At 40.3% G+C, this 121,896-nt stretch overlaps 1 protein-coding gene across 1 annotated transcript; it reads left to right on the top strand.

The window, feature by feature from the left end:
- The first annotated feature begins 250 nt into the window (after positions 1–250).
- Larp1b (La ribonucleoprotein 1B) lies at positions 251–95,043 on the top strand. Its single transcript, XM_051185684.1, is given in 20 exon segments — positions 251–890; positions 10,328–10,386; positions 10,905–10,964; positions 12,666–12,840; positions 15,211–15,351; positions 17,402–17,545; positions 17,994–18,159; positions 21,924–22,068; positions 26,049–26,223; positions 33,212–33,384; positions 38,438–38,638; positions 38,641–38,815; positions 78,197–78,247; positions 78,250–78,364; positions 78,798–78,902; positions 89,549–89,709; positions 90,071–90,215; positions 91,375–91,484; positions 92,364–92,491; positions 94,745–95,043. Coding segments are annotated over 20 exon segments (3,081 nt in total). The 5' UTR covers positions 251–388; the 3' UTR covers positions 94,895–95,043.
- The last annotated feature ends 26,853 nt before the right edge of the window (positions 95,044–121,896 follow it).

The following is a 121,896-nucleotide window of genomic DNA, read 5'->3' as shown; positions in this document are numbered from 1 at the left end:
CCCGGCAGCCTCGCCCTCTGCACGCCCCGCCCCCTGGGGCAGTTACCGGCTCAGGCCGCGCGCGCCTCCGCGGCTCCCCTAAAGATCCTTCAGCCTGGCTGGAGCCCCGAGTTGTCGCCCGCGCCCCCTGAGGGCTCGCGGCTCGGGCGCGCCCGGCGCGTGTGGCGAGCTCCGGCCGTGCGCTGCGACGAGGCCGGGCGGCGGGCGGTTAGCGCTCCGCTCGGCGGGCGGGGAGGAGCGGCACGCCGAGCGCTGCACGCCTCGGCGGGCGGGTTCCGCGTCCCAGGACCGAAGCGGGTCTGTGCCCCCGTGTGGAGAGAGGGGCGGCCGGGCTCCCTGGACCCGGACGGCCCCGGGCTGGGCAGGAGGCTGGGGCCAGGGGCCGGCCATGTCCGCTCGCGCCCCGGTGCCCGCCGCTGCCCCCCGGGAGGACCCGCCCGCCGTGGCCGGCGACCGGGACGCGCTGTTGGCAGCGGCGAGCCGGCGGGCGGAGCAGCCGGCGCCGGGCGAGCGGGAGGGCAAGGAGGCGAGGGAGGAGCGGGCCGCGGCCGCCACCAGCGCGGGGGCGCGGGGAGAGCCGTCGCCGGCGCTCGTGCTGGGACACAGCGTGCCGCAAGCGGCCGTGCCCGTGAGGCCGCTGGCGCTGCACCTGGCACACAAGGCGCGCGCGCCCGGGGGTCCCTTCGGCGGGGAGGCCCCACCGCCACCGCCGCCGCCGCCAGCACCGCGGGACCCTTCAGAGGACGCCCGAGAGGACTCTGCGGCAGGCGGCCCCGAGGACAAGCCGCCGCCGCCGCCAAAGGGGAACCCGTGGACCAAGAAGCTGCCGCAGCACCTGTCCCCCGTGGGCACCGGCGCGCCGCCGCCCGCTCAGGACGCCCCAGAGGCCGGTAAGTGCAGTCCGCGGGAGGTGTTGGGTTCCTAGGTGTCATTCAACGTGCCGATTTACATAAATGGACATCTGGGAGAGGGAGCGACAGGAAGAGGTGGGACCTCAGGTTCTCCTTGACGGCTAGGGGCACGGACGGCGTGGGTGACTGGGCACCCCGGCCGGGCTCGACTTGTGCCTTCACGTGTCGGCGACCCGGACGCAGTGAAGACTGTGGGAAAGTTTCCGTGAACTTGCCTGAGTGTAAGCGAGTCAGAAAAAGCGGATTTGTGTGCTAGTGCGAGCGCGATTGGGCTCGCTTGGGAAGTTAACTGGTGAAATGCGAAGTGTCAGAAGACTGCTAGGTGGTTGTGGCTCTGAATGTAGCTGGCATTGAGGTGATTTTCGGTCGTGTTTCAGAATGCCTGACATAGGACAGTTGATTGAGAGTCTGGATCGCACGGCTTGTCCCATGGTAGCCTGCGCGTTAGAGATTGGGTTGTGCCATTGCGTTCGAATGCTGACCAATGCAATATGGCCCTTGGAGCTTTATTTGGGTTGCAGCAACTGCAGTTTAGAAAATACTGGCCTGTACTTTGTGGCTCACGCCTGTAACCCCATCGATGTGGAAGATTAGGCGTTCGAAGCCAGACTGAACAATTTAGTATTTCAAAACGCAAAAAAAAAAAAAAAAAAAAAAAAAGAGAGAGAGAGAGAGAATGGAAATGCTGAGTGAAAATAAACTGTACTAAAAATAACTGGGTTTTCTATGGAAATTGAGATTGTTTTGTTGGCACTGTTTCGCTGTTCTGAGGAGAGTCCAAGTTTGAGCATGTTTTCGGGGTTGTGGGGGTCAAACGCGGTGAAGGGATCCTGTACAAATGTGATAGTTGTATTTCTCCTGTAGGGGGAGATAAATGTTGACTAACTTAGTTTCTTAGCTTTTGCAAGGAAATCCTCATTAATTTTTTGTTAGTTATTTGTTGGGTTTTGAAACCCAAACTGAGTGGCCCAGGCTGGTCTGTAACTCTTGACCCTCTTGCCACTGCCTCCTTCAAGGCACTGGGATTATAGGCATTAGTCTCTTCTCATCAATTCTTACTAAATTTTGGCACTTTAAGGGAGAGAAAAAAAAACCACTGAATTTTGCTCTCCGTTAGTATTGGCGTAATTCTGGCTTAGTTGAAAAGAGCTATTTAGTACCATTGCTAAGTGAATTAAACATGCTGTGCCAAGTTTCTCTAAAATCTAGTAAGAAAGCCCTTGATGATTGTTTTATTGACAGTTACCTCTCCACGTCTAGATTTGTATTTATTGAACTACCAAATAAAATATGAAGCCATTTTTTATAAACCCAGTTTTTTAGACTTTAAAACTTTTCAAGAGACTCTCTGAGAGTCTTTTTTTTTTTTTTTTTTTTTTTCCTATGTTGGGATAAGGCCCAGGGCTTTATCATCAAGTTGTAAATGTAGATTTCCTACACTCCCTCAGGAATTTTATTTGCAAATTACTTGGAAAAATATTTGACAGTTTAACCTATGTGTGCCTTGGATCTTCAGTTTTTCTTAGCTTAAGAATACAGTAACACTTAATTGGGAATATGACCCATACCTGTAATTCCAGCAGGAGAATTTTAGGTCAGCCTGGATTACACTCAAGACCAGGATCTCAAAATCAAAAGGAGTCTGGCCTGGTGACTCATTCTTTAATCCCAGCACTCTTGAGCGAGTGACAAGCACATATCTGAGTTCAAGGCCAGCCTTATCTACCCAGTGACCTAGGACAGCCAGCGATATGTAGGGAGACCCTGCCTCTAAACTAAAGAAAAAAATCAAAAGGTGTTAACAGGTAACCTAAATAAGAGGTTGTGGTATAGGAATGAATGCACTGCTGAAAGAAGTGGATGATAGTTTAGTTGTTGCTAACTAGCTAGTAGACTTTTGGTCTTATAAGATTATCGGCCTTATAAATTAATGATATGGATTGGTTGTGTCTGTTTGTTTTTTTTTGTTTTGAGATGGCGTTTTCTGAATTATCAAGGCTAGCAACAAGCTCATACCTCCCCTCAAACCTGCCCCTGGGAGGATGGACATGGAAGAGCCAATTTGTTTGTTTGTTTGATTGTTTTTCAAGACAGGGTTTCTTTGTAACAGCCCTGGATGTCCTAGAACTTGATTTGTAGATCAGGCTGGACTCAAACTCAAAGATCTGCCTGTCTCTCTGCCACCCAAGTGCTAGAATTAAAGGCTTACACCACCACATACAGTAGAGCCAGTTCTTGACACTAGAGTGCTTTCTACATGAAAGCTAGGTATTGTGGTCTCCTGTTTCCCTAAGAAAAGTCAATAGGATGGTATAGTGCTTGGGCAGATGGTTCAGTGGTTAAGAGTACTTACTGGAAGAAAAAAAAAAAGAGTACTTAACACTCTTTCAGAGGACTCTTTTCATTTCTAGCACCCACATCAAGAGGCTCACCCAGTTCCAGAGTATCTATTGCCCTCTGGTCCCTGAGGGTGTTTGCACTTGGGTGGAGACACACAAAAATAAAAGTAAGGCATTTTCTAAAATACAAAATAAAAAAAAAAGGAGATATGTAATGGTACATACTTATATATAGCCCCAGCCACTCAGAGACTGAGGCTGCAGAATCAAGTACACCTAGGAGTTTGAGACCAATATAGTGAGGCAAGGCAGGAGACAGAGGTGGCTCAGAGGTTAAGAGTATATAATGCTTTTTCAGAGGATCTGAGTTCAGTTCCCAGAACCCACATTGCGTAGTGAATAGCTGTCTGTAGCTCCAAATCCAGAGAGTCCCAATACCTTCTTTTTCCCTCCTTGGGCACCTGTACTCATATGCACATACACAATACACACAGATAAACACATAATTAAAGTGAAATAAAGTAAGGCCCTGTGTCAAAAAGAGAATGATAATGATGATAAGTAATCAAATATGTCCAGAGACCATTTAGGACTCAAAAGCTGCAGGTTGTTATATTAAGTTAGTAATTTATTGAGAGGATTCTCTTAGGATTTATATTATAAAATAGGATACTCTTTTTTTGGTGTTTTGAGAGAGTTTCTCTGTGTTCTGGAACTCACTCTGTAGACCAGTCTGGCCTCAAAGGCCTCAAATTCACAAAAATTCACCTGCCTCTGCCTCCTGAGCACTGGGATTTCAGGTGTGTGCCACTAACACCGGGCAAAATAGGATACTGTTGGAAGAGAAAGAAAAGGATATTAATCAAAGCCAAACTGATAATCTTATGAGTGAGGTAAAGGAATGACATCCACAAATTTTTGTCATAAATTCTATTTTCAGAGATACATTACAATAAGCATATGGAGTCTTTAGGATATGGTCATAAACTTCATTACATTTATTTATTGTGTGTACACACAAACACACATGCCACAGTGGGGTTTTGTTGTTTTTTGAAATAGGGTTTCTCTTTAGCTTTGGAACCTGTCCTAAGACTCTTTCTGTAAACCAGGCTGGCCTGGAACTCACAGAGATCCATCTACCCCTGCCCAGCAGTGTCACAGTGGTTAATGTGAAGATCAGAGAACAGCTTTGGGGGAGTCGTTTCTCTTAGATTATGTGTGCTCTGGGGATCAAGCTCAAGTTAGACTTGGCAGCAAGCTCCTTTACCTACTTAGCCAGCATATCAGCAGCCTAACCTTTTCTAGACAAAAGTGAGGCAGCATCTTTTGTGGTGTTTTTGAGACATGGCTTCTCTGTATTGCCTGTCCTGGAACTTGCCCTGTAGACCAGGCTGGCTCCCATGTTTTGAGACATGCCTCCACTTTTAGGATGGCTTTGGTGGTTTATTCTGTTTCTGAGAAACCAGATAAAACACTTGAGCCAAAGCCAGGGCCACCTAGGAATGTCTTGGCTTTAGTATTGGGACTTCTGATCTAAGATCTTTTCAAACTATCTTAAACTTGTGTTAAATAGTTATAATTTAATGACCTCTTCATTAAGTAAGTGACTTGTTAATTGCTTGCTTGTAGCTGTAGTTGTATAGTAAAAATAAGTCTTTTAGTGTAATTTCACAAAACCTCAGAATATAAAAATACTGATGTTTTGACCATTTTTTCATATTTATTCTTTGACTGTGTTGTTTTGAGAAAGGATTTCACTATATAGCCTTGGCTGACCTGGAATTCACTATGTAGACTAGGTTGCCCTCAGATCCACCTGCCTTTGCCTCTCTAGTGCTGGGATTAAAGGCATTTGCTGTTGTGCCTGGCTTTATGTGACTATTTATCAACTCACTCCCCCAAACCCTTTTTTAAAAACCACAAGTTTGCTGTTCATATCTTCATGAAATACATCATAAGCAAAGTGTGTGTGTGTGTGTGTGTGTGTGTGTGTGTGTGTGTGTATGTATGTCCTAAAAATAAAACTATTGGGGCTCAGTTGGTAGAGTGCTTGCCTCACATAGCTGTGCCTTTGCATTTCATGTCAACATACACCACAGAGAAGACCCATAACTCTTGATCTTTTGATTTTTCCTTTAAAAAGAGTTAAAAAAAAAAAGTCATGTTATTGGTTAATCAGTTTCTGATTATTATTATTTTTTTAGATCTTTCTAGCTATTATTTTCAAAAAGTATATTCTATAGATGTGCTTGGAGTAGGAAATTTCATCCACCTTTTTTTTTTTTTTTAGTACTGACTAATTTTTAAGTTTAATCTAAAATTTAAGATTGGGTTTTGTGTACCTCAGGCTGGCCAGAAACTAAGTAGCTGAAGCAGTCCTTGAATTTCTGATCCTCCTGCCTCCACTTACTAAATATTGTGATTCAAGGCTTGTGACATTTCATCACCATAGTGATATCCAGCTGTCTGGCTAATCCTTTATAATCTATATTCATTTTAAAATTGTGGAGTAATCCATAGATATAGCTCATATAGCTAATTTAGGGCTGACCTATTGAGCCTTGCTTGTTCCCTTCCCCTATCTTGACAAAACAACTTTTTTGTTTTTGTTTTTTTGGACAGGGTTTCTCTGTGAAACACTCCTGTCTGTCGTGGAACTCACTTTGTGCACCAAGTTGGCCTTGAACTCTGCTTCTGCCTCTGGAATGCTGCAGGGATTAAAGACATGTGCCTCCATTTATATGTATCTTTTTGTATTTGTTTACATCTTTCTCTAGGATAAATGTAGAAATGAAGTGCTATATTGCAGAGTATTACTGTTGGACACATTGCTTTCCAGTGACTATAAATTGATATTTTCTTTGTTAGCAAAGGAGAGAATTAAGACTTTCTGTCCTTTTGAGTTTCAGGAATTTTCTCCTTTTTTAGATGAGAGGCTTGCTATGTAGGTCAGCTTGGCCTTACAGGTTTTTTGTTTTTGTTTTTATTTCCTTTTTTTTTTTTTTTTTTTTTTTTTTTTGAGTTCCTTACCTCAGCCTTCCCAGTGCTAGAATTATAGGCTTGCACCGTCAACCTGATTTTTTTTTTTTTTTTTTTTTTTTTTGCCTGAGTGTATGTCTTGTACCACCTGTGTGCATAGTGTCTTCAGAGGCCAGGAGATGATGGCATTGGATCCCCTGGAGTTGGAGTTCTAGACAGTTGTGAGCCACCATGTGGGTGCTGGGACCTGGGTCTTCTGCAAGAGTAACCAGTGCGCTTGATCACTAAGCCAACTCTCCAGGCCCAAAATAGTTATACTGGTTTCTTTCCCCATGGTTACTCCACCCCCCCTTTTTTGTTCTATACTCCTGTATTTTTTTTTTTTTTTTGACATGGAGTGGTCTTTTAAAACTTATTTATTTTTTGAGATTATAATATTAATAGCATCATTTCCTTTTTACCTTTCATCCCTCCAAACCCTCCTATATACCTCTCCTTGCTTTTTTTTTTCAAAATTATGCCCTCTTTTTCATTGTTATTCCTATGTATAAACATAAAACAACCTTCTCTGTTTGTTTAATGTTACTTTATGTTTTCAGGGCTGCCCATTTGGTATTGGATAACCAATTGTTTTCTTCCTGGGAAAGACTATTTCTCTTTGAGCATTTCTTTGTGGCTTGTAGCTCTTTGTGTAGGACTAAGGCTTTATGGTCATTCCCCTGTCTACTTTAGCATGTATATTATAGGTGTTGTCCTTGTTCAGCTAATGTTTAGGTAGTCATTTTAGGAAGACTTTATGGGTTTAGTTAGCTTCTGGCATTCCTATGAGACCCAGCCTCACAGCATATTACCTGATTCTCCTCTGGTTCTGTCTTCCACCCCCTCTTCTGCAAAGTTCCCTGAACTATAGGTGAGTGAGCTGTACTGTAGTTATATTCAATGGGACTGGGTTCTACAACTCTGCATTTTGATTGATTGCCATGTTCCTTGACATGTTTTATCCCTATGCACTTGTACATATATGTATGTGCCTATACATGCTATTTCATTTACTTGTAGAGTATTACAGGCACATTCTACCATGCTGTGTTACCTTCTTTCTTTCTTTGATAAGCATTCTTTTAAAAAGTATACACATAGTTATTTATTTAATTTATTTGGGTCTTTATATAGCACTGGGTATCCTGAAACTCTAGATGTAGACCAGGCTGGCCTCTTCAAATCTGCCTGCCTATCTGCCTCCTAAATGCTGGGATTAAAGTCCTGTGATACCATACTTGACTGCTATTTTATTTTTAATTAAGTCTATGTGCATTGGAAGGGTGTGCACTTGCCTATAGAGGCCAAAAGATATTATTGAACCTCCAGTAGATGCATTCACAAGCAGTTATGACCTGTGTGACCAAACTCAGGTCCTCTGGAAAGAGTAGCAAAAGCTCTTAACCAGAAACCATATCTTGACCTCCCCTTCCCACTTCAAAGAGAATTTAAGATTACAGCCAGCCTGGTTTTGAACTTTGGTAGTTCCTTTGCCTCAGCCTCCCTATTGCCTTGTTGATAAGTGTTCTAGATCCTATTTAAATCTATTTCTAGCTTTATGAGGCTCTCTCTCTCTCTCTCTCTCTCTCTCTCTCTCTCTCTCTCTCTGTGTGTGTGTGTGTGTGTGTGTGTGTGTGTGTGTGTGTGTGTGTGTGTGTCACAGAGACAGACTGAGAGGGAGAGAAAGTCTTATTGTAGCTCATGCTGATGGTAGACTTCCAGTCCCAGGCTGGTATGATTAACTGGTGGCTTGCACCTGTAGTCCCAATACTAGGGAAGAAAGCAGAGACAGGATCGATTCAAGTTTGAGGCCAGCTTGTCTGCATAACCAGTTCTATGTTAGCCAGGGCTACAGATCCAGACCCTGGCTCAAACAAATAAATCCAAATACATACATGCATGCATACATACACACATGAGTGGGTGAGTAAATATAAAAAAAAAAAAAAAAAAAAAAAAACCACAAACTGCAGCTTTAAAAGCCTTAATTTAACGACGGTTTTTATGATCAGCCATTGTGCTGTCTTTCAAGATAAGGACAGGTGATGCAATGGTTGTCTGTTTTGCATGTTTGGGGCACTGACCTCATGCATATTGTGTAAGCTCTCTACCAGCCACTGAACTGCAGCCCCAGCCAACAAATTTCTACAGAGAACTGTTACTTTCGTTTTTTTGTGTCTGAATTCTGAGTGTCCTGGTTGCTTGGTTGTTATTTTATTTATTTATTTTTTGTTTTGTCAACACTAACTAGCATTATCTGAGAAGGGGGAACTAAATTTAGAAAATTCCTCCAAGCCTGGCCATAGTAGCCCTTGCCTTTAATCCCAGCAATTGGAAGGCAGAGGCAGGCAGATCTCTGAGTTCTTGGCCAACCTGGTTTATAAGCACTAGTTCCAGGACAGCTAGGGCTGTTACACAGGGAAACCCTATCTGTGTGGGGTGGGTGTGGGAGGAGAAAATTTCTCCATAAAATTGGCCTGTGAACAATTTTAATGAATGATTGTTGTTGGAGGACCTAATACATTGGGGTGCCACCCCTGAGCTGGTAGTGCTGGGTGTTATAAGAAAGTTGGCTGAGCAAGCCAGTAAGGAGCACTCCTCCATGTCCTTTGTATCATCTTCTGCCTCTGTTTTCCTGGCTCTGGCTTCCCTCTCTGATGTGTAAGAAACAAATGCTTTTACCTCCCAAGTTGCTTTCCATGATTTGTTTGTTATTAAAAAATTTAGTTTCTGTGTATGAGTATTTTTGTCTGCATGTGTGTATACCATGTGTGTGCCTAGTGTTCACTGAGGTCAGAGGAGGGTTTTGGATTCCCTGAAACTGTACTTATGGATGGTTGTGAGCTGCCATGTGTATGCTGGGAACTGAACCCTGGGAGCTGAACCAGGGTCTTCTTTAAAAGCAGCAAGTGCTCTTAACCACTGAGTCATCTTTCTTGCCTCCGGTAATGGTGTTCTACATGGACAGAATCCCTAGTAGAGAGAGATACTCAGTATAATCTATTACAGGTTATCAAACCTGTTTGTTTCCTAGAAGTAGTTTGAAGTCTTAACCCATTTTCTAGATGTTTCTTGGTGAATGTATTATATAGAGTACTTTATCCTATTATAAAATGAGTTGAGGGCTGAGGCTGTAACTTGATAGAACACTTACCTTCCCATTCATGACATGCCAAAAAACAAAATTATAAGAGAGAAGAAAATTCATAGAATAGAATTTTACTTAGAAGCTACAGTTTTAGTTTTATGATGTATTTTCTTTTCTTTTTTGTTTTGTTATTTTTGTTTGCTTTTAAGACAGGATTTCTCAGGCTGGAGAGATGGCTCAGTGGTTAACAGCACTGGTTGTTCTTCCAGAGCTCCTGAGTTCAATTTCCAGCAAGCACATGGTGGCTCACAACCATCTATGATAAGGTCTGATGCCGTCTTCTGGCACGCAGGCATACATGTAGGCAGAACACTGTAGACATAATAAAATAAATCTTAAAAAAAAAAAAAAAAAGACAAGAGTTTCTCTATGTAGCCCTAGGGTCTCTCTTTGTAACAGTCCTGGCTGTCCTGGAACTCTTTTTGAAGACCAGGCTGGCCTCAAACTCAGAGATCTGCCTACCTCTGCCTCTGCCTTCCAAGTGCTGAGATCAAAGGTGTTTGCCAACACCGCCATGCTTGTATTTTCTTAATAAAAGGATCAGTCTGCCAGCTTAGTCGGAATTAGTATTTTCCATATTTTTTTTGTGTGTGTGTGTTTTCAAAACAGGTTTTTTTTTTTTTTGGTTTGGTTTGGTTTGGTTTTGCTTTTGTGTGTGTAGCCCTGGGTGTCAGATCTGTTTGCCTTTGCGTCCCAAATGCTAGTATTTTAAGGCTTGAGTCCCTACTGCCCTGCTAGTATTTTCTACGTTTTAAATGTGAAATAACATTGAATTTGCATATTACAGTTGATGTCCTAGAAGGATTTTGTTGTAATGACTGTGCTAACTTGTCAAAATTGAATAATACTTATTTTGCTAAACGTATTAAATAAAAGGTTGTAAAAACAATTTTATATATTTTCTTTAGAGCTCAGCTCCCCAAAAATTATAAAAGCGGGAAAACTCAAGACAAAGAAATCCAACAAGGTATGCTTTTATAGGATGTATTTTTTAAATGTATTGATTTTGAAAATCATTTTGAAGCAATTCTGCTTTGAAGTCTGATTGTAAGGCATTGAATTTTGACTTCAAAATGTTGGAGAAATATTTGAATTAACTTGACAAGTCTACGTATAAGTAAATAGAGGTGATTTTTCAAAATAACTATTACTTTGATTTTGCTGTTACTTCTCCCCCCCCCTTTTGGTTGAGACAGGGTTTCACTGTGTAGACCAGGCTGGCCTGGAACTCACAGAGATCCTCTTGCTTCTGCCTCCAGGTTGCTGGGATCAAAACATGTTGCTACATGAGCCCCAGAGGTATCATTGTAGCCCCGATTACCCTTTTGTGCCCATGCTTGATCTTGAGTTTCTGTTTCTCCTACTTCTAAGAGCTAAAGATTGTTGGCATGTGCCACCATGCCTGGCAACAAAAATGACATTTAGAAATATTTTTTCTGTCTAAAAATTCTTTTCAGGTATAACAATTATTTTATTACATTTTAGGCTAGTGACTTCAGTGATATGGCAAACTGGCCAACACCAGGTGAACTAGTGAACACAGGGGTAAGTATGTATTTAAGTCTATTTTAAAAAGAAAATTATTAATTGCTGTATTGTGTATATTTAAAGATATATCTCATCAGTAGGATTATTTTTACTTGAAATATTCTTTGCTCCATAGTATTAGTAATGAATTTAGTGCCTTAACATTTACCTAGAGTACATTTTCCCTTTGATTTTGTAATAATGATCACATATGTTATAATAAATCAGTTACATTTTGTATGAGTATATGCCTTGATGAGATGATTAAAACTTGACAGCCTTTTTAGTGTTTTGCTCAATTATAATGTACTACTTTCATTTACATTTCCCTACTTGGCTATATCCCCAGGAGTTGGGGTAAGGTATTTGCATCTCTGTGTAACTTTTTTTTTTTTTTTTTTAACAAAAAGGATTAAATTTTATTTTTGACTTAAAAAATTAGATTTATTTATTTAATGTATATGAGTTTTTTTGTGTGTGTGTATGGGACCCATATGCTTACTTGATGCCTGCAGAGGTCAGGACTTCCTGGAGCCATAATTAAAAGGTGGTCGTGAGAAACTGAGTTTTGGCAATTGACTCAGGTCCTTTGAAAGAGCAACATGTGTTCTTAACTACTGAGCCATCTCTCTAGCACTTAATTATTATTAGATGAAGGGGTTGGGTTTTTTTCTTTTTTCTTTTTCTTTTTTTATTTTGAGACAGGGTTTCTCTGTAGCTTTGGAGCCTGTCCTGCACGCACTCCATCTGTAGACCAGGCTCCCTCAGACTCACAGAGCTCTGCCTGTCTCTGGGATTAAAGGTGTGAGCCACCACAATCCAGTGCAAGTAAACTCATTACATCAACACAAACAGAAAAAAAGGGGGGTTGGCTTCTGCCTGCAAATGTTGCAGTCATCCCCACTATCCAGCAACTATTTGTATTTTCTGTGTGTGTGGAATAGTGTAGGAGGCACTGTGTTTTCTGTCTTACTCAGTACTGCTATCTTGTGATTTTTTTCATGTTTTGTGTGTCTGTAATACATTTTGTTTTTATGGTTGTAATGTAATGGTGGGCATTACATTAGCTATTGCAAATGAAACTATATAAAAATTGGCATGGATATTTCCTCCCTCCGTCCATGTAGTAAATAACTAGGAGAAGAGTGGCAAGATCATATAGTAGTTATTATTTACTTACTTATAAGAAACTGCCACAGTCTGGGTAGTGGTAGCCTATGTCTTTAATCCCAGCACTAAGGCAGAAACACAAAGATCTCTAATTATGAGGCCAGCCTGGTGTACAGAGTGACTTACAGGACAGCAAGGGCTACACAAAGAAACTCTGTCTCAAAAAACAAACAACAACAAAAAATAAAAAAAGAATAAAAGAAAAGAAATTGCCAAGTTTTCACTCACAATGGTGGTGTCTAAGAATTCCCATTATTTTACAACCTAAGTAACTCTTAATTTGGTCAGTTTTTAAAACTTGTAGACATTGTAGTAAATATATGGTTTGCATTTCTTAGACTAATGGTGACAGCATAGTATTAATATGTGTTGGTGAAATTGGGATTTAACCCAGTACCTCATACATACTAGACAAATGCCCCTCCCTTCCAGGTTTTTATTTTTGGTTATTTACTTTCTAATTCATTTAACAATACTTATAATAGATGCTGATTTTTTAAAATTGAAATGTTAATGGAAATTATTCTATTCAGAACACTTTTTTTTCAGTCTCAGAGTGTTAGCAGCCAAGGAAATAAGAAGCCACAATTTAGAAAAGAAAAAGAAGAGAAGATTGAAAAAAGAAGCAACAATGAGAGCAAAGAGAACCGGGAAGCAAAACTAGATGGTCCTGTTGAGAATGTCAGCGAGGATGAGGCCCAGTCAAGCAACCAGCGGAAGAGAGGTCAGCTGACCCATATCTTCATTTTAACTTGAAGTTTTTGAAGACTGAATGGTGATGAATTGTATTAGTTAGTTAACTGCTATCTTTGTTATCACATGTGGATGCTATGTGAACCACTTGGAGCAGTAACTGACATATACACACACACATATATATATTTGTTGAGACAGGGTTTCTTTGTAGCAGCCCTGCTTAATAAAACTATATTCTGTAGAAAAAAAAAAAGAATAAAATTCCTTATAGGTATTCTTGTAGGCTTTCTTAGAAAGTTATGTAATGCCGTTATTTTAAATTTACGCTGAAGTTGCTTTCTGCTACTTAGAATTCTGAGTAATTGAAAATCTGTTTTTTTAATTTAAAAACATTTTTATTTTATGAGGCTAGGTGTTGGTGGAGCGTGCCTTTAATCCCAGCACTTGGGGAGCCAGAGGCAGGCGGATCTCCGAGTTCAAGGCCAGCCTGGGCAGAGTGAGTTCCAGGACAGGCTCCAAAGCAATACAGAGAAACCTTGTCTTCAAAAACAAACAAACAAAAATTTATTTTATGCGCATTAGTGTTTTTTCTGCATGTATGTCTGTGAGGGAGTTGAGTTCCTGGGAACTGGAGTTACAGACAGTTGTCAGCTGCCATGTGGTTGAAGCAGGTTCTCTGGAAGAGCAGTCAGTACTCTTAACTATTGAGCCATCTCTCTTTAGCTCCTAGTTTTCTTTTTCTTTTCCTTTTTCCATTTTGTTTTTTCAAGGCAGGGCTTCTCTCTTAATCAGTCCTAGCTGTCCTGGAACTCACTCTGTAGACAAGGCTGGCTTCAAACTCACAGAGATCCACCTGCCTCTGACTCAAGTGTGGATTAAAGGTATGTGCCACCACTACTGGCCAGCCCCTGGTTTTCTAAGAGAAATGATAACAATTGTAGTCAGTATTTTAAGGATGTTTGTTTGAGATAAGGTCTCAATATGTGTACTACTGGGTAGCCTGGAACTCACTTGTTTTTGTCTCCATAGTTCACACCTGACAATTTCTTAAAGATTTTTATTATGTGCAAGTGGGGGGGGGCACGCACATGTGTGTTGGTGTATGGGTGTGTGTATGTAGGCACAGATCAGAAGAGGGTGTTTTGGTCCCTGAAGTTGTAGGCAGTTCTGAATCCCCCAACATGGGTGCTAGGACTTGAATTAGGTCCTCCAGCGGGGCAGGTCACAATCTTAACCTCTGACTGGTCATCCTTCCAGCCTAAATCTTAGTCAATGTTTTCCCTGAAAAATTAAGTTATAGAGGAAAAACTTACTGCCCTGAAGTATTATTATTATTATTATTCCTCCTCCTCTTCTTCCTCCTCCTCTTCCTCTTCCTCCCATGGTGATTCCAAATCCCTTCAAGTTGACAGTTGAAATTAACATCAAGGGGCAATGGTGGCACACACCTTCTGATCTCAGGACTTGGGAGTCAGAGGCAGGTGGATCTCTGTGAGTTCAAGGCCAGCTTGGTCTACAGAGCAAGGTCCAGGACAGCCAGAGCTACATAATGAAACCCAGTCTTGGAGAAAAGAAATTAACATCACAACCACTTTCTTTTCTTTAGACTTTTGGTGTGTATCTCAGGATAGTCTGCAACTTGAAATCCTACTGCCTCAGCCTTTCAGATGCTAAAAATATAAGCATCATGGGCCACTTTGCCCAGGTTCTCTCATCTTCTTTGTATCTGTAACAGCTATAATATAATGACTGTAAAGAAAATTGTGTCAGAGAGGAAGCACCTATGCTTATTCCTCGAATGCTTTGAGAAACCACTTAGTAGTAATACTGGACAAATAATTAATACTTCAGACAGTGTTCAAAAACTGAAGTCCCTGGTTTTGTGTTTGTGTGTGTGTGTGTGTGTGTGTGTGTGTGTGTGTGTGTGTGGTATGTGGATGCAGATGCATATGTATATCTCTCTGTCTTATTTGAGATGGGTTATCTTACTGAACCTGAAACTTGCTGACTAGCAAGCCTGGGGAGCCTCCTGTCTCAACCTCCTCAATCTTGAGTGTTAGCATCATAGGCCTTGCTCTGATGTGGGTGCTGGTGGTGAAGCTCAAGTCCTGGTACTTGGCCAGCTAGTGGATTCATCTCCCCAGCTTTTGGGGTATTTGTTTGTTTGATTGATTTGTTTATTTATTACTGGCTCTTTACTTGCTAATATTTCTCTTGAAATATTTCCACAAACTTATCAAGGATCAGTCAATAAATTTGGGAAAGGGTTATTTTTGTAATCTGCAGATAATCCATTTAAAGGCAGCTGAATCTTTAAAATTCAGAGTGTTTTCAGAATTGTAGAGCTGTAATAAAAATTGTACACTGTCATGAAATTATCTTGTTTTGTTTCTTCAAGCTAACAAGCACAAATGGGTACCACTCCACTTAGATGATGTGAGACCAGACAGCCAGGAAAGACCTGGGTCCCGGAACAGCTCTAGATGTCAACCTGAAGCAAACAAACCAGCTCACAGTAATAGGAAAAGTGATACACGAAGTAAGTGTCATTTCAAGAGTGCCATGAAATTGGAACAAACATAGGTTTAGTGCTTATCTGGAGCTGTAAGAGTAAACTGCAGATGCATTTCTAACCCTACATACCTTCAGAAGATTCTGAAGGATAGTGTCATTATGGCATTTAGCAACAAAGCTGAATGTTAGCAGTGAAACTCTTAACCTTATGTCCAATTTTGGTTTAATTTTACTTTATATTTTGAGATAAGAAAGATCTCACTACTTAGCTGGGTTTAGCCAGGCACTTATTATGTGCCTTACCTCAGACTTGTGATCTTCCTGCCTCAGCCTCTCACATGCTAAGATTACAGGAAGGTGCCATCACTCTGGGCGTCTGGTCTTTCTTACAGCCACCTGTCTCCCCATTACACATTGCTTTAGTTATCTTTCTCTTTAATCTCCATCATTGTCTTAATAGTTCTTTTGCTTTGTCTTCCTGACATTGTTATTTTAGAACTTTCTATGTATACCAGGCTGACCTTGAACTCACAGCACACTCATATTTCACCCTCTTCTCACCAGCATCAAAAGGATTAGGTTGAAAAACCTTGTCTCTATAATTTGTTTCATAATTATTGGATTATTCCAATTTAAAGTTGATGTTTTGCTCTCACTAATTATACACAATGTCTTAGCTCTTCTGTTGTGTTCAGCATTTTAGGCCTCATAGTATATCAGTTGTGGAATGCTAAACTGGCACTTGTAATGCTCTATATTACCAAACAAACAAACAAAAAATCAGTTGATATCACAGGACTTTCTTTTAAGATTTATTTATTATGTACACAGTGTTCTGACTGCATGTCAGAAGAGGACACCATCAGATCTCATTATTAGATGGTTGTGATCCACCATGTAGTTGCTGGGAATTGAACTCAGGACCTCTGGAAGAGTAGTTAGTGCTCTTAACCTCAGAGCCATCTCTCCAGCCCTCACAGGACTTTCAAATGCCTATAAGACTGGATAGGTAGCTCATTCTTATCATTTTTTTATGTTAATTGGCTATTTGTATATCCTTGTTTTGCCTGTTATTTTCTTGTTCATGGTACCTATGTCGTATTTGCATACGGGAGACAGTGTGTTGGGCAGTGATGGCTCACACTTTTAATCCCAGCACTTGAGAGGCAGAGGCAGGTAGATCTCTAAGTTTGAGGCTAGCCCGGTCTACAGAGCAAGTTCTGGGACAGCTAGGACTACACAGAGAAACCCTATCTTGAAAAACCCAAAAGTAGAGGGGGTGTGGATAGAGTATGTATTATATATCAATTCTTCTTGTTCTTCATGTGTTTTATCAGTGTTTGCGTGTGTGTCTACTTTCAGTTTCTCCTTTCTTTAAAACAAATGCCTTTCACTTGAATGGTAATATTTCTTCCTTACATGTTTTATGGAAAGTGTATTTTTAGAAGACATGCAAATTCAATAACCTTAGAGCACTGTGATTATGTATTATGCACATTCTTTGTAGAGAACCTCTTTGTCTTTCTAATGTATCATTTACTTTTTATATGCCCAGTACACTTCTTATCCCCACCTATTTATTAACAGTCCCCTTGGACTTCTTACTATGTTTAAAGATAACATGACTATTATCAAGCATTATAAAAGTGGGAGAGAATGTGGTAGCTTCTGCCTCATGATCTCTGTATCATGGAAGTCTTAGGCAGGAAGATCTTGGAGTTCAGGCCAGCCTGGACTGAATATTCAACACTATCTCAAAACCCACAAAGGGGAGCCAGGCCCCTGGTGGTTAATGCTTTAATCCCATCACTTGGGAGACAAATCTCTGAATTCAATGCCAGCCTCAGATACATAGTGAGACCTTGTTTGAAAAACAAAAAAATCCAAAAGAGGTTGATAAGGGATGACTATAATCAAAATACATTGTAAACATATGTGAAACTATCAAAGAATAAATAAAAGATTTAAAAAATCCAAAGGAAAAAAATGGGGGAAGGTAATTATTATCTTTCCATAGAGGTGATCCTATAATTTTATTTATTGCTAATTTGAATGTATAAAATTTTTATTTTAAGGTTGGAGACGGGATAGAGAAAAGAGAGATGATCAAGATGAAGTATCCAGTGTGAGAAGTGAGGGTGGTACCATCCGAGGTTCTGCAAGAGGCCGGGGAAGAGGCCGGGGCCGGGGAAGAGGCCGAGGTCGAGGAAACACTAGATGTATGATGAGATTTTTTTTCCCTTTGTTGGATGAGCTTTGCAAAAAGTTAGCAAATATTCTCATTTTTCCTATTACCCTCTATTTTGTTAATTTTTTATAGTTTTATTTGTGTGTGTGTGTGTGTGTGTGTGTGTGTGTGTGTGTGTGTGTGTGTGTTTAGGTGAGTATGCCATGGAGTGCACGTGGATATTAGAGAACAAATTGCAGAATTGGTGTTCTCTACCATGTGTGACCCAGGGATTGTATTCAGGGTATTAGGCTTGGTGGCCTGGACTTTTACCTGCCAAGCCATCTTTCTGGCCCTTTTACACAATGTTTCTGTTAATTATTTTGGTTTAACAGTAAATTTGGTTTTCTGTTTGAAGTTCTTCATTTTGGATTTCTCTTTGCAGTTATGGCTTACTTATTTTTTAACTTGTGATCACCTTTCTTTTACTTTATGTCCAGTGAACTTTGATTATTCATATGGTTATCGAGAGCCAGGGGAAAGAACTGATCAACCATTTCCCACAGAGCTAAACACCAGCATGATGTATTACTATGATGATGGCACAGGTGTACAGGTATATCCTGTGGAAGAAACATTGCTTAAAGAGTACATTAAGCGACAAATGTAAGTTGATGTAGACAAACATGGCAGTAATGTCTGTTTCTATAGCAAACTTATATCTTTGACTTTTTGTTTGTTTTTTTGCTTTTCAAGACAGGCCTTCTTTGCTTTGTTGCTTTGGAGCCTGTCCTGGAACTAGCTCTTGTAGATCAGGCTAGTCTTGAACTCACAGAGATCCACCTGCCTCTGCCTCCTGTGTGCTGGGATCAAAGGTGTGCACCACCACCACCCGGCATCTTTGACTATTTTATCCTATTTATAAAACTACAATAAGAAAAATTAGAGAATGAGAATATTATTTTGATTTTTTTTTTTTCCTAGGAGACAGTGGCAAAACAAGGATCCACAAACTTTTCTCCATGTTCTTGTTATTTTCCTAAGACGAGTTAAAATATCATTGCATAGGCCAGGCCTTGGTGACACATGCCTTTACTCCTACCATTCGGGAGGCAGAAGCAGGTAGATCTCTTTGAGTTCAAGGCCAGCCTGGTCTACAAAGCTATACAGAGAAACTCTGTCTGGACAAACAAAATACACACACACACACACACGTGTATATTGCATAATGAGTAAATATCAAGCAAGACTATAAAACTTCTATATATTAAGTAAAATGTGCCTCATTTGCAAATAGATGTTTATATTAAATTTGTAAATGAGCTCGGAGGTACATGCCTATAATTCCAGTACTGGTTAGCTGAAGCAGAGCAGCTGTAAGTTCAAAGCTAGTTTGAGACACAGAACAAAACCCTGTCTCATAAAAAAAAACAAAACAAAAAAAAAAACAATAATACAAGCACTTTCAATGATAAAAAATGGTGCTCAATGTCTTTTAATTTTTCACAGCAACTGATTTCTTCATTGTCTGTTTTTTAAAGTCTTTTAAGCTCTTTAACTTATGTTCTTATTTCTCTGTGACATCTATTAAATGGATGTTTTAGTTCAGACCTTAGTTCTCCATAATAGTTGTTTTCTAGCCCTCTTCTTGTTTTACATATGCATTTTGAGTATGTGGATGGTATGTTTATAATGATGAGAAAAGAAAAACTTTCCAAGTAATTTGTGTAACAAACTGAATAAAATCTTAATTATTTTTCTATCTTGCATGCTAAAGGAAAATGAACTATTTTTGAGAGGGCATAAGCATTAAAAAAAAAAAAGTCATTTTTATAAAAAAGAAACTGGATGTCCTGTGTGACCAGAAGTTTCTTCATTGGCAGCAGCCAGGAACCTTTGGTAGCCTTGGTAGATGTGATGGCCTCTAACTCCGTGCAGAGCAACTTGCTTATTTTGTTCTTGCTTCCTTTGTTAAGGTTGACAGAAAACGGAGAAGGGTCTTTTTATGGCCAGAAAGTGCCTGTCAACTTCATACGATTATTCCTGTCATTTGGTAACTCTTACTGCTAGGTCCCTTCTGAGACCTGACAGTGAACAAACATGCAACTCCATGTCAGGATATTCGGACTCTACTGTGCTCATGCGAGTGAGGGAGGAGCAGAGCTACTTCCTTGTTGACAGTTTCTGGTCATGCAGTGTAGAATGCAGAGCTGCTAAGGTAGGACACGGAGCAAAATGTCAGACATTAGTCATGACTCTTTTTTGTTGTTTCAGGGATTTCAGGCAGGGATTTTGGCAAACATCAGTGGAGGATCACTTAGGGAAGCTGGTTCGCACTCTGCTCAGTGGAGCTGTGGCTTTGAGGAGCTGTTCTTTAGACTTTGTGTTTCTAGTACTTAGAGAAGTGATCTATTTGGGTTTGGATTTTTTTTTTAAGTTTTCATTATACTTTGGGGCTAAATATGTTTTTAACCAGTACCACACTCTAACCAACTAAGAAAACTAGGTAGTTGATATAAACTTTAGAGTAATATGCCTCACTATTCCTAGTGAGTAGTCTCAATCACTTTAAATGAAAATTTTTATATCAATAATACATTTTAAGTTTTTATTTTATTTTTCCTTTTGTAAGTGGTACTCATGGAGCCCAGGCTTGCTTCAAACTCCTGGTCCTTCCTACCTCAACTTCCCAAGTGCTACCTAGTCACTACACTGGGTTAAATTTTAACACTGATTATTATTTGGAGCAGACAGTCTCTTGTCATTCAGATCTACAGACTTGTATATTTGTAACCCAGCATAGACTATAGCTAATAGTGATTTGTTGATTTATTTACATAGTTTGGTCTTCACAGTGGATTATATTTAAAGGGAAGCTTATTACTTACTGATTTAAGGAATTTGTGTGGAAGTACAATTTAACTTGTGACTGCGTCAGTGTCTACTGTACTGTCCCAGGTTTCATAATCTCACACATTTCAAGATTCTGAGGCATTGTGGTTAGGCATTTGAGATGAAAAAAAAAAAAACAAAAAAAACAAAAAAACAAAAAAAATCAGAATATGCAACTTTGATTTTTTTCATTAAGAGTAAATGACTTATTAGTGATGCTGAGCTGCCAGTAAAATAGCCTCTATGAGAACTTTTCACTATGACTTAATATCACACAAGACAACTTTAGATGTCCTATGTTTAAAAAGTAGGATAATTACCCCCCCCAACACTCAAGTGAAATGTTACCCCTACCAGTTATTATTTTATAATATTTATTTCTTCCAGGTTAGAATTTGTCCTAAGGACCTCAAGGTTACTTAGTAATGGAGTTTTACACTAAAATATGTGAAGTTGTGTGTGTTCTCCTATCTTGCTGCCTATTGAATTTCCTCTAGAATTGAGAAGCTGTAGAATTGGCAGCTATTCTATGTCACCATGGGTTTCTCTTTATCCTATCTGGGATTCTGGTCTTTGTCTTTTGAATCCTACTTTCATTTTATTATATGGATTCTATACTTTATTAAATGTATGATTTCCAAATTCTTTTATTAAATATTTTTTTCTTCTGGGTCTCTTTTATGACTTACCTTGAAGTTTATAGTCTTTGGTCATAATGACAGTGTCTGTTTACATTTTGTCTGGGGAAACATTACATAGTTAACCCTGAGTTATCTAAGCATTATCTGCATTTTTTTACTTCATGGAATCATTGATATTTCTTTCTTAGCTACATTATATTCATTATTCCCTTTGCTTTTGAAGTACTGAAGATCAAATTCTGGGCTTCTAGGAGCTATGCATGATTGTGGGTATATAAATGTAACTGTGTTGTTGTGTTCTTAGCTGTGTGCTGGTTGCTAAGGGTCCAAATAATGTCATCTTGTTGTCAGTATAGATTAAAAAAACCAAAAAGGAAGTTCCTTATGTTTGAGTATGAACCAACTAAAGATATTCTCAAGTGCAGTTTTTCCCAGTGATTAGGAATAATTTGGGAGGCAGTGAAACTGATGTTTAGCTTTGTTATTTAGTATTTAAATGAAGCGGGTAGTGGTGGTTTTGTAATGAAATCTCTCAGTGAATGAACGACTCATTGAAAAATCCAGGGCTGTAGATTTTCCACTTACCCGGTGTCTGGATTCCGAACAACAACATAAACAAATGGATTTTAAAATTAGACTTAAGTGAAGTTAATCTAGATAGTGTTTGCTTTTAATTAGTATTCTGTTTCTGCTTATGTGTAAGAAATTGTCAATTGAACAAGATTTTGCTTGGTCTCATATTTGACCTGTGCTATGTTATACTATGTATATTTTGCCTAACCTGTAAGGTAGTATTATTAACCGGAGGAGAATATTTTGGTAGCAGTTGTTGTAAGCAATGCATATATCTCTATGTTGCTGAATGGGTGGATGAACTCATGTCCTCTCCTTTCTTAGTGAGTATTACTTCAGCACAGAGAACTTGGAGCGGGATTTCTTTCTTCGCAGAAAGATGGATGAGCAGGGATTCCTGCCCATTTCCCTGATTGCTGGTTTTCACCGTGTACAAGCGCTCACCACAAACCTTAATCTCATCTTAGAGGTAAATATTCATTTAAAGAAGAATCTGAGTTATAGTTATATTCCATTTTCCTAGGAACCTAAAACTGCCCTGAAAAATAGTGTTAAAAAAGAAAAGTGGACTGTTCAGGGGTAGAACATTTGACCAATGTATGTGAGGTCATGGGTTCATCCCCAGAAGTAGCCCCCGCCCCCCCAAAAAAAGAAGAAGAAAAAGAAAAGTGGGCTGCTAAGATGGCTCCATGAGTAGAAGTGTTTGCTGCTAACCCCAAAGACCTGTGTCCTATCTCTGGAACCCACGTGGTGGAGGGAGAAAAAAACAACTCCTGTAAGATGGCCTCTGACTCGACACATGCAACATGACATATGCAAAGCCACACTGTACACAGTGTGTGAATACACACACACACACACACACACACACACACACACACACACACACACACACTGGGTGTTTTCCAAAGTATGCTGCTTATGGTATTTGCTAAGACTCACTTTTAGAAAGTTCAAGCATAAGCTACAAAACAAGACCTTATCTCAGAATTATCCAACTTCTCCACCCCATCCCCTAAAGAGGTGTGCTAGGCATGGAGGTGCAGAACTACTTAGAACTGGGGTAGTGGAATTCCTCGAGTCTGTAAGTTCTAGGTCAGCTGTCATCTCAATAAAAGGAATAACAAGCTATCAATCTAATTTCCTAAATTTCAGAGAATATCTCAACTTTTTTCTATTTTATAAAACTTAAGTATCTATCTTTGAAAACTTCAACCTTCTTTAGTATTCTTTAATCTTTCAGACTGCTTTAAACTAACATTTGCTCCTACTTACTAAATTTTGAATTTGTATATGCTTTGGGAAACTTCCCCCCTTCACATGCATTCACATGCATACATGCTCATTCATAGAAGCAGGGCAGGGTCTCACTTATCTCAGACTTGGTTCAAACCTGCTGTCGCTGTGGATCTGAGGCTGGCCATGGATTCCTGATTCTCCTGCCTCTACCACCAAAGGACTGGGATACAAGTGTGGGCTGCCATGCTAGTCAGGAAGGGTTAACTGGACAAAGCCTTTCTAGTTGTGATAGTACTGCCTTTATTAAGTCTATTTTTGTCATGTTTCTACTGGAAAGTCAACATTTTTATTTTTTTTTTCTATATGTATGACAATCCCTGTGTAGTCAATCTCTTTTCTACATAGCCCCTGGAAAGACTGATCTTTGGTCTTTGCAGTTTTGTTTTTATAGCCCCTGAAAAGGCTGGTATTCTGTTTTTGTAGTTTTGGTTTGTCTAGATACCATATAAATTAGTAAATCTTAGAGTTTTGTAGCCTTTTTTAATCCTTTATTATTATTTTTTTCTTCATTGAATAGCCAAGGCTGGCCTCAGGCAGATCCGCCTGCCTCTGCCTCCCTAGTGCTAGTATTACAAGTGTGAGACAACACATATAGCTGTTCCTGATCTTGAAGACTTCTCACAGTTCTTTTGAGATTTCTGCCTTGTTGTATGTTTTGGTATTTTCTTCTTGTTGCTGACTACTCTTGTGTTCCTTGGTGTATCCATGTACCGATGTGTGCTCCACGCTTGGAGATTGTGAATAAAGACTGAGGTCTTCATGTTAACATGTTTTAGTTTATGATGGGTAAATTTCTAGGACTGTGGTTGCTAGGATGTGTAATAACTTGCTCTGATTTAGTATTGTCTACATAGCTAAATTCCATGAATCAGGCTGGCCTTAAACTCACAGAAATCCTGCCTTAAGCCTCCTGAGTATTGGGATTACACTTGAGACTTTACACTCAACTTTCATTTTGATTCTTATCTTTTTTTTGCTATTGATGTCTGCATTAGATCCAGTGGGTTCTGGTTCTGTAGTTTACCAGCTGGTTAACTGTAGGTTACTTAATCTCTTCTTTATTTTTCCTCCCAAGGCAGGGCTTCTCTGTAGATTTGAAGCCTATCCTGGAACTAACTCTGTAGACCAGGCTGACCTTGAACTCACAGAGATCCACCTGCCTGGCTTAATCTCATTTTAAACCTGTGTTCTGCATCTACTGAATTTGTGGCTGTTCATTCCTTTCTTCTGAGGTTCTCACAGATACATATCTTTCAGCACTAAGGGATGGATCTGTGTAACATGTCATCAGTAGTTATTATTTATTTTAAAAGATTTGTTTGTTTTACTTTATGTTTGAGTACTTTACCTTCATGTACACCTTTATTCCAGAAGAGGGTATCAGAATGAACTATAGATGGTTGTAAGCTACCATGTGCTTGCTGGGAATTGAACTCAGGAGCTCTGGAAGAACAACCAGTGCTGTTAACTGCTGAACCATATCTCCAGCCCCAGTAGTTACTATTTTAAAAAGCACAGACATTTATTTGCATGTAGATGAATAGACATGGTTAGCCATGGTGTGTGTGTGTGTGTGTGTGTGTGTGTGTGTGTGTGTGTGTATGTGTGTGTGTGTGTGTGTGTGTGTAAGTAGGTCAGAGGACAACTTGTAGGAATTGGTGCTCTCCTACCATTTGGGCCCCAGGAACTGAATTTAGGTCATCCGTCTTTGTGGCAGGTGTCTGTACCAGCTAAAATAGCTAATTAGCTCAGTTATTTCTTCTCTTCCTCACTTATTACTCCTTCCTGCTCCTTATTCTCCTCCTCCTCCTTTCTTCTTCTGAGACAAGGGACAACTGGCCTTGAACTCACAGAGATCTGCCTGTCCTGCCTCCTTGAGTGCTTAGATTAAAGGTGTGTACCACTATCGTTTTCTCTTAATAACTGTATCATGAAAAATACCCAGTTGATCAGCTAGTCAGAGAGAACTTTGGTTGCCCCAAAATATCATTATACACAGGATCTTTTTTAGGTTAAGATCATCAAGCTTTGGAATTTATAAAAGTAGCAGGCTTAAAAAAAGATCAGGCTTTTTTTTTAGATCTTTACTTGAACTTTTTACCTATAGTTGTTCTTTTTAGAATTGTGTTTGTTTCTTTAACACAAGATCATAATTCTCCTACCTCAGCTTCCTTAGTGCTGAGATTATGGGCATGTACCATCATGCCTGGCCCTTGGAGTAGATGTATTTTTAAAATAATTTTTAGAAGGAATAGTGAATAGTTAATTTCATTTCAGTTTGATTTCCTGTTAATTTGCTAATGATAGAATGTAAAGCCTTGTGGTACCACAGGTTGTTTTCTACATAGGGAATAAATTTCACAGAATCTGTAACAAACAGATTTTGTTTCATCTTTAGCCAGTCAGTTGTTTTCTGTTGACAATCAGTGGGGTTTTTGTTTGTTTGTATGTTCTTCTTGAGGTAGGGTCTTGTATAGCCCAGGCTTGACTTGAACTCATATCAAACTATGTAACTTTGGATAATCTTCATCTCTTCATTCGTTATCTCCTGAGTGCTGGGATTACAGGCATCACTATACCTGGTTTTTCCCGGGTACTTAAGCTCAAACCCAGGATATGTGTCATGCTAGGGAAGTACTATAGCAAGCAAGCTACATCTTCTGCCTCCAGTATTCACTTAGTTGTTTTTGACACTTGGAATTAGGAAGTGCAGGGTTTCATATGGCCCAGCCCAGCCTTAAGCCCACTATATAGCTTAGAATGACTTTGTGAACTTCATCTATCTCCATTTACCGCCTACCTCCACTGCCTGAGTGGTTTTTTTTTTTTTTTTTTTCCTGTTTTTGAGACTTGATCTTAATATATATTATTAGCTATGGCCAGCCCAGAGCTTACTATGTGGACCAAGCTGTCCTCAAACTTGGCACAATCCTCTTGCTTCTGCCACCTGATCACTGGGATTATAGACATGGGCCAATGTGCCCGACAAACTTGCTTCATTCGTAACACTAATTCATGGTTATTTTTAGACACATTAACTGTATTTACAGTCTACTAACTTGAAGCTTTGTAATTGTCAGATTAGAAATATAAGGCATACAACTAAGACCTTTTGAATGTCACTTTAATAGCTTAATTGTCTGTTGTCAGGCACTGAAGGATAGTACAGAAGTAGAAATTGTGGATGAGAAAATGAGGAAAAGGATAGAACCAGAAAAATGGCCAATCCCAGGCCCTCCTCCACGAAATGTGCCACAAACAGACTTCTCTCAGTTGATTGATTGTCCGGAGTTCATACCAGGCCAGGCCTTTGGCTCCCATACAGGTAACTGCTTTTCTTCTAGTGCAAACAGTCTAACAGTGGGCTGCTTGATGAGTTTGCCTATCTGTTTATAGTTTATTGAACTTTCATGGGAAAACTAAAGCTAATTAAATGACTGCTGGTCCTCCAATATTGCTTATGTTATCTCCCAGCTAGACTATAATTACGCAGAATTGTAGGTAAAGCTCTATTACTGTTTCTTGATCTTAGATTTCGTGTGTGTTGTCTTTTGTGGGCTTTCTTCCTATGTTTTAATTCTACTAAATGACTATATGTAGTGCCACTTTTCTCCATGTAAAACAAAAAGAGCCAAAATTTGTGCTCGAGAGTGGGCTAGCCTTCTTTTACTTTTGTTAGTAATGTACTTTAATCTTGTTTGAAAATGTAAAATAACCCATATTCTAAAATAGAATTGGGATTTTTCTTTAACCTGGTTCTTTTGAGTTTCCAAAAACTACATTAGTGTTAAGAATTTTTTTTTTGCCTGGTTCATTTTAAAGATAATTGCTCTTGGGAAAAATATGTGTGCTTAACCTTTTTTCAGTCAGGGTGATGATCTACTGATGCTCTTGGATGTCATATGATCGGAATGTACAGTGGAGTAGGTGACTCCCTGAAATACCATGTAAATATGAGAGCAAATCGTGCTGCAGAAGTGAGAATGACCATACTGTCTTCTGTGCAAGAATGTCTACGCCCACCCCCTTGTGGAGAAGGTTGGGCCAGCCTGCAGTGGAGATAACCACCTTTACGATAATGATGTGAGACAGACCAGAGGACTGCTGTTGTTACTGTAGGAGCTTCTCCTTTCTATGTCATTAGCTTAGGCTGCACGGGCTACTTCATTCGTGGTGGGAAAGTTAATTGTTATCATTGGGGAAATACTGCAAATTCTATCTTTTGTTTCCAGGCATTTATACTTTGCCCAGATCAATAAAGCAGAAAAAGAGAGGATTGAGTAGCATTTCCAAAATTGTTAGGTCCTTTGCTATTTGACTTGCTCTTTAATATAGTATACTTTGCATAACTCACATGTTGTCATATTTCACATGTACTATAAGATGTATTAATGTGAATACTTAAGGGGTAAGAAATTTAAGTTAAATAAATAAGGGCATTTTTCCTTTATGCTTCAAAATTATTATTTAAGGGTTTTCTTTTTATTGTTTTATTTATTATTATTGTATGTATATGATATGTGTGTTTGAGTGTGGGCACATGTGTGCCATGGTATGTATGTATGGAAGTAAGAGGACAACTTTTGAGAGTTGGTACTTTATTTCCCACTGTGGGATTCAGGTATTAATCTCAGGTGGTCAGATTTGCATAGCAAGTGCCCTTACCTTTGGAGCTAGGTGGCTGACTTGAAAATTGTATTTTTTATGTTGGCATGAAAGCACTGCCCGCCTATGCCCTTCATCATGAACCAGAATAAATCTTGTCAGAAATTCGGTCACAACAATGAGAAAAGTAGCTAATAAAGAAGGTTGGTACCAAGAAGTAGAGATGTTACCATGATATTCCTGACCATGTTGTTTGTAGACATTTGAAACTGGTTTTTAGAAGGAATGTGAAAGACTTCTAAGCTGTAGGCTAGAGAAATCTTAGGATGCTGTAAGTAGAGCTCAGTGGGCCATTCTGATTGGTTTATATAGAAGACCAGTATGTCAGTGAAAAGGTAGGAAGTGACCATTGTGCTAAGAGGTTTTCAGAGAGGGGCAAGGAGTTTGGGGGTGGGTGCTGAGCTAAAGACAATTTGTGTTTTCTTCTGATAAAGAATATCAGAGTATTCTGCTCATTCGTGGAAATGTAAGTCATAGAGTGATTTGCAGTTTGTTTGGCAGAAGCAATTTTAAGACAACATTACATCTAGGCTGAGAAGTAGGCCATCTGAAGTTGCCAGCAAGCAGGGTACACACAAAGTTTTTGTAATTGTTAGTGCCAAAAAAGAGCTATCTTACAATCTTCACTAAGACAGGACCTGTGCCCTAAGGGAAAACCTGTGGAAGTCTCTAACTTGTGAAAATGGAAATTGATTTGAAAAGAGACTAAACAGAGACTGTGGCTGATGGAGTGCCCTGTTGTGGAAACAGACTCCTAGGAGAAATGTTTCCCAGGTTTGGTAGCCAAATTGTACAAAGGCCACTCACAACAGTTTAGAAGGGGTACAGACAACACCTCAGTCTGACAGTAGAACTTGAATGCTTCATTCACTTCATGCTAGTTTAGTAGGCAAGTAAAATTCAAGTTACAGACTCATGGAGGTTTACACCAGAAGCTGCTATGTGGCAAAGGAGATTCAGTGAGGGTCAAGTTACAAAGTAGACTTCCAGGCTGTTGGAAACAACATAATTGTGGGACATCTGCCAAGGAGTAATAGAGACATCCTATGAGAGAGGCTGTATATTGCTACAAGTGACAAAATTGGAGGAGTGGAGCTGCTCATGGTCATTGGAGCCCAGATAATAGTACTACAAGCCCCAGATGCTGAACATTGAGCTTCAAGGTTTAGTTTACCTGCCAGATTAAGTTGACCCAGTCTTCCCTTGCTGTACCACATTCCTCTCTGTTGGAATGGAGGTGTTTACTCTGTGCCATTGTACATTGAAAGTATGTAACTTGTTTTCTGAAATTATGGAGACTCACAATTAAGAGTTTACCTTGCATCTCAGAAGAGACTTTGGACACTTGAACACTGTTGGGACAGTTAAAAGACTATGGGACTTTTGAAGTCAGACTGAATTTATTTTGCTTTATGAGTTTATGGGGATCAGAGATGATATGTGTTGGTTTAAAAGTGATTTGTTTGAGATTCAAGGTGACAAGAAGTGTACTTGTGGTGATAAACCTTCATTGACAGCTTGACTGGATGTGTCTGTGAGGGCATTTCCAGAGAGGGTTAACTGAAGAGGGAAGACCTATCCTAAACATGAGCTAGGTGCTTAGCCTGAGCACCAGTGTTCATCTCTCTGTGCTTCCTGACTGCAGATGCAGTGTGACCAGCCACCTCATGTTCCCATCACCATGACTTCCCTGTCATCATGGACTCTACCCCTCAAACTGTGAGCCAAAATAAATCCTTCTTCCATTAAGTTGCTTCTTGTCAGATGTTTTGTTGCAGTGACAAGAAAGGTAGCTAATATACTGCCTATCAGTGAACAGTTATGGGTCAGATACTTCTCTTTGAAACCAAAATACTTCTTTTGTTCCTTTTAAACACCATATAGCCTAATTAATTCTGTTATGAAGATATTTTAATTATAATTGCAAACAATGCATAGAATTTGTTACTTGTTTTTACACAGAACTAGTTTCTGTGCAATCTAAAAGTTGAGATGTTTTGTACCCTCAAGGCTTTACATCTCAGATCTTTTATAACCATAATTTTTAAAGAGAAGTGAAATTTAGGTTTCTATTCTTAAAGATTTAACAGATAACTGAAAGATTTGTTGTGTAAACTTGGAATGCTTTTAAGTAGCTTATGAACAATTAGTTTGGAAGTTGGGAAATATAGAAAATATTTTTTACACATGATAGCTGTAACCTTGGGGTTTAAGATGATATTTTTAACCAGCTTATGAAAAATTAATTGGGATGTTGGGCAATATACAAAATATTTTTTCTACAAGATAGCTAAGATAAGGTCAGTCAAGTTGGAAATACCTTACCACTAAGCATTTATGCATTATTAATAAAATTGCAAGAATAAAATTAGTTTTGTACTTTTTCCCTTTTGATGTATTTTCATATTCACACAAATTAGTCAATATAGATATCACATTAATATCAGATTCTTTAGATTGTACAAAGAGCAAATAGATGGCAATTAAAGTAATGGTTATATGGGATGTTGATAGAATCATGCAGACTCATATGAGCTCATAGTAGTAATTCTGCCCACCACCATTTCCTCTGTATCTTCACATTCTGACCTTGCCAATCTATTTGTAGACTGCTTGGAGAAGTATACAATGGAGAAGGAATAAGGTAGGAAGTATAGACTGCTACATAGTACAGATAGTTACATAGCATATACTTCTTATGTAACTAAAGTAAAGGAGTGAAGATTTTATCTAACACTCTTTTAATCACAAATTATAGCATCTTAATAACTTTTGATTATATTTTCTATGCCATTTGTATGGTAAAATATTTTAACATAATTGATCCTTTTCATCACAGAAATATAAATATCTACTTATTCCTCTTTGGAGGTTGAATTGTGTAACATGGGTTGGCATTGCCACTGAGCAGAAGATCTTAATCACCACAAAAGGTTGATTATGAGACTGGTAAGATGACTTCTGGAATGCAGGGTTTGCTGTGGGTGTGGTGTACTGTCAGCTCCTGAGTTGTGGAAGGGTCTAATGGCTACTGAATAGGCTGTAGGACTTCTTTATGCTGAGGTTTTTAAATCCTCGAACTGCAATCACTCCATAGTGAGGGAAAAAGCCATACTAGATCAAAGCATGCATTTGTCTTTGGAGAGCGAGGCTAACATTTTTCATTTAATACAAAAATCAGCAAAGGTAATGTCTAGAGTCTCACAATTTTAATCAATATATTATGTCTGAATAATTTTATATATGTAAAATAATGTCCGAAACTCCAAATCTTACTTGAACTTTTGATTTTAGCTTTTTAAAAATAAGTACTTCAGCCATATGGTGCTGGCACAAGCCTTTAATCCCAGCCCTAGAGATACAGAGGCAGGCGGATCTCTGTGAGTTCAAGGCTATCCTGGTCTACAAAGCTACACAGAAAAACCCTGTCTCAAAAAAGAAAAAAAAAAAAGTACTTTAAAATATTTTTATTGTAAAAGAAACTAGGGTTCAAAAAGAACTATATGTAAATTTAAGCATAAAGTGAACACCTTCAAAGTTTCATTCTAATGGTGCTAGTTTTTTTTTCTTTGCCAAATATTTTACTATCATTCCATTTCTAAGCACATAAATGTTTAGTATAATAGAACACTTCATGGTACACCCATAATTCAAGCTTAGAATACATGAGGAGGTGATTGTATAATAAACTGTGAGGTGGGTATAAGAAGACTAACCTTGTGTATTAAAACAGTAATTACTGGGACTGGAAAAGGTGGCCAGAAGACTCAAGTAGGGTAGCTCACAGCAACTCCAGCTCCAGGGGACCCAGAAGACTCTTCTGGCCTCCTTAGGCCACATAAGTGGCACACCCCAATATAAGTAAATCTAATAACTACAGTTTTGATTTTCCTACTATGGCTCCACTTGCTGTTCTGACATAGATCTTAAATACATGTAGTTCAGTTAAATTTAATGATAGTTGGATAAGGAATTAAGTCATCCCCATAGTTAACATGATAGTGGCTCTTTGTATAAATATTTCAGAGTATTAGAAAAACAGTTCTCTGGAGTTAATGTTTTTTTCTATACTTGTCTATCAGTGTGAACGAGTATAATCTCTTTGTTTCATTTTTACTGGCTTTATGAGTAAATTGGTGATAAATGTGCTGTTTATGGAGAATGTTGGTCTTGTGGTTCTGGGTATCAAATCCAAAGGTCTCCCATTACCCGAATGCTTGCATGCCCATACCTGCTGTATTGGTTGGGATATTCTTGAAGATTTTCTATTCTCAATCAAATTGCTTCTTTAAAAATAACAGTGATCTGATATTTGCATCTTTGTGTCAAAGGGGAAGATACTAAATCTACCTCTAGCATGTTTATGGAAATAAATCGTGCAACCTCATCACACATACTCCTGCTTTGTGCCTTTAGTTTAGTAAGCAAAAGACTCACTGGTCATCTGTTTCAGCTTTCATATAACATTCACCCTTGAGGAGTTTTTAATGAATTAATTTAGAAAGTAATGATGTTTATAGTTTTAAAGTATATACTTGTAAAAATAAATTTTGTGTATAGTCAAGGTTTAAAACAGGTTATCTTCTGACCTGGGGATGACATTGTAACTTAAAACACTTAAATAGAGCCAGCAGTGTTGGTGCATACCTTTAATACTAGCACTTAGGAGGCAGATGCAAGCTGATCCTTGAGTTGGAGGCCAGCCTGGTCTACAGAGTGAGCCCCAGGACAGCCAGGATGATACAGAGAAACCCTGTATCTACAAACAAAAACAAAACAAACAAAAAAACCCCAAGAACAACAAAAAAACAAACAAACATTTTTTTTAAACTTCTGAAAAAACTATTTAGGTCGTATATTTATTTTGTTTAAAAATATCTGGCAAGGTAAGATAAAGAAAGAGTTTAACTTTTAAAAAAGCTTTATAATTTTTATTTTTGTATGTATTAGCTTGCATATATGCATGTATACAATGTGTGTACCTGATGCCTGTGGAGGTCAGAAGGAGTCAGATACCCTAAAATTGGAGTTACAGATTGTTGTGAGCTGCCATGTAGATGTCAAGACCCGAATAGAACAGCAAGTGCTCTTGCCCATTAAGCCATTTCTCCATCCCCAAGAAAGGCCCTTTAAATTCTGAAGGTTTTAAATGTTGTTGCTAGATCTCTGTGCTTTACAGGGATGACAGTGTTTTGCAGTGTTCAGCATGAGGTATGAAGTAAGTGTGCACACTGTCTTTCATGTAGGAAATGTGGGCATAGGAGTAATGGCTACTGTAGTTTGGAACCTTGTCAATCTATCAAAATAATTTTGCCTTGAATGTCATGTGTGTTTAGATTACCTGTGGCTTAATAGCAGTTAACATTCTATAGTTCAATGTGCAAGCTTTTGATTGGTGACTGATAGTTTTGAAGCAGTAATGAATGTGATAATCTTTATAAGTGCTGTGACATTCCTTCATTCAGTGGTTTTCCTTTTGAATATTTGGAGTAAGTCTTGCAAGCCCTTTATATTTGAAAATCATGGAAAGGTTTTGAAATTGATTGCTGTGTTTTTGTGCAGGAAAATCCATATTAAGGCAAAAAGAAATGCAGTTTCTAGGTAAGAAGAACCAGTATTTTAATTGCAGAACTGATTTAAAATTTTAGAGTCTGCTCTAAACTCTCCAAGAATTGGAAGTCCACTGAGCCCAAAGAAACATACAGAAACAAGTATTATCTGAGTGATGTCTAGAGGTTTGTCTACCAGCTTACCTGATGTGGACTCAGAACCATGGATAGATGTGAAAGAGATGCATCGTCCATCTCTGATGACATTAAAGGTAAGTTTACAAACCCAATGAAATGTGTCCCTTGAGCATAATAGTTTTCTGTTTGTCATACATAGATTTTTTTTCAAGGTTTTATAAAAGTTGGAATTGTGGCCATCAAGAGAAACTTAGGTTACTTTTGTGAAAAGTAAATTATGTTTTCTCTTTTTAAAGATTATCTTTCATTTTTTAACATAATTTGAGAATGTTTTGACTTGGTCTTTTTATTTATGACTATTTTTTATGTGACTATTTTAAATTTAAACAATACTTCAATTTTTGTAAAATTGAAAAATGTCCAGATTTTGAAGTTATATCATTATTTGTATGGCTATTAAAGCACTTTGCAGGCTTCAGCATGTTAGGGGGTCAATCAATGTAAAAAGAAGCAGAAAGCAAGTAGATTTCTTGGTGCATGAGAAAGTATCAGATGGTTGTAAAAGCACCAGAGGAAGGGCTGGAGAGATGGCTCAGTGATTAAAAGTACTGGCTGCTCTTTAAGAGGTCCCGAGTTCAATTCCCAGCAACTACATGGTGGCTCAAAACCATTTATAATGAGATCTGGTGCCCTCTTATGGCCTGTAGGCAAACACAGAGACAGAACAGAGTATATGTAATAATACATCTTATAAAACAGAGCTTTGCTCTGGTTTAAAAAAAAAAAAAAAAAAAAAAGGCTTCCAGAGGAAACTGTCTTGCATCGTTGACTCGTGACTGATGTATAGCTTACTGTGAAATGTTGTTATTTTAACCAAATAACTAATTAATACAAGTAAAAGTTGAAAACCCTAAGTAAAATTGTTGGTTTATGGAGGTGTCAGTAATTTGTCTTGTGATAGTTGCAGTGTTTTTAAGGACTAGTGGGGTATGGATGGGTGAGGTCTACTATTTTTTTATAACTATGAATCTACAGTTACTGCAAAATAAAAAGCTTGTCAATGTTTAGAATAAGTGCTGCTTAGATGCTCAAATGATGAAGGTAAGCTCTATAAGGAAATGTAACCAAAACTACAGGGCTGAGTTGTGGAAGAAGAGAATGTTGGGATATCAAAGGCTTGTAAACAAGGATCTTTCTCCTAGAAACCAGAGATACAGAAAGGAAGCTGGGATTTCAAAGACTCTTCATTGTACATCTGTCTGCCGGTTTCAGCAAACACCTTTTTGTTATAACTGGGAGGGTGATGCTGTGTCTATTGGAAGCCAGGAGTAGTGCTGCTGACCCACAGTGCCTTGAGGGCCCTACATATTCTAAAGTATCACCAAGTCCAATGTCAAAAGTGTTGAGTTTAAGAAACCTTAATAAAAGGTAACTTTTTTTTCATTTTCTTCTTCTTCTTCTTCTTCTTCTTCTTTTTTTTTTTTTCTAATACTAACAGGACAATTCAGAGCCTCAAGTATGTTGGACAGGTGCTCTGCCTCTGAGCTACATCCCAGCCCACTAAAACAATTAGACACAGTGTATTTAAATATTAGAAAATCGCCATGCTCTAAATCTTGTACTCCAAATTGCTAAATCACCTTTGGGAAAAGTCAAGTCATTTCTATGGTCTCACAACCTTCTTGGGTACTTGTGGGGTATGGTATTCCTACACTAAAGCATAAAGATGGAACTATATTTTACTCAATTTAATATCCCCGTTTATGTCTAAAATGTCTATATTTCAACATCTACTTTTCCTGTATTATATGAACGTATAGTTAATCTTAAAATTGATAATCATGAAAAACATAAAAATCCATTTTTAGTTGTATGTCTGTACATGTAAAGTATCAGTAGTCAGTACTCCCCCCTGACTGGTGATACTGAACAGTACTAGTAAATTGTAGACATTTTCTTTTGGCTGTTAGTACAGCCTGTTCACCCTTGAACACTTTTGTTGAATGTCAGGTACAACCCCCACTCTTGATTAAATGAAACGTTTCCACAGGTTTGGACTTCTGTCCTACACCTTGGCAGAGGGCAGATAGGCTGACTTTGGATCTTAGCCATTACAAAAATAAGGAGTATTTTTCTCAGAGAGGTACAATTAGTTTCTCTCATTTGCGGCTGAGATTATATTTTGTCCTTCTGCCCCTGCTTTGACTAGTTGAGAGCAGACATTATAAAAACTTCACATTCTCAAATAAAGGGCAGGACTGGCTGCTTTGTAGTTGGTTTTCCAAATGCTTGCTTTGATTGTTGCCCACTGTTTATCCCTGCTCTTTGTGCTTTCTTTTTGAAAGCTTTTCTAGGACCCTGGTGAGAGCAGTGCCTTCTGTGTTGTTTGCTATATACCGGCTGGTTCTGGGTGGACAGTACTTGTGTCTGTCTCATTAGTGTAATCACATGGACTTTATGCTTTCTAGAAATTCATAGTTTCTGACCTGATAATGCTTCATTATGTATGAATTAGCATAAGCATATGTAGTCAGGTCATCTTCAACCCCAAATATCTCTTTAAATATGTTATTTAAATTTATTTATTTAGTTAGCTTTCCTTAATGGGGGGAGGGCATGGGTATGGAGGTCAGAAGACAATTTGAGAAAAGAAGTCAGTTCTCAACTGTATGGCTTGTGGGGACAGAACTCAAATCATCAGACTTGGAGACAAGTGTCTTTTCCTTCTGAACCTTCTTTTTTAGCCTCAATCCAAAACCCTTTAATTGCTCCTTTCAATAAAAAAAAATGCATTTGAATATAAAGTTAAAAAGTGAAAGGTTTTGCCAAGTGCTGGTGGTACACACATTTAATCCCAGCACTTGGGAGGCACAGGCAGGTGGATCTGTGATTTCAATAACAACCAGGACTGTTACTCAGAGAAACCCTATGTGCTGTGGAAGGGGAGAGGTTTTATCCAGAGTTTATCATTATTAGTAGTGTGGTGTTTGATCACTTAGTCTCCCCCCACACACCATATTGCCTACATATACTCTTTATGTTCAGTATTTTCTCCTTCCTTCCTATTATTTTTGAGACAGTTTCTTTGTGTAGCCCTGGCTGTCCTGAAACTTACTCTGTGAACCAGGCTGACCTCAAACTCAGAGATCAGCCTTCCTCTACCTCCTGAGTGTTGGAATTAATGGTGTGTGCCACCACTACCACCACCTGCTGTTTATTTATGTTTTTAGGTGTATGGGTGCATAGCCTGACTTTATGCACCACATGTATTCAGTGCCTGCCAAGGCTAGAAAAGGGCATAATATCCTCTGTAACTGGAGTTACAAATGGTTCTGAGTCACTAACTGGGAGTTGAACTCAGATATTCTTGAAGAGGACTAAGGCTAGGCTAAAGAGATGGCTCCATTGATAAAGTACTTCTTGCTTCATGAGAACCAAGATTTGAATCTCCAGCACCATGTAAAAAGTTAGGCATGATCTCGCTGGACCCCAGTCTTGTTTTCTCATTGCTGAATATCTAACCAACAATGAACTCTACCCCCAGACTATTTATTTGAGACAGGATCTCATGTAGCCCATTTTTGCCCCAAACTAACTATGTAGACAAGTGAAAATGGAGAGATGGTTCAATGGTTAAGATCACTTGCTCTTCCAGGGGAACACAGGTTCGATTCCCAGCACTCACATGGCAACTCACAATTATCCTCAACTCCAGTTCCAGGGGATCTAATGCCCTCTTCTGGCTTCCGTGGATACTGCAGGCAAAACATACATATTAAATAAACAAAGATATATAAATAAACAACAAGTTAGGCATGGTGTTGTATAACAATAACCGTAGTTCTGGGGAGATGGAAACAGGAGGATCATTCTACCCAGAACCTCAACTTCTAGGTTAAATGAGAGACTCTGTCTCAAAAAAATGAAGTGGAGGGTCTGGAGCCAAGGCTTAACAGTTAAAACACTGACTCTCTTCCAGAGGACCTGAGTTTGACTTCTAGCACCCACACAGTGGCTCATAATCATCTGTATCTACAGTCCAAGGGGATATGATAACCTTTTCTGGCCTCTACAGGCTCTGCACACATGTAGTGTACACATATATAAAGGCAGGAAAAGCACTCATCCACATAAAAATAAAGGAATGACCCTGAGTTAGGAAGAATCTGTGTGAATTCAGGAAGTAGTAATAACTAAAACAAAAATAAGAGAACCACTGGTGATTAAAACATGTATGTGTACAGTGTACACAAATATGCACATACATATATCAGACATATGTATATGTATATGACACACATTCTGCATTTTATAAAGTATATTCACAAGCAGACATCTTGCCTAGAATAGTGTGTGGCTCACATTGTCAACTTACTGACTATAGATCTCCATGACATGACTAAGAAGTCTGAAAGAAAGGGATTGCTTTATTTTAGACATACGGAATTAACATGAGCTGGCAGATGGACTAGATTAGAGTGGCGTGTGGCAGCAAGGCAGAAGTGTCAGTGTGCTGAGTTTTAGGCTAGGCTAGATGTTAGACACTGCCATCAGGGTGTCTAGAGCCAAAGCTGGTGTATGATGTCAACCATAGCTACTTCATTTGAACACAAGGGACAGAGTGTACATTTTAGCATTAAAGCAGATATAATATGGAAACAGCTGCATAGGAGATAGGGACAGCAGAAAAATTGACTTGTGAGTGCCAGGCACACACATTGTACGCATACATACATACATACATGCATTGTCAGATACAAGGGCTCAGACACAGAAAGCTAATTAACTCAAAACCTAAAAGACTGATTCCTTGTCTTTCTAAATGCAGAGGAAGTAATTCCAATATCTAGGCCTTGCTTCCTCTTGTCTTAGAGAGTCAATGCCATGCTGTAGATGATGTAGGGTCACCCCAAATCTAGGGAGTCTGGATCAATCCTTTCACTCTACTTTGTTGTTTTCCTCTAATTGAGCCAGAACAATACTGCCTAGCTTTCTATTAGAATTTGCCTACTCTTATACAACATTTGTTCTAAAAGAAAATAATTAGAAAGTTTTTATGTAGGAAAAAAGTTTTTAAAAAGTACATACATACATATGTACATATGTATTGTTTATACATGTAAACACACATGTATGTATGTATGTATGTATGTATAATGTGTGTTTAAAACTACTTTGTTTCTTTAGAAATCAATATCTGTATCTGAAGAGACATCAAACCAACTAGCCTTTCCAGAAGAACCAGAACAAGAACGGGAGTTTTTGTTTGATGAAGAGATGGAACAGACAGACAGAAAGACAAAGACATGGTTTGATTGATCTGATAATGATTCAGATTATGAAATTGATGACCAAGATTTAAACAAGATTTTAATCGTAACTCAGACACCACCCCACCTTATATGAGAAAGCACCCTAGAGGAGATCGAACAGGCACCCATTCATCACGAGTAAGCATTCCATCAGAACTTGCTGAAGTGATCAATGATGGCCTATATTACTATGAACAGGACCTGTGGACAGAAGGTGAAAATACACGCACAGCCATAAAGGTAACAATTTCTGGTGAGCATCTTTCTGCTGATAGTTTGCTTTGATTGCAAAGTATTGCTTGTTTTGTTAAACTTGAGAGTTTATTTCATAGAGTTCATAGATTTTGTGAAATAAACTCTCAAGTATAAATAAATTATACCCAATTTGAAAATTTTTGGAAATATATTTGATAGTCACAACCTGAGGAGTAATTTTAAGTGATGGTATAAGAATACTGTCAGCATCAAAAAATAGTATTTACTAACTAAAACTTGTGGGAAAATGTAATTTATAATGAAGGAATAAAAAAGTTGCTATGGACAGGCCTGCTTGATATGCTTCTTCCATTCTCTTGCCTTTTACAACAGATTCTGGCCTTTACCTGAGTGTTAAGGTAGAAGAAAGAACCACAATGGCTATCTGGCCTCCAAATCTCTTTAAATTGTAGGCCTGTAACAGGGTCTTTTTCTGCTATTAAATTTTTCAGAGAGGCTTCAAAAGTTAAATGTGTGATGAGTGATGGAACAATGAGGGGAAGTTACTTCAGCTAGGAGAGTGATCTTAGAAATCAAACAGCTGTGGAAAGAAAAGCTGCCAGCTAATGTTTGAATAGAGGGGCTGCCTATCATGGGCTTGTGAACAAGAGACATGGCCTCCTTGGAGTTTCTATTACTGCTTTAGTCACTGCCTTTTTAGAGAAACTGGACAGTTTTTTGTTTTTTGTTTTGTTTTGTTTTTGTTTTTTGTTTTTTTGTTTGGTTTGGCTTATTTATTTATTTATTTGTTTGTTTGTTTATTTATTTTGCCTGTCGTGCTACTGTGGGAAAGGAAGGATGTTGATTTTCTCCTTCCATGTAGGTCCTGGGGATAGAACTCAGGTCCTCAGGCCTGAGTTGCTGAGCCATCTTACCCACCCTGTTAATTTTATTTCTAATACTTTCTTCTAGAGGTGATGTCTATCTGAAATCATTTTTGTATCAGAAGTATAAATATATTCTACTACTTACTGGGCCTGGGGCACAGGCCTATATAATCCCCCATTCCTTGGGAGAAGCCAGTAGAAATAAAACAAATTCAAGGTAACCTGACTTTAATAGTTAACATGATCCGGTCAATTTCACAGGTGCCTACTATAAGCAGATTTAGATCAGTTTGAATCACCTTTATTCCTGGAACACAAGGTATTTACTCAAAATTATAAGGAAAGAATAGCACAAAGTTAATAAAAAAAATGAATTGCTACACATGAGAATGAATAAAAGTATGACACAGGAAGATCATATCTTAAAGTAATTGGTGTAGATTACCTATGTTTATTAAGAAAATAAAAACTTGCTCAAGGACAGAGTGTGATTGCACACAATCCTAGCACTTGGGAAGCAGAGTCAGGCAGAACTCTTTGAGATTTCAAAATAAATAAATAAATAAGAAAGGAAGGAAGGAAAAAAGAAGGAGAGAAAGAAAGAAAGAAAAGAAATTCAAAGAATAAGCATAGATGTCGATTGATGGTATTAGCAGCAAATTAGATGCAGTAGAAAGCATGAAGACTGCACATTGGAGATGGAGAATTAGAAGCAACATTAAAGCAGATTGCAAAGATGCAAAAGTGGGGTTTTTGGGGTAGTATATACCATTTGTCCTTGTTTCAAAATTACTTCTGTAATCTAATATTAAGTAGATTTTACTCTAAAGCTATTTACTTAAAACACACACACACACACACACACACACACACACACACACACACACACTAGCGAACTACAAACTTGAAATACAGGGTTACAGAGAGCAGAGAAAGGACATGGGCCTCTGGAGTGGTTTGTTTAACACAAATATTGAAGTAGCTGAAGTAAGCAAGCTATCAGAGTTTACATTAAGTACAACCACTTATTTACATCTAAATCATTGAAGAGACAAAAGCAGAGTTGGACAGGAAAAAAATGTACACCATCAGATTAGCAAAATCTCCATCAGCATCCAGATGGCTTTTCTGTTGTTTTGTGTTGTGTGAATGTATGTGCATACGGCAATTAACAAGATGATCAGAAATTCATATAAAAATTTAAATCAGAATAGTCAAAACAGTCTTTACAAAGAACAAATTTAGGCTGTGGATGCATCTCACTGGGAGACAGTTTACCTTGAATTCTAGGGACTCTGTATTGTATTCTAACACAGCCAAAGAATAAAAGAAAGTAAGTTGAAGCTTTCAGCTTATTTATTGTAAAGCGTACTAAAAAGCTACAGTTACCAGGACAGTAGTACTTACATAAGGATAGACATATGGGTGATTGGACTATAATTGAGTTCAAATAAACTAAGCATATGTGTGAGAAATTCTCAGATGTTTATCAATCAAGTGCATTTAATGGGAGAATATTTGTAGTGGTGGTTTGTCTGGATATTTACATGCAAAATAATGTAGTTGGTTAGGCCCTTCCCTATATCAGATATAAAAAAGAAAACAAAACAAAACTAATTCAGGCTAGGCCTTGTGGTGGAAGCTAGAGAATCAGGTGTTCTAGGTGAACCTCAGCTACACAGCAAGTTTGAGGCCAGTTTAATCAAATAGACTCTAATTTCAAGAAAATAAGCAAACAAAAAACAAAGCAAATTAACAAAGTCAGAAATGAAAAGGGGGACATAACAGACATTGAAGAAATCCAGAGAATTATCAGGTCATACTTTAAAAACCTGTACTCCACAAAATTGAAAAACTTAAAAGAAATTGACAATTTTTTAGATAAGTACCATATACCAAAATGAAATCAAGAATCAATAAACAACTTCAATACATCTATAACTCCCAAGGAAATAGAAACAGTTATCAATAGTCTCCCAACCAAAAAAAGCTCAGGGCCTAATGGTTTCAGCACAGAATTCTGCGAGATGTTCAAAGAAGTACTAGTACTCCTCAAAGTATTCCACACAATAGAAACAGAAGAAACATTACCAAACTCTTTTTATTATGAGGTTACAGTTGCCCTGATACCCAAACCACACAAAGACACAACTAAGAACGAGAATTAAGACCAATTTCCCTCATTAACATGGATACAAAAACACTAAAAAATAAGTAAATAAATAAAATTACTGGCAAACTGAATCCAAGAACATATGAGAAAAATCATCCTCCATGACCAAGTAGGATTGATCCCAGGGATACAAAGATGGCTCAATATATAAAAATCTGTCAATGTAATCTACCATGTAAACAAACTAAAATAATAAACCACATTATCATCTCATTAGATGCTGAAGAAGCCTTCAACAAAATTCAACATCCCTTCATGATAAAGGTCTTGGAGAGAATAGGGATACAAGGAACATACCTACACATAATAAAGGCAATATACAGAACCCAACAGCCAACATAAAACTAAATGGAGAGAATCTCAAAGCAATCCCACTGAAATCAGGAACAAGACAAAGCTGTTCACTATCTCCATATCTATCAATATAATATTCAAATTTCTAGCTAGAGCAGTAAGACAACAAAAGGAGATCAAAGGGATGCAAATTGGAAAGGAAGTAGCCAAACTCTATATGCTGATGATTTAATAGTTTACATAACTGACCCTGAAAATTCTACTAGGGAACTCCTACAACTGGTAAATACCTTCAGTAATGTAGCAGAATAAAATATTAACTCAAAAAAAGTCAGTAGCCCACCTATATACAGATGATAAAGAAATTAAAGAAACATTACTCTTTATAATAGCCACAAGTAACATAAAATATGTTGGGGTAACTCGTAACTCTAACCAAACAAGTGAAAGACCTATATGACAAGAACTTTAAGTCTCTAAAGAAAGAAATTAAAGATATTAGAAAATGGAAGATCTCTCATGCTCTTGGATAGGTAGGATCAATATAGTAAAAATGGCAATACTACAAAAAGTAGTCTACAGATTAAATGCAATCCCCATCAATCCCAGAAAAATTCTTCACAGGCTTTGAAAGAACAGTACTCAAACTTCATATGGAAAAACAAAACTCAGGACAGCAAGAACAATCCTGTACAATAAGGAAACTTATGGGAGGCATCTCCACCCCAATTTCAAGCTCTACTATAGAGCTATAGTAATAAAAACAGCTTGGTATTGGCATAAATACCAAGAGGTGGACCAATGGGATAGAATCAAAGATCCTGATATCAACCCACTCATCTATGAACACCTGATTTTTGACAAGCTAAAAATATAAAGTGGTAAAAAGAAAGCATATTCAACAAATGATGCTGGTGTAACTGGCTGTCAACATGTAGAAGCATCCAAATAGATCCATATCTATCACCATGCTCAAAACTCAAGTTGAAATGGATCAAAGACCTCAATGTTAATCCATCCACATTGAACCTCACAAAAGAGAAAATGGGGAAATACCCTTGAGTGCATAGGTACAAGAGACCACTTTCTAAATAGAACAGCAGTAGCACAGACATGAGAGCAACAATAAGTGGGACCTCCTGAAACTGAGAAGCTTCTGTAAAGCAAAGAACATGGTCAACAAGACAAAATAGCTCCCTATAGAATGGGAAAGATCTTCACCAGCACCACATCTGACAGAGGGCTGATCTCCAAAATATATAAAGAACTCAAGAAACCAGTCATCAAACTACCAAATAATCCAATTTAAAAATGGGGTACATATCTAAATAGTTCTTCAAAGAACAGTCTTAAATGGCAGAAAAACACTTAAAGAAGTGTTCAACATCCTTATTCATCGGGTAAATGTAAATCAAAACAACTCTCAGATTCCATCTACGATCAAAAACACTGATGACAACATGTTGAAGAAGATGTGGATAAAGGGGCACACTTCTCCACTGCTGGTGGGACTGCAAATTTGTACAGCCAATGTGGAAATCAGTGTGGCAATTTCTCAAAGTTAGGAATCATCCTACCTCAAGACCCTGCAATACCACTTTTGAACATATATCCGAAGGAGAGGCACCCTCACACCACAAGGACATTTGCTCAACTATGTTCATAGCAACATTCGTAATAGCCAGAACTTGGAAATAACCTAGATGCCCCTCAGCCAAAGAATGGATGAAGAAAATGTGGTATATTTATACAATTTACTCAATAGTAAGAAAGGATGACATCCTAAAATTTGCAGGCAAATGGACAGAACTAAAACCATTCTGAGTGAGGTAACCTAGACCCATAAAGACAAATACAGTATGTACTCATTCATAAGTGGATACAAGACATAAAGCAAAAGATACCCAGCCTATAATCCACAATCCCAGAGAATCTAGAACTCTCTTCCAGAATCAGATGGAAGCAGGTGCAGAAATCCACAACTATCCACTGGGCCAAACTACTGAAGGAGCAATAGTATGAACAAAGGAGTCAAGAGCATGTTGGGGAAACCAATGGAATTAGCTGACCTGAGCTAATGAGAGATCACTGACTCCGGTCTGATAAATAGCAAACCTGTATAAGACTGAACTAGACTTCTTTAATATAGGTGACAATGGTGTGGCTGGGGCAATATATGTGGTCACTGGCAGTGAGTCCAAGATCTAATACTAATACACATTCTATATGGAGAGAGAGAGACCTTGCTCAGCCTAAACACAGGTGTGGGGGTTGGGGAGGTGCCTTGGTCCTGCCTCGAATTGATGACAAGACAAACTTAGTAGACTTCCTAGAGGAGGCCGTATCCTCTCTGAGGAACAGATGGGGAGGTGCAGTGATGGGGAGAGTAGGGGGGGGGGGAGCTGGGATTGAAATGTATGTAAAAAATAAATTAATAAAAAAACGTTAAAGAACAAAAACAATAAAACCAAAGCAAAACAAAAAGATTACTAGGATTAAATGTATAAATGTAAATTTAAAAGGCATGAAAAAATTTTTGGCATTGTTTTCTTGTGCTGAGAATGAACACTAGCACTCTTACCTCTAGTCTTTCCCAAAGCAGAGAATGAAATACAGTAAAGAGAATTGTTGGAACAACTGGAGATTTGAATACAGAATAATCTGCATGCAAACTCGCATCCTTGTTGGAAATTAACTGAGTTGGAAATATCACATTAAAAGAGAAAAATCTGAGTAACCTTGGGATTGGCATGATTTTATATGACACCCAATGTTTTATCTATGGGAATAATTTGTGAGCTCTGGACTTCATTAAACTTAAAAACGTCTGTTCTGTGAAAGCCATTGCCAGGAGATAGGAAAAACAAGAAGACTAGGAGGAAATATTTGTTTAAAAAAAAAAAAGGCTAACAAAGCAGTCTAATAAAAAAAAAATGTGCAAAGGTAGCACACGCCTTTAATCCCATCACTTCTGGAGGCGGAGGCAGGCAGATCTCTGAGTTTGAGGCCAGTCTGGTCTAGAGTGAGTTCCAGGACAGTCAAGGCTACACAGAGAAACCCTGCCTCAATAAACCAAAACACACACACTCAGAGTCATTTAAAATAGGAAATCAAACTGGTTAAAGGGTGGTCAAAAATGCTGAGCACAGTTGCATACTCCTGAAATCCCAGCACTTGGAAGAAAAGGTAAGAGGACCAAGAGCTTAAGGCCAGTCTCTACTAAATAACAGTTCTGACACTAGCCTGGGAGTATATGAAACTCTGTCTGAAAAGACAAGACAAAAGAAAAACTCCCCAAGAGCCAAACTGATTTCACCAAAGAAAAAGGTAGCAAGGGAGACTGGAAAGGATGCTTATATGTAGTTTTGTTGGGAAGTTATAGTCAGAACACAAGGTGCTGTAACACCCCATTAAGATGACCAAGTACCAATCTAGTGAGCATAACAAATGCAAAGACTGGAAGAGGGGCAACTTGTTGTAGGGGACATAAAATAGCAAGCACACTCATCTTGAAAAGCTATTTCAACAATTTCTTACAAATTGTAATTTTTATTTTTTATTGATTTTATTCACATATTATGTATACAGTGTTCTGTCCACATGTATCCCTGCAAGCCAGTAGAGGTGCTAGATCTCATTTCAGATAGTTGTGAGCCATTATTTGGTTGCTGGGAATTGACCTTAGGACCTCTGGAAGACCAGCTAGTGTTCTTAACCTCTGAGCTATCTCTCCAACCAAATTGTAATAAATGTTTCAAAAATAAACTAAGTAAACTTACCACATAAGTTAGAATTTATAACCATACAGTAATCTGTATATGAATGTTATCTGCTGTGGCCATAATTGCCTAAACTTGGATGTAACCAAGATAACTCTCAGGAGGTTAGTAAATAAACCATGGTGTATCCAGACAGGGAACTCTTGTTTATTACTATATGTAATTGAACAATCAAGTTGGGAAAATACAAAAGTAAGGCTTAAGTTCATGTTTCTGAGGAAAGCCAATTTGAAAAGGCTTTACAATGCATGTGACTCCAGTTGTGGCATTCTGGAATATCAACTGGAAACAGTAAAATGAACTGGTTACCAGCCACGTGGGAAGGGATGAGAAGGCTGAAATGATTTTTAAGGCAGTGTAGCTAATAGGATAAGTGATGGTGCCATGGTGAATACTTAATCATTAGTTTGTCAAAACATGTAGAGTATGCTCCATTTTGACTATGACCCTTCAGTCTGTTGATGTCAGTTCATCAGTTTTAGGCACTGTGTCATTTCGGTCCTGCTCATTGATAGTGAAGAGGATGTGCTTGCACAGAGGCAGGAGTGTGTGGAAGTAACTCTACTGCTCAGTTGTGTTCTGTTCCTAAAACTACTCTAAATATAAAGACCTAATAGAACATAAATGAGGATAAAGTACTTAGAAAAAGATAATCTGGTAAAGGATTTGTGTTTAGAGTATATAAAGACAAGTCAGTCTAGCAATCCACTTCAAAAACTGAGGCAGAACTTAAACAAATGTTTTTTTCCAGCATATTACCCAGCAGCAGAGTGAAACGCTAAATAAAAAAGCCATAGCATGGCCATTGCTATTTATAGAAGGCAGATATTGGAAGTGCCATTGAAGATAGGGGGGAATTGAAGCCCCTCCCACTGCCCCTGATATATAAAATAGATCACCTGGTTTGGAAGATAGTTTGGTTATCACACGACCCAGCAATTCCATTCTTTCATGTGTGAACCAGTACAAATAAAAACTTGCCCAAGCTAGGTGGTGGTGGTGTAAACCTTTAATCCTAGCACTTGGGAGGCAGAGGCAGCTGGGTCTCTAAGTTCAAGGCCAGCCTGGTCTACAGAGCTAGTTCCAGGATACCATGTATATTGGGACTTGGAGTCTCATACAAGGAAAAAGTTTTCTTAAGTAGAGATCAAAAGCACAATGGATAAAAATCGGTACAAATGATTTGTGAGCCTTAATGAGAAATTATCTGGCCAAGTTGGCCCATGGAGGTTTGTCTTAATTGATAATTGATATAAAAAAGACTCAAACTGTCGGTGACAGCATTGCTTAGGCATGTGGGCCCTGGTTCAGTGAAAGTGAAAAAAGCTGCTGAAGTTTCTCTTGGCCATGGATGTGATGTGGCAAGCGTATAAGCCCCTGCCTTTGTGACTTCCTTACAGTGATGGACTATAGCATGGAACTATAAGCCAAATAAATCCCTAAAGGTTTTTTTTTTGTTTTGTTTTGTTTTTATTTAATTTATTATTTTACATGTCGATCCCAGTTCCCTCTCCCTCCATCCCTCCCTCACTTTTATCCTCTGTGTAGACCCTAAGGTTTTGATCAGTATAGTTTATCACAGCAATGCTGGTACTAGATTTGGAAATCTAGTTGAGTTAATAATATCTTGACATTTATCCATACCAAGTGGCTTTTATCCCAAAGTTCTAGAAATGATAAGATTGTCAAGATATATACTTTGGAATATAATCAATAGAGAGAGAGAAAGCTGGAAAATGGTTGGACTTTTTGATGTATTGAAGAACAGAAGTCAGCTGACACTATGGGCCATCATTTTGAGAGCAAATAGCTGTGATTATATAGTTTCACTGAAGAAGCCAAGGGGAATGTTTTCTGAGATCATGACCTATGTAGGGGCCTCACTTGTAGCTTTATGGCTTTACTCTTTCTTTGTGTTGGCTTCTCCTAAGGGCATGCTAGGCCTTTCTAGTGACCTCTGTATGCCTCCCACCAGACTCTAGCTCACATTGCAAAGTAGAGAAAGTTGAAGCACAGAAAGTTTTTGTAAAGAGAGTCATGACTTCTTCAGTTTGTCTCCTGTTCGTGGCACCATGAAATTCAGAATAAGGGATTCCATTGATGTTACACTCTCTTCCACACTGACGATACACGTTGTTTTATGCTTTCCAAAAAATTTGTAGTAATATAGCAAATTACCTTTACAGCTCACTGAGCTTAAACAGTTATTAATATCTTATAACATGCATTTTGTCCTCATAGTATAATACATATATCATATATGTACTTTTTCCCAGAATGTTTTGAGAATTAGTGATAAGACATTGTCACTTAGTCCATATCTTCTCCTCAAAGGAAGTAGTTTTCCTACATAATGTTGATTATCAAGTAGGAAATTTGACATTGATGGACTGTTATTGAGTATGTAGTCTCATATTTTCAAAATTTATCTTAGAATTTAAAAAATGGTTGCAATCAGGAATCTTACATTTCAGAATTTCTGAGCTAAATAATTATAGTGTTTTCCATTTAGAAATTGTGCAGCCTTTTTTTTTTTTTTTTTTTTTTTTTTTTTTTTGTCTTTTATGACAAAGACAATACAGTTATTTTAAATTCCCAATGTCTTTTTTCACATAAGTAGCTTTGGGTTAAACATTTTGGGATAGCTCCCCAAACGACATAGCTGCAGGGTAGCCCCTCAGGAGATTAGTGGTGATAGTAATGCATGACAACTGATGGTGTGGGTTCTGTCTACAGACTGCCTGTTGTGAAGGTATCTTCTCATCTTGTAACTAATGCAAGAGTGATGCTTTGAAATTCTGCTAAAGTTTTACCTTCTGTTGATTTTTGCTTGAATTATCTTACACTTATTTTATTTTTATTTTTTTAATTTTATATAATATTTTTATTTAAATTAAAAACAAGCTTGTTTTACATGTTAATCCCAGTTCCCACACTCTCCCATCCTCCCCTGCTCTCCCCACCAACCCCCATCCCATCCCCTTTCTGCTCCCCAGGGAGGGTGAGGCCTTCCATGGGGAGTCTTTCAAGTCTGTCATATCATTTGGAGAAGGGCCCAGGCCCTCCCCCCATGTGTCTAGTCTGAGAAAGTATCCCTTTATGTGGGATGGGCTACCAGAGGCCCTATAGACTGCCCAGTCCTCCCAACCAACACCACATTCAGGGAGTCTGGGTTGGTCCTATGCTGGTTTCCCAGGTCAGCAGTTTCTGTGGGTTTCTCCAGCCTGGTCTTGACCCCTTTGCTCATCACTCCTCCCTGTCTACAACTGGATTTCAAGAGTTTGTCTCAATGTTTAGCTGGGGATATCTACTTCTGCTTCCACCAGCCTACAGTCTACACTGCCAGAAAAGCTAGGAAACAAGGAGGACCCTCAGAGAGACATACATGGTCTCCTGGAGAAGGGAAAAGGGACAAGATCTTCCAAGCATATTGGGAGCATGGTGTGGGGTGGGGGTTAGGGAGGAGGGCAGAGGTGGGCGTGATGGAGCAGAAAGATTGAATCAGGGAAAAAATAGAGGAGAACAAGAAAGGAGATGTCATAATAGAGGGGGCCATTATAGATTTAAGAAGAAATCTGGCACTAGGGAAATATCCAGAGATCTATAAGGATGACCTCAACTAACAATCCGAGCAATAGTGGAGAGGCTACCTTAAATGCCCTTCCCTGATAATAAGATTGATGACTACTATATGCCATCCTAGAGCCGTCATCCAATAGCTGATGCAAGCAGAAGCAGACACTTACAATTATTTTACATAGCCACTTTAGTTGTTTCTTCAAATTAACTATCCACTTTAAAATATTTAAAATATCTCCCACTCTTTTCATGGACTCTGGAATGAATTCTCTCACCCATTCTCTGCATTCTGATATTCTAAATGTCTCAATTCTTGTCTAGATGGAGCTCTTTTAAGATGGCTTCTGTATACAACTGGCACACTCTTAATCTGTTTAGTACCTTTATACTTACCGGTATAACAAGGGGATGTACCTGCCTTTTTCTTGGCTCTGTTTGTGTGCTCTTCAATTCTTTGCTTGACATAAAGCTTACTTAATTTAAAATGTTAACATTTCAATCATTCTAATGTAATGTATCTTTATGTGTGTGCATGCATACACATGCAGTCACTATACACACTTGTGGGTGTCTGCTCTTTCCTTGCACCATGTGATCTTGGGGGATATAGAACTCGGGGCGTCAGACCTGGTTCCGGGCACCTACACCCCTTGCACCATCTCACCAGCCTTCAGACATTTTCAAAGAAATAATTTCTGGGGTGTGTGTGTGTGTTACTACATGTATGACCATCAGAGGACTGCTTTCAGAGTCTTCCTCACCTGCTGTATTGTGGGATAATAGGAACTGAACTTAGGTTGTCAGGCCTGTACCCAGGTGTCTCTTCCCAATGAACCATCTTGCCAACCACTTCTTGCTTTTAAATGTGTCCCTCCTGTGAACTCCCCAGTGTTCTCTACAAGTATATAACCAGTAACCTGTTAAGTACTCAAGTATGTGCCTTGTGTTTTGTAAGCATCTTACTTAAGTTGTGTTTACTATGAATGAAAAGGGAAACCTACCCTGGTCCTGTTTCCTGTGTTTTTCATTTTGTTTGGGAGCCTTAGGAAACCCCATTAGCAGCTGGCCTGCAGCTTTAGATGCTGTTCCTTCCTGTCCATTCCCCTTCCATGCATCTTCTCATAGCCTTTCCTCCATAGGTTCTTTATACTTGTTCATTCTATTGTTCTCTTGTATTCTGGTTCCCTTAAGCATAGAAAATAAGGAAATTTACTGCTAAGTCCCTGCATAGTGCTTGTTTTCAGACAAGGATTTGTATAAGATCCAAAAACATGATTTTGTTGTTGTTGTTGTTGTTTTCACTCTGTCTTTGATCTGCTTTCACTCTTCTCAGTCTTGCTTTCTTCACATGGCAGCAATAAAGGCCATAGGCAGGGTCTGTGGCTTTGAAGCTTCTCAGTCTCGTATGCTGTTTCCCTGTAGTGTCTTTGTAGTTGCTTGCCTGTCAAGCTCTGCTTCATCTTTTAGCTAGCAAACCCAGGTCACATAATAGTCTAGGAAAAATGCTTTTACTGTAGCTTCTTCCTCTTTCTTTTTTTAGTGGGAGGGGGAACTGGGCATCAACTTGGTGCTCTCTACTACTGAGCTAAACCCCGGGTTATCGCCTCTTTCCTCCCCTTTGTCCCTCTTTTCACTTCCCTCCATTTTTCTCCCACTCTTCTTTCATTCTTCTTTTGGCAGTCTCATTGTGTAGTCCAGGCTAGCCTTGAAATCCTGGTATTTGAATTTGCTACTACTGTGCACAGTGTGCACTACTGTGTTTGGCTTCTCTGGTTCCCTTTTTGATAGACCACAGTATAAACGTACAAATACAAAAAAGGGCTCTGGTTGTGCATCCCATGTGTGGACATCCACCCTCTCTTGCTGAGCCAAGTTAGAACAGCTCCCAGGATTGTAAGAAATTGATTGGAAGAAACCCTGCAGGCTTTGGGGACCATCAGGAGCTGTTTCCTACAAACCAGAATGAGGAAAAGACTGCTCCTGGGATGGAGCCTTCACTGACCTCACTGAAGCAAATACCATGCAGGTATCAAATTTTCAATAAAAACAGTGGAGCTGAAGAGGGAGTGGGATGATGGCTATCACTCTCAGAGCTGAAAGAGAAGAGCTCACCCTTGAGAGTAAAGATTCATCAGCCACCTGAATTAGTTCAGCATTGTCAATTCTTGTTTGCAGCTACTGGAGGAGGTGGTTTTAGTCACTGGCTCACCTCTTGTGTGTTTCTCCAGAACTGACATACCTCACAGTTTGATTGTCAGCAGATCACTATTGCCCTGAGGGAGAATGAAGAGTAGAAATGTTACCATATTTATATCAATAATACTTCTTTTCCTTTAAAGATTTATTTGTAATGTGTTTGTCCCCACATGAATTTGTGTGCACAATGTGCATGCAGGAACCCACCGCATGGATGCTGGAATGAAACCGAGATCTGGAAGAACTGTGTGTGCTCTTAACTGCTGTCCCATGTCTCCAGCCCTGCACTCGCTTCTTGTAGATCAGGGTTGTGCAATAGATGTGCAATTTATTTATGGAAATAAATTACTAATTTTGGCAAACTGGACTACTTGTGCTTTTCTTTTTCCCCTCCCTTCTCTCTCTCTCTCATTTAAATAATGAGTCTTATTACATAGCTCAGAATCTCAAACTTAACACCTTCCTACCTTACTTCCTGAGTACTGGGATTATCCAGACATTCCACTATGGCTAGAATAAAATACAAGTATTTCTAAGAATTCTTGAAGATGCTGATTAATGAATGGCTCAAAATTTAGATTGTGCAGCCATCATATATAGCAATTATCCCTTGAGAATGTTTAAATTAAATTTAAAATAGAAAATTAATCTCCAATTATAGCTACTGAAACGTAAAAGAAAAAATCTAAATTGGTTTGAATGTGAGTCACTTAATTACAGACTTATTTCAACACTCTTCAACATCATGGACAGAAAAGATCTTTTAGTATGGTGCCTTACATTAAGCAAAAGGGCACAAAATGGCCAATGATGATTAACTACAAAAAGGGCATAGAAAGGTACGATGACAGAGTCCAGACTCCCTTGTGACTTATTCACTCCATCTTGCTTCATAAGATAGGTAAATTTTACCATATCAATTAAATAACAAAACTCCCTAAACTAGTAAATTAAACTAGATGTAAAATAACAGTATCATCAAACAAACAAAATTGGGGCAATTTTTTATTTATAGCAGATCTTCCTTAAAGTATTAAAGGAAAAATTGCAGAGGAGAAACATGGACATTTTATAATCATAAGTTAAACTGTTCAAGTTTTAGCCTCTAATTCTACATACATCTAAAATAAAATTTCAAATTTATTTAAACAATCCAAAGTACATTATACAAAAATAAGTAAACACATTATTTAAGAGAAAAACAAAGCATGGTTTTCACACACTCCTGGATCTTTCTGAAGGTAAGATGCTTGAAATTAAATCAAGGAGACTGGGAGTTCCAAGCAGCCATGGATTTACACAGCGCTTGAGGAGGAGCTGGGAACAAACCAAACACACCGCTGTCTCCCACCTAGCCAGAGTGTTGGCAGTAGTAGTTCCTGCCTCTAATCCCACATGGAAGACACTAAGGTTTGAGGTCACTGCATGTTCAAAGCCAGTCTGAGCTTCTGAAACTCATAGTCATCGTCAAAATGGCTTTAAACTTTTACTTACTTCTTCGGACAATTCGGGATTCATAGCAAAATAAGCAGAAATCAGATTTCACACACACGACCTCCATTATCAATACCTTTATCACAATGGAAGATGTGTAGACAGTGTTATCACTCATTCACTCATGCTCCATAGTTTTATGTTGGGTTTCTGTCAAAGTGGCTAGATTTTTTTTTGAGACAGGGTTTCTCTGTGTAACAGTTCTAGCCATCTTGGAACTCACTGTGTATAGATCAGGCTGGCCTCCTACTTCCCAAATGCTGAGATTAAAGGTGTAGACCACCACTGCCTCTCTCAAAAGTAGTTAGATTGTTAGATCTTGTGTTACCAAATATTAATGTAGAGGTAGAGAGCTGAGACCTTTACTGCTGGTGAGATGTAGATGACACCCTAGAAAACTGTAGCATGAATAATAAAATCCAGACAGATAGTAGGGTTCAAGCTGAAGATCAGAAAAGCAAAGCAGCCAACCACTGGAGAGTTCTTAATCTCTGCCAAGGCTCAAACCAAAAGGGGAAATCCTGTCCTCAGCATGACTGCAGACTGACTGACTCTGTCTCCTCCTGTCTTATGTTCCTCTCTAGTGCTGGGATTAAAGGCTGCACATACACACCCTGACCCCTATAGCTAACTAGTGTGGCTACTAAAATTAATACCTCACAGTGCCTCCCCCAAGTAAATAACCAATAAAAAATTGTATCCCTATTCATGAAAAAGTAGTTCTTTATAGCAGTGTGGTTGTAGTAGCCACAATTTTGGGAGGGCTAAACACTCATCAACAGAACAACAGGTCTTAAATGGAATTGTACATTTGTACAATAGACCAGGATGGAGGTAAACTATTCAGTCTAAGCACACTGATGAAGCTCTCCTCCTAAGCAAATGAGTGTGCTTGTGTTCCAATTAGGACAAGAGCAGACCTTGGGCTTGGTCAGGTGTGTACATATGTTGTAATTTTTGTATTATGTACATGGGTTAGTCATACAGCCCTGCATGACAACCAGAATCTATGGTGATGAAGTCTGCACCCTGCCTATCACTTGGTAAAGAGCCTTTAGGGTGCTAATGGTCTCTCTGAGAGCTAGTTACCTAGTTCTGTTTACAACATGTGTATTAGGGGAGTGGTTGGGAACTGGACTGAGTTCTCACAGATACTGGACAAGCTACCTCTGAGCCACATCACTAGCACTCATGTTTGCTTTGATTACTATCAAGATCAATACTTAAGTTTAACTTATTTATTGACTCTTTAGGAGTTTAACATCATGTACCCAATTCTGCTTACCTCCTGCTTCCTCCCAATGTCCTCCCATCATCCCCCCCCACAAAGAAACAAAATAACCAAGCAAGCAAAAGCAAAAACATAAAACCCTCAAAACCAAAACAACAGAAAAATCTCTGCTTCCCGTTCTTTCCTGCCTCTCCACACTTGGTCATTTGTCCTAGTGGCATCTGAGCCTTCAGTGTGCCATGCAGTACACCCCTGTCAGCTTTACTGGCAAATGTTCATTGCAGTGAGTCACTGGTCTGGTTCAAGGCCTCTGGTTTCTGGTACCCAATCATCACTGTATCCTTACTAGAACTACTCTGGGATATCCTGTGGCCACCCCAAGTCTTGGAGACCTTGCAGATCTTGTGGGTATCCTTCCATGGGACCAATCTCTTCACTATCTCCAGCAGGTCCTAGATGGGATAGGGGCTAGGGTCCTGTTTATGGGCCTAGGTGGTAGCCATGCTGGTAAGGTGGGGGCCACTGGGACCGTTGAGGAGGAGGAGGAGTCAGCTCTCTTTACATGCATACCCTCAGGGTTGTTCACTCTGGCCTGGGTTGAGAGGTGGGGGCCATCTCCTAAGTGCAGGGGCCAGCTCTCTTGCTGTAGTGTCCAGTGAGAGACAAGACCAGCTTTCCTGGGCCAGTGAAGGGTGGCCCTCTGATTTTTATCTCATGTGGTTCCTAGGCTCTCTGAGGTGACACTGGCAACAGACATTAACATAGACCTCAGCAACAGCTGGACCATGGATCCACACATGGCCCTCAGCAGCAGTGTAGGCCCAGATGACCACTCAGGTGGGAATGGTTCTGGTGGCCATATGGCAGCTAGACAACACTAAGACCTTAGGTTGTGGCCCCAACCCTGGGCCTCTGTGACCTTTGGTGGCAATGCGGGACCGGGACATTAGCACAGACCCCAGCTTCTGGAGGATCATGGACCCTGACATGGTCCTTGGCAGCAGGTGGTTATGGATGTCACCACTGCCCCAGTCCCAGTATGGCCCTGAGACACTAACTTGGCCCTTGATCTAGGGTGTCTTCATGGCCTTCGATGGTAACGGGCAGTGGACATCAGCACAGACCCTGGCTACAGTGGGGCCATAGACCCTGACATAGTCCTCAGCTGCAGCTCTGTCCCAGATGCTACCATGACACTGAGTAGCAGGCTACTCAGATCTGGATGCATCACACATCCTGGCCCTCAGACACCAACCTGGCCCTGATGGCTGATCTGACCCTGGACATCCTTAGGGTGCTCAATGGCAACAGGAACCATATACATCAATCCAGACCCTGGCCGCTGTAGGACCACAGTCCCAGACATGGCGCTGTGCAGCAGCCTGGGCCTGGATGACATCATCACCCTGATGGCAGCACAGGTCATCCATATCTGTATGGCCCCTGCTGTGGCATGGCCCCCTGACTCCACCCAAGCCACAGGCTCAGGACCAGATTCCTGGCCTCTGTATGGGCTCTAATGGCAACTTGGACCACAGACCCCAACTGCAGCTGGGCCATGGACATAGACATGGCCCCAGGTAGCAGCTTGGCCTGCTTAACATCCTAGCTCCAAGTGTAGGTAGCCCCAGCCACTCAGATTGGAATAGCTCTGACAACAGCATGACTCCTGGACACCAACAGGCCACAGATTGAAGCCCAGACCGCAGGCTTCATACGGACTCTGGTGGCACCATGAGACATGGGCATCAACATGCTACTTGGCTGCTATAGGACCACAGACCCAGACATGGTCCTCAGCAGCAGCCTAGGCCTAGTTGTCACTATGGCCCCAGGTGGTGGCAAAAGCCACCCAGATTGGTCAGGCACCAGCAGCATGGCTTGTGGTCCCCAGAGGAGCCTGGCCCATTGGAATCAGCATGGCATTAAACTGAATCAGGAGTCATGGACAGCCACACAGACCCTGGCTACTGTAGGACCAGGGATCCAGATACGGCCTTCAGCAGCAGCCCAACCCAGACATCAGCATGGCCTCTGGTAGCAAGCAGACCTCCCCTCCCAGTCTACTCACCACACCTTAACCATGGCCCCGGGTGGCATGCGGGCCTCCAACATCTGCCCACTCTCACTATCTTCATTTCTTCCTTTTTTCCATAGCGCACAAACCATACTACTTGTCTCTCTCCCATCTCTCTACCACCTATTTCCATATCATAACAAGACCCACATGCCTAGTACTGCAATGCTTTGGGTAGGCCCGTGGCTGCCTCCCCGCCTAAACATGGTCTTAGTGGGACATCATCAGGCAGGGGTAGATATCTTCCCTCCATCTGTGACCTTAAGAACCCTACCCCATCTCAAGATTGACACCTTTGATTCCTGTGCTTATCTACTTTTTAATCAATTCACTTTACATCAATTGTTTTAACATTAGAACTGAGAAAATACACTGTTTTGTGCCCATCCAGGTTGGTTTTGTTTTTATGTCTGCCATGATATAAACATAGAATAATTATTTATTGACTTGAATTAGGACTTGAACATTTTTTTTATTTTTCTTTCTGGTATTGGGATCACTCACAGAGCATTTTGTATACTAGGCAAGCACTCTAGCACTAGAGACTCTTTCCCCAATTTTTCCCCAGTGCTAGGGATTGAACCCCAGAATCTCACACATGTTGAGCAAGTACCCTGACACCAAGTGAACTCTCCCAGCCCGTTAAAGGCTTTGGAAGAAAGCCTTGGAAGAAAAAATTTTGGCCTAAAGTAAGGAGCTGGCATAATTTGTTAAGACGCCCTTTAAATACTTATTCTTTAATTCTTTGAGAATTCCTTTTATGTATACCATGAAATATATGACTTATCCCCATCCCCCCTCTCATTTCATAGCCCCAACACATTCCCCTTCCAAAAGTAAACAAGATCATCTAAAACACAGGATCTACTAGATGTTGCTAGTTGGTAATAACTAATGACTGAAGGCGTGACAGTCTGTGGTTAGATATTCAAAGCAAATGTCTACAACTGTTCTGTAATAATGCTTGTAATTTGCCTCCATCTGACAAACACTTAAGCCCTCTTTGCATGAGATCTAGACGTTGTTCAGTTGATCTTGCAGTAGCAGATTACCATTAATCTCCCCAGATCTACCTTGCAGAAGTGAATGGGCTCTGTCTCTGGCAGTGCTCTGCATGTTTGCAGGTCAGTGCAGTGGACATGTAAGTGTTAGTGTAGCAGGAGCTGTGACAGAGGCAGGGGGCAGCCATCCTCCCCTCCTGTCGCTGCACTTCTGAGAGGGGTTTAGAAAGGAACCTAAAGACCAACACAGTCAACCCATCAGTTAGAGAGTGAAGCAAAGACTATTAGCTTTCTCCAAGCTTCTCAACAAGCCCGTAATTGCCCAGGTTGTATACGCATTTTCTCATTCACTTAATTATTTTCTAATACACACTTTTCTGTGTTCTGTGTCTGCTTACAATCACTATTTAGAATATTATTCCCCATCTTATAAATTCTCATTGTTTAGGAACTGTTTTGATCCCATCTCTCTCTCCTACAATACCTTTCTGGTATCTTGAAACTTAACAAATGCCACTCTTTCCACCTGATAATCATTTTTTAGTGTGTACATTTCTTTTTAACTTAAAATAATCCGTTAAGGGCAGATCTCACTTAAATTACTATGTAAATTCAATAATGCCCAGCATTCCTTTTTATAAATGCCCAACAAAGGACTGGTGACTAGCATGTGTGCTCTCACAAGGTTTTTACTTATAAAAATATTAATACTTTAGGGTTCTCCATGACTCTTAAGCTTTAAATTATTAATTATAATGCTAGACTAGAACATCTTACAGTAGTAGTCTTAACAGCCCCTGTTCCAAAGCTGTTGTTTTGAGGTTGATGTTTGTTGATCAGTCTTATTAGCCAGGATAGTAATTAGATTCCTCCATTCTACTTCATCAAGAAGTTGAGAAATTTAAGAAACTAAATCTCATTAATAAAGAACAATTTGAAAACCTAACATGCAAACTTTCTCTTTTGAGCCAAAATGAGGAAGCTCCCATAGCACCTTCACAGTATGTACTGAAGTATGTACACGTGCTTTTGTGTCTAATGTAGTCTTAAAGCAGTTCTTCGTGGGTTGAGAGGAAGCATTAGGGATCAAGAAATACTAGAATTAAAAAAACTGAATTATATATGTGTATACAGATATATGAAGACTCAAAAATGCAGACTATAAACACGGGAGGCGGCGATCTTGTAGTGAAGTAGGAGATCCTGATGGGATTGCTCATCAATGGATCGGTAATGTCATGGTGGTGGCATCCTTGCCTGTTGCAGCACCAGCACCACACAGAGCTCACAGCTACTTGCTTGCTCACAACTGGTTGGTGCTTAGTGTATCTGATGCAATTTTCAGTTTGTCGGAAATGTTTCTCTTCTTAAACTAAACTAAAATTCTCAGTTCTTAGGACACTCCATTAAGTTTACTATTTTGTTTTGAGGCTTCTGCTTTGTATGAAAATGCAAATTTGTGTAGTAGACATAAACAGAATCTGACATTTCCTGGCAAGGGCAATTGATTTCTATGGTCTTTCTTGAAGATGGTTTAAAACAAAACAAAACAAAAACAAAACAACAACAAAAAACCTCCTTCTGTCTCCGCCTCTGGAGTGGCAGGCACTTGAATCACAGGCATGCTGCATTAACATTGGTGCTGGGTCCTCATGCTTATTCAGCTAGCCATTTTGACCTGTCTCTGTGGCCGCAATGGCATTGTCTTAATCAGCATGCATGTAAGCTGCAAACACTGTAGTAGGATGGCAAGTCTTTCTAGTTGAAATTTTCATGCTTTTTTTTTTTTTTTTGTAATAAAATCTGCTGGAGAAGTATGAGTGTTTGTCCTAGGAAGTTTCCACCTTCTGGATTTTGCAAGTTGTGTCTCTGTAGTCACATTTAATTTGTTTTCTATTGCCACAGGTTTGATACAGAGGGATGATTGGCTTGACACTAAAACTTTCCCACACACAATGATATGTTGACTGTTATTGTGACATGGGATTCTCACTGTCTTGTTCAGGTTCGCCTTGACCTCTTCTGCTTGCTATCCTCCTATTTTAGCACTTAAGAAGCTGAGATTACAGGTGTGCACCACTGTGCTGGGTAAGACATTCCTGACAACTGGCTTGCAGCATGGGGGACTGAACAGGTGACCTCACCTCTGCTCAGCTGTGGCCCAGGCTCCTGTCTCATGTGTCTCCTTTGAATCCCTGCTAATTGTTAATCTCTTTTTAGTTTCTTCTGATTTATTTTGTTCTTTCTTGTGGTTCCATTAGTTTCTGGTCTTGCTCCCTTCTCTCTGCCCTGGTAGGATTTGCTCTGCTCCTTACCCTGTCATATGTTGGAGTGGATAGAGGACTAAGTTTGATGCTGAGAGCAGCCAGTGCTGCAAGCTTCCTTTTAAGCAAAATGCATTTCACAAGTTTCAAAAGCTTTCATTTTTAATCAGTTCCTAGTGTTTTTATAATTTAAGATGTTTTTGACCTGTCAATTATTTACATTTTTAAAAATTTCTTAATTTGAATGTTTTCCCATGATTTTTTTTGAGCGAGAAGTTTAAAATACTGAATGTAGACTTTCTTTTCTAATGCAAGCATTTAATCCTGCTATTTTCCTTCCCAATACTGCAGTACTTATAGTCCACAGATGGTGATATAGTATATTTTCATTTGTAATGATTTCTACAATGTTTTAAGATTTTGACTTTCATTTTTATTTAGGAATGTTATTTAGTTTCCAAGCAATTGGAGATTTTTCTCATGGCAATCTTATTTTGTATTAACTATTCCACTATGAAGAATATACTCTACCTTATTTCAATGATTTCTTCATAGCCATAGCAAGCTGTCTTATGTACATGCATATGTTTCTGGGGGTTCAATCCAAGCCCTCTCACATGCTATGAAGTCACTCCCCCATGGAGTTACATGCTGTGTTTACTGGAATGTTCTATGATATCTATTTGATCCAGTAGGTTATTGGTATTGATGTTTTGATTTTTCTGTCTGCTTGTTATGTTTATTTGTGAAGATGAGTTGAAGGTTCTTTCTCTTTATTCTGTTAGTTTCTACTGTGTTTACTTTGGAGCTCTGCTGTCTTGTGCACTGCACACACGGCTTATCGTGTCCGGCTGGTGATCCAGATTATCCTTCTGATCTCTCATAGTTCTCTTTGCTCTGGAATTTGTCTTAATTTAGTTAAGCTACTCCATTCTTCTGTTGATAATCTTTCTTTTTTAAGGTGTGTGATCTTTTTCTGTCCTTTTACCTTGAGGTAAAGTTGCTATATCATGTAATTGGGTAATGTTTGTTTTCAACTTGACAATGCTTTTTAGTCAGTATATTTAGACTACTTTTTTTTATTTTTGGTTTTCTGAAACAGGGTTTCTTTGTGTAGCTCTGGAGCCTGTCCTGGAACTCAATCTCTAGATCAGGATGGCCTAGAACTCAAAGAAATCTGCCTGCTTCTGCCTCCTAAGTACTGGGGTTAAATGCATGTGCTACGACCACCCCACTAGACTGTTACTTTTAATTTTTTGTTTGTTCGTTTTTGAAACAGGATTTCTCTACACAGCCCTAACTGTCCTGGAATTCACTTGTAGACCAGGCTGGCTTCAAACTCACAGAGATGCTCCTTATACCTCCCAAGTTCTGGGATTAAAGTCATGTGCCAACTGGCCTGGAATACTTAACTACATTTATTTGTTTATTTGTTTATTGACTTACTTACTTATACAAATTTTCCTCATTTTCATATGATACTTTTATTTAATTAGAAACAAGCTTGTTGTACATATCAGTCCTAGTTCCCACACTCTCTAGTCCTCCCATGCTCCCAAACTCCCATCCCATCCCCTTCTGCTCCCCAGGGAGGGTGAGGCCTTCCATGGGGAGTCTTCAAAGTCTGCCATATCATTTGGAGCAGGGCCCAGGCCCTCCTCGTGTCTAGGTTGAGGACGTATCCCGCTATGTGGAATGAGCTCCCAAAGTCCATACATACACTAGGGATAAATACTGATCCACTACCAGAGACCCCCATGGACTGCACAGACCTCCCAACTAACACCACATTCAGGGAATCTGGGTTGGTCCTTTGCTGGTTTCCCAGCTATCAGACTGGAGTCCGTGAGCTCCCCCTTGTTCAGGTCAGACGTTTCTGTGGGTTTCTCCAGCCTGGTCTTGACCCCTTTGCTTATCCCTCCTCCATGTCTACAACTGGATTCCAAGAGTTCTGCTCAGTGTTTAGCTGTGGGTGTCTGCTTCTGGTTCCATCAGATACTGGATGCAGGCTCTAGGATGACATATAAGGTAGTCATCAATCTCATTATCAGGGAAGGGCATTTAAGGTAGCCTCTCCACTATTGCTTAGATTGTAAGTTGGGTTGATTCTTGTAGCTCTCTGGACATATCCCTAGTGCCAGATTTCTCTTCAAACCTATAATGGCTCCCTCTATTATTGTTTCTCTTTTCTTGTTCGCCTCTATTCTTTCCCTAACTCAATCTTCCTACTCCATCATGCCCACCTCTGTCCTCCTTGTCTCCCTAACTCTGCCCCCACCCCCATGCTCCCAATATGCTTGGGAGATCTTGTCCCTTTCCCCTTCTCCAGGGGACCATGCATGTCTCTCTGAAGGTCCTCCTTGTTTCCTATGGATGTGGATTATAGGGTGGTAATCCTTTGCTTTAAGTCTAAAAGCCATATGTGAATGAGTACATACCGTGTTTGTCTTTTTGTCACTCAGGATGGTTTCTTCTAGTTCTGTCCATTTGCCAGCAAATTTTAAGATATCGTCCCCCCCCCCCCCCCCCGCTGAGTAGTACTCCATTGTGTAAATGTACACATACTCTCCATCCATTCTTTAGTTGAAGGGCATTTATGTTGCTTCCAGGTTCTTATATTACAAATAATGCTGCTATAAACATAGGTGAATAGATGTCCTTGTCGTATGAATGTGCATCTTTTGGATATACCTAAGAGTGGAATTACTGAATCTTGAGATAGATTGATTCCCATTTTCCTGAGGAACTACCATAATAGTTTGCAAAATGGCTGTACGAGTTTGCACTCCCACCAGCAGTGAAGGAGTGTGCCCCTTTCTCCACATCCTCTCCAGCATCCAGCATACACTGTCTTTGGTGGTTTGGTGGTTTGGTGGTTTTTTTTGTTGTTTTTTTTGTTTTGTTTTGTTTTTGTTTTTGTTTTTGTTTTTAGTTTAGCCATTCTGACAGGAGTAAGATAGTATCTCAGAGTGGTTTTTATTTGCATTTCCCTGGTGGCTAAGTATGTTGAGCACAAGTGTCTTTCATCCAGTTTAGATTCCTCTATTGAGAATTCTCTATTTAGTTCTGTATCCCACTTTTTAATTGGATTATTTGGTGTTTTGGTGACTAGCTTCTTGAGTTCTTTGTATATTTTGGAAATCAGCCCTCTGTCAGATGTGGGGTTGGTGAAACTCTTTTCCCATTCTGTGGGCTGCTGTTTGTCTTGTTGACTGTGTCCTTTGCCTTATAGAAGCTTTTCAATTTCAGGAGGTCCCATTTATTAATTGTTGATTTCAGTGTCTGTGCTACTGGTGTTATGTTCAGGAAGTGGTCTCCTGTCTCCCACCTTCTCTTCTAAGAGGTTCAGTGTGGCTGTGTTTATGTTGAGGTCTTTGATCCATTTTAAATAAATTTTTGTACATGGCAATAGATATGGATCTATCTGGAGTCTTCTACAGGTCAGCATCCAGTTATGCCAACACCATTTGTTGAAGATGCTTTTTTTTTTCATTGTATAATTTTAGCTTCTTTATCAAAAATCAGGTGTTCGTAGGTATGTGAGTTAATATCAGGGTTTTCAATTTGATTCCATTGGTCTTTCTATTTTTGTGCCAGTACCAAGCTGTTTTCAGGACTATAGCTCTATAATAATACAGATTGAAGTCAGGGATGGTGATGCCTCTGGAAGTTCCTTTATTGTACGAGGTTGTTTTGGCTATTCTGGGAATTTTGTTTTTACATAGGAAGTTGAGGATTGTTCTTTCAAGGTCTGTGAAGAATTGTGCTGGGATTTTGATTGGGATTGCATTGAATATGTAGATTGCTTTTGGCTAGATTGCCATTTTTATTATGTTGATCCTACCTTTCCAAAGTGTGGGAGATCTTTCCATTTTCTGGTATCTTCTTTAATTTCTTTAAAGACTCAAAGTTCCTGCTATACAAGTCTTTAACTTGTTTGGTTAGCCTTATCCCAAGATATTTTATGTCATTTGTGGCTATTGTAAAAGGGAATGTTTCTCTGATTTCTTTCTCAACCCCTTTATTGTCTGTATATATAGTAGGACTACTGGTTTGTTTGTTTGTTTGTTTTGAGTTAATTTTGTAACCTGCCACTTTGCTGAAGGAAGGAATTCCCTGGTAGAGTTTTTCAGGTCACTTATGTAAACTGTCATATAATCTGCAAATAGTGAAAGTTTGACTTTTTCTTTTCCAATTTGTATCCCCTTGATCTCCTTTTGTTTTCTTATTGCTCTACCTAGAACTTCAAGGACAATATTGAAGAGAAATGAAGAGTGGACAACCTTGTCTTGTTCCTGATTTTAAAGGAATCGCATTGAATTTCTCTCCATTTAGTTTGATCTTGGTTGTTAGTTTGCTTATATTGCTTTTATTATGTTTAGATATGTTCCTTTTATCCCTGATCTCTCCAATACCTTAATCATGAAGGGATGCTAGATTTTGTCGAAGGCTTTTTCAGCATCTATTGAGATGATCATGTGGTTTTTCTTTTTCAGTTTGTTTATGTGGTGGATTATATTGATGGATTTTCATATGTTGAACCATCCCTGCATCCCCAGGATGAAGCCTGCTTGATCATGTTGGATGATCTCTCTGATGTGTTCTTGGATTCGATTTGCCAGTATTTTATTGAATATTTTTGCTGATATTGGTCTGTAGTTCTCTTTCTTAGTTGTGTCTTTTTGTGGCTTGGGTACTAAGGTAATTGTAGCCTCGTAAAAAGAGTTTGGCAATGACGTACTGCTGCTATTTTTTGGAACACTTTGAGGAGTATTAATATTAGCTCTTCTTTGAATTTCTGGTAGAATTCTGCACTGGAACCATCTGGCCCTGGCTTTTTTTGGTTGGGAGACTTGATGACTGCTTCTATTTCATTAGGAGTTATAGTTCTATTTAAATTGCTTATCTGTTCTTGATTTAATTTTGGTAAGTGATATCTTCCAGAAAATTGTTTATTTCCATTGAATTTTCAAATTTTGTGGAGTACAGGTTTTCAAAGTATGACCCAAAGATTCTCTGGATTTCCTCAGTGTTCATTGTTATGTACCCCTTTTCATTTCTGAAGTTGTTCATTTGCATGTTCTTTCTCCCTCTTGGTTAGTTTGGATAAAGGTTTATCTATCTTGTTGATTTTCTTGAAGAACCAACTCTTTGTTACATTGATTCTTTGTATTTTTTCCTTAGTTTCTACTTTATTGATTTCAACCCTCAAATTGATTATTTACTTGCATCTACTCCTCCGGGGTGAGTTTGCTTCTTTTTGTTCTAGACCTTTCAGTTGTGCTTTTAATTCTCTAATGTGACTATTCTCTAATATCTTCATGTGGGCTCTTAGTGCTATGAACTTTCCTCTTAGTACTGCTTTCAAAGTGTCCCATAAGTTTGGATATGTTGTGTCTTCATTTTCATTGAATTCTAGGAATTCTTTAATTTCTTTATTTCTTCACATTGTTCAATTTCCATGAATTTGTAGGGTTTCTGCAATTTTTGTTGTTGTTGACTTCTAACTTTATTTTATAGCATGGTGGTCTGATAAGATACCGGGGGTTATTCCAATATTTTTATATATGTTGAGGTTTGTTACATCACCTAGTATGTGGTCAATTTTAGAGAAGGTTCCATGTGGCGCTGAAAAGAAGGTATATTCTTTTGTGTTTGGGTGGAATGTTCTATAAATGTCTGTTAAACCCAATTGGGTCATATCTTCTGTTAGTTCTTATGTTTCTTTACTAAGTTCCTGTCTGGTGTCGAGAGTAGGGTGTTGAAATCTCCCACTATAAGTGTGAGAGGTTTTATGTGCATTTTCAGTTTTAGTAATATTTCTTTTGAGAATGTGGGTGCCTTTTTATTTGGGGCATAGATATTCATAATTGAAACTTCATCTTGATGGATTTCTCCTGTGATTAATAAGAAATGACTTCGTCTCTTTTGATTGATTTTAGTTTAAAGTCTGATTTGTTAGATATTAAGATAGCTACACTTGCTTGTTTCTTGGGTCCATTTGATTGGAAAGTCTTTTCCCAACTCTTAATTCTGAGGTAATGTCTGTCTTTGAAACTGAAGTTTGTTTCTTGTTTCCAGCAGAAGGACGGATTCTGTCTTCGTATCCATTCTGTTAGCCTGTGTCTTTTTATAGGCTAGTTAAGACCATTACTATTGAGGGATATTAATGACCATTGATTATTAATTCTAGTTTGTTTTGGATGTGGTGGTGATGGTGGTATTGTGTGTGGATTTCTCCCTGTTTTTCTTTTGGCTATTGGTAAAGTGGGATTATCTGTTGCCTATGTTTTTGTGGGTGTAGTTGACTTCCTTGGGTTGGAGTTTTCCTTTCAGAACTTTCTGTGGGACTGGATTAGTTGATAAGTATTGTTTAAATCTGGTTTTGTCATGGAATATCTTGGTTTCTCCATGTATAGTGATTGAAAGCTTTGCTGGGTATAATAGTCTATGCTGGCATCCGTGGTCTCTTAGTGTTTGTAGAATATCTATCCAGGACCTTCTGGCCTTCAGAGTTTCCATACAGAAGTAAGGTGAAATTCTGATAGGTCTGCCTTTATATGTTACTTGGCCTTTGCTATTCTTAATATTCTTTCTTTATTCTGTACATTTGGTGTTTTGATTATTATGTGGGGGGGGCTTTTTGTGTTCCACTCTATTTGGTGTTCTTTAAGGTTCTTATACTTTCATTGGCATGTCTTCAGATTGGGAAAGTTTTCTTCTATGATTTCGTTGAACATATTTTCTGCACCTTTGAGTTGGATTTCTTCACCTTCTTCTATATCTACTGCTCTTAAGTTTGGCCTTTTCACGGTGTCTCGTATATCCTGGATATTTTCTGTTAGAGATTTGCTGAACTTAAGATTTTCGTTGGTTGATGATCCTATTTCTCCTAGTGTATCTTCAATGCCTGAGATTATCTCTACTATTTCTTATATTCTGTTGATTATGCTTCCATCTGTAGTTCCTGATCATTTGCCTAACTTTTTTATTTCCAGCATTCCCTTAGTTTGTGTTTTCTTTATTATCTCTATTTCAGTTTTCAGGCCATGAACTGTTTGAATTGTTCCCTTCATCTGTTTGAGGTTTGTTTTTTTTTTTTTTTTTTTTTTGTTTTTGTTTTTTTCATTTCCTCTTTTGGGGTCTCTATCATCTTCATGAAGTTGCTTTTAGGGTGGTTCTCTTCTGCTTCATCTATGTTGGGATGTCCACATCTTGCTGATGTGGAGTCCCTAGACTCTGGGGGGGTGTCATAGTGATCTTTCTGTTGTTGACTGTGTTTTTATACTGTCATCTACCCATCCCTTCTTCCAGTGCATATTGGTGGGGTCTCTCCGTCTCCTGGTGAGTATGGAACCAAGGTTCTCTTCCACTGGGTGCAAGCAGGTCCAGTACTCTGATGGTTCCCCTCGTCCAGTGGGTGGAGTTGGTACTAGGGTGCTGGAAGACTGTGTATTGGCTGATATGCTGGGACAGGTTACCCTGTGCACAGTCCCAAGTCCTCAGGAAGCTCTAAGGAGGGCACCAGAAGATGAACTCCTTCCATGAGTGGAGGCAGAAGCAGGATGCTGGCAGATTCTGGGCAGGCTTGTCCAATTGGATGGTGCACATAGGCCCCAGGCTTCAGGAAGCTCTGAACAGGGCCCCAGCTACTTAACTACTTTTAACATAATAAATATGCTGGGACCTAGGGTTTTTTTTTAAAATTTAATATCCATATATGCATAAAACACGTTTAGATCCAATTCATTCCCTATCATTCGCCTTCAATTCTTTGCCCCACCCCACCTTTTCCTCCTATGTTCATGTGTGTACACACTTGCACACACTCTCTCTCTCAATTATTTTTATTATTATTTACATCCTGACCGCACTTTCCCCTCCCTCCTCTTTTCCCAGTTTCTGGCTCTTTCTCCCTTATCCCCATCTACTCCTTCATTTCTATTCAGAAAAGGCAGACCTCCCATGGATATCAACCAAATATGGCATATCAAATGCTTGCACTCTCTTTCTACCTTATATTAGGTTTATATTTTTCATTTCTTTGGTTCTGCTTCATGAGTTGTTTCTGTTTCCCCTTTTCTGTTCTCTGTTGGTTATTTGTAATACGTTTTATTTCTTTTTTGTTTGCTTGCTTTTGTTTTTAGTTTTTTAGTTTGTTTGTTTGGTTGGTTTGTTTTGTTTTTTGAGACAGGGTTTCTCTGTGTAGCTTTGGAGCCTATCCTGGCACTCATTCTGTAGAACAGGCTGGCCTCGAACTCACAGAGACCCTCCTGCCTCTGCCTTCCTAGTGCTGGGACTAAAGGCGTAACCACCAGCGCCCGGCTAAAGTCTTTTCTTTAGCAGTTCCTTAGCAATGTAGTGCATTTGGTGATTCCCCTTAATTCTGCCTGATGGGCTAACTCTCTCCTCTGTTTCACTGATGTAGAATTCTGGGTTAGCAGTTCTTCTTTTAGCACTTTAAACCATCGTGCTGCTTCTTTCTGGCTTCTATGGTTTGAGGCACAGAATCTCAGCTATTCTTTGTTCAGTTCAGACATTGTTCTTTCTCTCTAGCTTTCCTTATCTTTCAAGGCAGCAGCTACTTCTATAGCCCAGGCTAGCCTTAGGGTAGTCCTTCTGTTTCAGCCTCCTCAGTGATAGGATGACAGGTGTGCACCACCAGTCACATCCAGTTAGAGTGCACTGCTACCAGAATGGCTTCTTAGGAATTACCTGAGGCTCTGCAAGTATTTTTCTGTTTTTTTACCTCCATTATAGTGGCTGTATTTTAAACTACTAGTGGCATGACCACTCAGGCTGTAGACAATGGCTTTGTTGCTGCCACTAAATTAGTTCTAACTAAATCTCTATTCTATAACAACTCGAGATTCAAAAGGCTTGTGAGCTCAGAGAGTTAGAATAGCAACTGGCTAACTTTCTCTTTGCTGGCATCTCACTGCCACAACTAAATAAAAAAACACACTTATCTCCTCCCAGCTACTTCCTGTTAACCAGTTGCTAACCTCAACTCCCTGAGCCCAGGTTAATTTTACTTAATTATTTACTTTACTTTATTTACTTTATTTACGTTATTTACATAGTTAGCAAATGCAGCATGAACAAATGTAACATATCTTTGCCTGGTTAAACAAATATTCTACAACATTTTTCCCTTTTGTCTAAATAAAGAGGAAGGGTTTTAACTTTTACATGGTAAAACTATATACAGTAAGAACAATTGTTAACTAGGGATTACATTTACAATATCCAATCCCTTTGCATTTGGCAAATTCAGACAAGTCACTCTTATTATCTATTCTATGGTGGTGAACCCAAAGTTCTGTATATTATTTGCCTCCTATCATAAGTAAGGAAAACTGTTAACTATAACTATCTAGTCTTCAACTCCATCAAAGACCCCAGAAGAATATAATATTGCCTGAGCAAACAAAAAGTGCAGTGCAAGCCACTTCCAAAACTATAGAAATGACAGAAATTTGACTGAACAGTCACCCAAGGTTCCTCTGCAATGTTGTGGTAGCCAATCTTTCTTCAGCCTATAGAGCTAGAATATCTGGCAGACTCTTGTATGAAGCAGGAATTTCAAAGAACTGTTCAGCGTAGTCTTCTCAAAGTTTAGCAGTTGCTTCCTTGTGTCCTGCAGAATGTCTGCCACACTTTTCTGTGAAGCAGAAATTTTGAAGGACTGTCCTACCTTGTTTTAGCAAAGTTTGGCAGTCTTTTTCCTTTGTGTCCTGCTTGTTAAGTTTTAAAGCATACTGTCAGCAGTTGAGACACAAGCAGTTTTTTTTGTCCAGTGGCTTATCTTGCCACAATAAAAGCAAACTCCACATGGCATATCTTCAATGCCTCTCATCTCTTCTGAAGTATATTGGTGCTGCCAGGAGAAGACATGTTTCACTGTCATGAAAAGCCTCAGGTTATTAAACATCTTAAATTTTATATCCTGTAGGTCTTTTCAGTGTTTGAAGACCATCTATCTTTCTAAATATATGTGTTTAACTTTGAAAACATACCTAATATTACTACAAGTTTTATTATTATAGGTGAGTAACTACTTACCTGCATTTTGAAATTATACATTGCATTTTTAAATGGGCTGCATAAGCACAATACCTTCAGCAAAAATAGAAACATGTATACACTGTAACAAAAATAGCTTTAAGTTTGTATCAGTATACCAAAATCCATGCCAATACAAAATATTTAAGGTTAATAGTCATCTTTTTATCCTATATTGCTATATCCCCACTAAATGGGGACAAACATCCACACCCATCAAATGGCCAAAAACTACCCACCTAACCTTTCAGGAATGTTGAAATTGTGTTCTCTAGACTGATTCTTACTATCTGTCTCTTTTTAGGGAACCTGAAAAAATTGAAATCATGGTCAAGTCCTGGGAAATCCAGTTATTTATTGTTCAGTCTCTATTCAATGGGGAAAAACACAAAGCTTATCTGCAGCTCTGGCTAGAATAGTCTGTGAAGCTGGACCATCTCATCCAGTAGCCTTGAGGCCTTTCTGGATGCAGAACTCTGAAGAAACTGCAGCAGAGGCACTTTGAGAGGCTGGATCACCATTTTTATTGTTGTCTGGTCCCCTTGCTCTGAAAACATACAGACTTTCAAAGGTAACACATATCTGAATTAACACAAGTATGGGCTGTGAGTTGTACACAAGCCAGCCAAAGTGATTTTTTGTTGTTGTTGTTTTATGTTTGAGCAGGTGAAATATGTTACCTGTCTTGTAGTTTTCCTATGTTTATTTCTTTATATCTTTAGCTAGGATTTTTAGAGGGTCTTCCCTCAATCAAACCTGATCTCTATTAACCTTGAATAAATCCATAGCCTTTCAATTCCTGTGGAAATAAGCGTCACATCTTTCCAAAAGCAATACATTTTCTGAGTTCCATTTTAAAGTTAAGGCATTCCTAAATTATCTAGGCTGGTTTAATTCAGCAATCTGTTTCACAATCCCATACCTCCCAGGAGCTGACATTTGCTTATCAACATTCAAAAAAATTCAAAGATAACACAACACCATACAGGATGTAGACTTACTTTGTGCTTTTTGTCTTTGTGTGGCTTTTTTCCTTCATATTACTTTCCTTTTTCTGTAGAGACTTTATTATTTTTAAATTCTTCTTTTTTCTTTTCCTTAAGCCTATACACATTTTAAAACACTATAACCTGGTTAGAGGTTTTTTGTTTTGTTTTGTTTTTCTGTCTGAACCTTCTTTACTGTCTGCATGAGCCACCACTGCGTCCTCTGCCACAACTTTGGTGGCTGTCTTTGCCCCTTCTTGGGTCTATGAGCCTGGGTCTGTGACCAAGTACTGTATTCAACCACACAAACTCTAGGAAGTTGATGTCCTGTACTGTTGCAGGCATTTTTTTTACTTAGATTTTTGTTTCTACTTAGTATGGAAAAGGCTGTCTAAGTGCTCTGCTGTATGGTATACTTTCTTAAAGGAGTCATACTCATTTTTCTTTTCTTCCCCCCTCACCTCTCTCTCCCCTTCAGCTTTTTCAGGCCCTATGATGAAATACAGGCCCCATGCTGGAACACCAAAATGTACTAGCCTTTTTCTTTTAGGCCACCAAGCAGCTCCCAATCATGACACAGAGACTTATTATTAGTTATGAATGCTTGGTCTAGCTTAGGCACATTTCTGGCTAGCTCTTTTAACTTAAAGTAACCTGTTTCTCTTTGCCTATCCCAGATGTGTCCTTCATTCTTTTCCTTTTTCCAGCCTTAGATTTTTCCTAGTTAGTCTCTCTTTCTGCCAGCCATGCCTATCCTGCTCCTGCCTAGCTCTGTATTAGACCAATTCAGTGCTTTAGGCAGGCAAGGTGAAATAGATGCAATACATCTTTACAGAATTAAGCAAATGCTGCATGAACAAATGTAATACACCTTTACACGGTTATTCTGTAGCAAAACAAATTAATACATTTTTTGCCTGGTTAAACAAATATTCCACAACATTTTCCAACTGTTTTTCTCTGTTGAGATTAGACATTTTTATTGGTTGTGCCTGTCATTATTTATTTATTTATCGATCACAGATTTAAAGACATGTAAGTATAATTGCCATAGTTTTCCTTTTGTACTTCTTGTACTTTTTTTTGAGCCACGCCTGGAACATGCTAAATAGACCATCTTACAGAGACTTGCCTGCTTCTGCCTTCTAAGTACTAGTCATTTGATTATTTTTACATAATTATAATTATGTAATTTTAATAAATTTTGTGAAATTTTCATTATTTTAAGCTAAAAGATTAAACTAAACTGGGTATGATAAGCATCCTGTCATCCCAGCACTCAGGATGGTCTCCAGTTTTAGGCTAGTGTGAACTACATAACAAGACCCTGTCTCAAAAGAAGGAAATATTTTAATAGTTTTTTTCTGTGCCTTTCTTTGCAGACTCTGTATAAATCAGGCTGTTTTGAAACAGCTGTTCCTTCACTAACGCTCTAATCTGTACCAGCTCCCAGTCATTATCCTTTCATTATCCTGGTCTTGAACCTCTCCATTCCTTTCTTCTTTAGGGTATTATTGATGGTTTTAATCTCAGCTGTTATGGTTTTCCACTCTAGAAGTTTGACTGGGTCCTCATGCTGTCCTGTACTTTGTTGAATAAATACAGTATAGTCATACCTTTTTTTTTCCCCTTGGTTTTGGGGTCTCTCTGTGTAACTTTGGATCCACACCCCCTCTACTTTTGGGTTTTTCAAGATAGGGTTTCTCTGTGTAGTCCTAGCTGTCCCAGAACTTGCTCTGTAGACCGGACTGTCCTCAAATTCAGAGATCTTCCTGTCTCTGCCTCCCAAGTGCTGGGATTAAAGGCATGCACCACCACTGGGCAATTTTTGTTTGTTTTAAGTCTATCCTAGGTCTCTGGGGTACCCTGCTTCTGAGTCCTGACCTTTAGGAAGGAACTCTGTCTCTGGGTATGGGTCTCCAGTTCTGCCAGGCATGAGTTGGTCACTCCCACAATTTCTGCACCATCTTTACCCCAGCACATCTTGTAGGCAGGACAAATTGTAGGTCAAAGGGTTTGTGGCTGGGTTGGGGTCCCTGACCCTCCACTGGAAGTCTTGCCTGGTTACAGGAGAAGGATGATTCAGGCTCTGTAACCTCTATTGCTAGGAGTCTTAACTAGAGTCACCCTCATAAATTCCTGGCAGTCTCCATTGCTCTAGGATAGAACCAAACATGAATGAGGAAACAAAAGTCAATGAAGTAATTCCTAATGTTATTCTACTATACCCATAGATTGGTGCCTACCCCAACTGTCATCAGAGAGGCTTCATCCAGCAACGGATGGAAACCGATGCAGAGACCCCAAACATTAGGCAGAGCTCAGGGAATCCTGTAGGAAAGGGGGAGGAAGGATTGTTAGACCCAGTGGTGTCAAGGGCACTACAAGAAAAACCACAGAACCAACTAACATTAACTCATTGTGGTTCACAAAGACTGAACCAACAAGCAGGCAGCCTGCAAGGGACTGGCATAGGCCTTCTGCATATATGTTATAATTCTGTAACTTGGTCTTCTTGTGGAACTCATAACAGTGAGAGCAGGGGTTTTCTCTGTCTCTGTTGCCTGTTTTGGGAACCCTTCCCTCCTATTGAATTGTCTAATCCAGCCTTAATGAGAGGGGAGTTTTTTATTCTTATTGTAACTTGATATACCATGGCTGGTTGATATTCATGGGATGCCCACCTGTATCAGAAGAGAAACAATGGAGAGATGGACAGGACAGTGTGTGTGAGGGGGGGGATTACTGGGAAGAAGGGATGGGGTGGGGAACAAAACAATTTCCAAACGCAGTGTGACTGGCTGTTTTAGTTCAGTCTGTGGTCAGCATATTCTGACCCATGCTAGTTGGTCATAGCCTTCCATTAGTAGGACTAAGGGCTATTTTCATGCCACAGAGGCAAAGCTGAACTGTTTTTTTTTTTAATTTAATTTATTGTTTTACATGTCGATCCCAGTTCCCTCTCCCTCCGTCCCCCCAGCCCTCCCTCCCTCCTTCCCTCCCTTTTACCCTCTCTGCCCTCTCACATGCACTCTAAACACCCTCCCTCCCATCCCCCCACCCCAATTCCATGTGTAGGGGAATGCCATCCAGTTGGGGTCATGTAGATCTGACAGGTCCTGTGAAGTAGGGACTAGGGCTTCTCTCCTGTCTCTAGATTAAGGCAGTTATCCCTCCATGGGGGATATGTTTGCAAAGTCCTTTTGTGCACCAGGGATACATCCTGGCTCCACTGTCTGAGGTCCCTTAGACTGCTCAGTCCTTCTGGCTGAGACCGATATTCAGGGGGGCCTGAGTCAGTCCCATGCTGGCTTCCCAGCTATCAGTCTAGTGGCCGAAGCTGAACTGTTTTAACAGAGCGCTTCTGACCCAAAAAAAAGGGAAAAATATTTACACTCTAGCATTTTCTGAACTTGATTTTAGTGACACCTTTATTGATTTAAAGACAAACTGATAAACATGAAACCTTTGAAGTCTGTCTCCCATGAATATGGTGTTGCTGTTGTACAAGGCAGCTCCTATGGGCAACAGCAAGCAATGGTAAGGGATCACACTAACCTTACTTTGATTACTTTCACCTTGTAAAAAGGTAGACTCAGTGGTCCTTAAATTTAGTAAGCATTTAACTAGGAAACTAGTTAAAATGGGACTCCACATTGACTTCCTGGTTCAGTAAGTTATAGGTGGAATCCAGAATGCCTATCACTAACAAGCTTGCATCTCAGGGTTCTAGTTAGGGCCACGTTTTACAAGCCACTGTTTGGCTTGTGACATATTATTCCTTCATAAACTTTTAGCAAAATCTGGATGGATGGCAGATGGTTTACAATGTGTTCTGAAGACCAGGTAGCCTGATTTGTTTTTTACAGCTCTTTTGAAGTATAGTCTACATATCATTAAAATTTAACTACTTCAGGCTGGAGAGATAGCTCAAAGGTTAAGAGCACTGACTGCTCTTCCACAGGTCCTAAGTTCTTTTCCCAGAAACCACATGGTGGCTCATAACATCTATAGTGGGATCTGATGTCCTCTTCTGACATAAAGTTGTGCATGCAGATAGAGCACTCATATACATAAAATAAATAAATCTTAAAAAAAATTAACAGTGTTAAGGCTGTCATTTGAATTTCAGTAAATGCTATAATTGCACATCCATAACCCCTCCAGTGTACAACAATGCCACTGTATTGAAAGCTCCCTCTTACTGCTAATCTATTCTGCTTGTTCTCTATTTATATATGCATATTTAAAATTATTTACATATTTTATCTGTATGTGTGTTTGATCTGAATGTATGTATCACATATGTGCTTGCTGCCATGGAGGCCAGAATAGAGTACCAGATCTCCTGGGACTGGAGTTACAGATAGTTGCAAACTGCCATATAGGTACTAGGAATTGAACCAGGGTCCTTTAAGAGTAGCCAGTGCTCTTAACCACTGAGCAATCCCTCCAGTCCTTATATATGCATATTTTAATAGTATTTTAATGCCTGCTATAAATATTTTATTTGAAATGAACTGTTGATAATTTTATGTCAGTATTATAAATAATAGGCTACACAAAATTTAAAAACTGTTTCTTTGAGATAAAAAAAAACATAGATCTTAGTCTTCATAACATGGCTATGTTTACTTTTATTGGCATATCAAATTAATATTATTCCAAGAATCAAGTTGAAAAATGAAATAAAAAGACTTTATTTTTATTGGGCAGTTCAGATGACTAATTGGTAAAGTGCTTTTTGCTAAGCCTCATGACCTGAGTTCAGTCTCATGTGATGGAGAGAACTTACTCCAAGTGGTCCTCTGACCTCCATATCCCAATACATGCTACACAGAAGTGTATAAATGTAAATAAAAGGCCTTTATCAATTGGTCTTTGAAATATTCAGATACAGATGTGTAACGAGTACTGACATCTCCCATCACAGATGAAATGTAGGTGGTAGCTTGGCATTCTTTCTTTGTCTTGACTAGCCTTTGCCACCTATTTGTTCCTGGTACTTCATACTCAGTCTCCAAGTTGTGTTGTTTTTCTGGAAATACTTCTTCATATGTTACATAATGCTGATAACTAAATTTTGTAGGAAACTCAACGACAAACCCTTGATTCTTGTGATTAATTTTGTCAATTTTCAAAATATTAAGTTGTTATCCCACCACCTTTGAAGGAACTGAGTCTTAATGTTTCCCTGTGGGCTGTGGAATCCATGTCTTGCTTCCTTGGAACTTGCTTTAGCCATTGTTTAGTTGTCATACTGCTGATAGTTGGTGGGATTTCTAAAGTTTGCCTCTGTCCTTTAACCTTTGTTGTTACCATTTAAATATGTTCTCATTCCCTTGTTATATATGTTTCTAATAATTCAGTATGTCCAAGGCTTATGTATACATCATTTCAGTCATTATTTCCGTGGGCAAACCCAGCTGATCAGTAGGAATCACTCAGGTCATAACCCAGTGCTAGAGAGCTTACTTATCCCAGGAAGTTGTTGATTTTGTTGATCCTAGAAGTTTGGTATTTCTTTCACCTTGGTGCCTGATTTGACATTGATCTAGTATATACTCAGTCTTATTTTCAAGATTGTGTGATGTTTTGGCTAAAGAAAAATAGTATAAACACAATTGAATTAAGTTTATTATTCCTTCTCACTGGTACTCAGTCAGACTGGCTGATGTTTTCATGGGTCTTATGAGATGATAGAGAAGAGTAAACAACCTTAATGGGCTAAACTGAAACTATGACGTAGTTTTCTAATGATATGACAAAATATTTGAGAAAATTATAAGAAGGAGAATTTTATTTTGAGTTAGAGTTTTAAGAATTCAATCCAGGGTCACTTGGACCTGTTGCCTTTGAGCCTGTGGTGGGAGCTTATGAGCAAAGAGGCCTTCCCACCTTAAGAGAGAAAGGGGAGAGACAGAAGCACACCCCTGTGTGACCTGTCTCTCCACTAAGTGGTTTCCTCTGTAGTGGTTTCCACCATTTCCAACAGTGCCCATCTGGAGTATGAAGCTGTTTACACTTGGGCTTCTGGGAGGTATTCCAGATCCAAACTGCAGCAGAAGCAATACCTTCATGAAGTGCAGAGGGACACACAGAAAGTATTCACTGTGCTGACAGATAGTGCTCAGTGTCTCACATGCTGCGCATTAAAAGAAACAGCCAACTGGTTGTACATAAGATGAAGAGCAAAGACTTTCAGAGAGAAGGAAAAACTATGCATCAAAGAAGCAAGACTGCTTTAAACCATAATTGAAGTGGAGAAAGGGAATAGATGAGCTTTTGCACTGCAGGGTCTGAGTGGAGGCAGGTCTCATGGGCTCTTCAGAACTGGTGGACATGGGAGAAATCTTAGGAGGAAGAGTGGCATATGGGTAAGTTCAGTTTTGACTTGACAGACCTGCAGATACATGCAGATAGTAAGTATTTGGTATTATTTGTGGAATGAAAGAAGAAACAAGTGTGAATTACAGGAAACAGAAATAGAGCCTGCATGTTGGGCACTGGTTCTTGGACCATCTTCTGGCTCACTGTTTTACCATAAGATTTTCACGGAAAAAATCAACAAGGCAAAGAGCTCAGTAGAAAATAGCCAAAGCGTAGTTAGTGGTAAACTCACTGAAGGGGAATTCTGAAAGGTTAAGTAGGTCTGTGCTAACATGCTCAAGATCACTGTAACTACTCAGGATATGCAAATAGCATTCAGATCCTGTGATCAGATCCTATGAAATTTGAAGAAAGGCTGGTTTTGACTTGGATGTGAACTCAAAAAAGTCTGATGTCCTACTTGCTGGCAAGTGTCAGCTGGTGAGCCATTGTAGTGGTGGTGAGTGGTTAGCCTTGAGAAAGTCAGAAGACCTGCTTTGATGGCATTTCCATTTGTATAAACCAGTATAGGAGACACGTTCAACTTAGAGAATGAAACAAAGTATGATGTCCTATGTATAAAGTCAATTAAGGAAAATAGCATTATTGTGTACATGTAGTAGGAGATTAAAATACCAAGTTTTAGAGCTTGGTTATCTGTAAGAGGGTAAGCAGGAAGGAAATTGAGTTGTATGCCTTCCTTTAAAGGTGTATTATCTATGTATTTGTGCATGTGTATGGGTGCACATTCCCCACAGAGTTTGGATGGAGATAAGAGGACAACGTGCAGTTATCTATCCTCTCTCCCTGCATCATATGTGTTCTACAGTCATCAACCTTGATATTCTATAGACATGTAAACCAACTTGTTTTTAAATTCTTTTTAAGGTATTTGAATTGTTTCAATGAAAAAATCTTGTGCCTAGACAATTTCAGATTTGTCTTTGCACTCAAAGTAAGACATTTCCTAGCATCTAAATAATTTAAAGAGCTACTTTGCAGATTTGACTGATAAATGAGCTTAGAAGCTGTTTGATCTTTCAGAAATGATTTCAGCAACAGAGACTCACACAATGCCCTCTGTAGTTCCTGCTTCTTCCAGATTCATCCTTCATGGACTCCCAAAGCACATTGAATGTGTCTGCTGCAAGATCCTAATAAAATACTGAGATTTTATCCTGTTGTCAAAGAACCAAGAGCCATCATGTAAAGGTACAACGAGGCCTGCGTTTTATGTCCTCTTACAGTGCAAGAGAAGGCACTGTGTGTGTGTGTGTGTGTATCTCTTAATGTGTGTATCTCTATATTGTAACAGTTCACTTTAAAATGGTATTTACCATAGTGATGTTTTCTCAGGCTGTGAAGTACCTTCTTTTACAGAGTCATGTGATAAAAGACAGTTATGGTGTAGTGAGTTGTTCTGTGTTTTCCTTTAACCTTGTGCTCAAACCAAGGCAGGGTCCTTGTTGTTAAGCTTTGCAACTTGTGTGTAAGATGTTTGGGTTTTGTGACTTCATGTGATTTCACAATGTGCCATCTGCAGTGTGAAATGTGTGAGTTGGTTTACCATCAGAGGGTTTTAATTTCCTTGTGAAGTTCATACTACCAAAAGAAATTGCAATGTTTGACTTCTTTTTCTTTAGAGTCCACGAAAGAGGAAGACAAGTCACAGCACAAACCCCCCTCTAGACTGTCACGTTGGGTGGGTGATGGATTCCAGGGACCATGGGCCAAGACCACCCTCTGTCAGGTATCTGGTTGTCAGCCTCTGTCTTATGCTCACTTCAGGTTTTTGGAAAAGGGTACTAAGTTGCTATTTGGAAGGATTTGAAATGAATGTAGAGAATTATACAACAGTGAGTTTTCCGGGGGGCACACAGAGAGAAGACTTCAAAGTTTAATGTGTAATTGGTGTGAGTGTTGGAAAGTTTCCTTAGTAGGAGCCTAGATTCTTAATATATTTAGTAGGTTCCTGGGAGGTGGTAAGAGAATTTTTGTGTTAAATGGTCTACTCAAACCATATTAAGAATATAGGAACAGAATATTTTCAATTTTGTTTTCCTCTTTGGAAGAAACAATTTAGATTATTAGCAGGATGTGTATATATTTTTCTTTTAGTTTTAACTTTAAGAAGACCATTCATTACTTACTTCAAAATAGGTGAATATAAGCCATTACTGCACTGCCCTGAGATGGCTCACTGAGTAAAGGTATCTTCCATGACGTCTTGACAACTGGAGTGTAGCCCCCAGAACTCATGAGGTGGGAAGGCAGTTCCTCATCATCTACCCTCTGGTATCATGGCATGTGTGTGTAGGTGAGCCTGCACACACAGTAAGTATAAAAGAATCGAATCCTATTTCATGTTTGTAGTAGACATTTTCAGAATTACTGTCTGATTATTTTTTTCTGTTTCACACTAAATTCTGAGACATTTGATGGGCCTCAGGAAAGGTTAATTTTATGAAAACAAGTGCTAGGGATCTATTCTTGAATTCCCAATCTTGAAACTTATTTTTTTGATACCTATTTAGAGTGTTTTTATTCTGCTCTCATTAAATAGATTGTCTTTAACAGGGTTTTAATCCTTGAGTGGATTGTTTTGTTTATTTTGGTGTGTGTGTGTGTGGTGTTGCTTTGTTTTAGCATGTTTAGAGATCAGTAGGGAATGATCAGTGACATTTAGTGTAGGTAGAATGTGTTTTTTTTTTTTTTTTGTTTTGTTTGTTTTGTTTTGTTTTTTGATGCAGGGTTTCTCAATGTAGCTTTAAAGTCTGTCCTGGAACTTGATCTATAGAACAGGCTGGCCTCAAACTCAGAGATCTGCCTGCCTCTGCTCCCCAGTGCTGGGATTAAAGGTGTGCACCACCACCACCCGGCATATTTTTCTTGCTAATAATTAACATTCATAACTTGTCTATTCCCTTTCCTACCCTACACTGTTGCAAATACAGATAGTAATGATGAATTTAACATCTGTACACTCTTTAATACAGGTTGCCACCATGTTGTGTTCCCACTAGGAACACTTCCCTTTGTCCTTGGAAGTATCTCCTATTGAAAGGTTTTCTTTTGTTTGTCTAATTTTGTTGTGTTTTTGAAACAGTGTCACTTTATAAAGTCAAGAGTTTTGTTTTGTTCTTTTGTCTCACTATGTGACTCAAGCTATCCTCAAACTTCAGCCTTCATGTGTGAGATTACAGTTATGAACTACGAAACCTGACTTTGTCAGATTCTCCATGGCATCTAGAGTCATACACACATTTGCATATACACAATATTTATCCTGCTCTATTTCTCTGATAGTGCTGGTTTGGTATATTCAGTTAGGAAAAAAAATCCTACTGTATATTTTTTTAAAATTATGAGTGAGTTTCTATATGTCATGTATGCTCAGGAGCCCATGTAGACCAGAAGATGGCTTGGTTCACCTGGAACAGGTAGTTCTGGCCACCACGTGGGTACTAGGAACTGAACGTGGGTCTTCTGCTAGAGCAGTAAATTATGCTAACCTCTGAGCTATCTCTCCAGCCCCTTTTCTTCCCTTTTTGCTTTTATTTTATATTCACAATACACATATGTCATAACATTTATGTCTCGGTGCTCTCATATCTCTAGTGGGTAACTTCCCTGTTCTTTCTCATGGTAGTCACTTAGATTACTTTTGACCTATGTTTAAACATACATACTATTTTTTCCTAGAAACTTCACTGTTTACATACGGTGCTCACCTTTTTACATTAGGTGGTGGTGGTGGTGATGGTTGTGTGTGTGTGTGTGTAACTGGGTCTTACTAGGTAGCCCAGGCTGGCCTAGGACTCACTATGTAGACCAAGCAGGCCTCAAACTCAGATCACCCTACCCCTGTCTCCCAAGAGCTGATATTGAAGGTGTGTGTTCCCACCTGGCAACAGATCTTTAACATTTAATGACAATGACTTTGAAATCCATTTCATGATCATATCAATGGTGACCCTGGTTGTAGCTATTGCATTACCATTAGGTCTTTTTTTTTTTTTCCTTTTTTTTTTTATTTTTATTTTACATATCGATCCCAGTTCCCTCTCCTTCCCTCCTTCTTTCCCTCTCTCCCACCTTCTCATGGCCCCTGGCCACCCTCCGCTTCTATCCCCCTCCCAAATCCACATGTAGGGTAATACCTTTCAGGAGGGTTCATCTAAATCTGTCAAGTCATTGGGAGTAGGGACTAGGCCTTCTGTCCTGTCTCTAGGTTAAGGGAGTATCCCTTCATGGGGAATGTGCTCCCAAAGTCCTTTTGTGCATCAGGGATACTGTTCCACTGTCTGAGGTCCCTTAGATTACCCAGGCCTTCTAACTGAGACCCATGTTCAGGGGGTCAGAGTCAGTTCCATGCTGGATTCCCAGCTATCAGTCTGGGGGCCCATTAGCTTCTCCTTGTTCAGGTCAGCTGTCTCTGTGGGTTTCTATAGCCTGGTCTTGTCCTCCCTCTCTGCATCTGGATTCCAGTTCGGCTCAATATTGCATTGATTTTTTTGTATTGTTTTCCTGGCTTCTACTTTATTGATTTCAGCCCTCAAATTGATTATTTCCTGGCATCTACTCCTCTGGGGTGAGTTTGCTTCTTTTTGTTCTAAGGCTTTCAGTTGTGCTGTTAATTCTCTAATGTGACTGTCCTCTGTTTTCTTCATATGGGCACTTAGTGCAATGAACTTCCCTTGTAGCACTGCTTTCAAGGTGTCCTACAAGTTTGAGTCTTCATTCTCATTGAATTTTAGGAAGTCCTTAATTTCTTTATTTCTTCTTTGACACAAGTGTGGTGCAATTGCACATTGTTCAGTTTCCATAAATTTGTAGGGTTTCTGCAATTTGTGTGGTATTGAATTTCAACTTTAAAGCATGGTGGTCTGATAAGATGCAGGGGACTATTCCAATTTTTTTTGTTTCTGTTGAAGTTGGTTATGTCACCTAGTATGTGGTCGATTTTAGAGAAGGTTCCATGTGGAGCAGAGAAGTAGGTATATTCTTTTGTTTGGATGGAATGTTCTATAGATGTCTGTTAAACCTAATTGAGACATAACTTCTGTTAGTTCTTTTGTTTCTTTGTTGAGTTTCTGATTGGGTGGTCCTGTCTAGCAGTGAGAGTGGGGTGTGGGAGGTTTTATGTGAGGTTTGAGTTTTAATAGTGTTTCTTTTACGAATGTGGATGCCTTTGTACTTGGCATAGATGTTCAGAATTAAGACTTTGTGCTGATGGATTTTTCCTGTGATGAATATGAAATGACCATCTTCATCTTTTGATTGATTTTGGTTTGAAGTCTAACTTGTTAGCTATTAGGATAGCCACACTTGCTTGCTTCTTGGGCCCATTTGATTGGAAGATCTTTTCCCAACCCTTTACCCTGAGGTAATGTCTGTCTTTGAACCTTGGATGTATTTCTTGTATGCAGCAGAAGGATGGGTTCTGTCTTCATATCCATTCTGTTAGCCTGTGTCTTTTTATAGGCAAGTTAAGACCATTAATGTTGAGGGAAAGTAAGGACTATTGATTGTTAATGCTTGTTTGTTTTAGATTTATTGTTGGAGGTAGTATTGTGAATATATTTGCCCTGCTTTACCCTTGGTTTCCGGTGAAATGGAAACCTTCACCTATCTATTGCCTATGTCTTTGTAAGAGTAATTAACTTCCTTGGGTTGGAGTTTTCCTTCCAGAACTTTCTGCAGGGCTAGATTTGTAGCTATGTATTGTGAAAATCTGGCTTTGTCATTAAATATCTTGTTTTCTCCATCTATAGTGATTGAGAGTTTGCTGGGTATAGTAGCCTGGGCTGGCATCGGTGAACTCTTAGTACTTGTAGAACATCTATCTGGCCTTGAGAGTTTCCATGGAGAAGTCAGGTGTAATTTTGATAGGTCTGCCTTTATATGTTAGCTGGCCTTTTTCTTCTCTGCTCTTAATATTTTTTCTTTATTCTGTATGTTAGGTGTTTTGATTATTATGTTGTGAGGTGTCTTTTTCCTTTGGTCCAGTCTATTTGGCGTTTGGTATGTTTCTTGTACTTTCATGGGCATGTCCTTCTTCAGATTGGGAAAGTTTTCTTCAATGATTTTGTTGAATATGTTTTCTGCACCTTTGAACTGGACTTCTTCACTGCCCTATTATTCTTAGGTTTGGCCTTTTCACAGTATCCCACATTTCCTGGATGTTTTGTGTTAAGGATTTGTTGGATTTAAAATTTTCTTTGGTTGATGAATCTATTTCCTCTAGTTTATCTTCAGCACCTGAAATTCTCTCTTCCATCTCTTGAATTCTGTTGGTTATGCTTGTGTCTGTAGTACCCGATTGTTTGCCCAGTCTTTCTATTTCCAGCATCCCTTCAGTTTGTGTTTTCTTTATTGTCTCTATTTCAGTTTTCAAGCCTTGAAATGTTTCCTTCACCTGTTTGTTTTTTCTTGGATTTCCTTACTTTAAGAGATTTGTTCATTTCTTCCAATTTTTTGTTCCAGGATAGCTATGGCTATACAGAGAAACCCTGTTTCAAAAGCCCAAAAACAGAAAACAAAAGGGGTACATGGGTGAGAAGAGAGAGAAATGGCTTTGTACTTAAAGCACTTGTTTCACAAGCCTCATGCTCTGAGTTTAATCCCATGTAGAGATGGAAAAAGAACAGAGTCCATGAAATTGTACTTTGACCTCTATAAATGCTATATAACACCCCTGTACATACACACAATAATAACAATTTTTTAAAGAAAAAACATGGTGAAAGAAATGTAAAAGACCTGAATAAGTGCAAAGACATCCCATGTTCAAGAATGGGAAAGTATAACACTGTGAGACATCAGTAATACACAAAGAATTTATAAATCAACCACATTCTTGTCAATACTTTGATCAACTTCTCACAGAAAAATTAAATTCATTGTATTTGCAGTGAGCCCTGGATAGCTGAAACTAAATTTAAACAAAAGAATGATTGAGAATGAACATTTCCCACCTTTGACAGTTTTTCCTGGTGATGAAGAGATGACTCATTAGTTAAAAGGACTTGCTGCCCTTGCAGAGGAGGAGTTCCCTACCAGGACCCACATCAGGCGGCTCACAATGGCCTGTAATCCCAGCTCCACAGATAAAAATGTACTTTGTTTGTTTGTTTGTTTGTTTGTTTGTTTGTTTTGAGACAGGGTTTTTATGTATTGTTTTGGAGCCTGTCCTGGAACTAGCTCTGTAAGCCAGGCTGGTCTTGAACTCACAGAGATCCTCCTGCTTTTGCCTCCTGAGTGCTGGGATAAAAGGCATGTGGCACCAATGCCTGGCTCTCAAAATGTACTCTGATACATAGATGAATGAGATAGAAAGAGAAGCCTGGAAATAAACCCTCACATGCTTGGCAACTAAAGCATAGACCATCTCCTGACATTGGATTTGGCTTCATTTCCTTGAGTGTGACACTAAAAGCCCAGACAATAAAAGAAAAAAAAAAGTAAATGGACAATATCAAGATGGTGAACATCTCTGTGACAGGGAAGCCATCAATAGAACAATCTGCTTGAGTGGAGAAATGACAGTATCATGTCATTTAAGATGAAGAATTTAAGTCCAGAACATATAAAGACTTTTTCTAACTCAACAACAACTACAATAAAATTAAAAAATTAAAGAGAATAAACCAACTGACAGACTGAGGGGCTAGAGAGATGGCTAAGTGGTTGAATGTGCACTTTTTAAAATTAATTTTTATTTAAATTAAAAACAGTATTATTTTACCTACCAATTCCAGTTCCCTCTCCTTCCTGTACTCCCATTCCTCCCACCAATCCCACATTCCCACCCATGGGAGATCCCATGGGGGATCATCAAAGTCTGTCACATCGTTTGGAACAGGACCTAAGCCCTCCTCCATAAATAAAGACTGAGAAAATATCCCTCCATAGGGAATGGGCTCCCATAGCCCATTCATCCACTAGGGATAAATACTGGTTCCACTGCCAGAGACCCCATAGACTGCCCAGACCTCCCAACTGACACTCACGTTCAGGGGGCCTGGTTTAGTCCTATGCTTGTTCCCCAGCTGTTGGACTGGGGTCTGGTCTGTGAGCTCCCACTTGCTCAGGTATTTCTGTGGGTTTCCCCAGCCTGGTCTTGACCCCTTTGCTCATCATGCCTCCCTCTCTACAACTGGATTCCAAGAGTTCAGCTCAGTGCTTAGCTGTCGATCTCTGCTTCTGCTACCATCAGGTACTGGGTGAAGAGTCTAGGATAGATGGCATTTAAGCTTAGATTCTTAGCTGGGGTCATCTTGTGGATCCCTGGATATTTCCCTAGTGCCTGATTTCTCACTAAACCCATAACAGCTCCCTCTATTAAGGTATCTTCTCTTGCTCTCCTTCTTTATTCTTCCCCCACCTCGACCTCTCAACCTTCTTGATCCCACATGCCCCACCCTGAAATTCCCTTCTGCCCTCCTCTTTCTTCTACCTTCCTCCCAACCCCCATGCTCCCAATTTGCTCAGGAGATCTTGTCCCTTTCCCCTTCTCTGGGGGTTCATGTATGTCTCTCTTAGGGTCCTCCTTGTTCCCTAGCTTCTCTGAGGTCATGGCTTGTAGGCTAGTTATCCTTTGCTCTATCCACTTATGAGTGAGTACATACCATGTTTTTCTTTCTGTGTCTGGGTTACATCACTCAGGATAGTTTCTTCTAGTTCCATCCATTTGCCTGCGAATATCAAGATGTCATTGTTTTTTCCCGGCTAAGTAGTATTCCATTATGTAAATATACCACACTTCCTTTATCCATTCTTCAGTTGAGGGGCATCTAGGTTGCTTCCAGGTTCTGGCTATAACAAAAAATGCTGCTATGAACATAGTTGAACAGATATCCTTATGGTAAGAATGTGCATCCTTTGGGTATATGCCTAAGAGTGGAATTGCTGGATCTTGAGGTGGACTGATTCCCATTTTCCTGAGAAACCGCCATACTGGTTTCCAAACTGGCTGTACAAGTTTGCACTCCCACCAGCAGTGAAGGAATGTTTCCCTTTATCCATATACTTTCCAGCATAAACTGTCATCAGTGTTTTTGATTTTAGCCATTCTGACAGGTGTAAAATGGTATTTCAGAGTTGTTTTGATTTGCATTTTCCCTGATGACTGAGGATGTTGAGCACTTTCTTAAGTGCCTTTCAGCCATTTGAGATTCTTCTATTGAGAATTGTCTATTTAGTTCTATACCCCACTTTTTAATTGGATCACTTGGTGTTTTGGTAACTAGCTTCTTGAGGTCTTTGTATATCTTGGAGATCAGCCCTCTGTCGGATGTGGGGTTGGTGAATATCTTTTCCCATTCTGTGGGCTGCCGTTTTGTCTTGTTGACTGTGACCTGTTTGCCCTCTGCCTCCAGCATCCTAAGATTACAGGTGTATGCCACCACTTGGAGTGACCTAGTTTGCTTCTCTGTTGTAATAAAATATTGGCCAAGATCAACTTAGTAGAGGGTTTATTTAATCTTACAACTCGCAGGTCACAGTCCATCACTTAGTGACATCATGACAGCATTTCAAGGCAGGAACTGAAACAGACCAAAAAGGATAGTGGCTTACTGGCTTGCTTTCAAATACCCCAGGGGCTCGGGGCTCCTGGATAAATTATTAATGAAGGAAAGGTCCCCACAAAGTTACTTATAGGCCCTGATGGAGGTAACTCTTCAGTTGAGATTCCTTCTTCCCAGGCTACTGCAGTTTGTGTCAAATTGACTCAGAAGAACCAGAAGACCTTTTCTACTGGCCATCTTGTTTTGGGGCTTCTAGCCTGTAGATTTAAGGGAATACATTTCTGTTGTTTAAGCCAACCCAGTCTATTCTGTCTTGTTATAGCCCAAGATGATTATAGAAATATAAAAACCTTCTGGAAATGTTTTTGAGGATGAAGACAAATTGGAATCTTCTTGTATTGCTGGTGGAATTTAAAATGCCAAAGCCCCTGCTGAAGAGTTCAGCATTTTCACAAAATGTCAAGGTGTAGAATTACTGCATGCCCTAGCCATACTACTCCTATATGTCTATCCAGAGGTATTCTGTGTGTATATATGTACTGGTTTTTGTGTGCCAACTTACACAAGCTAAAATCATCAGAGGAAGAAGCCTCAGGTGAGGAAATGCCTCGATGAGATCCAGCTGTAAGGTACTTTTTCATTTAGTGATCAATGTAGGTGGTGCTGTCCCTCGGCTGTTGGTCCTGGGTTCTAAAAGAAGGTGGACTGAGAAAGCCATAAGGAGAAAGCCAGTAAGCGGCTCCCCTCTATGTCCTCTGCATCAGTTCCTGCTTCCGGGTTTCTGCCCTATTTGAGTTCCTGTCCTGACTTCCTTCAGTGATAACACAATGCTAAAGTGTAATCCTAATAAACCCTTTCCTCCCTGAGTTGCTTTTTGGTCATGGTGGTGTTACATCACAGCAAATGAAACCTTGAGGTATTGTACACGCCCATATGTATTTGGGTATACATGTGTACATGTTTGTGTGTCATGCAGGTGTTCATAAGTGTGTTCTATTCATGTCAAGGTCAAGACGACCTTAGCTGTTGTTCCTTAGGCACTGTCTACCTTTTTTTGAGACAGTCTCTGACTAGCCTTGAACTTGCCTAGAATACCAGGCTGGTTCTCTTGTGATCCCCAGAGATATACCTTCATCCATCTCTCCCAACATGTGCTACTGCTTGGCTTTTTTAAATGTGGGTTCTGGGTATTGAATTTGGGCTCTCATGCTCCTAAGCAAGCACTTTGCCAAAAGCTTTCTGCTCAGCCCTAAAAGTTGGAAACTCAAATGTCCATCAATATGACTAAATAAGTACAATGTCTTGTCAAAACAGTAGAATATAGATGTTATTCAGCTATAAAAAGAGTGAATTGCTTGGATTAAACCCAACACCTTGGATTTGCTAGACAAGCTCTCCTCTCCTGGGCCTTGAAATTTGAAAATAAAGTGACAAGTGCCTAGTGAGATGATCTGGATACAGAGGGATAGTGTCATTGGACTGGCATAAAGTAGGTAAAACAGGTTCAGAGACAAGTAGAATGGAGGTCATTTTGTGGGTAGGAGGCAGAGTAGAAGAAGTTCCTGGTTAATAGGGGCAGTGTTGGACATGCTTAGAGTCTGGAGTCTCTAGCTGCATCCTGCTGTAAGTGTGCAGTGGACGATGGTCTCAGAACACTTCCACCATACAAATCCGAAGCTTCCATGCTTCTGTCACACAGAATAGATGAGCACTCTGTAGCTGTGGTGTCACAGAGTTAATTTGTCCACTTCATCCAGAAGTGAAGCTATGTTTTCTCTCACTGCAAGCATATAGTAGGGAAGAATCTAGTCATTAATAAACTTTGACCACAGCCCCAGCTTATGTCAATATACCATCACTTCGTCCTGTTAGGGTGAACTCCAACACACTAGAAAGAGACAACAGTGTCCTAGTGTTGTGTGGAGACGGTTTGGGTTTGCTGGCTTTGGGAGGATCCTCCTGTACCTTCCAGGACCTGCACTTTGAGAACTGCTCATGGGGATCACTGTCTTAGGAGGGTTTTGGTGGCAAGATAGAAAAAGAATAGTGAATCCAAGTGGAAGAAGAAGGCCTAGACTTGAATGGGGTTCATATGAAAGAAAGACCAAGGGGGTAGGTATTGCAGAGGGAGACCAGTCTAGGCTCATGTGTGTGTAACTGTAAGAAGGTGAGCTTACTAGTTTCACCCTGTCAGATTTTCTCTCTCATTCCCATCATTCTTTTTTATCTAGTTAAGTTGAGGTTTTTTCTAGTACTGTAATGTTGACCAAAAAAAAAAAAAAAAAAAAAAAAAAAAAAAAAAAAAAACCAAGAACAAAAAACTAATCTGAAATGGTAAATGAGCTGTTCAATTTTCTTTTTTAGAGTTTTAGTGAATTTGTGGCATTGTTCTGAGTGTTGTATTAGACCTGTATTTCATCCCTCCTGTCGATGTGTGCATCAATAGTTAAGGATGTCTTTACACTGCTTAGGCAGTCAGTAGTGAAGAAATAAGAAGCACACATTGCTTTATGTTTTGGTTGTTTTCTTCTTCTCACGTGTATGTGCTTGTACACATGTACACATACATGCGCACATACATGTGTGGGCATGTGTACACAGGCACATGGAGGATGGAAGTTGATGTCAGGAATATTCCTCAATTACTCTCTGCCTTGCTCACTGAGGCTGGCTTTTTTAGTCAAACCCAGAGTCACTGATATGGCTGATATTTCTAGGGCACTGCTCCAGGGATCTCCTGTCTCCACCTTCTGAATCTGGAAGTGCAGGCAGATTCCATGTTTATCATTCACACAAGCTCTGGTGATGAGAACCCAGTCCTCTGGTTTTGGGTTAACTGCTGATAGTTTGTCCTCTCCTCAAACAGCAGTTCAAATGCTTCACCTTCAGAAGGTGCACCACTCACAGGAAGCTGCAGCTGCACTCCTCACTCATTCCCAAAGTTCCAGCATCCTTCTCATGAACTGCTGAAGGAAAATGGATTCACCCAACAAGTGTACCACAAGTATCGTCGAAGGTGTTTAAGTGGTAAGATGCCTGTCCTTTGCTTAGCTGTGTTGACATCATAGGGAACTCAGTCTAAATGGCAAGGTGCCTGCCCTTGTCTAGCTGCATTGATGTTACATGAGATTCTAAAACTTGAATTGTCACTTGATATCTTGCCAAGATAGCCTTTTATTTTGTTATACTTATAAATAAATATCTTTAATTTATATATTCCTGTGTTTTTGCAGCTTAAACACATTAGTAAATGAATTTAGTACATTCTTCTTGCTACTGTTGACAAGTACTTATAACTTGAACAGTGTGTCATAAATCTCCTGTTGGTCCTCTATTTAGGAGAATCTCAATTACTGTTTTTTCATTTTGAGGTATTATTTCTTTCCAGAGAGAAAACGTTTGGGAATTGGACAGTCACAGGAAATGAACACCCTCTTTCGTTTCTGGTCCTTCTTCCTCAGAGACCACTTCAATAGGAAAATGTATGAGGAATTTAGACAACTTGCTTGGGAAGATGCAAAAGAAAATTACAGGTCAAACATTTCCTAATGCATTTTCTAATATTCTTTTAAAAAACACAATTTCAAGTAGTCTTATTTTGAAATAACTACAACATAACTGGAATGAGGATTATATTTGTTTTCTGTTGCTACATGCTAAACAACCCCTAAACTCTGAGAAAAATGAACATTTGTTAACTTCTAAGGGCAAGACTATAGGACCCATCTAGCCAAGTAGCTCCAACCCAAGGTCCTTCATAGGAAATCATTCAGGATATTTCCAGGGCTGGTATCTCTGCAGGATATTCTTGGGATCCTTCCCTCTGCTGTTGTCCAGGGGGTCATTTCCTAGCCATAGCTGCCTTACATAGAGTATTTTTCAGTGTAGCTATTCACAGAGCACACTAAGAAAGAAGGGCAGCTTCCAAGGCAGAATCCTCAGTACTTGTCCCAGGTTCTTTAGGGAGATTTTTTGTTTTGTTTTTTGGTTTATCAAGGCACGGTTTCTCTGTATTGCTTTGGAGCCTGTCCTGGAACTTGCTCTAGACCAGGCTGGCTTTTAATTCACAGAGATCTGCCTGCCTCTGCCTCTTGAGTACTGGTATTAAAGGTGCACCACCAATGCCTGGCCTCTAGGGAGTTTTAAGAAGAAACATGGAAAATGCTTTTCTGATTTGTAAAGTGAGTTTATAGTTTTCTTGTCAATTGATCTGCAGTGTATATATTTTAGAACTACCAAGTGCCATTTAATTAAGCAGTAAAGTTGAAGAGATCAAAAATGTGGACTTTTCCAGACAAAAGATTATATTCAGCAAACAAGTATATCATTTAAACTTTGCTTTGAGAAAAATCTAAAACTTTTCAATGTCACTGAATCTTTTGATCAGTTCTTGGGAAATAACACTGTCCTGCACTGATCAGCATGTCAGTTAAAAATCTACACTATCTAAGAATTTATGAAGCTGAAACAGAAGGCTACCAAGTTCAGGGCCAACTAAAACTACATTATGAGTTCTAGGGTAGCCTTGAGTACAGAGTGAGACACTGTCTCAGAAAACAAAAACAAGAAATACTACTGAACTTATCTCTCGTTAAGGTTTGTGCCATGCTTGATTGTATGAGATATCGCTGTGAGATGCTTGCATGATTCTTGCAAAGTCACAACTTTATACCTTTTTCTTCCTTCCCATAGGTATGGGTTAGAGTGTCTTTTCAGGTTTTATAGTTATGGACTGGAAAAAAAATTCAGACAAGAAATTTTTAAGGATTTTCAAGAAGAAACCAAAAAAGACTACGAATCTGGTAAAAACAAACACTGTCTTTGTAAATTGTAGACTTAAACTGTCAATAAATAGAAAGGAAGGCTGACAAGATGACTCAGTGGGTAAAGGCACTTGCTGCCAAACTTGTAATCCTATAATGAAAGGAAAGAATCTACTCTAAAAAAGCATCTTGGCCTCTACCTACTTTGCATGTGTGTGTGTGTGTAAATTTTTATCTTCAGGACAAATCATTTAAGATCCTGCTCACTATTATTAGTTCTTCATGCAGGTGGGACACCATGTAGTAGTGAACCTGTTTGTTTGGTTGGTTGGTTTTGGTTTTTTGAGACAGGGTTCTGGAACTCACTCTGTAAACCAGGCTGGTCTCGAACTCACAGAGATCTGCCTGCCTCTGCTTCCCAAGTGCTGGGACTAAAGGTGTTAACCATCACACTTGGCCTGTGAGGTGCTTTTACCTTATGAAGGTGTATGTCAACATTAATTTCTTGATAAGCATGGCTACTCACTGGTGTTCCTTCTCATGAGCATAATTGTGTGTGCTTGGCAAGGCAAATGTGAGAAGGGTAGGCTCTGGTCCAGATACCTAGGTCTGAGTCCCTTTCTCTTGCTTAGTAGCTGTGTAACTTCTGCTTCCTTCGCCTTGTCAGCTCCTGTATTTCCATCTGTAATGTAGACAAAAGTAACCATCTCACCAGACCGGTTACATGTGGTTCAGATTATTTTGATCGGTGATAAAAACTTAAATAGTACCTGTTATATAATAAATGACCAATGAATATTAGCTGCCACCATTGCTAATTTACTGTGTCTTATTGGACTATAAGTGGTTTACTACTGGTGGGATCATAGCATGGTAGATTTGTTAGTTCCGTATAACATATATTCTTTTGTTTTTAAGGCCAGCTATATGGACTGGAAAAATTTTGGGCCTATTTGAAATATTCTCAATCTAAGACACAGTCTGTGGACCCAAAACTTCAGGAGTACCTCTGTAGTTTTAAGAAGTTAGAAGACTTCCGTGTTGATGTAAGTTTTGATTTCTGTACCCTGTTGTTTTTATCACCTGTATAACAAAATTTTATAATGTTAATCTTAAATATTTTTGTTTTTAATTTTGAAATTTTAACTATTCACTTTTGACATCAAACTTTGAAAGCAGGTACAAAAATAGATAAGAAAATTACCATTGTTGTCTTCATTTAGATCTCCCAAAGTTGAGAGCTAAGGAGATGGCTCAGTTGGCAAAGTACTTGCTAAAGCTGCAGCAGATATCCCACCATCCATGTGAAAACTGAGCACAATGGAGTGTGCATCTGTAACCCTGATGTTGGGGAGGCAGGTGGGAGCAATGGCCAGGCAACCTACCCAAATTCATGAGTTCCAGGGTTAGTGAGAGACCCTGTCTCCAAAGACAGTGTGGAGAGTGATAGAGGAAGATGTCCAACATCAACTTCCGGTCTCTACATTACAGGTGCACACACACACACAGACTCACACACACACACACACACACACACACACACACGCACATGCACACACACACAGACACACTTATGAACACACATACAGGATTTCCCAAATGTGAACATCTTACATAATGATACAGTTATCAGTGCATTTGAATTTGGATATGCAACCATACTTAGATGGCTTCTAGGATGAAGAGGTACAACTGGTTTTTCTGATGTGAAACCTTTTTCACTAAATTTTGTCTAGTTTAGCTTTGGGTTGTTTTCTATGCTAAGTGTTGACATGGTGAGCAAATGTTCACCACTAAGCTGTATCCTCACCCAAATTTTTTACCTTTTCTTTCAAAGATTATTTGAGTTGTGTCTGTGTGTATGTACGTGTGGAGATAACCCACAGAATCCAGAATAGGGCTTTGGATTTCCTGGAGCTGGAGTTACAAGAGGATGTGAGCCATCTGATATGGGTGATAGGAATCAACCATGGTCCTCTGCCAGAACAGCTAGTGCTTTTAACTGCTCTCTCCAGCCCCAACTTTCCACCTTTGGTAGGGGCGGGGTATTCCAGACAGGGTTTTCCTGTGTAGCCCTGGAACTAACACTGTCCACCAGGTTGGCCTCAGGGATCCACCTGCCTCTGCCTCAAACTCATGAGCCATCACTGCCTGGCAACAACATTCTACTTTTTTTTTTTTTTAGAACTGAAGTTTTTAAAAAAGATTTATTTATTATGTATATAGTGTACTGTCTGCATGTTTCCCTGCAGGCCAGAAAAGGTTGTGAGCCATCATGTGGTTGCTGGGAACTGAACTCAGGACCTCTGGCAGAACAACTAGTGCTTTTAACCTCTGAACCATCTCACCAGCTTCCAACTTTCTACTTTTTAATGTGCTTTTATCCTTATAATTTTTATAGCATGTGCTAATATTCATTTAGAGTTTCTTTGTAATAAGAAATTCGTGTAAGGGTTGAGCCTAGTGTGTGTGTAGCTCTGGAATGGGTAGTTCCCTGGCAAATTAATGCAAGACTGTTAATTGGTAGGTACTTTATTGGTTTGAAAAAGAAAAAGGTTAAACCAAGAAAATAACTGTAAAGGAGAAAACATGATGGGGTGTGGGGCTGTGGAGTAGAAAAGATGTCAACCCTGCCTCAATGTTAGCCATAAGTGTAGACCCTCAGTTCTAAGTACAACAGAAGGCAGGAGAAGACGACTGTTTTAACTTGTTTTTCAGATTAAAATATATTAGCCTAATGGTATACATACAGTTGGATCTATAACTGAAAAAAAGACCCCAAAGGACTTGTTTTAAATACAGCGTACCCTCCCCTTCCTGCTTGTAGTCTAAATGGGTTTGAAGGTGTTTAAATTTAGTATCCTCAGTAATGCTAATCCCTCTAGCATGGGAATCCTGGGTGAAATGTCAAACTGGCTTGAGACTGTTTAACTTGGCACCTTTGTCCCCCTTCTGGTTCCATTCAGCTGTTAAACATCAGACACTGGTGAGGCCCAGAATAGGAGCTCAGTGGTAAGGAAGGGACTAGAATCACAACACATCCAAGCGTTTTCTTGGAGGGAGCCCCTCTGTGCTTATTCCTTAAGCATGAGAGAAGCTTCTCCAGTTCATGTGGCTGAACAAGCAAACCCAGTCTGCCAACGAAATGTGAATTTAATCCCATGAGTTGCTGTAAGAATTCATTATCCTGCTAAAGTCTACAAAGCACCAAAATGAATCCCCTGGTTGGAAAGTTGGCCTTTAGGCTCTGGGGGGAATAGTGAAAAGTGTCTTCTATGCTGTCTTTTTGTGCTTTGCAGCCCCCTATTAGTGAGGAATTTGGAAGAAAAAGACATTCATCTACTTATGGGGAGGAGAGTAATCACCATAGACTTCCATCTCGCCCCTCCACACCACCAAGTGCTGCATCTGCCAGTGAACCGCAGGAGAAATCCTCAGGCACCCAGTGACAGCTCACACCGTGACAGTGCTGCCTGGGCCTCCGTGGGTGAAGGACCAGGGAACTAGATGCTTACACAAAAGTTGTGTGTCCTTGAAATCAACAGTAGCATCTTCTAATGTTTAATTGTGGTAATCAGAAAACGAAAAGGAAGAAAAATGGTTGTCTATTTTTCTAGGAAGATAAATCCCACATGTTTACCCCAATTCCACAAATAAGGTCTGGTTGACATTAGGAGATCCTGTAGTAATGCACTTTGGCCTCAGGTTTTCTTGAAGGCCATTGTTTACAAGAACAAAGTTCCTTTAATACATTTAAACACACACACACACACACACACACACACACACACACACACACACACAGACACAAGGAATACATGACATTTCTGCTCATTCCTCTTACAGAAGACACAGTGTGTTGTATTCATCTCTTCTTCTTTTTTTTTTTTTTTTTTTTTTTTTTTTTTGTTTTTGGTTTTTTGAGACAGGGTTTCTCTGTAGGTTTGGGGATTGCCCTAGAACACTTTGTAGACCAGGCTATCCTCTAACTCACAGGGATCCACCTGCCTCTGCTTTCCGAGTACTGGGATTAAATGTGTGCACCACCACTGCCTGGCTCATCTGTTCTATGGAACTCTTAAAGGGTCAAATTGTCTCACTGTCCATATCTGAACATGTCAAAAGCAAGGAAGGGTAATATGTAGGGTTTAAGTTCAGAAATGGATAAGAAAGACACATTTTTCCTTGTGTACACATAGTTTGAACACATTTTCTTTCTTTCTTCCTTCCTCCCCCCCCAAGAAAACAATACACAGCAGACTATAGTTGTGACGCCTCCAGGCTTTGCCTGTTGCTGATTTCACAGTGCAGTGTTGATGTGCAACTTTCTGAATTGGTATAAGCTGGGTATATAGATTCAGAGAGACTGACTTTTGTGATTCTACAAAAACTTGCACATGTCATTGAAAACACTTGTAAATAAATTAATTTGTTTTGAATGTGTTTGCTGTTGGTATCTACAAGTTAGTGTGTCAAATCAGTTGCATGACCATTCACCTAAGAGAAGCTTTTAGTTTTTTCTTTTTGTTTCTTTTAAATTTGTCTTATGCTCTTAATTGTTTCCAAGAGTCGAAACAAATTGATTTCTAATTCTTAGTGCTATTGCAACTAATGTAAATAATAGTTTTATTTTATGGAATTAAAAAAATTATTTTGAATTATTTGAATTGACAAATTTTATTTATGCTATAGTTACAAAGCTGTAATATGTTGATTCTACTAGCATCGATTGTTATTATGATTGATTGATTGATTGATTGATTGATTGATTTTTGGGTTTTTGAGACAGGGTTTCTCTGTATTCCTTTGGAGCCTATCCTGGAACTCGCTGTATAGACCAGGCTGGCCTCAAACTCACAGAGATCCGCCTTCCTCTGCCTCTCGAGTGCTGGGACTAAAGGCCAGTTATTATGTTTTGTTAATGAAGTTCTAGTTACAAAGTTCTTAGGCCGTTTGTACTGAGCATAGTATGATTCACAAGCACTTTATTGTACTGTCAGAGACAGCTAGTTTCAATGCACTACAGGTGTTATTTTCTTTTTTAGCAGACTGGATATCTTATCTTGTTTTTATAAATTACATATTAAAATACTTCTGGGCATGTAACTAATGGTAGAGTACTTACCAAGCATTTACAGGGTCCTGAGTTCAATTCTCACCACTATGGGGAAAATGTACTAGACATAGGGATGGTCATGTAGCTGGGGTAAATGCTTGCATAGCACTTGAGGCCTAAACTGCATCCCTAACATAGTCAAGAGAAGTGAGGGAAGGCTGGGTGAGAAACAAGCAAGAAAGGAAGGGAAAAAGAATTAATACCATCTTTGAGAAAGGGCTGTTGATTCATAAATACCTTTTAATTAGGTTGTCATGCATAACTAATAACATGCAGATTGTTTACTACAAAGGCAACTTTGAAGTTTCAACTTTAGAAAGCAGCTTTGAATATTCAAAACAGCATTTATACTTACCTATGTTATAGGGAGGGCACAAAACTAGCCATGCTCTTGTAGACTTAAGAGGGTGCTGTTCTGGTCTTCAGGGGGGATTTCTGAGCCAGTAAATTTTGTTCAGGAAATTAAGTATTATCTGTGAAAGTGTAGTCAGTTTGAAATGCATATTTTACAATATTCTGTGTAAACATGTACTTTGAGAAATTCAGAAAAGCTCAAAAGAAAGCAAGCACCTTTTTTTAAAAAAAAAAAAAAATAAGTGGTATTATGTTATACATATGGGACTGTAACCTGCTGGTTTTTACTCAGAGAGGTTGCTGTCTGATGACCCCTGTTTTTGTATAGTGACCTTCACTAGTTACACAATGTCTCCAGGGTATTGTGCACACATTTTATTTAACTGCTTGTCAATTGTTGAGCTCATCTGTGGCTAGGGTTTGTTTGGCTTTTATGGACAGTTTATAATACCTATCTCTGTATAATTTTGGAGTTACAGCCTAGAATAAATCTCCAAAGGTTTACATTCAAAGTCAAAATACAACTACTTGGTGCCCTGTACTGAGACTGGCCAGTATGTGCTTCCTTTTGTCTTTGTAAGCACCACTTACAAAGTTTTCTCCCTATTAAACAGAGAAAAGTGGATTGCTTTAATCTTGTCACCTGGTCCTATTTTACACTCTGTGGGGAGATATGCCACAGTAAGTATGTGGAGCTCAGAGGATGACTTGCAGCAGTCTGATAAGCTGTTTTGCCTATGAATTATAATACCTGTAGATTGCTTGATTGTGTCCTTTTCTTTTTCTTAGGGGAATGATTATCTTCTTTGATTAATTTATGTGACATCTTACTTACCAAGAATGTTAACCCCTTACTGTCTGGTTTTACATTTGAGTACAGTTTTTGATAAAAGTTAAATGTCCCCTTAATCCAAATAAAGGCATGGGTACTTGAGGAAAAGAAAATACTGTAAACTGACGATAAATCTAAAGTGATCAGATCCACAATTCAAGTCCCTTGAGATCCTATCCTTTTTCCTCCTTGGGACAAGGATGAGGACCACACCTGTCATCCCAGCAGATTGTGTAGCGTGTAGCTAAAGATGACCTTGAACGCCTGATCCCGAGAACTGGGTTGGTCACTGAGACCACCATGTCTGGTGTAGATGTTATTTTGATTTTTCTGAACTTGTTTTGACAGCTGGAACTCCAGCCTGGCATTACCTTAGCACCTTGTTATTATGCTGTGGTGTTACTACGTTCCTTTATGCGCTCAGTCTTTTTCTCGAACTAATTCCTTGTGTCTGTTCTTGCATGGGAGACAGATCCAATAGCATAATCCTCAATCGTACGTATAACCACTAGATGGCAGGATAGAGTAAGTCAAAGCTGTATGGAGGCTTATGACATGGGAGTGGTGTGTGTGTGTGTGTGTGTGTGTGTTGAATTCTTACTCCATCTTGTTGTGATTTAGAATTGTCAATGACTTGAATTTCTAATGTTCACTTATATTTCCCTGTTATTAGTAAATGATTCTGAGCTATTTCATTATTGGTAGAGAAAACATTAAATTCCTGTTTTGGTATTTTGTCTTTCCACTTAAAAGTTTATGATTAACTCTGTTGCAATGGAAACAAAGCAAGAACATTATCAGATATATGCATTTAAACGTCTGGCCAACATAAAGTATGTAGTTAAATCGTTGGTAAATAGGTATCTTTTGGCAGAGACTTGTCTACTATTTAAATAAGTCCTCTTAAGGGGAATATGATTAGAAAAAATAGAATCTCTATTTTCCCAGAAGTAGAGAAGGTTAAGTACAAACCAAATATAATCATTTTTATACCATTATTGTTGGCAGCTGAGCATTCCAGACTATTCAGAAGTAGTATTTTCTGGTCTTAGGTGTGAAGGATCTGTGCTCCAAGGTTAACAAGAGCCATCTCAAGGCTGCAGTGGTTGAGAGTATGAGTTACCCTTAGAGATGAACAGAAGCTACACTAGGATTTCCATGACTGCTGGAAACTCCAGCTCCAGAGTATCCCAACACCTTCTTCTGCCTTCTCTGCACACATGCACAGTAATAAGAATAAAATGCTGCTTCAAAAGAATTGTCTGTAGCTTTTCACTGCTTGTGAGTTTGACTTCTTACTGATTTTTTTTTTTAATATGGTGCCAAGGATTGAGCCAGGGCCTCTTTCTAGGCAAATATCCCACCTCTAAATACATCACCATCTCTGCTTCCAAAGATTCTGTCTTTTCTGGCCAGTGGGGAAAAAAAAAAGATTTCCTAATAGAATGCTAACAACACATATCACTGCACCGCACTAAACCAGATTTTCAGGGTGGGTGTTTTGTTTGTTTATTTGAGATGGGGCCTAATTACATAGTATAAGCTGGACTTGAATTTAACCAATTTCTGCCTTGATATAGCCCCCCTACACACATACACACTCAGGTTCAGGTGTACCACCACTCCCCCAGTGTTTTAAGAAGTGTTGATTTTTACTATAACATAGATATCTCAGTCCTGCAATGTTTAATGTCCAAATTGGCTTGCAGTTGCATATCCCTAAGTATAATCTAAGGAGTAGGCTTTGAAGGCCTGTGGAAGCCCACAGACCTAGAGGCTTTTTGACAAAACAGTCCACATAAATTATCATACTCCTGAGGTTTTAAGGTAGGCAACTGCTTGGCTTGTCTGTGGAGTTCAGGCTCCTCATGCTAAGTTACTGTCCTTCAGCTACAAAGTCCTGTTTATCTCGGGGTGTTGTCAGAACCCAAGCAGAGCGCTGGACACAGATGGGGAGCTCCATGTAAACAGCTGCTGAGACTAGCTGCTGAGGCTAGCTTCCTCTAGGAAGTTACTAATGTACCCTTCAATCAGTGGTTCTCAACCTTCCTAATACTGTGACTATTTAATACAGTTCTTACTGTTATGATGACCCCCCCACACCCATAAAATTATTTCATTGCTACTGTTATGAACCATAATGTAAATATGGTATACAGGATATCTGCTGTGTGATCCAAGGGATCAAGCACCCCAGGTTGAGAAACTGCTGCTTTAAGTGTTCTGTGAAATCAATATACTTAAAGTTTGGGTACTTTGTGCTTGCCTACAGATGAGTTAGGACTTCCTATAGATGAGTTAGGACTTTTTCTGGCCTTGTTTGTGTCAGGTTCACAGGCCTATCAGAAGCAGGAGGTGCAGCCACTGTTACTCAGACTGAATACTTGACCACAGGGCACTTTCCTTGGGTCTCAAACACTGCCCCTCTCCATGCCTGGGAGCTATTTGGCCTTATTACGCCCCTTCAGATCCAGAGCTGGACAGGACTGCCTGCCGAGGCCTTGCCCACCAGCTGAGGCCCTCTGAATGGCACACATTTCCAGGGGACTTGAGCTCTTCAGAAACCATATTTTTGTTCACTCCTGAGAATTTACCTCAGGAATTCTTCCATAACTTTTACAACTTTTATAACAGCTTTAACAGTAGCTGATTCCCAGCACATAAGTTGTCTTCCCTCTTCGGTATGCTTTTATTACAGGTCAGCCTGTGTCTGCTATTTAGGCTGAAAACAATTTTACCAGCTACCCTAACTGAGGAAGGACCACAAAGTCACATCCCAGAATGCTTTATTCTCCTTGTATTTTTCAGTGTCACTTTTGTTAAGATTCAGAATTACAATGTCGACTTTAAGGAAGCCAGGTGAACTCTCATATGTTCTACAGCTATGACTAATATTAAAACTTTTCTCTTTTGTGGTTGAGGTCCATTCAGCCCAGGTGTCCTTGAACTGGCTATGTAACTGAGATGACCTTGAACTGCGCTTCCTGCTATACTTCTGAGTGCTGGGCTTACAGGCATGCACCCCCACACCTAATTTAATAAATACAGTTTTCTCAAGTCTTCTTAAATTTTACAGAATATTTAAAACACAGCTTTGCTGTGCTATGTGGTGGTGGTAGCAGCATCTTTACTTTCAAATACCAGTTTACCAGAAACAACAAATTTTACGACTGTTCCTGAAGCTTTTGTTTTCCCGTCTTGACTGTGTTTGAACTATTAATGCCTAAAGCATACTGAGCTGACCATAGTATTAGCTCAGATGGCCACAACAAGGTGTTTCAAGAAAGAAATACCAGGAAAGTAATGGTCCAGGAAAAACTTGGTTTTCCCTCATAGTTACTCGCTTACCTGCAAATGAAGGCCAGAAATGCAGTCTCTGGCCACGACTCTTTCCAGGAAGCATGAAGGAAACACAGGAAGGAGAACACCTGAAATCCATCTGCCACATACACAGCCATATTTTGTGTAATGTCTTAAACGGTTGAGGGGGAATGTGTGACCTATTTTAAGCGCACTGTGAAAGATAAAACAGCGAATATGGAAAGGGCAGAATTAAGTGCTTGGAGATAGCAGTGTGTGCACAGAAATCCTTCTGGTCTCTCCAGGAGGTAGAGCACTCACAAGACTCAAGCCTGCCTATTGCCAGGCGTGTGCAGAACTGAACAGTTCTTGTTTAAGTTTTATGTGACAGAGTTGAGGTACTATGTTTGGAGACTCCTCTAGCCAGGACCTGGTTGTGTTTCTGTAAGTGGTGTATAACAAATTCTGGGTAAGTGGATTAAATGATATAGTGTCACTTCAGAGCCAAAGGAAGACATCAGAATACTTCACAGGTGTGTCAAACATCCCCATTTTAGGGCCAGTGAGATCGCTCAGTGGGTAAAGGCACTAGCCACAGAGCACGAAAACCTGGGTCCAATCTCTAGAACCCACATGGTGACTGGAGAGAATTGACTCCCTGAATGTTGTCCTTTGACTGCCACACACATGCCATAGTACATATGCCCACATGCACCCCACTCACCACACACACACACACACACACACACACACACACACACACACACACACCACAGGAGAGAGAGAGAGAGAGAATCATGTAATAAAACCCTCCTATTTAGTACTGACAAGTTGACCACATTAATTCTAGAACTCAGGAGTCTGAGAGAAGGGTTAAAGTCCCATAATGGCCTGAGCAACATAGCCTGTCCCTGTCCCAGAAACAGTGACAACAGCAAAAACAAAATGCCCACATTTTACTACTTTGGGTTGTCAAGTCAGTTTGGTATAACAGAGGGTTTTAAATAGACCATTTGCCCATAGGGGCATAAAACTTTGAAGAGCAGATTGTGTAGGCATACTATTCTAAACCTGCCTGTTTCTAGAGCTTCAACTTTCCTAAAGTGATTTGTCTACAGTGTTCAAGTTCCCCAGGGTCACACAGAGGTGGGCTGCTACCAACACAGAAGAGTTCATGAGTTTCTCTTCGTCATGAATATCTCAGTGGAGGAGAAAGCTTTGTGTTTTTGGCTCATGTCCACTATGTTATTTAGCAAGGGGAATCATGTTTAATCAACTCATATTAAGCATTACATATTAAACTCATATTAAGCATTACATATTAAAGATTGCTGTGAATCCTCATTTCATCTTTTTTTACTGTGTTTACAAAGTACGTTATTTTTAAATGGTGCTGGCTTTCTTTTGGGGCCCAGCGGCAGCAAAGGGGAAGTGGGAACTCTGGAGTTGAGAAGAGCTGTGTTCATGGTAGGCTACCCTTGTGGGTATTATTTTGCTCCAAAATTCAGAAAAGTACACACGACGTCCTGTCGAACAGTAACTGACTCCAAAATCACAAACCTTTGGTACTTCTAGAAGGTAAAAATTATCTACTCAGCTAAAAACCAATCAGATCCCATGTATTTGAAAATGGAAGAGAAGCTTTGTACAGATGGAAGACAATTAGCAACAGGAGTATAGAAAGTATCATCTCGGCATGTGGCACAAGGCAATAAAAGATGCACTCCTGACCCAGAGGGTCCCAGGAACGGTATGGATTTCTGCATCCCCACTAAGCACAGCCTTACATCTCTTGCTGAGCCTCGCTCACCCAGTGCACACCATCCCTTGTCAGTTCTGCTCTCAGAGGAGTTTCACTCCTGCTCCTTGCTTTCTGGCAAGACAGCCTTCTGTGCCAGACATCTAGAGTCACGAGCAGGGCCAGCCTCGGTCTATCCCAAAACATGTCCAAAAATCAAAACGAAACAGCAGTTGCTTATGGCCTCCTGTCTGAAGTGGGCCTTTGGAGTTTAGGGTAGTTTCTGCCTTCAGCAGTCCCAGCTGTGACAGTTTCCTGTTTCCATGATCATTTTTTTAGGATTTGTCTCACCTTCCTTTGAGCTGCCTCCCTGATAGTTTTTGTTTTGTTGTTGTTTGTTTTGCTTTGTTTTAGATGACTCTGGGGCTTTCCTTCTGTTGTTTTTAGTCCCAAAGTGATCAGTTAAGGGAGGCTTAACATAAAGATAGGAAAGAAAAAAGTGAGGAAGGAGAGAGAGGGAGGAGAGGCCCCTACTAGCTGCAGTTACACAGTTTACAAGTGGACAAGTAAAATGTGTAACTTTTGGCTCACTTTAGTGTGCTCAAATATTACGTAACAGGCAACATGGGGCAGAGAGGGGAAGATGTCCCTTCCTGGGCAATGGAGCTTGGTGTGCAAACAGGAGATGTATTTCTTCTGCACACCATGCCAGTTTCCCAGGATACTACAGCAATTGTTTGTTCATAGATGCCCCATAAGCTCATGGAGGCGGCTAAGAATTAAGTTGCTTATTAATTCATTTAGTCTTGACCTACATATGGTTGAATAATCACAGGGCCATCTGTCCTCCTTAATTAACATGCAGAGACGAGATTTCTCGGTACTTCTGTGGGTGGGATGAATCCTATCAAGATACCCAGAGTGACTTGTCAAAAGCCCTGGCAATTGCTCTGAGGCCAATGGCCAAAGGAATGGTGTGTTTGTTATTTGGGCTGATTGTGTCTTTTTAAAAGGCCTCCTGCTGGGACAGGGCCTGTGTTCACTAGCCAGCACTGCCACAATCTGGTGATCAGTATTAACTCTTCCTCACGGGTTCAGGAGGGGAAAGGGACCTTCCCTCAGATGCTCAGGAGTTCTCTCTTCTTCAACCTTCCCAGCAGCTTGTCCAGGAGCTTTCCTCGGCTATGTGACAAGAATGAAAGCAGTCTGTGACAGTGTGGCTTCTTGGTTGTTCTCCTGCACTGCTGGGATAAGAAACCTTCAGCTGAAACTCTTAGCAATGAACTTTGGAGGATCTATGAACTTCCTATTGAAAATCCTATTGAATGCTTGTCAAGGGCCTGACCAAGAATGCTTTGTGACTCTGGAGAGATGGGAGATCAGTAGACATGAGGATGATAACCTTGGTATTGGTATTGCAAGTGCTGTCACATGCTTTATGTCAGTTGGGTCTCGGTGTGTCTCTGGGAAACCAGCAGAGCAGGTAGTACAACCCCCACATACAGATGAATGAAAATAAAGAATGAGGGAAAAGCTTCAGAGAGTTAACACTGCTCTGTGTCATCACACACTCTCAAATGTGTGTGATAATGCTCATGTGTGCACGTTCAGGGTGTGTCTGCATGCACACGTGTGCCTATATATGTGGAGGTGAAATTGCATGTTGGATGTCATTTTATCTGTTGAGACAGTCTTTCACTGAGCCTGGAACACCAGCTAGCCAACAAGCTCCGGGGAGCCCCACATCTTCACCTCCCCAGAACTGGGGCTGCAGATGTGTGCTACTGTGCCAGGCTTTTTATGTGGTGCTAGGATTCTAGACTCAGATCTGAGTGCTTTTGCAGCAGTATCTGCTGTAAGAGCCTCTCTGCAGCACCAAGCCTGGTGCTTCTTAGTGCAGAATTGGAACTTGTCCTCATTTTCTGGCTTTGGGTGTTTTGTTTTGTTTTGAGATGGTATCTCTGTGGCTACCTCCAACTCACAACCCTCCTGCTCCCTAAGTGCTGGGATGACAGGGTTGCACTGCTGAGACTAGCTAGGACTCTACTGCTCACATTTCGTAAAGCTCCCTGTAAGCTTCAGTGGATTTTCACCATGCCACATCCTTTTGTTCATAGTGTGACTACCTTACACAGATGCCTTACTTGTCCAGAAGTACAGTGTGAACCACTCTGAGAACACACATTGACTGGCTCTTTCAAAAGGTAGAGTCCAAGGCTAGAGAGATGGCTCAGTGGTTAAGATCACTGACTGTTCTGCCAGAAGACCTGGGTTTGATTCCCAGCATCCACATACCACAGCCATTCCCTGTGCTCTTGTTTAGCCTTCTTCTTGGGCACTGCAGCCATTTTTACATAGGCATACATTCAGATAAAACACCCATATACATAGAGTAAATAAAACTTCCAGGTGGAGAGCTACAAGAAAGCACCCCATTTTGTATGTGTTCACCACACTCTCAAGTCTACCTGCATAAAAGTAACCCAAAATATTGAAAAACAGCAAAGTCCACTCTCATCCTTAGTGCAAAACTTATAAAGGTACAGCAACTGCCATACCTGCACATGGGCCCGACATACATGCAGATGGGCACAGACAACCAGAAGTAAACATCCATATGCCTGGTGAATTCTAACAACCCTGCCAAGACTTTCCAATAAGGAAACAACTACCATTCCAGCAAACCATGCTGGGCAAGCTGATCTATGAGCAAAAGAATGAGGCTGGACAGGTGATACAATGTATAAAACTAACTCAAAATAGAGTGAAGACCTAAGACCCAACACTATAAACCTCTTAGAATGAAGCATAATGAAAATCTGTATGACCTTAGGTTTGGCAGTAGTGTCTTAACAAAAGCAAAGGGGAAAATAGGTAAGTTGGACTCCACCAAAATTGAATAGTGTGTTAGCTTACTGTAAAATGTCTAATACCTGAACCGATGACCTTGGCTTGCCATTAGGAGTTTCAGTTCATAGTGGTTGGGAAGACATGGCAGAACAGCTTAGTTCAGGGCTGCAGGAACGTGCAGGGGAGGCTGTTCATTTCACATCACAAACAACCAGCAAGCAGAGTGAAGTCCAAATCCTGGCAGGGTGTAACCTTCAAAGGCCCTTCCCCAGTGATCTGCTCAGCCCACCAGACCCTACTTTTCCTTCCTTCCCTCCTTCCATCTTTCCATCCTTCCTCCCTTCCTTTCTTCCTTCTTTCCTTCCTTCCTTCCTTCCTTCCTTCCTGTCTTCCTTCCTCCCTCCCTCCCTCCTTCCCTTCTATTCTCTTTGTTTTTCAAGACAGGGCTTCTCTGTGTGGCCCTGGCTGTCCAGAACTCACTTTGTAGACAAGACTAGCCTTGAACTCAGAGATTCACCAGCCTCTGCTTCCCAAGTGCTGGGATTAAAGGCATGTATCACCACTGCCCAGCCAGACCCTGCCTTCTAAGTCTTCCAAAAACAGTGCCACTATCTGGGGAAGAAGTGCTCAAACATGTGAGCCTGTAGAGACACCAGATCCAAACATCTGCGTATCAGAGGACACCATAAAAAAAATAAAAAAGAAGAAAACCACAGATGGTAGAAAACATTTTCAAATCACACATCTGATAAAAGGTTAGTATCCTGAATATAGAGTGAACTGTTAACAATAGCAGAGCCAACTCTAATATACAGGAAGGGTTAAAAGGCCATTTCTCAAAAGAAGATTTGTACATTGGGAACATGAAACCAGAACTGTGATGAAATACCAGAATGTGCTTAAAAGGAAGAGGAAAGCTGGGCTTCCTGGTGCACACCTGCAATCTCAGCAATCCAGAGGCAGATACAGAGAGTCCCGGGTTCACCAGCCTGCTTTTAGTTAGGTCGTTAGTGTTTTGCATCCATTTGTTCTCTGATTTCCCCCAGATTCCAGATCCCAGATCTCCAGATGAAGCTTTGCTGTGTCAAAGGCTTCTCTAGGACTCTGATTTGTACATTAGTCAGAGGAAAGGGATGAGATTCAGAATCTAGGGTGAGGAAGCCAGGCAGAGACACTAACATTCTCCTGGGTGACTGTGTTCATCTGTCTTCCTTTGTTTGCTTGCCTATTAAAGCAGTGGAGAAAATCTGGAATTCATGCTTGTGTAAAGATAAAGTGCATGCTTGTGGCTCATGCTTGTGGTCCCGGGGTTTGGGAGGCTGCTGCAAGCTCAGGGCCAGCCTGGGCTACAAAGCTGCTTGGTTGACAGAGTGAGACCCTGTCTTGAAGACCAGAACCAACAACAAAACCAAGCACAGCACTGCTGGATGGTGTGGGTCTGTACCTAGCTACCCTGGAGGCTGAGGCAGGTGGCATACTAGGACCCAGATTTGGAGACTAGCATGACAAAATAACAATGAAAATCAGCAGAACATTAAAAATGCAATGTTTAAAAAGGCTATACAATCATACAGTGTTTGAATCTCACCAGATTTGGTAAGTCATTTCCTTCTAGAGGGGTAGTTATCAAAGTTACCTGTAACACAATAAGATTAAGAGTGTCCTGGCACCCAGAAGAAGAAATTACTATGTGCAAAGGTCTAGTGATGATGGAGGAGGAGAGGCAAGTGTGGCGGTGCCTGCGTGCAATTAAGCTCAGCACTTGGGAAACGGATGCACCAGTGTGAGTTTGAGGCAGTCAGATGGTGCCCCTCCCATAACAGAGGTGACCTGTCCTTCCCAGCTACCCTCAGGTCACCCCCCAACTGACCTAACAAAGGTCTAGAGGACAGCCCATGCGGAGGTGTCTCTTGTTCTCCCAGTTGACATCCTTTCCTGTAAACGAGGAAGCACTAAACAGAATGGAAATGGTGGTGTTGCATCCAACTAGTCAGTGTGGGAGATAATGTCGATTCATTCTGTAGTAATTATATCTTAATTTAGGGACTCCCTAAAATAGCAACATTTGTATTTTTATTTAAAATTGTATGCTTTATTCCATAAAGGAATAGAGGTGATTTACAAGAAGTTTAACCTTATGTTAAATAGAAAGTTTAAAGACAAATTGTTGGAGACTGGACGTGACTATTAGAGAATAGTCCTGTGACCCCAGCATTAGGAAGCTAAGAGCTGGAGAGATGGCTTAATAGTTAAGAACACTGACTACTCTTCCAGCGGACCCTGGTTCAATTCCTGGTATGCACATGTTGACTCACACCACCTGTAACTCCAGTTCCATGGGATTGATTACCTTCTTCTGGACTCCATGGACACCAGGCACACATACATGCTGCACAGACATACATGCAGGAAAAACACTCACACACATAAAATAATGCATTTTACAAAAAGATTTCAAGGCTAGAGTCACACACAATTCGAGTTCAAGACCAGGCTAGATTGCATGACACCCCGTCTCAGCAACAGCAATTAAAAGACAAATGAACAGGGGCCGGAGTGATGGCTGTTCTTTCAGCGGTCCTGAATTCAATTCCCAGCAACCATAGGATGGCTCACAAAACCATCTGTAATGAGATCTGGTGCTCTCTTCTGGCCTACAGAGATACATGCAGACAGAACACTGTATACATAATAAATAAATAAATCTTTAAAAAACAAATAAAAAATACCACAATACTCTCAAGCTGATGATAGCCTTTATAAATAAAAAAGGAAGCATGAGGAATTAAAGTTTCACACTCATTAAAACATAATTCAATCCTGTAAGAGAAAGAAACCATCATTTTGTATGTTAAGCATTTGTGTGCTGTCCAGTGCGGGCATCGTGCAGTAGCAGGCGCCCTTGAATGGCAATCCTTGGTGAATGAAGGAGTAGCTGGGGTCTGCCTGTAATTTCTCTAGCATTTCTCTGAATAACTAATCCAGCTACAATAGCATACTGCAAAACAAAGGCAACTGAAAGACCGTAAAACATCGGATGTCCTATACAACAGCGAGACAACAGGAAAGAAGCACAGTATACCGAACAGACTAGGTATCTTCTTGGGAATTTCCTTTAAACTTTTGATAGCTGAACAGTGGAGAATCCAACAGCATGCTGCTTTAATGACAGAGATATTCAGCTACTATATAGTTAAAGGAAGATCTACAAACCTTAAGACCCAAATAAGGACAGGAGGAAAGGTTCCTTTACAAAAAACGGAAGGCTTCATACTTCAGGGGTGCTGTCTCCTGCAACTTTCAGAAAGCCCGATTCAAAGAGGATGAAACCCTGGATACCTCAGTGTTTGTTTCCTAAAAGTTCCCTTAAAGTTATCGATGTCCTTGAGCAGTGCTTGTGCTAAATCCGGTAGATCTGGGCATGGGGTGGGGATGGGGGTGGGTTGCCCTTTCTATTACTCCTTACTCCTATGTTAGGTGCTGCTTTCAGTTTCCAAGTGTAAGATATTTAACAAGGTGCCCTTGGGTGCTAACACTGTCTTATTGCACTATGGCAAGGTCAAAAGGGTACTATTCTCTCTGGCACTTCTTCAGCTATTGGTGCTAAAGCGTTAAACTACTTCTATAAGCTTTCTTGTTTTCTTGAAAAAACGTCTACTGTCTATTTTCCAAGCCAGGGTAAACATTACTCATTTCTGCTGTTCAGGTCTTTGCACGAGTGTCTCTACATAGTGCCATATACAAAGTTCAATCCAGATGGATCTAGAACACAAGTGTTCAACGGTTAAGGCTCTTACAGAGGACCTGAATGTGATTAGAGCACTACCATCAGGTGGCTCATGGCTCAGGCACTTCTTCAGACTGTTGGGCTGTTTACTTCCCAGCTCCTGAACCCTGGCCCCGCCCCGCCCCACCCCCTCTTTTCCCTGAAGGCAATGCTTTAATTCAGAGGATACTGCTATACTATACAGCCCCAAGTCCTCCTGAAGAGGCTCTCTTGGCTTCTCCTGGCCCCTGAAAATTCACTCACATGTACATGCCCACACACACACACACACACACACACACACACACACACACACACACACACACACACACAATTTTAAAAATAAAAACTCTTTTTAAAAAATCTTAACATGCTGGGTGGTGGTGGTGCATGCCTTTAAGCCCAGCACTCTAAAGGCAGAGGTAAGTAGATCACTGTGAGTTCGAGGCTAACCTGGTCTACAAGGGGAGTTCCAGGACAAGCAGCTCTATAACACAAAGAAACTCTGTCTCGACAAACAAAACAACAATAACAAATCTGAGCACAAAGATACTATGATGTCAAAAATGTAGGATAATTTCTTTTACACGAGTGTGGATGCATGGCCTATTTTAAAAACTTCACAAAAAGTATTGACCACATACAGTAAAGGGTCTCTGTACAACTATAGACATCATGGATAAAGGTACTAGGTACTGACAGATTGGAAGGAAATTTTGCAGTGGTTTAAACTGACAAGGATACGGGGGACATAAGCCAATGGTGAACACTTGTCTGCCATGCCCAAGGCCATGACTTCTAACTCCAACAATACAAAATGAAAAAAGGAAGAAAAGGAAGAAGGGAGAGAGAGAGAGAGAGAGAGAGAGAGAGAGAGAGAGAGAGAGAGAGAGAGAGAGAAGGAATAGGAAGGGAGGGAAGAGAAGAAGGAAGATGGAGAAAATACAAATCAACAAGAAAGACAGGAAGCCCACAAGAAAAGAAAATGGATAGGCAATTTACTAAGGAAGAGACTCTCCCAAACAAATCACACATAAAGAAATGCTTGGAGTCATTTTAAAGGGAAAGCACATTGAGGTGCCTATACCCACTAGCCAGATGACAAGCTAGTATTACATTTCCCCAAGGATTTCTTACACACAAAAGAAACTGTATGAGGGTGTCTAATGCAATGAGGACTTGGAACTGAGTTGTGTAGCAGTTTCTTTCCAATTAAAGCATTGCCTTCAGGAGAGAGGAGGGAGTATCATGAGACTCGGGAAATATATGGCTTGTCAGTCTGAAATAGTTCATGGAACGAGGACACCCTGATGGGAGATGCCATTCTGTAAATATGTTTCTCTTATTGGTTAATGAATAAAGCACTGTTGGCAAATAGGAAGGCAAAATAGGCAGGACTAGGAGACAAGGAGGATTCTGGGAGATGTAGAAGAGGAGAGTCAAGATGTAGGGGCTGGAGAGAAGAAGGTCCAGATCTTGTCTCCAATAAGTAGACCACGTGAAAACACTTAGATTAATAGAAATGGGTTAATATTCAAGAGAGAGATAGCCAATAAGAAACACTAGTAACAGGCCAAAAGCTTTATATCTAATACAGCATCTCTGGGTGTTATTTGGGGCTGACGTGACTATGAGACCAGGCTGGCGGGAAGACTGTTGGTAAAAACACCCTACCTATGGAGCTGCCTGTGAGTTACACAGGGCTCCAGGGTTGCCATTTTCCTGGTGTTCACCAGTTTTTGGGGTGGAGTTTCTAGTGATGCAGCCACCGTTGAGTTATTCCTGCTCCTTAAGGGTACCCCTCAACTGTACTATAAGTAACCCCGCTAACCTCAGTGGCTCACCAAGTTTGATTTGGGTATAATGGTTACACTATTAGGTCATCAGTTCACATCTGGGGTGAACAGACATTTATGTCATATCTCTTAAGGAAAAGTCTTGCACAACAAGCTGGAAGCATGTACTTCTGTCAACTGGAGAGAGGTGTGGTTGTTACCCCAGGGATATAGTTTAATTGGTGGAGTACTTGCCTACCATACACAGGCAGAGTCCAGTCTTCAGCTTCATTTGAACCAGAGGAGGCATGCTTGTAATCCCCACACTTGGGAGTAGAGACTGGTGAGATCAAGAGTTTAAGATCATTCTAGAATTTTAAATTAGGGGGGCTAAATGAGAGACCATGGCCCCCCAAAGTAGATATGAGGGGTATCCTGTAGCAGTTAGACACAGCATATTGAATACACACAGTAGCAAAAGAACATGATGCCTAGTGGAAACAGTAATGAGCAGGCCATAACGGAGCTATTCGCAGGATGCATGCATAGAAGATACATTTCACATTCAAAATGCAGGTAGAGCAAGAAGGATGGACAGTCAGGACACACTTGTGCAAGAATGAGGACCTGAGTCTGATAAATGGACATAAAAAGCTGGACATGGTATAATCCCAGCAGGGAGTAGGCAGAGACAAGGAGATCCCTGGGCTCACTGACCAGCTATCCCAACCTAACTGGCAAGTTCCAGGCCAATGAAGATCCCTGTCTTAAAAAACTAGGGGAATAGCACCCGAAAAGTGGCATCCAAGGTTGACCTCTAGCCTTCATGTGCACATACAAGCACATGTACACATACAATGCATGTACACTCTATGAAATGGGAATTCCAAGGGCTTTTTGTTTGTTTGTGTTATTGTTGTTTTGTTATTTTTCAAGACAGGGCTTCTCTGAGTTGCCCTAGATGACCTAGATCTGGCTTTGTAGACCAGGTTGGTCTCGAACTCCGAGATCCACCTGCCTCTGTAACCAGAGTGCTGGGAGTAAAGGTGTTCACCTCTGTCACCTAGCAAGGAAATCCTAAATTTTGGAACTCAAGACAAATCGTACACTTGAAACAGAAACCTTGAACTATAAGGCCTGGGACCATTTAAACAGAATTGAGAACATGATAATGGTCAAAACAGTGCTTCCCCCACCCTTAATTACTGTATCCAAAAGCTTGCTGGACTAGGGAATGAAAAGAAGAAAGTTAATAATGGCCATTGGCTGGTATGCCAAAGAGAGTCCTATACTGCTAGGATCTTAGCTAGTATCAGTTTATAAATGGACAAAAGGCACAAAATGGCTACCTTGGGAGGTGGCAAGACACACAAAACACTTCTGATGCTCTGGTGGCAAGGAAGATCACATGGGACTCTGCTGAACTTGGGGTGGTCTTGTGTGCTCAGCATGCTTGGAAATGACAAAGGATAGTCCAGATCAGATCCTGAGAAGCAAGACCTGGAGCAGTGTCCTAATGAAGGTGAATGATTTTGTTTGCAGTGGTTTGAATGAGAATGGCCCCATAGGGTCATATATTTGAGCATTTGGTCCTTAGGAGGTACAAAAGTTTGGGAAGGATTAGGAGATGTGGTGTTGTTGGAAGTAGTGTATCACTGGGTGGGGGCTTTGAGGTTTCAAAAGACTCAAGCCATCTCCAGCCTCCTCACTTCTCTCTCTCTCTCTCTCTCTCTCTCTCTCTCTCTCTCTCTCTCTCTCTCTCTCTCTCTGCCTCCTACTTGTGGATCAAGATGTGAGCTATCAGCTGTTCCTGCCACCATGCCTTTCCCTTTCCTCCACCATCATGGGATTCCAACTCTCTGAAACCCTAAACCAAACACTTTCTTTTAAAAGTTGCCTTGGTTGTGGTATTGTATAACAGCACTGAAAAAAAAGTGATATAGTGTTCATTCACAACTTGGGAGCTCTACAATCGCCTGGGAGAAGGACCTCTGAGAATGCCTGTGGGGAATTATTGTAATTAAATTGATGTATGAAGACCAGCCTACTCTGAGTGCATCATTTCCCTGAGCACAAGATTCAAAACTGCACAATTACGGAGCGAGCCAGCTGAGCTTTGACATGCCCTCATTCATCCATTGCTCCCTGCTTTTTTTTTTTTTTTAACTTATAAAAATTATGTATATGAGTGTCTGGCCTATCTGTCTGTCTGTGTACCACCTTTGTACCTACCGCCTGTAGAGACCAGAAAAGGCAATTTGATCCCCTGGAAGCAGAGTTACAGAGAGTTGTGAGCCACCATGTGGGTCCTGGGAATTGAACCCAGGTTCTCTGGAAGAGCAGCCAGTGCACGAAGACACTGAACCACCTCTCCGCCCCCTGCTCTCTGCTCTTTACAGTGAGTGTGATATATTCTTCAAGCTCTTCGCAAGATGGACGGCACTCCTCAATTGTGAGTTGGAATGAACCACTCTTCTCTGAAGCTCCTTCAAAGAGACTCTTGTCAATATCAGCCAGAAAGAAACTAAGCCAATGTTTGTGACTACTGTGCCATCTCCAGGGCTGAGGACACAATTCAGGGGACAGCAACCATGAGCAAGCACTAAGTGAGAGTTCATCTGTCCCAGTGCTCACAATCAGGGCCACTTTGGAGTGTCTTTCGTGCGGTGAGATATAGAAGCCTTCAGATCTAACCTGGGTGTGTAGGGAGAAGGCTTGAATGGATATTTTTTGAATGGACTTAATGTAAACCAAACTCACTTCCTGAGATTCACATCATGTTTTCAAATGCCAGGGGTATTGTTCCCTATTGTTGCATGGTAAATCTCACCCAATGTTAGGAAACCAAAGAACAGTGTTCCTTTGTCCATCATTTATGTGGGTTGCCTAAACAGGGTTTGCCATGTGCTCAGTGACTTAGATGGGATGGGTTTCTTTCTCTATAAGCCTTTAACCCCATGCTAGACACTCTCCAAGGAGCAGAAGCTTGCTGTCTCTTAAGGTCAGAAGGCCTGTGAGCTTCTTGTTACATCATCACACTGGTCAATCCAAGCATGTTCCAAGGCCAACCTAGATGCCTAAGTTAGACATCCAATTTAGGTCCCTTACAGAGGTCCCAGGAAAAGGCAGAGTATGGTGTGTGTGTGTGTGTGTGTGTGTGTGTGTGTGTGTGTGTGTGTGTGTGTGTCTGCACTCACTGGGGAGGGGGGTGGGGCAGGAAGTATCCATGCAAGAGCATACTCATGTGCATAGCATGCATATGAGGTCAGAGAACAGCTCCTAGGGCTTGGTTCTCTCCTACCATGGACTCCCCAGGATAGAACTCAGGTCATCAGGCATGCCTGTGAGTGCTTTGATCCACCTTCCCAGCCAAAGAGCACAACTTTTGAATAGCTTAGGCCCTAACCTGTTTAGGTTTTTGACAACTTGGCACAAGCTAGAATCATCGGGTAATGCCATTGAGAAAAATACCTCCATCAAATGGCTTGTGGGCAAGTCTGTAGGACATTTTCTTGATAAATGATTGATGTGGGTGGGCCCAGCTCACTGGGGGATGTGAGCTCCTGGGCAGGTGGTTCTGAGTTGTACAAGAAAGCCTTGGTGAGCAAGCCAGTAGGTGGCCTTACCCCATGGTCACTGCTTAAGTTCCTGCCCTTAATTTCCTCCATGAGAAACTGTGAGGTGGAAGTGTAAGGCTAATAAATCCTTTTCTCTTGAAGTTGTTTTTTTGGTCATGGCCTTTATCATATCAATAGAAAGCAGACTAAGACAGGCCTCAACTTACCTAAGACCTCAGTAGGAACATGTCTGTGAAAATATCCCTGCTTTGTGTGTGTTAAGACTCACGCCTGGGACAAACTGAGGTACCTATTTAATCTACCAAAGTGGACCTGATCTCCAAGTTCTCCCAGCATCCCTCAGTCCCTACCTGTTTGTTACAGGGGATGGCTGGCATACCCTGCCCCCTACCCTAAACTTCTCCAGCCTGGGCTGGGGCTGGGCTGCCCTTCCCTATATAATCGTCATTTTGGTTACCTGCCCTTTTCTTCTCCCCTTGACTCTCCTGGCTGTCTCCTCTTCCCTCCCCCTCTCCTCACAGGGCCCAGCTCAGACTGGTTATGTCTGCTCTGGACTCTCCCAGATGTCCCTGCCTCTGACTATGCTCTCCCTTTTATCTGCAATAAACGGTCTCTTCCACCACACCTAGGAGCAGTCATGTCCTTCCTTTGTATTTCTTTTTTTCATTCAGTGTGAACTTCAGGGTCCATGCAAAAGGCCTAAACTGAATTTAATTGCAGAGAAAGCTCTGGCTTTTTAATCCAGGCTTTGTGGAGGAATGCTGGCCTTGAACTTTTAGCAGTTCGGCCTCAGCCTCTTTGTGATGGCAGCCATGAAGGAGAACCCTTGCTGACAAAGAAGAGTTCATCTGAAGAGTGCATTTTGGCCGAGCGAGCTGGCACACACCTTTAATCCCAGCACTCTGGAGGTTGAGGCAGGCCGATCTCTGTGTGTTCTGTGTGTTCCAGGACAGCCAGAACTGTTACACACCACCATTTTGAAGCTTGGCTTGGCTGGTGGGGCAGGGCTGTGAACCTAACTACTTGAAAGGACGATGCAGGAGGATTCCAGCTTTAAAGACAGCCCGGGCAGCTGATATCTTGTCTCAAGCATTCTTTTTCTTTTTAATGAAGATAAAAGGACATCTCTCTTGGCTTCTTTCTTTTAGAAGCACCCCACTTTCTGCTCTGCAAACAACTCAGGTCACCCCTGCCTCCCCCAGGACACTGGGGTCTCTGGGATCTGGTCTAGGAGATGGCTTGGAATCCTTTGCCTGATGCTGACCTTTCTGCCACCTGCCTAAGTGAGCAAGTATGAGCAGGACTCAGTGAGAGCAAGGAACACAAGTGTCACCCTGCTTATGCTTTCATCCTCTCACAGTGTAGAGGTCGCATGCCTTATTGGCCAGGGCCCCTTGGGATGTTCTGTCCCATTTCTTTACTGTGATAGAAGGAAAAATACCCGTTCATTCGACCTTGGGATGCATGTGGGAACGCTCACCAGGCCCTGACTTCTGTTTTTCTTTCTTGCAGAGCACTGGGTGCCTCAGCCAGTGCTGACTGTGGGTGGTATTCCTCCAGCACTCGTGGCTCTCAGCCTGCCCGTGCTGTCTCCCGCTGTGCTGGCCATGGCAGCTAAGTGCACTCTCCCAGAGAGGGCTTATTGTTGTGAAAACCTTTGCCACAGAAACAGGAACAGGACATGGACTCTTGCAGAGTGCCAGCAAATGCCAGCAACTTTTCTCTTATAACCTCTGGGACACAATTGCATCAGCTCAGCCGTGTGACTGGGAAGAAATACCAGCTTGAAGACCATCTGGTAAGAATGATCTTCAGCATGGTGGATGGCACCATGCCCAGGTGCCTCAGGCAGATCTGCCTGATGTCTAAAATACCCACACCCCCGAGTTCTGACATGGTCTTAGAAAGTGGGTCTGCTCTGGCATAGGCTAGAGGGGTCCAAGCCCAGGTTGTTTGCCATGAGGAACACTGCTGCTTTGTTTCTGGGTTAATCTGAGGTACAAATGTGGCTTCAGGGCAGAGCTATCTCAGTTCAGCTATTCATCTGTGAGCAGACACAGTCTGAACGGCTAGAGATAATGTCTGTGCTGACCCAGCAAGACATCAGAGATGGAGCAACTTATACAGCAGTGAAAATTTTATTTCTCCATTCTAGAGTTTGGAAGTTCTCAGTCAAAGTGCTGGCAGGTTGGTGTCTTGGGAAGGGGTTTGCTCATGGACAGCAGATCTGCTTATAGCAAGAGTAGAAAAATACGCATCCCACAAGCTCTCCTATAAAGCACTAACCCAATCACATGGGCAGAGTCTTTATGGCCAGGTGACTCCTAACCAGAGGGACACCAACATTCAGACCACAGCACACACAACACCAGGAAAGACCTAATTTATATCCTGAAAGGTACCTACAGGGAGGTGAAGATCCCAGAGGAGGGAAGGACAGTTGGCTTATACCAGTGTGGATGCTACCCTGTTGTCACTGGCCAAGGTTAGCCACAGCATCATGAGGGCTTGCAAGCCACAGAGAGAGCACTTCTCATGCTGGAGTGCTGTTAATAAAGGCTTTGTAGAGAGAATGATTCGTTCTCAAAGACAAAACCATGGGAATTAGCTAGGCAAAGGAGAATTGCACACAAGTCCAGAGAGAGCCCAGAGGCCTGGAGTGTGCAGTAGGAGCAGGCTGAACCAACAGCTTACATTCCAATCCTCAGGAAAGTGTTACTAGTGTTCCAGGTCTGGACCAGATGTTTCCAGGTTCTTGGCCTCTTATCTAGTAAGGATTGACAGTAAGGGTTCATAAAGATTTACAAAAGAAGCAAGGCCACATGAGTATTCAAAGCCCTAGGCTACAGACATTTTTAAAAAATAGTGTCCAAAAGGAAGGAGGGGTACTTACTCAGAGGTATAATTTGGTGGTTCTCTATTTTGATTGATAGATTAAGTGATATATTCATCTTCCTTCTTCCCTTCCTTTCTTTTTTGCGAACAAGTCTCTCTATGTAGCTCTATCTGTTCTTGAACTTTCTACTTAGATCAGGCTGGCCTCGAACTCAAAGAGATCCATCTGCCTCTGCCTCCCAAGTGCTGGGATTAAAGGTGTATTCTACCACGGTGGGCATACATTCACTTTGCTTAATTGTGCATGTTCTTTTCCATAATGCATCTCATTATCTCATTTTAATCATAGGCCTATGAAATTATGCCTATGCATAAGATGACAAACAGGGGCATCTTTCTAAAAGGTTACTAGGGGACACAGTTTTGACTCACTGGGTATGAACCCAAAGTAACTTCAGGCCTGATTTGTCCTTTTGTCCTTATGTGGGTACATTGGGAATACATTTGAATAGAAATTGTCTAAATCTGATTGTTACCAGGGGCAGGGAAGCATATCTTTGTTCAGAGATGGGCCATGATAGCTCAATGTGTGTACTGGGTTTACTAGGTGGGGGGCGGGTTCCAGGGTTGCTAGGCATACTGTTTAGAGGGGGGTGTATGTAGATGAAGGGACAGATACCAAGGAGGAGTGAGTGTGCATGACACAAAACCAAATAGGATCCCAGCGAACAAAACTGTCTCCTAGGCTTCCCTGTCTCAAAAGGACAGTAAAAGAGCTTCCGGTGCTCAGATCTTAGTGTTAAGAAACTGCATACTTGTGAAGAGAGATTCTACAGAGTGAATGAGAGCTGGAGAAAGGGGGGCCTTTTTGGATGGAGAATTTAGCGGGGTCAGATGGTAGGCCTAGGAAGACTCCATCCAGCCTCTGGCATGGGCAGCTAGAAACAATGTTGCTGGCATGTGAGCAAGGTGGGGGAGGAACCTGGGAGGCCTCCGACCTCCACAGTAAGAGTCATGAGCATTATCCAAGACTGTACAGGACAAGGAAAGAGGAGGCCCTGGGCCTGGCGGACTGGTGAAGGAAGCTGCTGTGACCAGAGACAGGAGCCGAGGATGTGGTGAGGGTCTGTGGTGAGGGTCAGGAAGAAAGAAACAGCGATGAACTAGAGCGAACACAGCTGGACATGGGGGCTGAGAGTTCTGCCAGGAATGAGTGGGACAGCAGGAAAGGAGAGCCACTCGACCTATGTGAGGAAGCGGCTTGACTGGGCTGGCTCTCAGCAGACTGAGCATGCCTTTTCAGAGCCCACCACACTGTCTAAGCTAGTTAGTTCTGTGCTCAGTGCATTCACGCCCGTGAGAAGCTGCAGGAAGCAGGGGGTTGCTGGAAATGAGTGCTGTCTCTTTGGGCTGTACCACTGTCTTCTATCAAGTCCCCTCCTTCCCCCAGGGCCCTTCCCTTCTGGGACATCCCACCTCTGCTACATCTGAAATGGAAGGAAAAGAAAACAAACAAACAAAAGCTCACAAAACAAAATAGAAAACAACAACAAAAACCAAACACCTTTCCCATATCATGCTTCCCTTTTAGTTGTCTTTCTGCTTCTAAGATTTATTTTTATTAGTTTTAGTTGTATGTATCTGTATGTGTGTGCAGGTGCCCATGGAGATCAGAGGCATGGAATTCCTTGTAGCTGGAGTTACAGGTGGCTGTGAGCCAAAAGACATGGGGACTAGGCACCCAGTGTGGGTCCTCCGCACTGTTAACTTCTCAGCCCTCTGTCCCTCAAGGCACCTGTCCCCTGATCTTCTGAGTTCTCTCTTCTGGACCACTTCCAGTTCAGTGGGAGTGGAGGGTTGTATGCCAACAGCAGTAGCCAGAGGCACCAGCACTTCCTAATCCTTCGTGGGTAGGAAGGGGGAAATGCCTCCACCGGAAACCACAGAAGGCAAATCCATAGTATAAACATCACCTTTGACCATACCAAGTATCTGAGTTTTAAACACACTTGTGGTTTTCTTTGCAGTGAGGCAGCTGTGGAACAAGAGAGAACTTTGCCAGAAGGTTCTTCATCCTCGGTGAGCCATTGCCCTCAAATATGCAAGACAAAGACCAACAGAAGCCACTGAGGGAGGCGATCACCTCAAGTAACATCAGAAGCTTTTGCCTGTGCTCAATCCATTGAGCAGACAGATGTTTTCATAATGTTTGAAATGAGTTATTATCTGAAAATCTTACACATGTATTCATTATATTTTGATCATATCAATCTACCACTAACTCCCCATACTTCTTTCTACCCGTTTTCCTTCCCAACTTCACCATTTAATTTGCCAAACATGTTTCCCCACCAGATGCATTAATTCATTGAATCATAAAGAAAAAGAGGTAAGCTTTTTGGGTAAGTGTAGGTATTTCTTCTAGGTACGATTGAGATCATTTTATGGGACTTGAGGTTAGAAAGAGATGGCTTTATCAGTAATACTATGAAGTGATAATCTATAGGGAATCAATAAATTGAATGGGTTTATAAAATAACATTCAGTAGGAGGTCATTTATGTTAGGGGTTAAAAAAAAGAGGAGGGGAAATAATCGTAGCTAGTGTTATATGCCAGACACTGTTCTGGCTGCTTTGCATAATGGGCTCTCAGGAGCCTCAATCTGCCCTCTGAATTAGTCAGATTCACATGTTAATTGTCTGACTCAAATCCACACAGATAGTAAGTAGTAGAGCCAGGCTGTGACCCAAACAGTCTAGATTCTGTACCCGGCCTGTGAGCATGGCCCAGATTACATGAGTATAAACCCTCAAAAAGTGAGATATAGTTATTTAAATGAAAATGGCAGCCGTATGGGGAAGAACTAAGACTCAAATTTGGAGCAGTCAATTCCAGTGCTCCATTAGGTGCAATTTTTAACTTTCTTGTGCTTTCCTCCCCAAAGAGAATGGTTTCATGTTACTTCTGAAGCTAAATGTATTTATAAATAATTGCTAAATACTTAAAAAAAAAACATCAATGTTGGGGTCAATGCAAGTGATCTGGAGCAGAGTCCCTAGATGATACTTTCCATCATAAATGTCAGATGACTGTTGTCACTGAGGTCTGAATAGTTTCATCTTTGCTCCTGGACAATTGCATGGCTTGCTTTAGACAGGAATTGAAAATGTATAGTCATGTTGGCAAATGTAGTCTCCCAGAGCTGAAATGACTTCAGAGCTCAGACGCAGAAGCCCAAGTGGTACTAGCAGATCAACTACTAAATTAAGCCAAGAAGACATTTGTTACCTGTCTTAGTTAGGGTTTCTTTTGTTGTAATGAAACACTATGACCAAAGCAATTTGCTGTTCACCACCAAAGGAAGTGAAGACAGGAACTCAAACCAGGCAGGAACCTGGAAGCAGGAGCTGATGCAGAGGGCATGGCTTACTCAGCCTGCTTTCTTATAATACCCAGGACCACCAGTCCAGGGATGGCTGGGATGGCACCATTCACACTGGGTAAGTCCTTCCCCATCAATCACTAATGCTCTACAGGCTGGCCCACAGCCCGATCTTATGGAGGCATTTTCTCAATTGAGGTTCCCTCCTCTCAAATGACTGTAGTTTGTGTCAAGTTGACATAAATCTAGCCAGCACATTACCTAATTACAACAATGAAGCAAAACTTTTAAAGAGGGATATTACTAATTACAAAGTTTCCCTACAGTGGGGCAACCACAGAGAGAAACCAAGAGGGAGGATGTAAGAGGCAGAGAGGAGAAGGAGGTGGTGCAGGAGGAGGAGGAGAGAGAAACAGAGAGAGAGAGAGAGAGAGAGAGAGAGAGAGAGAGAGAGAGAGAGAGAGAGAGAGAGAGAGAATGTGAATGTAAAGACTTGGCTTACACTGTTGAGTTCTGAAATCTGCAGAGCTGGCTGGCTAGACATTCTGGTAGGAGGTGATGTTGCAATTTTGGGTCCAAAATCTACAAGGTTCACAGGAAGTGGAACACAGGCTGGCTAATTGTTCAGAAGGTCTTAGATGGATTTGACAGTAGTCTGTCCACATGACAGCAATTGTTCAATTGCTGACTCCACATTGCAATCATGTGTACAAACAGTTTCACATTTGTTCAATCAAACAACTCCACACTGAAGCCCAGTCAAATCAATATACAAAATGAACCTCGGAGAGCACATCCCAATGAACTAAAATCTGGCTGTTCAAACACATTTAGGGATACTTGAATCATGATTTTCTTTTACTCAGAACTGACAAAGTACTCACTGGCTTTAGAGACTTGGGGCTGGCATTTTCAATTTTGCTG

Source organism: Phodopus roborovskii, unplaced genomic scaffold (assembly GCF_943737965.1).
Source record: "Phodopus roborovskii unplaced genomic scaffold, PHOROB, whole genome shotgun sequence".
NCBI lineage: Eukaryota > Metazoa > Chordata > Mammalia > Rodentia > Cricetidae > Phodopus > Phodopus roborovskii.
Note: the sequence above shows the minus strand (reverse complement) of the source record. Positions and strands in the feature narration are given on the sequence as shown.